The sequence below is a fragment of the Anthonomus grandis genome, chromosome 11 (assembly GCF_022605725.1).
Source record: "Anthonomus grandis grandis chromosome 11, icAntGran1.3, whole genome shotgun sequence".
NCBI classification, from domain to species: Eukaryota; Metazoa; Arthropoda; class Insecta; order Coleoptera; family Curculionidae; genus Anthonomus; species Anthonomus grandis.
In genome coordinates this window covers 26582034-26726212 of record NC_065556.1, presented here as the reverse complement: position 1 = coordinate 26726212, position 144179 = coordinate 26582034, and the positions used below count along the sequence as shown (strand labels likewise).

The 144179-nt window shown below is 32.9% G+C and overlaps 10 protein-coding genes across 17 annotated transcripts in view; 5 read left to right on the top strand and 5 right to left on the bottom strand.

Moving 5' to 3' along the window:
• Positions 1 to 12350, top strand: part of LOC126742289 (CD63 antigen-like) — a 22294-nt gene extending 9944 nt beyond the window's left edge. For all 4 annotated transcript variants that reach the window (XM_050448918.1, XM_050448919.1, XM_050448920.1 and 1 more), the window contains 6 exons: positions 4140 to 4374; positions 4452 to 4671; positions 4723 to 4944; positions 5327 to 5490; positions 5539 to 5746; positions 11751 to 12350. In XM_050448918.1, coding sequence (XP_050304875.1) covers positions 4154 to 4374; positions 4452 to 4671; positions 4723 to 4944; positions 5327 to 5490; positions 5539 to 5740 — 1029 coding nt within the window. In that variant the 5' untranslated portion in view covers positions 4140 to 4153 and the 3' untranslated portion in view covers positions 5741 to 5746; positions 11751 to 12350. The remainder of the gene's footprint in view (positions 1 to 4139; positions 4375 to 4451; positions 4672 to 4722; positions 4945 to 5326; positions 5491 to 5538; positions 5747 to 11750) is intronic.
• Positions 12351 to 17471: 5121 nt separating this feature from the next.
• Positions 17472 to 28482, bottom strand: LOC126742341 (uncharacterized). The gene is made up of 2 exons (XM_050448987.1): positions 28256 to 28482; positions 17472 to 25474 (listed from the first exon to the last, which is right to left on the bottom strand). Exons 1-2 carry the CDS (start codon positions 28286 to 28288, stop codon positions 24809 to 24811), a joined length of 699 nt encoding a protein of 232 aa, XP_050304944.1. The 5' UTR covers positions 28289 to 28482; the 3' UTR covers positions 17472 to 24808.
• Positions 28483 to 31395: 2913 nt separating this feature from the next.
• On the bottom strand, positions 31396 to 32913 carry LOC126742342 (uncharacterized). The gene is made up of 3 exons (XM_050448988.1): positions 32522 to 32913; positions 32183 to 32458; positions 31396 to 32101 (listed from the first exon to the last, which is right to left on the bottom strand). The coding sequence occupies exons 1-3, from the start codon at positions 32658 to 32660 to the stop codon at positions 31842 to 31844; spliced, it is 675 nt and encodes a 224-aa protein (XP_050304945.1). The 5' UTR covers positions 32661 to 32913; the 3' UTR covers positions 31396 to 31841.
• Positions 32914 to 33426: 513 nt separating this feature from the next.
• Positions 33427 to 35142, top strand: LOC126742340 (probable pseudouridine-5'-phosphatase). 3 transcript variants are annotated; one of them, XM_050448983.1, is made up of 5 exons: positions 33427 to 33818; positions 33908 to 34126; positions 34197 to 34382; positions 34641 to 34845; positions 34902 to 35142. In XM_050448983.1, exons 1-5 carry the CDS (start codon positions 33761 to 33763, stop codon positions 35107 to 35109), a joined length of 876 nt encoding a protein of 291 aa, XP_050304940.1. In that variant the 5' UTR covers positions 33427 to 33760; the 3' UTR covers positions 35110 to 35142. The 3 variants fall into 3 exon arrangements, with proteins under 3 accessions (XP_050304940.1, XP_050304942.1, XP_050304941.1); XM_050448985.1 differs by lacking the exon at positions 34197 to 34382 and having other exon boundaries at positions 33430 to 33818; XM_050448984.1 differs by lacking the exon at positions 33908 to 34126 and having other exon boundaries at positions 33431 to 33818; positions 34158 to 34382.
• Positions 35143 to 39897: 4755 nt separating this feature from the next.
• Positions 39898 to 44678, top strand: LOC126742339 (probable pseudouridine-5'-phosphatase). The gene is made up of 3 exons (XM_050448982.1): positions 39898 to 40066; positions 40121 to 40339; positions 44024 to 44678. The coding sequence occupies exons 1-3, from the start codon at positions 39991 to 39993 to the stop codon at positions 44563 to 44565; spliced, it is 837 nt and encodes a 278-aa protein (XP_050304939.1). The 5' UTR covers positions 39898 to 39990; the 3' UTR covers positions 44566 to 44678.
• Positions 44679 to 49264: 4586 nt separating this feature from the next.
• On the top strand, positions 49265 to 59830 carry LOC126742344 (uncharacterized). The gene is made up of 2 exons (XM_050448991.1): positions 49265 to 50735; positions 59182 to 59830. The coding sequence occupies exons 1-2, from the start codon at positions 50553 to 50555 to the stop codon at positions 59368 to 59370; spliced, it is 372 nt and encodes a 123-aa protein (XP_050304948.1). The 5' UTR covers positions 49265 to 50552; the 3' UTR covers positions 59371 to 59830.
• A 7305-nt stretch (positions 59831 to 67135) lies between these two features.
• LOC126742343 (28S ribosomal protein S18c, mitochondrial) lies at positions 67136 to 67780 on the bottom strand. Of its 2 annotated transcripts, none has more exons than XM_050448989.1 (2): positions 67614 to 67780; positions 67136 to 67549 (listed from the first exon to the last, which is right to left on the bottom strand). In XM_050448989.1, exons 1-2 carry the CDS (start codon positions 67657 to 67659, stop codon positions 67197 to 67199), a joined length of 399 nt encoding a protein of 132 aa, XP_050304946.1. In that variant the 5' UTR covers positions 67660 to 67780; the 3' UTR covers positions 67136 to 67196. The 2 variants fall into 2 exon arrangements, with proteins under 2 accessions (XP_050304946.1, XP_050304947.1); XM_050448990.1 differs by having other exon boundaries at positions 67136 to 67562; positions 67614 to 67726.
• An 8370-nt stretch (positions 67781 to 76150) lies between these two features.
• On the bottom strand, positions 76151 to 87546 carry LOC126742337 (inositol-pentakisphosphate 2-kinase). 2 transcript variants are annotated; one of them, XM_050448979.1, is made up of 7 exons: positions 87353 to 87546; positions 86919 to 87294; positions 78045 to 78241; positions 77927 to 77985; positions 77709 to 77864; positions 76612 to 77055; positions 76151 to 76551 (listed from the first exon to the last, which is right to left on the bottom strand). In XM_050448979.1, exons 2-7 carry the CDS (start codon positions 87265 to 87267, stop codon positions 76392 to 76394), a joined length of 1365 nt encoding a protein of 454 aa, XP_050304936.1. In that variant the 5' UTR covers positions 87268 to 87294; positions 87353 to 87546; the 3' UTR covers positions 76151 to 76391. The 2 variants fall into 2 exon arrangements, with proteins under 2 accessions (XP_050304936.1, XP_050304937.1); XM_050448980.1 differs by having other exon boundaries at positions 87365 to 87546.
• A 9602-nt stretch (positions 87547 to 97148) lies between these two features.
• Positions 97149 to 129187, bottom strand: LOC126742336 (transmembrane GTPase Marf). Its single transcript, XM_050448978.1, has 15 exons — positions 129023 to 129187; positions 128883 to 128940; positions 127927 to 128200; positions 126638 to 126858; positions 126435 to 126586; positions 126232 to 126379; positions 126068 to 126175; positions 121569 to 121763; positions 115214 to 115305; positions 114888 to 115017; positions 114632 to 114834; positions 113819 to 114010; positions 105532 to 105824; positions 97730 to 98013; positions 97149 to 97672 (listed from the first exon to the last, which is right to left on the bottom strand). The coding sequence occupies exons 3-15, from the start codon at positions 128123 to 128125 to the stop codon at positions 97592 to 97594; spliced, it is 2298 nt and encodes a 765-aa protein (XP_050304935.1). The 5' UTR covers positions 128126 to 128200; positions 128883 to 128940; positions 129023 to 129187; the 3' UTR covers positions 97149 to 97591.
• Positions 129188 to 129229: 42 nt separating this feature from the next.
• LOC126742338 (AP-2 complex subunit mu) lies at positions 129230 to 142721 on the top strand. Its single transcript, XM_050448981.1, has 7 exons — positions 129230 to 129388; positions 129492 to 129697; positions 131416 to 131578; positions 131633 to 131851; positions 131916 to 132192; positions 141741 to 141974; positions 142038 to 142721. The coding sequence occupies exons 2-7, from the start codon at positions 129521 to 129523 to the stop codon at positions 142282 to 142284; spliced, it is 1317 nt and encodes a 438-aa protein (XP_050304938.1). The 5' UTR covers positions 129230 to 129388; positions 129492 to 129520; the 3' UTR covers positions 142285 to 142721.
• Positions 142722 to 144179: the final 1458 nt, after the last annotated feature.

The following is a 144179-nucleotide window of genomic DNA, read 5'->3' as shown; positions in this document are numbered from 1 at the left end:
ACAGCTAGATGATTTTTAATGTAAAAGTTTATTTAAAAAATATACTTCCACTTTTCTCACTACATAATTACTTGTTATCCAAAGATATTAGTACTAAATATAGAGATGGGGTTTTTACGAGTATATTAATATAATAAGATATCATAATATGTATTAATTTAAAAAGAAAAAATAATAAAGGACATTGAATGTGGCAGCCAAAATCCCCGTTAATAATAACCACCAAATAAAAATAAATCTCAATACCCAAAAAAAAAAGGAAATATAAAATTTGAAGACAAACCTAAACATTTTACCCTTTTGTGTCAAAAAGTAAATCTTTAATGCCTTAATCCACAGAATAAATGAGCCTTAAGTAATTCGTACCACCTACTACATATTCGTAACATCACTTGTTATAAACATCCCACTGAATTAAAATTACTGATTTTAGGTATTTAAAACTTATAACTAAATTAAATATTATCTTGATATCAACTATCCTGAATTTCTAACTTAACAAAACTAAACTCAAAAATCCCGAATAATAAAGTTTTAAATACAAATAAATTTTAAGGCCGGACCTGTGCAACTTTTCACGCTTGAGTGGCTGTGATTGAGGTCAGATGTCTAACAAAATAGTACGTCGGCGCATGTAGTCAAATTTTAGCGTATGAATTCTTAAAAAAATGCTTAAAACGTTTATTTATTTGATGGAATGTTTAAATATCGCTTAGAATATTACTTTATGACTCTTTCTACATAAAATTTCGATTTAAACATGCATGTCATGTGACAATACAAGCAGCACCGGCACACGGACTATTCGCGGCACATCAAAGATTCTAATATATCTCTGAACTGAACTATACCAATAGTAAGAATACGATACAAACAAGTCGGTAGAACTAGGACTGTTCGGTGCGATACGAATACGAAAAGGTTTTTCCGATTCATATGAGTCGACATCAGTACAATAATCCCCACATGGTGAAACTGGTAACTTTTGGAACAGCCGTTACGAAATAGCTTCCGTGTTATAATAAATTTGCTTCTTCTTTTCCAAACAGATAAAATTGACTCACGTAGGAAGTATATCGCGTGCAGTATGGAGAAGTCCACCACGGTGTACATAAATCTCTGCGTTATATCTCGGACACTTTTACGACCCCCGGACCTTTTATATGTATTTATACAATGATTTGGGTTAAGCCGACGCCTATTTTTTTCACCCAAATACATAAATGTATATGTTTTTATGTGTTTATTCTTCATTATACCCGTTATGTAACCGGTGCATGATGGGAAAATGGTGATTTTTCCGAAAGCGTAAACACGCAAACGTTTTGCTGAGCTTTTAACTAATTATTTTTTTAGTATCGCATTAAAGTTTATTACTTATTACATATTATGCAAAGTTTCGATCCCTTATTGCCACCATCTTCGGGTTAAAAGTCTTGTTTTTTTAATGACAGCTGTCAAAGGTATCATCCACAAATATAGGAGCCTGAATAAGAAAAATTCCTTTTCCCTTGTGTGTCAAAATAGACATCCAAATGTTGATTTATAGTCTACCAATTTAAAATCTTACTTTTAAATATTAGCAATTTCTATGTATAGTATCTCAAAAGATTAGAATATTGCTATTATATCATTTTCTCGACTACCTTGTATATTTCTAAAAAACGCTCGGACCACGCGATTTTTTATTTTTCTTGCGCATTTTTTTTTTGTAAAAAATGTATATACTCGCTTAACTTTATTTTTTCGCATTGAACACCTATGTGATGACTATATAACGCACGAATGTCCTATACCTAAGTCTAACCGTTTTTATGTACTTATTGACTTTCAAAATGCGACCAATTTGTACACTTAGCTATGCATAAAATTAAAGATTTTGATAAAGAAACGGAGTATTTTGAAGAATACCTTAAAAAGGTATTCTGTCAACGTCATTATTAACGAGTGTCACCACAATAAAACGATTTTTACCTAAACTGTGACTCTTACTTCGTAATATATGAAAGAAGTCCATATTCTCAAAGAGACCCTGATATAAACAAATCAAAAGACAACAACACAAATTCTCGCTCTCAAAATTTTTTTTTTATCATTCAAATTGTTTTCCCCTCATCAGAGCATTATCAGACCTTAAAAATCCAAAATAATAAACATTTTGCGACTTGTAGTATCGAAGGGTCTGCCGAAATCTAACAACCTGATATATGTTAGTTTTTTTTGTTGTTTTTTTTTTAATTCATTAAGAAGGTTAACCAAACTGGTAGTGGTATTTTCTTGGTTTTCTTTCTAAAACCTGCCTGGCATTTAAGAATATAAGAATGCGATTGAATAAATGCCCATATTTGTTGGTGGATTAATTTTTACTAGATTTTGAATACTAAGGGCAATATACTTATAGGCCTGAACCCTTATTCCTTCATCGCTCGATCGCTGATTTTTGCTAAGAATTTTATAATTGCCCTTTTTCAAAATGTAGTTAAAATTTTGTAAAATGCAGCTGTTGACTTGTTTTTACAATTTCAAGTAAAGGTGACTGACCTATTAAGATTTGGTCTTATCATGTTTATGTTTTTTATAAAATCGTATTTTCTCGTTACAGGTTGTATTAGTAGTATTACTCAAATTTGTAAAGTAGTTTTAATATTTCCTCCTTAGAACATTAAAAGGCTAGAATTAGTAACCAAAAACTTGGTTGATATTGAAGAAATAGTGCAAACCTGCAGTAGAGTCGTAAGTTAAGGTAAAATAAAAATCTTTCAGTCTGCTTCCACTTATTTATTAAACATTTAGTTAACTTAAAATTCCCTACATGTTTCGGACACAGTGGTGTCCATCATCAGGGAGTAAAAGGTTTAAAATTGGTAACAGGTAATTTAATTTTTTATTAACAGTAACCTTTTACTCCCTGATGATGGACACCACTGTGTCCGAAACATGTAGGGAATTTTAAGTTAGCTAAATGTCTAATAAATAAATGGAGAGAGACTGAAGGATTTTCATTCTATTTTAACTTTGTTTGGGTTCACAGGGGTAAGAGCGGGGGAGGTTTTGATTACAAACATATTCATCGATTCTCTGTTGTCAAGTTTACACGCATTTTCAAAAGAGGAAATTTTCAGCTATATATCAACACATATAATAATGGTAATTTCACTTATTGATGTTAGATTTTGGATTAAAAATAAAAAGTAAAAATAGATATATGTTATTTCAAGCGCAAAAATAACATCTACAAAGCAAAAAAAAATATTTACATTCTTATTCCTAAAACCGCTTCTAAAAAATTTGAAATGGCAACACCGCAGGCAAAAGCTTATATCATCCTGCGAAATGATATCTTGACAAATGGCAGTTCTGTATTTTTTCTTTCGTTTTTGATTGAAAATGAAAAAAAAGGTTGTGTCATTTCAGTGTTTTTGTGAACTGTTACGATAGTAAAAACTTGTGCCGCACCATGGCAAAAAGGCGATTTAAGCCGATATTTTCACAAGTAAAAACCGATATTGTTATAACATCATATCAAGGGAAAAACCGTCGTCATAAACGTCGAATAATAAAAACTTATTAAGAAATCTATAATAATTATAAAATATTTAATTTCCATAAAAATGCTATATATATGTAATTACTCTAATGAAGTACGTTAAAAAACCCCATAAAGAATTCATAAACAGTAATATTATTTATAATGTAAAGCATAATCTATTAATAATAAATATTTATCAAGTCAATATTTTTTGACGACGTCACTGGTAAAGATTTCTCGTGTGATGCGGCGTTGCGATGTCGTTGCCTTTTTCTCTAATATACGTTATTTCTTTGAATTTAACTTTGAATGTTGACTTCTTTATAGAGTATCTTATGATATTTTATGAAAAAAAACTGCTTCATATTCGCCTGTCAAAATAAGTGACAAATTTTTATGATATTATAGTTAAGTTTTTTTTTTGCCATTTCTTCACAAGCATTTGGCATCATTGCATCAGAGATGTTGCAAGCAAACAAACTGCCCATAGTTCCACGGCAATACTGATTCTAGCCTTTCAATGTTCTAAGATTTCCTCCAATATTAATAACCGACATACCGACGCGAAATTCCCTACATTATAATTATGCGGGAAAATTCCTTTCCGCAGGTGCATGGGGGGCAATGAGTTGGATCGGCAAGGGTGAGGGGGCCCTTCGGAGGCGGATGCCCTTAAGACGCGCGGGAGCCAGATCGGCCAAGGGGGGCGGCCTGGCGGGGGGTCCGGGCGGCAGGGCGATGCGTTACTACCGCTTTTGGATTTACACCTGCAACACGGCCCTGTTGGCCGGCGCCCTCGCCTTCACCGGGGCCGCTGTTAAGACTGTCATTTTCGATTTTCGAAGGTACCACCACCACCACCACCACCACTTTACCCCGCCAATCCCTCTCAACAAATAACCCTTATTATTCTTTTTAATAGATCGTTGGTACCGTCTCTCACGTTGTATCAGCCGTCGTTCCTGTACGCGTACTTGGCCCTGGCCACCCAAGGGGGCGCCCTACAGTTACTGGGCTGTTTAGCCGCCCTAAAACTCTCCGAAAGACTGTTGAACGCCTATTGGTTGTTACTGTTAGTGCTTATATTCGGTGACGTCGTTATTGGGGCCTTTTGGGCCTACAGGTTCGAGAAGATTTGTCAAGTAAGTCGTCCTCCTCAATCCAATCCCTTCTATATTGGTTAATTAATTTAGGAACTACGTCCGGCATTACGCCTGCGCTTCCAACAAGAATATGGCTCAAGTAGCGGGATGACCACCCTGTGGGACCGTTTGCAGACGGAGGACGAGTGCTGCGGAGTGACTGGGCCCCACGAGTTCGCCAACTTGACTGGTACCACCCGATGGGAGATGCCCGCCAGCTGTTGTTCCGAAAAGTTGGTCGGTGCTAGTAATAATGCTACGAGATGCGCCAAGGTGAGTAATTGCATAACTTAATCGGTTCCGACGAACGTTTTCCTAAAATACGGGAAAATTTAATTATAACTGTAACGGCTAGAGACAGAGTTTTTTTTTCGAAAGTTGGAAAACTTCCGGTCTGGATAACGACCGCAAGAAACTTTGTTTAGAGTTAATAGGAACGCTGTCAATGGTTGTAGCTTGCAGCCCTTATCTGAGTGACAAAATATTAAGTTTTCGGGGAGGAAAGTTTCGTAACGAAGGAAGCTTTGTTTTTGACGAAGGTCTGAACAATGTTTTATGAATTGAAAAGAAAAACTAAGTTGGCATTTCTTTTACAAAACAAATAATTCAGGGGGACGTCAACCCTTGAAAATCAAACTTAATAAGCTCATTTCAGGTGCATTTATCTGGCTGTGATGAACGTCTTCTGGCCTATTTGCGGTCGACTGCCTCCCTGTTGGCCATCTTAGGCTATTGCGTCTTGGCCTTCCTCAAGTTGTGCTTCCTAGGAATCTTAAGATACGAAATACGAGAAATGATTCAGAAAATACGTATTTTAAGGTCTGGATTTTATTTTAAGGTTTTCTATATATAAAAGTGCGATTGCAGGGCCGAGCTTGAACTACCGAACATAAACGGTACCTTACCGGGAACGATAAAGGCGGAAGCGGCCGAATGTGAGAAGGAATCGCTGCTAATTCGACCTGACAGTTCGCCTTTCTTATCCTCGCCCCCCGCCCAGTTAAAAAACCCGAACGGAAATAATAATTATGAGTTAAGGGAGTATCAAAAGAGCCACGACGATATATGACTAAAGGTAATTATTATATTAATTAATTACTAATAATTATTTAGGACGGACTTTAGTTTTCAAACTTCCAACACAATAATAATTTTAAAAAAATGTGACGAATCGCGATCGGACCACCTCGCGATTATATAACCGATCCACAAGACTGGTTTGAATACAAATTGTCTAAAGTAGCCCTGCTTTCTATAATACTTGACAAGTAATACAGAGGTATAGTTCAAATAGAAAATATTAGAACTAGGTTAACACATAAAATAAAATTAAATATAATTCTGACATATAGAAATGTAAGTTAGAAAGAAAACTTATACATCCTAAAGGTAAGAGGCGCGAAAGGGAGCAAGGAATACAGAAAAGAGTGTGCAAAAGGGAAAAACAAAGTAACGAAGTGTAAATTTCAACTCAAGATATGCATAAGGCAGGCAAACATTAACAACAACAAAAAATACATAATTTAAATTATAAGGAGCTTTTTTAAACCACTAAAGCATATGCAATACAAATATCTCAAAAATAAGCTTAAATTATCTCCTTTGCTCCTCCAGAAGACCCGATTTAATAAAGTCCTTGTAACGGTTAGGCGACATTTGTTTTACATCATGTGGAAAACTACTCCACATTTGATGATTTTTGGAAATTGGCTGATTTATGTGATCGAATATGAAAATCAGCTTTATTTCTAGTAGAGCGAGTATGGTCACGAGCACTAAAAAGTGCCCTTAGATATAGTGGATCTCCACTTTTTATTACTCGGAATATAAACAAAAAAATATAATATTTGCGTTCATTATACAATGATAAAATCGAATTATTATTCAAATGTGAGGTAATGTGATTTCTGAAAGCTATATCAAATGAAAAACGCATGCATCTATTTTTTAATTTTTGAATAGATTTAGAGTTACCTAATGTAAGAGAGCTGTTGTGATAAACGAGATAAACTCATCATAGTCATAAATTAATAAAACAAGAGAATTGCATAGATAATATTTAGTTTTTGGTGGCTAATATTTTTTTAAGTAGTTTATTTTTCTTAAACGCATATATGCTATACCCAGTTTTTGTTTAATGTGAGTTTGAAATGAGAGGGCAATATGCAAAAACATTCCCAAATTTTTCGCTTCAGTAACTACTGGCAGAGAGGTGCCATTTATTTGAATATTACCAGTGTCTTAATTAAGCCTTAAGTTATGATTTTGTGCATACTGATTAATCATGTTATATATTTTCTCATTAAAAGTTTGTTGAAATATGGGAAAATCACTCGGAGAAAAAGAAAGGTTTATCTGAGAGTCATCAGCGTATTGTGCTGTATTTTGGCTTGTGTAAAGACACTCTGCATTTCTGCTACATAAACAGAGAAAAGTATCAGTGGCCCCAATATGGATCCCTGTGGTACCCCTGCATTCACAGGTACACAGTTGGATTTGATGCCAAATTCTGTGCTTAAACAAACACAGTGCGCTCGCTGTTTAAGATACGATTTAAAAAAACCAGATTGCATCCTTAGATAATCCAAAATATGATAGATTAATAGTATCAAAAGCCTTACCAAAATTTAAAAGTCCAACGCATGCTATTTCTTTTTTATCCAGATGTGGTAGTACTGAAAGTTTTTCGAAAACCACACTGACAATCAGGAATTACACTCATTGATTTAAAAAAAAAAGGTTAATTGATTAAATATGTGTTTTTCTAATATTTTTGAAACTGCAGGTAAAATACTATATTGGTCTCAGATCCTTAAAATTTACAGGATTGGATATCTTAGGTAACGGTTTAATATTTCCTGGTTTCCATATATCTGGATATAGGTTTTCTAAGATACAAGTACTAATTATGTTTAAAAGAGGCTTTTTACAAAATGGAAAACAAAGTTTAATATTACATATAGAAATTCCATCTTCACAGTTTTGACAGTTTTAGGTTAATCCGAGGCGTCTCAAGTTTGATTCAAAATTTCGTTAAAATCTGTTAAGCAGTATCTGAGTTATGCAATTATTAAAAAATACCCTAAATATAAATGAATTTCCGGCAAACCGTTCATAGTAGCCAGCGTTGGATTTTACATTAATATCTAATTTAATAACACTGTTCATTTAAATTTTATATTTAAATATTTAGTATAAAAATAGCGTTATTAGATTAGATAATATGGACGAAAAACAATGTTTTTTCAGAATAATTCCATCAAATATTTAAGGTGTAGTAATCAAGTTTAAAAACTAGATATGTAAATCCCGTGTCATTTTTTTAAGTGCCGAAATTTTCTCCCTTTTATAATAGAACAGTATATCGACGGATATATTCCAAATGTAGCTATCTACAAAACCTTCATTTTTCAGGAAATTAAATTTAAAGTTTGAGAGGCTCCAACAAATCAGGTTTCGAGAATTTAATAATAAATATTTACCAGTATTTTTGTTTAGATGTTAGTAAGTAGATTCTAAGAAATATCCTTCATTATTTCACTACACTATTTTTTGGACCTAAATTTAAATAAAAAAAGTCAGATAGCCATATTTGGCACTAATATTTTATTCAAAATATACGGTTTCACAAAGTAGCCGCTTAACACGTAATCTAGAATTTAACAATCTATTATAGATTATTACTAAAAAAGTCGAAATTTTCTTCGTCGTTCACATCCGGCAATACAGTTTCAGCACCAGTAAGACTTCGGAAAAACAGTTTGCAGTCATCAGGTACGGCCCCCGAATCACAAATGTTATTTAAATGCTTTAGCTTTAATGCGGAAATCCTTCTTTTTTGTGCGTGTAAAGGTTTTAAACATTTCTCCATGGTATTAACAGTAACTCGGCGACCTCTACGTGGCATAATATAAATAGAACGAAAATCTTCGTCAAAATTAGTTTTGACTTTCATTATAAAAGGACTTTCCTTTTCATATCGTATCCACTTAATGTGATGCCAATTTGTTATATTCCCATCTTCATCCTTATTGCGATTGACCATAACTAATTTTGCTAGTGATTTCCAATCCAAAAAACCAAAATCAATTTTTTGAAAAACTTGCTATTTTGGTTCATTTTGTTTCGCGTTTTTAGCAATGGTCACCCACTCATGAGGCAAGTATACCGGTCTATTTTTAGAAGCTATTTCAATTCGAGCGTGCATGGAGTCACATTCAATCTGGCTAATATGACCCGAAACAATAGGAACTTTTGATCAATGGTCTTTATTGGTAAGACCTGCACAGCATAAATAAACATAGCGGCCACGTATTGGTTCTTATTTTGGCCTCCACATGTGTCGCTAAATAATCTCAAGTGGTGAAATAGACATGATGCAATTTTAGATGGTCCACGACCACCCTCTACTTCAGTCCACATGTAGCATTTTCCTGTATTATTGCCACAGTTGAATATTGTAAAATTGTACATTGCCAACTTTGTTTTGTAGAAAAGAATGGGATTCGTAGCATACGTTGGGACGTACAGTACTTGTTGTAGGTCGAAATTACATAATTTGGCTTCGATTTTGTCTAGATGTTTTTCATTCCTTGCTCTGTTCTTTAAGTTAATATGAAGATTATAATTTTCTCCTAATTACTCCTAATTGGCCGATTCGTATGCTGTACAAGTTGTGCATTGGTCCTTTCTTGGTTTATGGAATGAGAGGTTAAAATGGTTATTAAAAATATGGCGATAATAACTTTCTTTTAAACATTCCATACCACTTTCTGTACATTCTTTTTTATACAATTTGTACATTTGGGCAATATTCAATTTTGGATTCAAGTATTGCTTTTTAGAACCTTTCCTACAATAACGTGATGCAATCGTTGGGAATTTTCTAATGTGATTTTTTAAAAAGGAAATTGAAGTTTCAGGAATTTTCGATACCCCATAACCACCTCTTTTATCTTTTTCTGTTGTAATCGAATTATTACTTGGAAAGCGCTTTTTAATAGCGAAATTTAATACGCCTTTTTTAATGTCCAACGTATTTAGAAACATTGTTCTGTAGACTTGTATTGGAGAATTTTGAATGCTAAAGAGAAACTTTAGAGAATTTCTCGAATCCTCTGCAGATACAGTTCTCCTTTTACAGTCACCAATCTTCACGAGGGTAATAATGAAATCACGTTGTCTGTCGATATTAGATAATTTCCAGCAGGATGTCAAAATTTCTGTTCTTTGTTGTTCAGAGATCTTAGCATTATAGTGCAATCTAAAAAAGTCCCTTTATTTAAATTGGCAATATTTTAAGCATAAAATTATAATCTAATTCCAATGGAATCTTTGGCAAAACGCGCATCACAGTTTTATCTGCCATACCGAAATGACCATGTTAGAATAAACAAAAAATAAGTAAAATCCAAATCATTATCTTCTGCTGATGCTAACATGGCCAACGAAACGCGCGGCGAATTGTAAATAATTAATTTTTCGGTAATATGGATAAAACTATGTTGTAGGAAAAAATTGGCTATAAAAATTATTTTAAAGTCAGTCTTACCGGCACGTATTTTTTCATACTTCCTTCACACATTTTCGTGGTATGTAATATCCTTTTGTATTTATGTAGGAGATTCCAAAACTTTTATTACTTTTGCGAATATTTTTTCTCCATTTATTTGGGCATTTCTTTTTAGAAGTATTTCGTTCACCTGATTTGCTGCATGTCATCAGTTTGTTCTATAAAATTAGTACCTTCCGGCACTCCGACATTTGACTCTAAAAATATTTCAAAAAACATTCATTATTATTATATTTTAGATACTCTAATAATATGTGCTTTTAAACTTCTAAAACGTAAATGTAAGCTTAGATATCTCAAATCGCTACTGACCTGAAGAACTACTACGTTCGTTCGGAATATAATCAGCATCTCGTATAGAATTGTCTGAGTCAAATGCGTCTTCATTTGCTATTTCTAAAAAATATTAAAATTTACTCTATGGTTTGGGGTAGTGTTTCGAATTTAAACCTACCTTGAAGATCCTCTGCAATATTTTCACATGTCGAAGCAGTGGTAACAGCATTCAAAGACAACATATTTACGTTTTTTTTACCTCTAGAGCATGCCATTATACAGACTTTAAATTGCTTGTCACTTTTTAATGTAACCCTAAATTGGCAATATAACATCTTAATCACGACACTGAACATGGTTCTCTGGCGACAAACAAACGACTGCAGTAAAACAGAATATCACACGTTAAAACCGCTGAAGTCAGGTGATTGCATTGGGTATTTTATCCTTGAACAAGTAGGTAGCTATCAAATGACCTTGAAGAAAATTCGTAGTTCCAAAAGTGGCCAACTGCTATTAGACACATTATGAAAATATGGCGCGAAAAAAATGTATGGTTCCAAAAGTGGCTATAAGCCATTAGACATATATGGAATAGAAAACTTTTTTATGGCGTAGATAGACACTTATTGAATATTAATTTTTCGCGCCAATTTTAAAATAATGCTCTTAGCTACTTTTGGAACCAAAAAATAACATCCCTTTTAGCCTGAATTTGTAGAAAGCTCAATATCGACAAAATTGTAGTTAGCCACATTTAGAACTAAACCATCGTTTATAATTATTTTATTATGATTTACTCTATAGTTTAATAAACATATATTTAACGATAATATTATATGATGTGTTGCTTGGGTAAGTAAATGTTTACAACTACCTTTTCTTTTGCTTTGATCGTGAGTTAAATAAACTCAATTAGCACAATATTAATAAACATTTTTTTTGGTCCTTCGAGCCGGATAGAAGACTCTCATTAAGAGACATATCTTTCGATGCTTTGGCTGATGCTTTGAATACGACTTGAAATTTAGCACTGGGACATGAATCCTTTAAAACGCAGGAATAACTAAAAATAGGTAGTCTTAATTAGAAAAACTTACTTGAAAATGAGTACCATATGAAGGGCTTGTGAAGTTTTTTGATTCCATGAGGACTATTGATATTACCAAAAAATGTTTTTTTTTTTTTGATAAAAATTCACTTTGAACTATCTTTTTTTTATTTATTTCAGTATCGGCTAGAGGGTCTATTTAGTCGCGGCCGATGGGGTCGCGTCAAGAAGGGCCCCCTGGCTACGCCCCTGGAGGACCTCTTCAACCGAAAACCCCGCGCACGCGTCAAAGACGAGCCGTGCTGAGCCCCAGCGCATGCGCATTCGCAGCAGAACTCCTTAAACGCTTAAAATGACGCAATGCTCATCCCCCGTACCCCAAATTTAAAAAAATACGTACATACACATAACGATGATGACTTAAAAGTAACGGTTATTTTTCTATTTATAATACTGTTGTTAAATAGTCTTTACTCTTTTGTTCACTAAAAAAGAAGGAGAAACTAGTACGCTATACCGTGCATGTGATGGTTGATGTACCTATTTAAATAAATAGTTTATATTATATACATATAGAGAATTATACAGGGATGGTCCGTAAAATAGACATCGCACGCCTCGCCGGTGTAGATCATGCACATACTCGCAGCATTTAATAATATTATATATTTATTACCTAATACATAATACATTCATACATAATATGTATATAAATTAAAGGCTTTTATTCAGTATATGTATTTTTTTGTAGAACGAAATAAAAAACAAAAACAACCTTTGTATTTTTTGTCTCATTCTTACGTAATACGCACGGCAATGTTCGACTATGTTTCCAATAGGACGATTATCAAAAAACGTTAAATTTTACGATACGATTTTTTCGCGGCAAAATTGACCAAAAATGTGTCCTATTTATGGCAAATTTAAAAGTTTCACCGTTGATTGAATAATAGGTAATTGAGTAATTAATAACGTGTTTAACGTTTTAATAACATATTTTATTATTTTTGATAAATTTGCACCTGTAATTGGTCCGCTAGAGGTAAAATAACATATGGGAATTTTCCAATTTCCAAATATGCCTCTTACATAAAAAACTAGCGCAGTATTTGCAACAGAATTATTGCGACCTAGGAACCCCATATCTTCATAACCCTCTATATAGTAATGAAATTTATTATAGTCTAATTTAGCCTTTAATACAATTTCACCAAACAATACTGCACACACTCGTTTTATTTTGCTCATTGTCTTTACTTTTATAAAAACTTTTTTTGTTTTTGAAAACAGTAAATTATTCCTCAAAAATTTGTAGCAGCTAGGAGATTTATAATAAATGGAAAGAGCTAAATTTTTTTTACTTATTTTCCACAAGTTCCTTTTTCGTATTGGTAGCTGCATATTAATAAACGTTTTTAAACTAGGACTTTTATTTTTAAATATATTATCTAAAAAGCCGAAAATTTTGCATCCTTTTATCCCTAATTTTAAGTTTTTTTTAAATATCTTATTTTAAATTTATTTTACGCAGCTTATTTTTAATAAACGATTTGGTTGATGACGGGGTTGTTATTTCACTCACTACTTCTCTTCCTTGTCTTGTTGGACTTCTTATTTCACATTTTCTTTTTATTACGGATTCGGTGCATAAGCGCTTGGGACTATAATTGAATAAATTTATATGGTCATTGTCATCGACTACTGGGCTTCTTTTTTTTAAATAAGTCTTGATATCGTGTGCTGAAAATAAAAACAATACTAACTAAAAGCAAGTTGGTCTATACACGCAAACAAAAATGAATGTTTCCCATAAGAAGACCCTATAAGCAACACCACACAAACGTGCAAAATATAAACAAGCTTTGTTATTTATATATTACATATGTTTCTAAAATTTATAATAAAAATAATAACACTAGGTTGCGCTTCCATAAAAGTACGACTGTTGTATTGCCCTTAAATAAGCATATATTCGGCAGATGATTTTAAATAATTAATGAAGCCTATTATAGTACATTGGTTCTTTTCGATATGCTTAACAAATTATTTCTAAAAAAAATTGGCTTCTACATTATGCAAAAACCTGTTTTTTTAGTTACATTACTTTAATTTCATGAGTTAAAAATTATGCAATAAGAATAAGTTTTAATATAAACCCGGCATAAATATATTAAATTAAAAAATATAAGTTTCCTTACCTTTCCATGAAACGGGTACAGCTGATTTCAAAATAATTTTTCTTAACCACGCAAAAACTCTACGACAAGACACTCGGACCGCTCTTTGGTTAATAATATGATAAAGGGCTGGTAAAATTATTTTCACGCACTCTAAGCAGTGCGCCATCTCTCCGCTGGACACTTTTCCGGGCACGATTTAGCCAATATATATTCTTTAACCCAATATATATTCTTTATCTATGATTTAGCCCATATACTAGTCGACCAAAGTGTCTTGGCCTCTGAGATTTGGATGCGCGGTGACAAAACCGACGGGAGCTCATTTAAAGTGGTGCTCTCGTAGTGTTCACATTGTTTACTCCGCAATACCTATACTCACTCGACAGTAAATCTTTATTAATATTTTGTGAGGTGATATTAAAACTTTTATAGTTCAAAATGCCCTTTCAAACTAGTTTAAAAAATAAAGTTCTTACCGGTCAAAGTCGAGAAATAATTAGCAATTTGTTAAATTTTATGCAAGCAAAAGCTGTAGCTGGAGAAGTTTCAATTCCTCTCGAAAAGGTATGTATGTATTTAATACCATTAACTTATGATTATTGTTTTTTACGCGACTGATGTAAGAGTAAACAATTAAGACAAGTTACAAATTATGACCTTTCATCCCGCGAAATGTACGTTATTTTTCAGGGTATCAAAGTTTAGATTAAATTTGTAAAGGTTGTTTTGATAATTGTATTGTTTTGATAATTTTTTAAATTGAGAATTTGATTTTGACTAAGACGGTCACTTTTAAATGATAAAAATAATAATTTTAAAAGTGTTTTATGCGTTGCTATGGTAATATTTTATTTTTTCACCCGCTTTTTTTATTGTTATAAGACTGGCTAAAAAACATCAATTTTCGTTTCGCTTATCCAAAATGTATGTATTGTACAAATGTATGTATGTATTGGAAAACTAAGTCTTCGATGCACGTATTTTGGAAAAATATTTTCACAACACCTTTTTCAGACGAGGTCAATAATTCACATGAGTCAAAAGCTATGATTTTTTTAGAACGACCCAAAAAATATTTTTTAAGATTAGAGCATCGAAAATTTAGTTTTGCTTTGTAAGGTTTATTGTTTTGCGACTTTTGATTTGAGGAAATTGTCACTTTATATAATGTATGTATAAATTTATAATCTAGGTACATATATATAGGTATGTACTTACGTGTTATGAAATCATGATAAAGATTTTTATGGTTATTATATTTTTGTACATAATTTAAAATATTTACTTTTTAAACAAATATGTAAATATATGTATATCTAGGTTTTTACCTAAAAAGTACCTACCTAGGAGAAGGTAGTTTGGTAATATAGATTAGGTACTTGTATTTAAGGTAATCAGCTTAACACCCCTTAATAATACGCAATTAGTTAATCCTTTTTATTGCTTTGTTCCCTTATAAAATTAACATATTTTTAAATAATTTGATATTTACCACTAGATCATCTTCAGAAAACTTAAGAAAATCCAATTAATACATATTTACCTGGCCTGGTGCGCCTTTATTTTTAATTTTATACATTTTTGTATAAGCTCGTATTTTTACCACGTGTTAACGCAACAGCAAAGTATTTTTTCCTTATGTGTAATTGTTTGGCAGATTTATAAATTAATTAATAATTAACTTTTTTTTTATAGGTTCAAGAACGCGTTGCAGCAGCAACAGGTGTATCAATTAGAAGTATTCGACGAATCAAAAAAGAGGCAACATTGGTTACATCAGGCCAATCAACATTGTTTTCAACACCTAAAAGAAATAATAAAAATACCAAAATTAAAATTCTTTAATTTTTTAATTTTGGAATTTTGCGAAGAACAATCATTAACCACCATTTCACAGAGAAGACAGTTCCTAGATTAAAAACAGTGCATGCAAAATATGTCGCCGATACTGGGTATCAAGGATGTAAAGAGACTCTTCGTAAGGAAACACATAAAATCGGTTTTCGATGGAAAAAATTTAGGAGCAATCAAAGAGTGCTAATGGAGCAGCAACCCATCAGGGTGCTAAAAATAGAGTTTCTTAAAAAAATACGTCAGTACAGAGAAGAAGGTAGAAATATAGTATATATGGACGAGACATACATTCACTCAACGTATACTCACTTAAAAGGTTGGAGTGATAACTCTTTGAAAGGCATTAAAAAACCAACAGGCAAGGGACCACGTCTCATTATAGTTCATGCAGGTGGCGAAGATGGTTTTGTCCCCAATGCGTATATTAGATGGAAATCCAACAGCACAAGTGGCGATTATCATCACGATATGAATTATGATAACTACAAAAAATGAGTTTCAGACAATCTCATTCCAAACCTAAAGCAAAGGTCTGTTGTGGTAATTGACTATGCTCCATACCACATTAAGCAAATAGATAAAGCACCAACAACAATAACAAAAAAAGCAGAAATGCAACAATGGTTACGTTTAAGGGGTATAGGTATCATATGACGATAACATGTTAAAGCCGCAACTATATCATTTAATAAAACTGCATAAACCCAAATATAAACGATATGAAATAGACGAGCTTTTCAATGCAAAAGGTCATGATGTGCTAAGATTACCTCCAGAATTACATCCAGACCTTAATCTCATTGAATTGGTTTGTTGCCAAAAAATGTTAATTTTAATTTCAATGAGGTAATTAAACATTTTGATGATTTCTTTAGAGAATTCTCTATTGACGAATGGAAATCAAGATGTGAGCGAGCAAAACGATTTGAAAAAGAATTTATTTTAAAGGAACCTACAATTGATATAGCCATAGGAAAGGTTATAATTAACGTTAACGATAGCGATATTGAAACAGACAGTGATTACTCTAACGAGTCGGATAAACCAGAAAGTGACTTATCTGGAATAGACGAACTTACTGATAATGTTGAAGAACAAGCTGTGGAAAATAAGAATCTAACAGTTGACGATGATAAAACGTACCTTAATTTGTAATTTTTTTAATGTATAAATTTATTAATGAAATATTAGATAGATATATTGCATTTTTTACCATTTACATAACATAATTTAATTTTATAATAAGAACATTTTTTATGTATTATGTATATAATTAAATATATGTATCCATACATAATGTATACAAAATGTAGGCAATACATAATAAATAAATATTGGCAAATATTACACTGAATTTAATTTAGGATTATTAAATAAAGTAATATAAATACCTTTGTTATAATTATTCATTTATTTTATAAATTTATTCAAAATTTTTATCCTAAGTAATTTCCGTCAAGGCTGGTACACACTTGGGACACACTGTATATTGGTAAATATATTAATTCATGCATTCATTTACTATTCATAATATAATTTAATTAAAACAAAAATTAAATAAAATTTTAAGCGCGTCAAATATGCTGGATGTAAATGTAGTACATGATCCTCGATTTATTGATTTTTATGTTTTGCATCTTCCTTGCACCCTGACTCTTTCACTTCTTTATTTGCGCATCTCAGAGGCCAAGACACTTTAGTTGACTAGTAGTTGCGTATCTTCCTATTATTCAATCAACGGTTTCACTCTTTCTTAATTCAACAAGTTAATCCTATCATAGTAATTAAAGCCGGTTCTTTGGCATTTCTAAGCCAAAACTTTTTTTTTTAATATTGCAACAAAATTCGTGTAAATAAAACAACTTAGTTATATGCTTTATATAATTTTTTATTATTATAATAAATCTTATACATAAATAAATTCAGACGGACTTATTAAAATAAGGCAGCTTATGTCGAATTGGCCTAGAGATCCAATAATAAAGTAAATTTGAAACCAGAAGGGTACAGGCAAAGAAGGTGTTATGTCAATTTTTACAGAAAATTAGATTTTGGCGCCATATGATAGCCAGCAAGCTAAACTACTATTCTATAAATCAATCACGTATTTAATATCTCTAGTCAGGCTAAAAAGGTGGTAAGTTTTACTCGTGGTCTGATGCAATCGAATTAATACCGGCATGTTTAGTAAACAAACGGCTTTTATTCAGTGCACGTGTGTTTATTAAAAACTTTACGTTATGGAGGTAATTGACGGTGAAATCGGTGATAATGACATTCCGACTAAAGAAACAAATAGTAAAAAAAGGAAGAAATATGGAAAATTAAGTGACGTAAATAAGTTAATAAATTTGAGGAAGACTGTAGGTGTAAAAGATTAAAATGTTTTGAGCGTGTACCAGAAGAGCCTCGTAAAAAAATCATTAAGAGTTTTAACTTACTTAACTCAGTTGATGAGCAAAATATATATTTGTGTGGTCTGATTACAACGAAGGCCCAGACAAGAAGAACAAGATGCTTTTCTTCACGATGCTTCTTTCCGATACCGTGTAAGAAGTGTAAATAATATGCAGGGGTATGCTGAAGATGTTGAAATATGTAAAAAGGGATTTATGTCTATGCATGGAATAGGTCGAAGAAAATAAGCAGTATTGCAGCAGTCATTGAAGCTAACAGGAGTTGCACCAAAAGATCGTAGAGGTAAGCACACTAATCGCCCGCACAAGCTCTCTGTTGAAACACGAAATACGATAAAGAGTCATATTGGATCGTTTAGAGGTTGTAAAAGTCATTACAGCTTGCATGATTCGGCTAAATTATATCTACCAGAAGAACTTAATATCAAAAAAATGTTTAATATGTTCTGTGAAAAGTTTCCAAATGAACATCTGTCATATGAAACTTATAGGACCATTTTTTCAACTGAGTTCAACATATCCTTTGGATCTGACACATGTAGTCAATGCGATGAATATGACGTATATTATAAACGGCAGTTGTCCACGTATGCATTCAATATCCATGTTCTTTCTACATCACAAAGCATATTTTACATGTACCCTGAAACAGTTGGAAAAAAGGCAGTGATGATGTCTATTCTTTGCTACATAATTTTCTACATAATTATCTTAATCCTGAAGATTTGAAGAGGTTAATCCTACATGGAGTGCGATAAGTGCGATTAATAAACCAAAAAACACGAGTGGAACTCCCAAAACAATGGCAAAAAAGAAACCAGCTCCTTTTCAAGTGGTATATAAACGTTAACCAAACGTACTTCAGATACTGGACAACATTCTTTAAAGAACGTTATAGAAGAACATGTCCGTTTCTTTCCAGGCCTATTAGGGAAATGAAAATAGAAAAGGAACATCCAAGGATGATACTTCACCGAGATAGCTTTAATGGTTTTTGGGAAACTACTGCTATCACTGATCCCAAATTTAAAACTTAAATAAAGTTAGAAGCCAACGAATTTGAACTGCCAGATCACTTATATAAAGGCAAGATAAACATTTTAACTGTTAGAACATCCTTGTGACAGCGGAAATTTATTTTCTTTTAGAGCCTATACCCATAAGTAAGGAAAAATGGAAAAATATCCAAGAGCTAAAGATATTTTGTGGCTCAGCTGCTCAAGACTACTATAACCATCTGCCTCGTTTATAGAAAAAAAAACGGACAACGTTAACTTTAAGCGTTTTGATTACTACGGTAAGCTTGACCAGCTCTTCGGTCCTGATTTTGGTCTATTTTTTTTTTTTTTTTGGTTCTAGGATAAATAAAACACTCAGCATCTGAAGAACCTTGCCAGATCGCCTTTTAGAAAATAAAACGGTTTTACTTTTTGTTCATATGGATTTTAAGTTTTACTATTACAATATCAAGTTTAGTGTAGTTTGTGTTATAGTAGTATAGCGTAGTTGCTTGACAAAACACCTTCATTCTCTGTAATAATTGCAATTTTGTAAAAAATGTTCTTTTACATTATTTTTTGAATTTGCTTTGTGACTTTTTATATTTAAATCTCTAGAGGGTAATACTTCAATACATTATTAAAACAATTTATCACCTTTTATATTTTTCCAATAAACAAACACCATCATAGAGTATTAACCTTTGAAGCCGTTTTTCTCAAAACTTATTTTTTTGGCATAGCACCTTCTTTGCCTGTACCCTTCTGTATTTGGTAAACGTGTTGCCATTGATTGTTGACTTTTATATTTGATCCCAACTGCTTTATAAGAATTATAACCTATTGGACGGACATTATAACAACGTAATTTGTACAATAAATTGTTAGTTAAATTGTATTCGTTCCTTAAGTGGAATCTTAATACTAAGGGTTGTCACATACATAAAAGTATGTATTCTATGGAAGATCTGGCGAATGTACAGGTACAGTATGTATAAGACAAATGAATAAATTCCATATAATAAATAAATAGGGACATTTTGGAAAAAAATGCTTAGATTATAATTTTTGGGAAAAATTGAAAAAATACCACGTGGATTGGTATATTTACTTACCGGCCTATTTTTCTCAAGACAAAATTTATACATGTCGTCCCCTCAATGCCGAAATGACGAATGTGCTCTCTTAAAAAAAATAAATAACAAAATTTAAAAATCAATATAAATTTAATTTGCAACTCGAACAGTGACCCAATCCTAATTATACTCAGCACTCTAAAAAAAAGGGTTTTTTTTAGTGCTCATTCCAATATTAACCTTTTTTATGGAAATTGGATTAAAAATTAATATTTTCAAATTACGAGACAGTTTTACCACTAATCAAAACTCTTTATTTTTAATCGCGACACGTGTTTCGCTAACGATGTTAGCATCTTCGAGAGAAGATTAAAACTTTTAATTTTTACAAAATTTAAACAGTCGAGATTAAAAATAAAAAGTTTTGGTTAGTGGTAAAACTGTCTCGTAATTTAAGCATCACACCAAAGGTTCCAACCGTAGGACTATTAACTTTTTTATTTTTAATGCGATACATTCTGCAAAATATTCTCGACATATTTGATCTACATACGATGTCCTATATACCAGTTTTTAACTATTTCGGAAATATTAAGTACTTTTCGATTTATTGCCAAAAATTCGTTGAAAAATTTCCCAATTTTCCTCCTAACATCCCAAAGGATGATTAGTAAAATAGAAAAGCAGTTTCTCAAGCTTGGATATGTAAGACATATTAAAAAAGCAGCTGCGAATGCAATAAGTGATGATACCAAATTGGATATTATGCTTGTGTACAAATGATGGCGAAGTTACATAACAATGAGATCCAATCAGAGCATGTTTTGTTTTCTGATGAATGAATGCACCTTTAGACTTCATGATCATGTTAATCGATAAAATTGCCGCTTGATTGGTTTGAAGAAAATCCTCACGACATACCCGACATCCTGAAAAAGTCAATGTTTGGGCAGGAATTGGTCATCGGTCCCTTTATATGCAGATGGCAATTTGAATAGTCATATTAATACTAATCAAATTCAATTCTGACATTGAAAGACTTATTTTTACGGGGATACATTAAAATTTTATCTATACATAACTAAACACCTCGATTTAGCCGACTTAAAACTTCGTGGCAAGCATATTGAACTACGGTGATATTAATGTTTTTTTTTGGTTGTTTAATTAGAAGATAAACAGTATTACTTAGTAGTTTTTGAGTGTGCAATAAATTGGAAGATCATTAATATTTCCAAAACCGTTAAAAATTCTACATGAAATATGCTTAGAATATTGTGAAGAATCCAAAAATTTAATCGTGTACAGGGTGTCGTATTTATTATTTGTATGATTTTTTTTGTTGAAAGAAATAGGCAAGTAAAAATACCAGTAGACGTGTATGGGCGTTTTTTTTTTGAAAATGTCCCTATTTATTTATTGTGGAATTTATTCTGTTTGGCTATTAGACAGTTTTCGAAGATGCATATGTTTTGACTTTTAACATAGACGTAAACGTTATCTTAGCCGCTGTTTGACAGCTCCCCAAAAAGCGTTTTCGAAATAATTGATAATGATAGCAAAAAGATTTATTTCCAATAAATTCGTTTTCTTTGTGATTATTACTGCTTAAATTTTCTAACCTCATTTTTGATCTACAATATTATATCTAATTATTTAATTAGGTAGCGTTATTTAAAAATCGGAAAGTACCTAAAATTACATTATGATTGGGAATTTTGAAGCTGTAGAAAAATTATTGTGTATGATATTTTTTTTTGCAGGATCAACATATTATTTATTAGGATGTCCATTAAAAGTATTTGGTCATCAATAAATCTGACCCTCCTTCTCTTGAATTTTATCAAGAGACTGAAATTTAGATTTGGGTTGGTCATAGTCATTGTTATGCAAAATAAAAACTTTTTGAGAGAAAAAACAAGTTTCTTTTTACTGTTTCAGGCAAAAGGACAATGCGCATGCGTTCCGCTATGTTTATGACTATGTCTATCGTTCGTAAGATAGCGGTGCGGATATACGATAAATGACACTTGAAATGTCATTCTTTAGTGGTTACCGGTGATACTTTTTAATGGTTTCGAAAACTGTCTATTACTAGTACACACTGTATCAACATAATGGGTAGAAAAAGGACTTTCCAGTTCGCCCGATTTAAACTACTATAACCATTCGTTTATGGGCATTTCGGTTAATTTTCAATCTATATAGGGGAGCGAGGAGTAATCGCGAACAGCGGATAATACCGAACACTAATTTATGGCTTCCATCTATTCACAAGTTGAAAAACTAACCGAACATCAATCAGGGAGGCCATTTGCAAGAGTTTTGGCGACTGTTAGGTTTTCATGTGCTGTGTTATTGTTTTTGACGCTCTATAAATAAAATAATTATATTACTAATATTAATTATTTCAAAGATTTTTGCAACCAATATGATTGTCTAAGAATTATTTACGAAGCAATTTTTACAAATATTGTGTTTTTTATTAAAAGCACAATTTAAACAAGTCCAAGATGCATTTCGGGTAACGGCGAACAGGCGTTACCCCATCTGAAAAAATAAGTGTTTGGCATTAGCCCACCTGTATTTTCTTGCTCTAGAAAAGCGTTCTAATATAGACAAATATTTAATACATTTATTTAATCATTGCATAATTAGGCATATTGGTTTAGATGCCGAGAAAATATAAAAGAACAACTGAAAAATGCTCTTTGACCTAAGAGAATATGCTGTCTGCAATAAGGGCTGTTCAAAATGGAAATTTACGACGCTTTAAGGTATGTACCTGTGACAACGCTTCATGAAAGAGTGAAGAAGGAGTTATATTACAAACCAAGAATAGGAGTTCGTACAATATTCTGCGAAGAACAAGAATGGCACATTTCTAATCACTGGTTACGATTGTCGCAGATGTTTTGTGGTCTTACACTAATTCAGTTCAGAAGTGCTGTTTTTTCGGATGCTGAAAGTTTATCTATCCCTCAATATATAAGAGATAAATAAGAGGCAGGAAAAGATTTATGGGAAGACATCCTGAAGTCAGCTTTAGAAAACCAGAAGCGACAAGTATAAACAGAATCCTTCAGCGAGGAAGAAATTGACAGATATCTTTTAGGGATTTACAGGACTTAATGGAACAATTTCAATTTTCTCCAACTCGCATCTTTAATGTTGGCGAAACGGGAATAACTACAGTTAACAGACCGCCTCGAATAAGAGCCAAAAACGGGCAAAAACAAATCGGTGCTATAGCTAGTGCAGAAAGGGGAAAAATATCACGATGTGCTGCTGTATGAGCGCAAGTGGTTCATTAACACCCCCTTTATTTGGAACGCATTGGAACGGAAAGGTCTATATATACATGTACTAAGAGCGGTTGTGTTGAAAATTTTTTCCAAAACAAATAACGCTACAACTGACAATCATACAAGTCACATATCTTTACCAATCTATGCATTTTATAGGAGCAATGGAATTCATATGTCAGTCAATTCCTCCACATACATCTCGTCATATTCAGTCATTGGATCTGACTTTTTTTTCTTCGTTTAAGAAAGCCTATGATAACGAGTGTGACTTGTTTTTTAAAATCAAAACCATATGAACGATTTTTGATCAACGGTATATTCACCAAAGCCTATATTGCAGCCGCTAACGCAGAAAAAGCCATAAAAGGTTTTGAGAAAGCGGGAATCTTTTCTATAAGCCCAGGTGTTTTCAATAGGGAGGAATTTCACGTTTCAAACTCCCACTAATAATCCAAGAATCATTAGTGGCGACTATAACTGTAATAAGTGACAATATGCTATCCAAAATATTTTCAAGCTCCTTTGAACCGAGGTCAGGTTGTCCAAAAGATCCTGATGTCGGTCTGGGACCCATTAATGGTACTTCTAAAGATAATAAAGAAAGCGACCACAATCATAAGAACTCATTTATTAACATTATACCTTTGCCAAAAAAAGGCGGCCCCCAAAAATGCAAAACAAACAAAACGATGCCGAAAACAAAAGTCAGAGATTCTCACGTGCACCCCTTTAAAACCAGTATTGTAAGAAAAATTCAGAAAAAAAAATAAAATAGAAAAAGAGAAGAACGAAAAATTCGGTTATCAGAAAGGGGTTTGACTCGTACAGTGATGACGAAGATACTGTTAGCGCAAAAAACCTATGCGACAATGACGAAATGGATGATATGGATATGGAAATTATGGTAACTGAGCAAAATGAAGGTAAAGAGTGTCTTAGATGCGGAGATGTTGGAAAATCAGAAGTTTGGTATCGCTGATTTGGTTGTGGAGGCTGGGTTCACAAACTTTGCAGAAATACAGCAAATAATTATATTTGCAACTTTTGCTTAAACTAAACTATTTTTTGTTTCTGTTTGGTATAACTCCATAGGTGTACGGTATTACCCCCAATGTTCGGGTAATTTGCAATAAAAATATTTTTGATAAGATATTTTGACTTATTTTTTTTTAACCTTTAATACCTTCGTTCCTATAGCATTCTTTCTAATATGTTTCTTGGCCATTTACATCAATTAACATGCCTCTAAAATGATTACTTACTAAGTGTTCACAGTTACCCCTCGCTCCCCTAGTTTCGCATGCTGGTAACGCCGCAAAACCGTGCAACTGACAACGGCAAAAACTCCAACCTGTTTCACACACCTTATAGACCATAAACATTTACATAAACCAAAAAAATTAAATTAAATCTTCTCATGCTCCATTTCGAACCTAATCTGGGAATCCTTTAACTGTTTCCTCTTCCTCTGTTGCACGTGCGCATCGGAAAAGAACAACGCGGAAGCGACTAGGGCGGCCAACACCCCGATACACGCAAGGGCAAACGACCACCCGAAGAAATTATTCTGATGACCCGGCATCCAGCCTTTTTTATTCGCTTTGGAGGCGAACACTATGACAGCTATGGCGCCCGAGATCCCCGCGACCAACAACAGCCCCCCGTTCACCCTAATCAACGTAACGTACCTGTTCATATCCGGTCCGCAACATAAAAAGTATAAAATAGTTAAGAGGGCACTTATCATGACCGCGATAAAACACACGGTGAAAAAGAACTGGGTGGCTTTAAAGAATGAGGGCATCAAGAAACCCCTTATCTGATCGTAGCCGGTGGTGAAGGGATCGTAGAGCCAACGACAACCCACGAAGAATCTGTACTGGTAGACGTCCACCGGGTCTGGAAGGGAGCGGAAACAGTGGGTCCAGAGTCCGAATCTGTCCAGTCTGGCACCGGTGATCCTGTAGTCAGATACTATCCAGCTGGGGGTGGCGAACGCTACCGCGATCAGGATGAACGCTATGACGACGAACCCGATCGCAGCGTTGCCTGCTAGGGTACGTTTCTTCATCTGAAAGAGGTTTACAATAATAATAATATAAAGTTTATTAACCCATCAAAAAAAAAACATTTACATTGTTTTAAGTACCTATGAAAAAGTCCATAAGATAGGCTAAAAGATTATTGGCTTCTTCTATGTTACAAGAGAGCTGTTGAACCTCTATAGTTCTCGTTTTTAACAATGTAAGTATATACGCTTTAAAATTTATTTTTTCTCATAGTATTTTACCAATTGTTGATAAGCGTAGTATCTATGTAAATTTTGACTTTTACTTTTAGTCCTCGACCTGATGATGCGATAAGACTGTAATCGCGAAACCGGTCGTCATAATAAAGAAAAAAAATTAGCTGAAATAAAACCTTTATTTTCTAGCCTATTTGCTTGCAAGTACCTATAAAAAAATATAAGAGGCATGTTAACTAAATAGGCTTACGATAGTATTTGACAATAATTTTTTTAAATGAGGAGAAGACATATTAAAGAAATTGACATCCAGACTCAAATGGACCAAGTTAAACCAAGAACATGCTCTGTATAACGGCTCTTTCTTTGCTTAATTTGTGATATGTGTTTGTAAGTCAAAGATGTTTTGTTTTCTAGTATTAATGTAAGGCACTACAAAGTGTAGAGCTGCTAGCAATTCCGGGCAGTTAATACGACCATTACTGTTTCGTCATCACATGCTTGTAGTAATTATAATTATTAACTTTAATTTAATTCTTTACTTGTATTTAATATTTATGCATTCAAAAATACGCGTTTTGCTAATAACTTTTTTAACTTTACATAATTTGCCTTACATCTTTTCCTTTTCCCACCTTTTGTATATTCCTGAACTATACATATCTTTCCTTATATTGAATACAAATGCGAAAAGAGTGAGAGAAAAGGAGAAGGTTGTGCTAAGCTGTGAACTGAGTAGCAGCAAGTCTGGTTTTTGACCGAAAACCGATTTGATCGATAAGTGTCGACACTGTTTTACGCGCGTATTTTTCGGTACGTGACCTACTACACCCATCCCCAAAATATCCAGGGTAAGTTACTTTATTTACTAAGCTACTCTCTCTTTACGTTTACGAATCAGCAGGTGTGAGGTTTAGATTACCGGTTAAATTCGAATATTGAGTCAGTGAAACCTATGACTTAAGGGTTTTACTTAATTCCCTCGGGATATACATATTTCGAAGGAGTTAGCCCATTTTAATTACAAAATTTGAACAGAAAAAGCAAACCTGCACAAATGGTTTCCTGATGAAGAGAAAGCATATTGAATCTCTGAGTAACAAGTGCTGATCGTATCCTTGTTCCGGATAAATTTCATCAGTTTTAAAAGCGATATGTTTCAGAAATTTACATGAAACAAATTCAAGTCTAAGAATGTGAACATTATAGTTTGGATACCAGAGTGGAGCCGCATCAAGTAATCGCGACTTTATTAGGGAATTAAATAAGACGATTCTACTTGATATACCAGTAAAGTCTGATGTAGCTCTTATAATGAAGAGATTTTAAAGATGACTTTATGATATTATCGATATGTTTGCAAAAATTAAGCTTCTGGTCAACAGTGACACCCAAATCACGAACATATTCACAGTTACAAAGAATAGTAGTTTTTCAGGCAATAAGCCATTTAAATTTAAATACTCGAAAATTTGGATTTGAATAATTTTATACTGTGTGAAATTTCTCATTTGAATTCTTTGTTTATTTTTAACACGCTCGGGTTGTATCTATGTATATGTATGCAACGGAATCTTGGAGCTTAATTTTCACTGGTTTCTAAAAATCCGAAGAACTTGAAACTTGGCACAATAATTTGATAATAGTTTTGCCTTGGCTTAATTAGAACCGCCAGGATTAATAAATTCTTTTTAGATCCTCTGTATGAGAGTAATAAGAGAGATAGATCTAGCGCTCTTACTGTTAGAGTTGCTCTTCGTCTACAACTTACTTATTGGCATATTCACCTTGTTTATTCCTTACACATGCGTGGGTACTAATAAGTCTCATACACGCAGGTTACTCTAATATTCATATAAGATGTAATATAATAACCGTGATTTACAAAGGCTTCTTAATAATTTACAACAAAATAATCTGAACTAAATTTCGAAATTATTTTACAAAAATTGGCAAGTAAATAAGGAATTTATCATGATCAAAATTCAAAATATTTTAATTCATAACTTTATACTGATTAAAGTGCAATAAACGAATAAACTAAAAATAAACGAAAACAAGGAGTTTTTATTAGAGTAGTAGAAGGTCGGACAATCAATCATAATTAATTACGTTAAATAAAAATCATAATAACATTTAAGTTATTAACAGAATATTTCAAATCAGAGTAAAAAACGTGGGGTACTCGATGTATTAAATATGACAATTATTCTATTGGCAACTAATCTATGAGAGAAGAGTTATGAAAAATAAGTGAGTTTTTAAAGAGGGCATTTTTTAACCCATTCCAGTTAGATTCCCCAACCTGTATATATTATTGCACTCTTAAATGTAAATTTTGGCGCCCAACGTGTGGAACTCAAACCATCACATATAAGAGTTTTCTATTCCGAAATTTGACCTCATACATAAGAATATTGATAAAGAACCTAACAAACTATATTTCTTATATAAGTGGTGTTCAATCATATCTTATCTAACGTATTATAATTTATAACCATCATATATAGGTTACTCGAGTTCATTTGCTTATCCATCAATGCTATCTTAAGGTTCAAAAAAAAAAACGTTACAATAACAATAAAATCCATATACATAAATATTTACCCTATCGTCTTCGAAAGAACGCAATTCCACCATTTAAAACCACCTTGTTGGCTTCAATTAGTTATCCTGCCACCAAAGTACTATATCTACACACACTGTCGCCCAAAACACTATATCGGCAAACAAAGGAATATTAACTTATAACTATATTAATTCATAACTAGCACTAGAACTAGATACAATAAAATAAACAAAATAACTAAGTGTATGCGTCACGTGGCCACGCCTGTATATAGTCCTGGTAAAACTGAATTACGAATGTTATGACCCAACGCGAGTCGCCACCATAACGACCCAGCACACCTTGAACAGGTCAGTATTTAACGTTTTTTCTTTCTACCTGTTCTGGCGTCTTTAACGTAATTGAGTGGATTTAATAGGTCAAAATGTAATTAATAGTAAACTATGAATAGTATAGGTTGCAATTAAAATATTATTTGATTAGATTTTATGGGTATCTAGAGGGGTGTCTGAACATTTGGCGCCCAACGTATGGGACAACACGTGGAAAGTTATTTTAATAATTCGCGGTTAAAAATTCAAATTCCCGATTGGTTCCGGAGATATCCGAAAAGTCAGTTGTCAATATGAGACGGGTGCATTCGACACAATCGTCATTCGACATAATGGACATTCGACACAATACCCGCGAAATATTTTAAACGTTCGAGTATGATCGGTTGGGTCTTTTACACGTCAGCCAAATTTTATTCGAAATAGCTGTAGTGTTGTCATCTAACACAAAATAGGGTTAGGTATAGGTATATTATTTTGTTTACATTCGAGTCCTGCTTACAATAATTAGTTTATATTTATCGATAGTTTGCCAAAAGTTATTAATTTGTGAGTTATGAGTTCTTCAGTATATTTGAAGCTTTAAGATATAACTACAAAGAACCTGGGATGATACGTCCTGATACTGATTAAGAAACACTATAACTAACTTTGTGTAATTTACTACTTGGCCTCCTATCCTGTGATTCTTCTTCTTAGAACATTAAATACCTGCATTATACTTATTGCAAAGTGAAGAGGAATTTGCCGCCAAAAAAATGTACCATCACTTGGGAAAGTGCAAGTTTTTCATCTTGTGGAAGCATGTTTTTCATTAAAAATTGTGGCAAACAAAGTTCCATTTGACTTGCATAGGTGAGTGTTTAGATTTACTACTTTTGACTAATAAACTTGAAAAAGTGCAATTTAGGATAATATGCTGGAGAAACTGGATGATTTTGATGAAGTCATATGCCTCCGAGGATATTTGGAATATAAACTATAGTGTGTCAGCTTAAATATAACATACTGAATAACCAAAAGGACTGTAATAGACTATACAGTTTTTAATTTACTTATACACACACTTATTGCTTTCAAGTAATTTGTGACTAACATTATTTCTGAATTGGTGTCGTAAAAAAGTGCAATGAGTTATTAATTAATGATATTTATAGGTAGGAAAAGAAACAGGTTCTTAGAGAATATCATATATTACAGCCTTATTTAGATTGAGCCAAGTTTTCACTCAAAGTGTTGAGTTTTGTCAGGGCTGGAATGTATACAAATTACGGTAACAGTTTATTATTATATTATACTATCTTATCGACTCCCCATTTTCAAGAATAAAAAAAAGACAGGTACATAGGATAGTGAATGTCGTATTCATCATAATTTCATTGTCGGAGACCAAAAATTTCAATTTTTTCAATTATATATTTTTTTTAATCGTTTAAAAAAAAGTGACTATATTAAATAATTACCCCTGGCGTAACAGTTTACTATCCTAACGAACGCCGTTTTTTTGTACGAATTTAAAAAATTAAACAGCTACAAAAGTTAATGTATGTCGTATTTATTATAAATTCGTTGTCGGAGACTCAATCATTTTTCAATCACTTGAAAAAAGAAAATAAAAAATATTAAAATTTTACCCCTGTTCGTTTTTTTTTGCGCAATCAGTTTTTCTTATGAAAAATGATTATTCACCCAACAGGTCCTTTTTGCACCCAGCGCCTTTTTATATAAAAAAAAATCAATACCCACCCAGCTCAGCCCCAACCAACCCAACCCAGCCCAATACAACTCAACCCAACCATACCAAGCCAACCATGTCAAGAGCCAAGACTTAGAAGCATCGGTCTTAGCGCCAATTGAAAACTGCAATTTAAATAGGAAACATATACTAAAAAAATAATAAATCAGCTATTGAAATTAGTTTTGTTTTTTTAATTATTTTTTTTAACGATTTATCGAATGGTATCACTATTCGATCACCTAAAAAAATAGTATATTACCTGTAAAATAATAGCGCTGGTAACCCCGATAAGTCAGTGTCTCGAAAGGTTTTTTCGGTACGTATTCTGATAAGTGATTTCCGATTTGTTGTCTCTCTCGTCTCAACATAATCGAGTATTTCCGAGCGGTGTGTTATGTGTCGAGGTCACCCTGTTCGGGCGCTCGCCGAGTCGCTTCGGGGGAAGCTTCGGGAGTGTGTCGAATGTCCATTGTGTTATTTGCCTGTTTTCCGTCAATATTATATGTCAACTGTCATTATTGTCACCGCTGATTTAATTGAAAATTTCAAATATTTTTTTATAAATATATGGTCAATATTAATTAATAAATAAGGTAATTATTCAGGTTATTCCCGTAACATGTCATATAAGATTATTCAGATGCAGCTATGGAGAACGGAAAATTCTTCGACCTAACCTACAAATGTTTTTTCTTGAATTAGGTAGGTATACTTAAAAAAGTTCAGGGAATATTCTTAATGCAATTTCACCTAATAAAAGACCGAGTTTCATTATATTTAAGTATACTTCATTGCCAAGTGGTTTGGGAGCGTACGTCCAGTGAAGGTGAGCGTACATAACCTCAAAAAGGACTTTAACATGCTAATAATATACAAATATCTTGAGTTCTTAATACAAAGAAAACCACTCAAGGTCCCTAAGACAATAGATTCTAATAGACTTGACCCCTTCTAAACACAGAAACTGGGTAAAATAAATTCACACCAATTAAGGAAAAATTGCCATTTATAACAATACACATTATGAACAATCGGCTATTGTTTCTCTAATTATTTTGGCCAAAAGAGAACAACACCGTGTCCTGAGTTTGTAAATAAATAAAACCCAATGATACAAAATTTATTAAAGCATATTAATCTTATTATTAAAGTGGTATATATCGGACGGAAGCAGCTAATACCTTAAAAAAATTACATTTTACTCATCTTTTTATACAATGTTAATATAAAAATACATTTGAGACACTATTCGAGGTAAATAGTACAGGTGCATGGTAATGCATGGTAATGCATGGTAATGCATGGTTTCATGCATTTACATAGATAACCAGTTTTATAAGTAATGAGAGACACTTCTTATTAATAAAATGACAAGACCTTAATTAGAGATCAGAGCAAGCAATAAATTATTAGTAAAAAACAAAAATTCAAAAAAAAATTATTAATAATTAATACTTCCTTGAACTCTTAATGAATAAGTTGCCATTAATAGAACATTAATCTTTTAAGAGAGTTTAGCCCATAAAAACCTTTAAACAAACAAAATACAGCAACTTAAATATCCGTATGATGTGACCCGCTGGGTTTGTGTGCCTCGATGCTATAATGGGACTGAGGGGCAGAGCCCCTGAGCCTCCTATACTTGGCCCTGCGAGCCTCCACTAAAAACAGGGCTCCTGCGGGCAGTAATAGAAGTGAACCGACACAAGCCAAACCAAATGACCAGCCCAAATCGTTGTTTTGCCACTGGGGCATCCAGTCACGACGATCACCATTAAAACCAAATATTAGGCTTGCGATTAACCCACAAATTCCTGCAAAGATAAAATACCAATGCAAAGCTTACTTTTTATTCCGTTAAATATTAATTGAATTATGGTCTCTATAAATCTTACCTGCAAGAATGAGGTTAGATCCATTGCTTAACAGCAGCAACAAGTATTTATCATGGTCCCTGCTACAGAAACAATACAGCCATGTCAAAAATGCAGCGATAAGTACAAGGGTCATACACAGAGTGAAAAAGAACTGGGTCAATATGAAAAAACCGGGCAATAAAAAGTCATTAATGATGTAGTATTCTTCTTCAAACACCCACCAGCAGCCAGTGAATTTGTAATCGTAATGGTGTCGGAAATCTTCAAAGTTATTAAAACACACCTCCCATAGACCTGAAAAAACAGTCAGGGTTTTCTGTTAAACAGCAAAATGCCTGCTTATAAAAAACAACATACCGATTTTCTCAAAATTGCTATTAGGCACCTTTCCGTTATTAACCAGCCAATAAGGTGTTACAAAAGCCAAGAGAATGCACATAAAAGCTGCTACTGTGACAGCAATCGCTGCCATTCCTGTTTTGGTTTTCATGCCCATGGTCTTTTTTTGGTTTTTTCTTAAGGATTTACTACAAAATTTAGGACTTATTCGTTCAGGATTAACAGGTTTCAAAAGGGGCCACTCATAATCAGACTAGTTTGCGCCCGGGTGAAATTGATCTTTCTGCAATTGAGTCACCGCAAAAGCGTTAATAGGGTATTAATGAGAATAATTAAATAACAATTAGAAAGCAAAACTTATTTTTTTATTGCTGCACCTGTGTTACCGTTTGTTGTGACAGGTGAAACGTCAACATCTGTCAATGTCAGTGACGTGTTAAACAGTGTTGCCAGATAGATTGGACTCTTTTGAATAAGAATTTTTTTTTATTTGGCGTGCACAGTATTACAACCGTTTTGTTTCAACCGCGTGGTTCTTTCATATTGCGTCTTCGTCGCTCTATAAGAACTTTTCGCCTGTATATCTGGACCCGAGTAGATCAGTTTTCTCGCGTGAAGGAAATGCATGCACAGAGACAAAGACAAACGATATATAGAAACAACGCGATAAAAAGAGAAATCCGTTTAATTTTTTTTGCTAGTTAATTCTACCCATAAAATTTAAAGCCACAAAGGATCATATCAACTCATCATATATATATTGTTGTTATATACTATAACTATATTTTTCTAAAAAAAAAATCCCATTAAAGTATTTAAAAAAAAAACACCAATCTGACAGCACTGTCAATTCTGACTGACAGGCACGATGTCAAGGCATATTTATAACCTAACCTAAAAAAAAAAACATAACCTAAAACTTTTGTTTATTTAATTTAAATTGTTTACAGTTGATGAACAATTCAGAACACGATTTTTTTAAATATATTAAACTTATCCCTATATATTTATTATAATTATTAGGGGTTGCGTATAGTATGGTAAAAATTATTTAACCACACAGCTAGTCTAATGTATTGCTCTGCCCGTCAAATGAATCAGCTGATTTCGGTTTGTTTATGTTGCAAATCGCTTTTGTGCAACATATGACCGCTTTTTTTTATTAAATACTATTACATAATATTTAATATACACTTTTAAAGTTGCATAACTAAGATTAACCTCAGAAGAAGCTGTTCCTCTGTGTATCCTATAAACATGTCCAAATATAGAGCAGTCAGTCATGTTATTTTTGATATGGATGGAATTCTATTAGGTAAGCCTGAACTAACTTACTATACAAATATAAGAAAAATCTGGTTTACTTACTGAGTGCTAGTGTGAGAATTTACGACCCATTTATAGACACAGAACCACTTTACACAAAAGCAATTCAAAATGTAGTAGGCCGATATGGTAAAACATTTACCTGGGAGCATAAGTCCCAAATGATGGGTCTCCAAACGGCTGAATCCTCAAAATTTATAGTTAAAGCCCTAGACTTACCGATTACCTGGGAAGAGTACAACTCTATTATCCTGGAAGAGTACAAAATTACCCTGGCTAATCCGGAAATAATACCTGGTGAGTAATACTGTTTTTATTTATATTTTAGATACCGAGGGCGTGTATAAAAAAGCAATCGCGACAATAGCTAGTAGGTTCGGGAAAAATTATACTAGTGATATTGTGGCAAAGGTAACCGGTACCGTGGAACGTGAATCTGCTCGCATCGCTGTTACGGAAATGAAACTTCCCATGCCCGTGGAAGAGTTTCAAAACGAGTTTCATAAACTTTCTTATGATTTTTTTAGAAAATATGGGGTCACAGTTTTTCCAGGTAATTTATGTCGCTTTTGTGGGCTTTCTACTTTGATTTTTCACCATACACAAGACACATGTAATAACAGCAAACTCATAATCCCTTAAAGCACATAGCTTTCATATTATGTTTTTTATTTAATGAATGGTGTAATTAATTTAAGATCCAGTTTTCTTTGGTTTTAAATAACATAAATCTTTAACTCATGATAATGTTTGTACCCTAAAATTAAAATTCTCCAGAACCCCCTCTTGATTTTTTATATTTTACTTTCAGGGGCAAAAAGGTTAGTGCACCACCTTTCTAAACATAACATTCCAATCTCGGTGGCAACATCCTCATCGCAAGACAGTTTTGAACTAAAGTCCGCGAAACATAAAGATTTTTTCAAATTGTTCGATCACATAGTGTGTGGCGGAAGCGATCCGGAAGTAAAACAAGGAAAACCTGCTCCCGATATATTCCTGGTATCCGCATCGAGGTATGGATGATAATCTGGACATTAGGGGGCAGGAAAAAAATCATAATCTTAATTAGGTTTCCTGATAAACCGAACCCCGAAAAATGTTTGGTGTTCGAGGACGCCCCTAACGGGGTACAAGCGGCGGTAAATGCAGGCATGCAAGTGGTGATGTGTCCGGATGAAAATGTGCCATCGGAACTTAGGAAAAATGCCACTATGGTGGTGAATTCTTTGGATGATACTCCTGTAGAAGCTTTTGGATTGCCTGAGTTAATAAAATAATGTTCGTTTTTTTATTAGAGGTCCTTAATGTAACTTGAAGTGTTTTTTTTTTTTTACAAATTTTACAAACCAATTTTTTTGGTTTTTATATTCCAGGCAAGGGTTGTGTTGATGAAAAACAATGTTTTTTCAGTAAATATATATTCAATATTTAATTTAATAACACTGTTTATTTAAATTTGATGTAATTTTATATATAAATATTTAGTATAAAAACAGCGTTATTAGATTGAATAATATGGACGAAAAACAGTGATTTTGCAGAAGAATTTCTTACTGGTAAGCTGTGTGGGGGGTGTAAGGGTAGTGTTGATAAAAAACGTTTTTATATACTCCGTAAAGGTGTTGGAAGTTGAAAAAGATACCTGTTATTCCGACATTTGTGCATTGACGGAACAGTTACAGATATCTAAATCTGTTGTTATTAATTCTCCAACACAGCTACCAACTAGGCCAAATACACCTGACGATAGTCGACCTCGGCTTCTCTTTGTTGGTGGAAATTGTAGCAGAGTGTTCCTAAAACATTTACGTTTAAAGTTTGAAGCTTACTACAAGGTCCAGTGTTTCCTGAAGCCGGGCAGTTCAAGCAGTGAAGTGATTAGGACAGCATCAAATTTAGTTAAGGACTTTACGAAAGAAGATTTTTTAATAGTAATGTTAAATGGAATTTGTTCTTCATCTGATGTTTTAAAAAATTTAATTCAAAATCATGTTGATACAAATACTTTAGTGATGACAAGCCCTTATACTTATTTAAACCATAATGTTATCTATAATAGTAATAAGGCCCTTTATCGTACTTTTCATGCTAATAATATTAATCTGTATGGGTTATAGTAAGTAACTTTGGTTCAGACTTGGTATCATTATTACATGCACATATTTTTAAATATTTTAAAATTAATATTTCATCGAATAAATTGTCTTTGAATCATCAAATTAATGAGTCTGAACTGATTACTGATCGTGAATTGAATTCTTCTTTTTTATAGACATGTCCACGAAGGTTGAATCTCATTCATGTTCATATTCTACTAGTAAGATTGAAATTAGCTCTTCGAAAAGCTTAAGTATCTTTATTCTTAATATACAATCCCTAAGAAAAAAGATGGATGAGCTTCATCTTTTGCTGGACACATGTAATTTTCCTGATATTGTACTTCTGACTGAGCACTGGTTGGGGCCTAGTGAATGTTTTTTAATATCTGATTATGTTCCTATATCAAATTTTTGTCGTCAACAATCTATACATGGAGGAACCATGATCTTGGCTAGGCAAACAATTGAAACGATTTTTTGTAATATTGATAAGTATGATAATCTTCTGTTAGAGAATGTTTTTGAATTCTCTCTTTCTTTTTGTAAGCGTTTTAATTTATATATTCTTTGTGTTTATAGGCCACCTACAGGAGATATTGCTATGTTTTTGGACAAACTTGATTCTCTTTTATCCCAGTTGTCCCTACACTCTAAGGTTATATTGGCTGGTGACTTTAATATCAACTACACTGATGAAACCTTGCCACGTACTTCTCTTTTAAGTATTTTAAATTCTTACGACTTGAAAATGCACGTTCTTTCTCCCACACGAATAACTTCTTCATCTGCAACTATAATTGACTATTTCTGTACAAATTTTGATGACGTTTTATGCACAGTACTCCCATCTGGTATTTCCGACCATGAAGCTGTTCTTGCTAAAATGCCATATAATACTGTATTATCTTCATCTCATTATATGGGAAAAATTTTCAGCAGGAGAAATTTCAATGCTTTTTCTGCTGTTACAGCTTCGGTAAATTGGAATGCACTTGAAACGGCTTCTGACCCACTTACTTTATTTTTTCAAGTTCTGTGTGATAAGATCAGTCAGTGCTTTCCCAAAATGAGGCTTAAAACTAAGAAACGAAAACCATGGGTTACAAGAGGCCTTAGAATTTCTGCTAAAAACCTCCGTTTTTTTGACTAAATTGTGCAAATACACCACAAATGAAAATATCCTTGTATATCATCAGAAATACCGTAGTCTGTACAGAAAGACAATTAAAGCAGCAAAATCTAATTATTATAGGGATCACTTAAATATGTCATCAAATAGGCAAAGAGAGTGTTGGTCGATTATTAATGATTTTAGACATTGCCATAGAAAAGTATCTGAACCGGAGTTAAGACTTGACATTTTAAACAACTATTATTGTGATATACCTAATATCTTGCTCAAGGGCATTCGTAGTAACATTGATCCCTTACACTATCTTCAAAAAGTGTCGGTTGAGCATTCATTTTTCTTTCATCCTGTCGATCTTACAGAAGTAAAAAATGAAATCAAACGCCTAAAAAACCATAAATCACCTGGAGCTGATGGGATATCTTCGAGGTTGTTACTCTTTTTGCCTGATTCAGCCTTAAATGCTTTAGTTTCTGCCATAAACAATTCTTACATATTGGCATTTTTCCTTCATGTTTAAAAGAGGCAGTGGTTATCCCTCTTCATAAGGGTGGAGATTTGGATCAGCCTTGTAATTTCTGTCCCATTTCTATTTTGTCTACCCTCTCTAAGATAGTTGAAAAACTTGCAAAAAGCAGAATTTTGTCCTTTTTACATCATAATGGCATTTTGTCTGCAAATCAGTTTGGATTTCAAGCCGGTAAAGGGACTCATGATGCTGTTTTTAGCGTTTTGGAGAGCGTCTATGTGTCCTTGAATTCTGGAGAGTCATCGGCGGCAGTGTTTTGTGATCTATCCAAAGCATTTGACTGTGTGGATCATGGAATACTGTTATCTAAGCTCGATAAATATGGTTTTAGGGGCGTAGCGTTGCGATGGCTTGAGTCCTATCTATCAAATCGTACTCAGAAGGTTACAGTGTCTGGGCGTTTGTCTGCTTCTAGATCCCAAAAATGCGGCGTTCCCCAGGGTTCAGTGTTGGGACCACTGTTATTTTTACTGTATGTGGATGACTTGAGTTCATTGAAACTGCAGGGCAAGGTGGTTCAGTTTGCTGATGATACCACCATACTATGGAGCCATAAAAATTTAGATTATATTCAGACCTGTATCCTTGAAGACCTTCAGATTTTATCAGGGTGGTGTGCTTCCAACAGGCTCGTGTTTAATGTAAGAAAGACGTCTATTATGGGGTTTAAGTGCGATGTTCAGGGTCTGATGTTTGACGAAAATTCCCTCTTGCAGAATAAAGAGTGCTGCAAGTTCCTAGGAATTACCATTGATGATCGCCTTCGGTTTGAATATCATATTTTACATTTAGCTGGGAAATTATCTTCTGGATGTTTTGCAGTAAGAATGGCAAAACAAGAACTGGGAGGGGTGGTTGCACGTTCAGTGTACTTTTCACTTATTGAATCTCATATTCGGTATGGCTTGCCTTTTTGGGGTTTAACCAATAAGGGGCTACTTAACATTGTCTTTGTTATTCAAAAAAAAGCAGTTAGATACCTGTGTTCTGCTAAGTTAAGAGATTCTTGCAAACCCCTCTTCATTTCTGAGAAAATCCTAACTCTTTTTTCACTCTTTATCTTAGAAACAGCTGCTCTTATTCACAAAATTTCCAAACTACCCTCTGACACTGGCCATTTGACTCGTCGTGTAAATGATGTTCCCCTACCTATTCCTACGTCTTCCCTTACCAAAAACTCATTAATTTACATGAGTAAAAAAATTTATAATCATGTTCCTCTATGTGTTAGATATATATCGGATGTTAAGAAATTTAAAAGAGAATTAAAGACGTTTTTATTGGCTAAGGCATATTATAACCTGGATGACTTTTTTAATGATAGGTTTATTAGTAATTGATTGTTTTATTTAGTTATCTTTAATTCAAGTATGTTCAAAAAGTTTTGTCTTCTTGTGCTTAATTTTGTTCATTGTTTTGTCAATTTTTGAAATTGTATTTTTGTTTTGTTTTTTTAGCTTGTAGGATGCTTGTACACAAGATTATTCTTACGTAATATAGCACATTTTCTTTCTTTCTATTGCATTAAATATTTGCCTTAAAAGAAAAAAAAAATTAAATAATTTACTCTCTCAAATTATAGAAAATTAACAATAATTTATATTATTCTATAGTATTCTTTATTTCTAATTACTTATACACAGCATGGAAAGTTTTATATACTTTTTATTAAATAAATGTTTTTTAATGATAGGTTTTTCCTCTAAGGCAGTCATTTTCTGCAAAAAAAAACGTTTTTAATCAAAACTACCCTTACACCCCCCACCCACCCCACACAACTTACCAGTAAAAAATTGTTTTCAAAAATCATTGTTTTCAATATAATACGCATGAAGAACATGGCTGGTTTCGTCGTTAATATCTAATCTAATAACACAGTTTCTTTATTTAAATTTGATACAATTATATATATGTATATTAATACATATTTAACACAAAAATAGTGCTAATAGACTGGACAATATGGACGAAAAACAGTGATTTTTCAGAAGAATTTCTTCAAATATTTATATAAGTGTAATCGAGTTTAAAAACTAGATATGTAAATCACGTGTCAATTTTTTTAAATGCCGTAATTTTCTTCCTTTTGTAGACAGAATAATATATGATATATGTATATCATAATAACGATAATAACATATGAGGTGTTGCTTGCTATTCTTAAAGCGCTTGCGATTAATAAGGTGTCATTCTTTATTGACTCAGACGTTTCTATAAAAAATTGCAATTTAAGGGATGCAGAGTGTTATTGTGCTAACTAAATGGAGGGGCCACCACTGATTGTTTTAGCAGGTCATTATTCGACATGTCACATTTGTCATTCACATGTCATTCATCCCATTCATCTAATTCATTCATCCATAAAATTAAAAAAAAAATTAAACAACTATTGGTACTTGAAATGCATCAGCACTGCTGCACCAACAAATATTCGCCCGTAACACACGTTATCTTTGACCTAGACGGAACAATTCTCGGTAAAAGTGCTTTCTCTATATAGTCTTTCTTGTTTCTACTTTTAACTTCTACAGATTCCGAGGGTTTATACGTGCAAGTATTGAAAACGGTCGTGGAAAACCATAATCGCGTCTTTGACGACGAGTATGTATTAAAAGTGAAGGGGAGCGTCGAAGGTGACGTAGCCAGAATTGCCGTGGAGGGTTTCCAATTGGACATTACCGAAGAACAGTTCTTGGATGAGTACCATGAGTACGTTTACGCCCAATTGGGGGATTTGGACTTAATGCCAGGCAAGTAGGGGTAGTCGGGTAAAACAGGATACCGGTTCTTTTCTAAAAAGAAGCAGCGCCACCAGTTAATCGCTAAAAATTACATTTGTCTAAATGTACTAAGTGGAGATTCCTAACTTCGTTATTGCGATTAGTAAGAAACAACATGGTATTTTGCTTTGTTAGTGTTCAGTTACGAATTTCTTGGATTTAAGTCGGAAATTAAATAAGGTTGAGGATTTTTATGATCCTGTAGAGGTTTGGCTGTAGTACAAATTTTAGTGAATATTACACATTTTTTTTAACGTTTTTTTTTCACGTCATTTTATTGAATAGAAGTTACTCTTAGAAAATTGAAAGGCCTTTTAATGTTTTAAGAAGTTAATCCAGGAATATGCTATACAACTTTTATTTATTCTATTTAAATTTAATATATTCGAAGATAGGGGTCATTTTTAAGGCTTTAGATTTTAATATTAACTTACTTATTTACTTTTATTGGCTTTTATCTGTTTCCAGATGCCTTTTACTCCAACCATATTCTTGTTTCTGATCCCACTATATTAATTTTTTATATTAATTAAAAAACGCTGAAATAGGTGTCTAATGAAATTAATTGAGCAATTTGTACACCAATTTTCAAATTTCTATCTTTGGTAGTTTTTGAGTTATGGGCATTTTGTGGTGATTTATTATAAAAGAATTCAATTTTTTCACAAAAATTCAAATTTTCTTAAATCTTTGTATATTAATTAAAAAACGCTGAAATAGGTGTCTAATGAAATTAATTGAGCAATTTGTACACCAATTTTCAAATTTCCATCTTTAGTAGTTTTTGACTTATACGCATTTTGTGGTGATTCATTATAAAAAAATTCAACTTTTTCACAAAAATTCAAATTTTCTTAACTCTTTGTATATTAATTAAAAAACGCTGAAATAGGTGTCTAATGAAATTAATTGAGCAATTTGTACACCAATTTTCAAATTTCTATCTTTGGTAGTTTTTGAGTTATGGGCATTTTGTGGTGATTTATTATAAAAAAATTCAACTTTTTCACAAAAATTCAAATTTTCTTAACTCTTTGTATATTAATTAAAAAACGCTGAAATAGGTGTCTAATGAAATTAATTGAGCAATTTGTACACCAATTTTCAAATTTCCATCTTTAGTAGTTTTTGACTTATACGCATTTTGTGGTGATTCATTATAAAAAAATTCAACTTTTTCACAAAAATTCAAATTTTCTTAACTCTTTGTATATTAATTAAAAAACGCTGAAATACGTGTCTAATGAAATTAATTGAGCAATTTGTACACCAATTTTCAAATTTCTATCTGTAGTAGTTTTTGAGTTATAGGGATTTTGCGGTGATTTATTATAAAAAAATTCAATTTCTTCACAAAAATTCAAATTTTCTTAACTCTTTGTATATTAATTAAAAAACGCTGAAATAGGTGTCTAATGAAATTAATTGAGCAATTTGTACACCAATTTTCAAATTTCTATCTTTAGTAGTTTTTGAGTTATAGGGATTTTGTGGTGATTTATTATAAAAAAATTCAACTTTTTCACAAAAATTCAAATTTTCTAATCTTTGTATCTTAATTTAAAAACGCTGAAATAGGTGTCTAATGAAATTAATTGAGCAATTTGTACACCAATTTTCAAATTTCTATCTTTGGTAGTTTTTGAGTTATGGGCATTTTGTGGTGATTTATTATAAAAAAATTCAACTTTTTCACAAAAATTCAAATTTTCCTAACTCTTTGTATCTTAATTTAAAAACACTGAAATAGGTGTCTAATGAAATTAATTGAGCAATTTGTACGCCAATTTTTAAATGTCTATCTTTGGTAGTTTTTGAGTTATGGGCATTTTGTGGTGATTTATTATAAAAAAATTCAACTTTTTCACAAAAATTCAAATTTTCTTAACTCTTTGTTTATTAATTTAAAAACGCTGAAATACGTGTTTAATGAAATTAATTGAGCAATTTGTACACCAATTTTCAAATGTCTATCTTTGGTAGTTTTTGAGTTATGGGCATTTTGTGGTGATTTATTATAAAAAAATTCAACTTTTTCACAAAAATTCAAATTTTCTTAACTCTTTGTATATTAATTAAAAAACGCTGAAATAGGTGTCTAATGAAATTAATTGAGCAATGTTTACACCAATTTTCAAATTTCTATCTTTAGTAGTTTTTGAGTTATAGGGATTTTGTGGTGATTTATTATAAAAAAATTCAACTTTTTCACAAAAATTCAAATTTTCTTAACTCTTTGTATATTAATTAAAAAACGCTGAAATAGGTGTCTAATGAAATTAATTGAGCAATTTTTACACCAATTTTCAAATTTCTATCTTTAGTAGTTTTTGAGTTATAGGGATTTTGTGGTGATTTATTATAAAAAAATTCAACTTTTTCACAAAAATTCAAATTTTCTTAACTCTTTGTATCTTAATTTAAAAACGCTGAAATAGGTGTCTAATGAAATTAATTGAGCAATTTGTACACCAATTTTCAAATTTCTATCTTTGGTAGTTTTTGAGTTATGGGCATTTTGTGGTGATTTATTATAAAAAAAATTCAACTTTTTTAAAAAATTCAAATTTTCTTAACTCTTTGTATATTAATTAAAAAACGCTGAAATAGGTGTCTAATGAAATTAGTTGAGCAATTTGTACACCAATTTTCAAATTTCTATCTTTAGTAGTTTTTGAGTTATAGGCATTTTGTGGTGATTTATTATAAAAAAATTCAACTTTTTCACAAAAATTCAAATTTTCTTAACTCTTTGTATATTAATTAAAAAACGCTGAAACAGGTGTCTAATGAAATTAATCGAGCAATTTGTACACCAATTTTCAAATGTCTATCTTTAGTAGTTTTTGAGTTATGGGCATTTTGTGGTGATTTATTATAAAAGAATTCAACTTTTTCACAAAAATTCAAATTTTCTTAACTCTTTGTATATTAATTAAAAAACGCTGAAATAGTTGTCTAATGAAATTAATTGAGCAATTTGTAGACCAATTTTCAAATTTCTATCTTTAGTAGTTTTTGAGTTATAGGCATTTTGTTGTGACTTATTATAAAAAAAATCAACTTTTTCACAAAAATTCAAATTTTCTTAACTCTTTGTATATTAATTAAAAAACGCTGAAATAGGTGTCTAATGAAATTAATTGGGCAATTTGTACACCAATTTTCAAATTTCTATCTTTAGTAGGCCTTGAAAAAAAAAAGTTTATTTGTATTATTTTTAAACAAAAATAACACTTGTAAAGATTTAGATGTTATGTTCTATAATTCTTCGTCTAAATTGATAAACTCCCTTCAATTGACATTTTGATCTTAGAGATATATGAGCACTTAAAATCAATCGTTGCAAACAAAATTGTATTAAATAAAAATATCATTTGATCCATGGACGTAATAGATCCGCGCGTTGTAAATGTAGCTATACATACATAGATACAACCCGAGCTAATAAAAGCGTGTTACAAAGGGTCAATGAGAAAGTTCCAGGTAAAAAACAGTGAATATCAATAGCATAGTTAGTCACGAGTATCGGGTTAAAACACTTTAGGTATCCTGTTTTAGGCAAATCTCCCCTATATTAAATTTAATACTGTTTACTGTACTGTACTATTGAGTGTTTTTTTTAAAGAAATGTAGAAGTTCGACCTTTTTTAGGTGCCGAACGAGTGATAAAACACTTATACTCCCACAACGTCCCGATGGCAATCGCCACCTCGTCGACCCCAAAAGCTTTTGGCATAAAAAGGAAAAAACACGAAGAACTGTTCGCTCTATTCGATCATATCGTGTGCGGTGGCGGCGACCCGGAAGTACTCAACGGTAAACCCGCCCCAGATATATTTCTGGTAGCGGCGGCACGTTTTCCAACTAAACCAAAACCCAGCGAGTGTTTAGTGTTCGAAGATTCCGGAAACGGGGTGAAAGGAGCTTTGGCGGCGGGCATGCAAGTGATCATGATTCCCGACCAGTCTGTGCCCCATGACGTTTGGAAATCGGCCCACATGCGACTGGATTCTTTTAATTATTTTGTTCCCGGAGTGTTCGGATTGCCGCCGTTTCCCCAAGAGGACTTGGCCCTGGTGTTTGCCGACACTAGACTGGATCCGGTTAGGTCCATGAAGGATGTTTTTATTATTCCAGAGGAGCGGGCTGAAAAGAATTTAGAAGTAAACGAGGTGCTAGAGAAGGAGTCGTAACGCGTTGAAGCGAGTACATTGTGGGCCATTTTTCATTTCGCAAAGGCTAATATTGAGCTGCAATTTATTCTGTTGTTGACATACAGGGCAAAAAGAAAAAGTTTCATTTTTAAGGGTGATTTTTGATCCTGTATAAGTGAAAAAAAAGTGATTTTAATTTATATTATTTCAAGAGACATACATACACGGTTTGCACTTTATCGAATTTGTTCGAAATTTGATTCGATTTGTTGAAAAAAATCGTTCACTGGCATAAGGAACTTTCCTTAGTATAGTTACTTAATTTACTCGAAGACAAAGTTCACATGTGCCAACAAATCTTCTACGAACGAAATACGAAGAAGTTTAAATGGGTAACAAATTGCAATAAGTTGCAGTGTTCTGAGAAAAAGAGTTTCTTTTCCTCTTCAGTCTGGAACGACACCAAAGTGCCAGTAGCCACGTAATCTTTCGATAAAATAAACATCGGCAACATCTGATCAGGCGTTCTGTCCTTGTTCCCTTGCTCATTAAATTGCATCATTGGATCCTCATTGGTGTCCAGCTTTTGATGGAATTCTAAAACAAAAAAGGACGAATGACATTCTCAGTAATTTCTCCAGATTCGACCACATTTTCGAAAATGTCGCCACAGTATGTGCTGTCTTCGTTTGCTTCATAAATTCCACTGATATATGTGACCAACTCCTCACGATGGTGTGAGGTGCTTTTTGAAGCTGTGACGAGATTTGCACTTGTATACGGCGTCGAAGATATGCACGGAAGAATCATATTGTGTTCCTTATTTGTGAAAGGATTGAAAAGAGAAAGGAAGTACGTTAGAAGAGGTTTAAAATGTTAAAGCTCTTAAGTAAACGGAGTAAAATGATTGTAAGTAATGGGCTATGGAAAAAATCTGAAAATTGGACTCTCTGGTATTCAAATAATTGAAAAAAATAGATTTAACTGGCTAGAAAAATAGCCTGCAAATGCCTGGTAAATTACTGTACTTGCCTGATAAAGAACTCCTTAGAATTCTTCCAGGTAGTTGCAGTCATTATTTTTTTTGCTCAAAAATTATTCAATTGCATGGAAAAAATAAACTACCCTGGTAAGTTTTGATGAGTTTCTTCCAGGCCCTTGTAGTCTTCAGTTTTTCACTTAATTTTTTTTAAAGAATCAACTGCGAGGACTAAATATAAAATTATCAATTGCCTGGACATAAAGGAAATTTCTGCCAGGCAGTTGAACCCTTTATTCTTCTGCTCAAGTTTCTCTTCAAAAAAGATTCCTTATATACAAAATTCTCGTAAAATTTCCTTCCAGGCAGTTAAAGTCTTCGATCATGTGCTCGAATTTATTAAAAAACTATTCAACCGCATGGAGAAGATAAAAAATCTTCTTAAGAAGCTACACGTGTTTCGCTCCTATCGGGGCATCATCAGGCCTAAACATACATCTATACAGATCACATTACAATTACAACTTTTTTAAGGATAATTTTATTTTAAAAAATCCCTAAAGAGTTTCTTATCCTCTTCAGTCTGGAACGACACCAAAGTGCCATTAGCCACGTCATCTTTCGATAAAATGAACATCGGCAACATCTGATCCAGCGTTCTGTCCCTGTTCCCTTGCTCATCAAATTGCATCATTGGATCCTCATTGGTGTCCAGCTTTTGATGGAATTCTAAAACAAAAAAGGACAAATGATATTCTCAGTGATTTCTCCAGATTCGACCACATTTTCGGAAATGTCGCCACAGTATGGGCTGTCTTCGTTTGCTTCATAAATTCCACTGATATATGTGACCAACTCCTCACGATGGTGTGAGGTGCTTTTTGAAGCTGTGACGAGATTTGCACTTGTATATGAATTTTCCCCTGGATAGAATACGGCGTCGAAGATATGCACGGAAGAATCATATTGTGTTCCTTATTTGTGAAAGGATTGAAAAGAGAAAGGAAGTGCTTTGGAAGAGCTTTAAAATGTCAAAGGTTTTAAGTAAACGGAGTAAAATTATTGTAAGTAATGGGCTATGGAAAAAATCTGAAAATTGGACTCTCTAGTATTCAAAGAATTGGAAAAATAGATTCAACTGGCTAGAAAAATAGCCTGCAAATGCCTGGAAAATTACTGTACTTGCCTGATAAAGAACTCCTTAGAATTCTTCCAGGTAGTTGAAGTCATTATTTTTTTTGCTCAAAAATTATTCAATTGCATGGAAAAAATAAACTACCCTGGTAAGTTTTTTGTCCTTGGAGTTTCTTCCAGGCCCTTGTAGTCTTCAGTTTTTCACTTAATTTTTTTTAAAGAATCAACTGCGAGGACTAAATAAAGAATTATTTTCAATTGCCTGGAAATAAAGGAAATTTCTGCCAGGCAGTTGAAACCTTTATTCTTCTGCTCAAGGTTCTCTTCAAAAAAGATTTCTTATATACAAAATTCTCGTAAAATTTCCTTCCAGGCAGTTAAAGTCTTCGATCATGTGCTCGAATTTATTAAAAAACTATTCAACCGCATGGAGAAGATAAAAAATCTTCTTAAGAAGCTACACATGTTTCGCTCCTATCGGGGCATCATCAGGCCTAAACATACATCTATACAGATCACATTACAATTACAACTTTTTTAAGGATAATTTTATTTAAAAAAATCCCTAAAGAGTTTCTTATCCTCTTTAGTCTGAAACGACACCAAAGTGCCAGTAGCCACGTAATCTTTCGATAAAATGAACATCGGCAACATCTGATCCAGCGTTCTGTCCTTGTTCCCTTGCTCAGTAAATTGCATCATTGGATCCTCATTGGTGTCCAGCTTTTGATGGAATTCTAAAACAAAAAAGGACAAATGATATTCTCAGTGATTTCTCCAGATTCGACCACATTTTCGGAAATGTCGCCACAGTATGGGCTGTCTTCGTTTGCTTCATAAATTCCACTGATATATGTGACCAACCCTCACGATGGTGTGAGGTGCTTTTTGAAGCTGTGACGAGATTTGTACTCGTATATGAATTTTTCCGTGGATAGAATACGGCGTGGAAGATGTGCACGGAAGAATCATATTGTGTTCCTTATTTGTGAAAGGATTGAAAAGAGAAAAGAAGTGCTTTGGAAGAGCTTTAAAATATCAAAGGTTTTAAGTAAACGGAGTAAAATGATTGTGAGTAATGGGCTATGGAAAAAATTCTGAAGATTGGACTCTCTGGTATTCAAATAATTGAAAAAATAGATTCAACTGGCTAGAAAAATAGCCTGCAAATGCCTGGAAAATTACTGTACTTGCCTGATAAAGAACTCCTTAGAATTCTTCCAGGTAGTTGAAGTCATTATTTTTTTTGCTCAAAAATTATTCAATTGCATGGAAAAAATAAACTGCCCTGGTAAGTTTTTTGTCCTTGGAGTTTCTTCCAGGCCCTTGTAGTCTTCAGTTTTTCACTTAATTTTTTTTTAAGAATCAACTGCGAGGACTAAATAAAGAATTATCTTCAATTGCCTGGAAATAAAGGAAATTTCTGCCAGGCAGTTGAAACCTTTATTCTTCTGCTCAAGGTTCTCTTCAAAAAAGATTTCTTATATACAAAATTCTCGTAAAATTTCCTTCCAGGCAGTTAAAGTCTTCGATCATGTGCTCGAATTTATTAAAAAACTATTCAACCGCATGGAGAAGATAAAAAATCTTCTTAAGAAGCTACACGTGTTTCGCTCCTATCGGGGCATCATCAGGCCTAAACATACATCTATACAGATCACATTACAATTACAACTTTTTTAAGGATAATTTTATTTTAAAAAATCCCTAAAGAGTTTCTTATCCTCTTCAGTCTGGAACGACACCAAAGTGCCATTAGCCACGTCATCTTTCGATAAAATGAACATCGGCAACATCTGATCCAGCGTTCTGTCCCTGTTCCCTTGCTCATCAAATTGCATCATTGGATCCTCATTGGTGTCCAGCTTTTGATGGAATTCTAAAACAAAAAAGGACAAATGATATTCTCAGTGATTTCTCCAGATTCGACCACATTTTCGGAAATGTCGCCACAGTATGGGCTGTCTTCGTTTGCTTCATAAATTCCACTGATATATGTGACCAACTCCTCACGATGGTGTGAGGTGCTTTTTGAAGCTGTGACGAGATTTGCACTTGTATACGGCGTCGAAGATATGCACGGAAGAATCATATTGTGTTCCTTATTTGTGAAAGGATTGAAAAGAGAAAGGAAGTACGTTAGAAGAGGTTTAAAATGTTAAAGCTCTTAAGTAAACGGAGTAAAATGATTGTAAGTAACGAGCTATGGAAAAAATTCTGAAAATTGGACTCTCTGGTATTCAAAGAATTGGAAAAAATAGATTCAACTGGCTAGAAAAATAGCCTGCAAATGCCTGGAAAATTACTGTACTTGCCTGATAAAGAATTCCTTAAAATTCTTCCAGGTAGTTGAAGTCATTATTTTTTTTGCTCAAAAATTATTCAATTGCATGGAAAAAATAAACTACCCTGGTAAGTTTTTTGTCCTTGGAGTTTCTTCCAGGCCCTTGTAGTCTTAAGTTTTTCACTTAATTTTTTTTAAAGAATCAACTGCGAGGACTAATTAAAGAATTATTTTCAATTGCCTGGAAATAAAGGAAATTTCTGCCAGGCAGTTGAACCCTTTATTCTTCTGCTCAAGTTTCTCTTCAAAAAAGATTCCTTATATACAAAATTCTCGTAAAATTCCTTCCAGGCAGTTAAAGTCTTCGATCGTCTGCTCTGGAGAAGATAAAAAATCTTCTGGAGAAATTAAATAATGAACTCTAAAAAAAGATTTTTGCCACATCTAGAAAATCACTTCGATGACTCTCTAATATGGTGTTCATCCATTAGACTTAATGCTTTATCAGTCATTCTTATTTTTGATCAAACTTGCATCCTTCATCCAGTCTGCTTAAGTAATATTGGATAATATGATGCTTCAAAAATCCACAGCGACCACCAACAAATTTCTTGGATTATCGCAATTTTTGCGGTTAAATTGAAACACTGAAAAGGGAAGAACTGGAGGGAAATTTTTGGGGAGCAAAATGTTGCAAACTTGAAAATAGTCGCCTACAACTGACAAAATCGAGTTAAAAACGTCCTAAATTCAAATAATAAATTTTCCTTAGCACTACCAGTTTACGGGTATTCGCTGAATATAGCGGAAAAACGCGCATGTTTGGGTCACACAGCGTAATCAATTTCATTATAAATTTCTCCATATAACCCTATAGTTTTTCTTGTACCTTGAATGCATCAAGTATATTAATTCAGCCGACACCTTTGGGCTCCTAGTTAATTTTTCTATATACTTGGCCTATAATAAGTTCGGAACACTCTATATATAGTCGGATTTCTGCTTATATGCAGTTATTATCGAGGTCAAGAGTAACCTTGGCCGTGGCAATGATTTTCAACAACAATTTCATCTGAATAATTATCAGAAAAGCCAACAATATTACCGATAATGTTGTGTATTTATTTGCCTATTATCAGAAAAGCCAATTAGAGTTCAAATTACAACGTATTATATGCAACTCAAAAATTGCTTTAAGACGCAAAAAAAATATTTATGCCAGAAGCACCCTTATAAAGAACAGAATAATCAGTGCAAATTCAACTGCTGTCAAGAGACATCCTGTATATTATTTTGCATATAGGTTCTCTATCAATCACACCCAGTAGACGTGTTTCTGAAAAACAAGGAAAAAAATTTCAAAAATATTATTGCGACATTTGCTGGTGTTATCAATTACGCGACCTAATAAATTTCACAAAAAAATAACTAAACACCGTGTAAAGCCGCAGAAATGAGGCGTGGCTAGTGCTCTCTAGTTACCTCATAATACATACGAAACACGATAAGGAAGCATTTCAACATTATTAAATTAACGTAAAGGTTTTCGTCATCACCCCGCCGCTTTATAAGTGAACGTCCGAAGGAAACTTTTAGCGAGAAAGCTGTCCTATATATTTTCTCCTTAATATGGCTCAAGTATTAACAAATAATTTACTAATTAGTTCTGAGTTAGTAACTGAAAACGGTGTTCAAGTGCAACAGGAAGAAAAAGTGTTCAGTTTGGAGGAAGTGTCGTGGCACGACACCAGAAACGATTGCTGGGTCGTTATTTACGATAGGGTCTATGATATTACTAATTTTATTGAAGAGGTAAGTTTACATTTTTTTTTCATTTGCTTTACTCTGTCTAAGTCTTTTGATTCCAGAAGAACCATTGGTGTTACCATTATTAAGTCTCCTTTTATTTTTGGCGGTCATTAACGGATTATTATGTAACATTAAAAAAATTAAGAGTCTTCTATTTGCTGATGTTTTCAAGTGTTTTTTACAGATTGTCACAACTTACAAACTGATGTTGAAAATGTGACATTCATATAAAATGTCAGTGAGAAACCCTATTGCGTTCATGTGTTTAACGATTTTGAACTAGAATAAGAGTAACCGAACAAAAGGAGTTATTGTTGGTAGTAATTTATCCTTTTCTTCTCACATTTTGTTTAAGGCTAAGAGTGTCTAAAAGATTTCCGGATTTATTGCTAGAACCTCCATCTTTTCGATAGCTTGGTGTTGTCAATCTTGCAGTATGGCTCCATCATTAAGTTTCCCCTATATAACGTTTGAATAGCTCTTATTGAGTGCAAAGAAGGTATGTACTACAGGAAATTTGGTGTTTATTCCCCAAGTGGTTGCGACAATGAGCACTTATTGTCGGTGCTTCACACGCTCCCTTTCAATAAGAGGAAAATTAAGAATTGCTTGCTAACTACTTATAAAATATTGAAAAATACTACTGAATATCAACGTCAACTCGTCACGAATAAAGTTAAAGCAACATAACTTGTAAGAGAAATTTGAGCGGCTCTATGTTTTTTGTTTTAATTTTAAACAAAACTTAAGCTTTTATTTGTTTTCCTGACAAAAGGACTCAGTAAAGGTATTATTTTTATAGTGAAAAAAACATCCATTAGAACATATTTCATAAATATTTCTTGGATATACTTAGGAGAGTCTAGAGATCATGTACACATGGACGTAAAAGCAATAGGTGAAATAACAACAGTTTCAGATATAAATTAATCAACAGATATAAATTTATTTCTCACGGTTAGCTCCTATTCTTGGGAGAAGCAGTTCTTATATTATTTTCCTTATAGTGTGTAGAAGTTATAAAAACCCCATTTCCAAATTATCCAAAATTGGCATTTTTTTAAAAATTGATGAGAAATGCATTGTTCTTTTCCATCTTTGCACACTGCTTTTCAAGTCCAAAATGGAAAAGCGCAGATGTTATTTGACTTTATTTTTAGATTTTCACTAATACCGGTTAAAAATTAAAAAAGGGTGTAAGGTTTGTTGATTTAATTCTTACATTTTATTGTAAAAATATCTGGAAATTAAAAAAATAATTAAATAATTATTTTTACAAATTCTTGCGTTTATTGTCGTCGTAAGTCAAAAATAAATGCATATAATTTGTTTAAACGAAGGAAATTGTCTTTTTTTTTTCCAAAATTGCCACGAATTAAATTTTTTTTCATAAATTATTAAAATATATTTTTTTTACCCTTTTCATTTTGATACTACCTTAACTAAAAATGCAAAGCCTTATATGATAAATCAAAAAAAGAGCAAAAAAGATGTAAGAATTATTACCCAAAATGGCTGGAAATTTTTACAAATTACAATTAAAACTTTTGATATGATACTCAAACTACAAAACAATTTTACCACTAATTAAACCTTTTAAGTTTATTCTCGACACTGTTCTGAAAACATTATCTAGGAATCTTCTATTAATCGAAGCATAGTGATAGAATTAAGTCATCTACTAAAAAGTCATGATAACACTAATAAAGTTCCTTTAAAGAAGTACTATTGTCCTATCTTTTTATAATTCTGAAAATCACTTTCCTTAAACCAGTGTGGATTTTCAGGTGCCCCCTACCTAAAATTATACCAATTTACTTGTCACTGTTACGTTATTATTTTAATATGTGTGTTATGTAGATGTGACTGATATGACTTAGATGGTATATTTCACTTCAGTTTTTTAGTTACTTTGTCTCTATTAATTTTGTCTCTTTATTTTAGGTTGGTATCTGTAAGTGGCTTTTGGCTGTTAATACTGTGATCTTGATTAGTGAAAAATTTGGCAAATGAGTATGACCATGTGTGTAAGAAATTGTGACATACAAAGGTTACATTATAAGCTTTAATAAAAATATTCGATCGTCTCGAATCTATTTACACATATTCTCACAATAATGAGTTAAAAAATAATCCATCCAAATCAGCTGTGTTGTTTTTTGGTCCAGACAAAAACTTAGCTCATCTTTATATGAACAATACTTTAATTCCTAATTAAAGAGTTATTTTTGATCATAATTTAAGGTTTAAAACCCACGTATGCAAAGGTTAATTATTTTACTCAAAAAATCTCTATAAAAATGATGGCATATTATCCTTGAAAAGTAACTTTCTGAGTCATTGGTTCTTTCCCACTGTTCGTACGCAAATATTGTGTATGGTCCCTGCTTGGATGTTCAGTCTAAAGCTAGGCTACAAAAAATACAAAATTCTTGTATTCGTTACAAATAGAGACCATGTAAGTCACAAGTTGAGCTTATTAAACTGGTTGAATATGTAAGATGGGATTAAGCGTCCTTTGGCAAGTTTTTTGCATAGGTTGTTCGAGACAAGGAACTACTTATATGAAAAGCTCATAGTTTCGCTCCAGTACTCATAACCGCCCCAATAATTTACTCGGCATAGATCTACTCTTTTTCAGCGTTCTTTCTCATATGTTATCCCCAAATTATTCAACAGTAGGTAAGAGGTTTTTGTTAACTTATCCTGTAACTTATTTAAGCAAAAATTAAAAAATTATTTACTGTTAAAATATTAATGTGGAGTATGGGGTAATTTTTTGTATTTAAATTTTCATCAAAACCAGGGCATAAAGGCAAATTCGTTTTTGAATTAGTCAAATTATAATTATAAAACCCAAAACCCAAAAAATGAATCCTGAAAAATGTATATCCTTTTGTATGCTCGGTTAAGCTGCACTTCGCCGAAAAAAAAGACGCATTTATTTATTTATGTCAATAGATATATTAATTTTTTTTGGAATTTGGATTTCACCGTAGTCTTAATTAACAGAAAATAACATCGTACCATGTCGATTTTGATTTCAGGAAATCCATTAGCGAATTAAGATTAGTAGATTAGTGAATGCGAGTGATGTATCCAAAGCATTTGATTGTGTGGATCATAGAACACTGCTGAGAGATACGATTTTTGAGGCTCATCATTGGAATGGTTCAGATTCTTTTTGCCAGGTCGTGTTCAGAAGTTTGCAAGTTTACACTTCTCTCTTAGGACCACTATTCTTCCTTTTATATATAAAGGACTTGCCTCTCCTACCAATAAAAGACAAGGTGACAATGTTTGTTCTGATGACACCACCAGTTTTTGGCATAAGAGGAATTTGACATATCTCGAAATGACTGCGAACACCGATAATAATAATAATAAATACTTTATTTTCACAATTTAAGTTAGATTTACAAATAATCCTATTCTAAACATAATTGTACTATTGTGAAAAGAGGCGAAGTCCAGATGTAGAAAACCTATACAAATAGGTTTATCTGCCCTGTTCTACTTAACCTTAGATATCCATAGTACCTTAATTCAAGAGAAAAATCTTACAAAACATAAATAAATATATATTATTAGGTAATTATCAATAGGACATATATTTTAAAATAGCAAATAGAAAGGAGACAGATTTAAATAGTTTAAAGTTTTATTATAGGCATATTTTTTTTACTCAACTCTCCTACTGGAAATAATAATTAAAGATTTTATGTTTAAAGATTCGTGGTTCCAAAATTTTAAAACAATCGGGAATAGAGTTGCAAAGCTTTGAAATATTATGGGAAAAAATCCGTTCATAAATAGATGTTCGATGTAAAGGAGGTGTTATCAAACCTTTAAATCTAATATTTATATTATGTAAGGTACATGCGATCAATAGATCATTTTATTGTAAAGATATATAGGTGTCTTATAAAATAATAACCTATTTTAAAAAAGATGCACATATACGCCTGGTTTCCATTTTAAGCTAGTTTGTTTCAGAGAGTTTATAAGAAATTCTTTCATATTTACGGATTCCATAGATATACCGCAAACAGGAATTTTGCACTCCTTGTATACGTTTCAAGCAGTTTCCATAAACGACATCTCCATAGTCAAACAACAGATAGAAGGAGAGCGTAAAATTAATAAAATTGTTTTTAATTTTTGCGATAGATAAGTTTTTTGGATATAATGAGCTACGTGCTGGTCAAATCGCATTCGACTGTCAAAAGTAAGACCAAGATTTTTTATATTTCCCTCTATTCCTGAAGACACGTAACCTACTCTAACATTAATTTGATTTTTAATCATTTGCACATCATTTTGATCTTGAAACAATTAAGGAGTGGTGTGATGCAAATAATCTTTGTTTTCATTTTTCGAAAGCAAATGTGTTAAGTTCTAAGTGTTTTATGGATAATAAATTTGTATTGAACAATGAGCCTATTCTAAGCTACCATTCTATAAGAGATTTTTGGATATGACAATTGTTGAAGACCAAATTACCAAGGATATCCAATAAGGTTTCTTCTGGTTGCTGTTATAGTAATTTCTTATAGTTTAGAATCTGATATAGCTAAAAGTGCCCAACACGTTCTTGTGGAGTCTCATCTGAGCTATGGCATATGTTTTTGGGGCTCATATACTCAATATTGATTTGATTTACTTTATATACTGCAAAAAAAATCGCTCTCTGTCTATCTATATGTTCCCTATATAGACTGCAAGTTTTAAAACTATAAAAACGAACTTATAAGAGAGACAATTCATTTTTTGGTACTAGGCTCACTTAGATAATTTCAGATTGCCCGTACTACACAGTGAGCAAATAAATAAGTGATTTGTTTATATAGGTAAGAAAATCTTTAACCACGTTCCTCTTGAAATTAGATCAAGAGACTATAATCCTGTTAGGTTTAAGAAAGCTTTAAACAAAATGTTGGAGTCGAAAGTTCGTCACACCCTGGACGAATATTTTATTGTAACTATCAGTGTGTCTTATTATTGATTTTTTATGTCTTTTAATATTGAATTTTCAATGTATATTATACCCACTTTTATACTCAAGAGTGACGCTCATAGCACTGCTTTGGTACAACAACTTTGATCTTAATACATAAGGTAAATAAATGTACCTATCTTCGGCACTACCCCAATTATCGGCACTTATTACAAATTATCCCCTTAAATAAGATTCCTACTACGAAATATTAAGTACGTAAATATTAATTAGTGACCAAATTATCGGCAGAGGTGCCGATAATTGGTTACGTGCCTTATAGTGCATTTAGGTCGATTTTACGTTGAATTATTAACTTACCATGGGAAGTGATTGATCTTTAAATGCAGTATAAAACAAAGAAATTACACACCAATTTTCGGCACTCTATATTTTGTACTAGAGTTAGCCTTATTTGACGCATAATATATCTGCCGATAATACATACACTATAAGTGCCGATAATTGGATACGTTTGTTTTACATCAGAATTACTTTAATAACAATGGAAAAGAAGAAACGAATTCAATATTCTACCGAAGCTATAAAGAATGCTGTTGGCGCCATTCAGGCAGGAATGCCTTTTAAAACAGCTAGCAAGTTATATCGGGTACCAAGATCGACCCTTCAGGACAAAGTAAAAGGTAGAACGAATTTAGAATAGAGAAATGTGGACCAGGAACTATACTAACAAGTGATGAAGAAAACTTACTGGTAGCATGGTTATTCCGGATAGCAGCTTGTGGATTTCCAGCAACAAAATCGCAGTTGTTAGATAGTGTTCAACTATTACTCAAAGAACTGAATAGGCCTAATAATTTCACAGACGATAGGCCTGGACGGAAATGGTATGAACTATTTGGCAGCAAGAATTTCCCAAAACCTCACTTCTGCTAGAAACATTCTAACAGAAAATCGCATCCGTCAGTGGTTCATAGAAGTACGGGCCTACTTACAAGACACAAAAAACCTTAACATTACCTATGACCCCAGCCGTGTGTTCAATTGTGATGAAACGGTTTTCTTCCTCACTCCGAAGGGAGACAAAGTTATAGTTCGAAAGGGGGATAGAACAGTTTACTCACTTGTAAACAATAATGGCAAAGAATGCTTGACGACTTTGGTGACATGTAGTGCCTCTGGTCAAATTTTACTGCTAATAATCGTTTACAAGAATTCCCAAGAAGAATTCCCAAATCAGTTATCGAAAAAGTTCCAAACACTGGGGTATCGGAAAGTCGGAAAATGGGTGGATGACTGGTGAAAGCTTTTTTGAGTACATCGCCAATATATTTCACCCTCGGTTAGTTGCTCAGAAAGTCCAGTTTCCTGTTATATTGTTCTTGGATGGACACACATCTCACCTGACGATGTCCCTTAGCGAATTTTGCAGTAAAAATAATATCATCCTAATAGCTCTTTGTCCCAACGCAACACATATTTTGCAGCCACTCGACGTGGCTGTGTTCCGACCGTTGAAACTTGAGTGGAAAAAGAGCGTACACCGATGGAGAATGGAAAACCAAGGCCAAAAAATTACCAAAGACTTAGGATTATTTATTATTTTAGGATAGACTTATTTGATTTGCGCTTTTCAAAAAATGACCAATATCCCAGATATAATTAAAAACGGGTTTCGAACCTGCGGGCTTGTTCCCTTCAATGTTGAGAATATAAAATTTTCCAAATATTTCAAAACGGAAACCGGAGTACAAAATCATCAAAAGAACCCTGAACAGCCTACAAAATCACAAGCAGCTTTAAGAAGCGTGGAACAATATATTCCACCAGAGACCCTTAGATTATTTCAGCTTTCCGGGCCAGTCTGGGAAGGACCAATAGAACATACTAGCCTGTTTTCACTCTGGATGAAAATGAAGACCGAAGGAGCCAATAAACATACCAATGCAATAGTAAAGCTTGTTGATGAAGCACAAAGTGAAAATGAACTCCAAGAAGACTTAAATGAAAATGATCTCTAAGAAGACTTTGCCGCGGGTGATTCTTCTACAGAGGCAGAATTTTACAACGAAATGGATGTCACAGGTGTCAATGAAAATGACAAATTAATGAATGATGAGTCACAAGTGGATAATCAACTTCAAGAAGATACTGAAATTGATGTTACAGAAATGATTGACTGTACAAATTTATCTCTTCCAGTAGGTGTTGCTGAAGATATTCCCATCTTAATTGCAAATACATTCGATGAATCTCAACATGACGTACATGTGGAAATCTCTTGGCATAATATTTCTTCTCCTGTAAAACAAAACTCAACAAATTGGCTCTGACCAAATTACGACAATGCCCAGCAATAAAACAGATTCTATAAGCGAGAAAAACTTGAATTTAGAAAAAAAATATCGCCTTTGCAACAAAATGTTTGTTGCAAAGAATGAATCTGTACCGACTTCATTCAAGAAAATTTTATTTTGGCCTACACCTAAGGAAAACAGTGCTAAGCCTAAACCAGTTAAAGATAGGGTACCTGCTGTAGCAACTTCATCTTAGTGGCAACAATATTATCAAAAAAAAGAAGAAACAAGAAGAACAGCTAAAGCTAGAAAGAAAGATAAACCGTAGCCAAAAGAAAGAAGTGGGAAACGAAAAGAAGAAGGTTAAGACTAAGATTGCTGTTCCACAAAAGGTTTCAAGAAGAATTTCTAACCGAAGAGTGACAAATAAAGTACTGAATGTTAAGAGGGACCTGTTTTCTACAAAAGAAAATATTGCAGTCACTGGGCATTTAACCACTGAAGCTTCAACATCTAAACCTTTAGAAGAATCTTGGTATTGTACATTGCGCGATACTGACGAACAGCTCGATATGCGTCTGTGTACTTTCTGTCTGAAATACTACCATGAGGCTTGTTTGTCTTGGTTTAACAGAGAGTGATAAAGATGAACTTCAGTGTTCCTTTTGTCAGTGATCAGAAATTAATGGATACCTATATATCTTTAATACATTTTTGGCAATTAAATAAATGGTGCTTTTATTTTAATTTTAGCTTTAATATTTAATATAATATTTGAGAATGAACTCTTAACAAATTTCGTTTTCTACCTACATAATATTATCTATTGACTACTTAGATACTTAAGTAGTAATATTCTATGCCGATAAAAGGATCTTATATATGCCGAAAACTAGAGCATGCTTTTATTTAGGTGTGCCGATAATCTGGGCAGAGGAGGCTTCTTATTTATTTCGTTTTGTGAGTAGCATAATATGTTTATTTTAGGTTAAAATAAACAGTCCGTCTAAAATATGACACATTTTACTAGCCAAATAAATACTCAGAATATAGGTTGGGCAAATATATTATTTACTAAATGAATTAAAATGATGCCCAAAGGCATTCTAACAAGCTAAAGGTGCCGATAATGTTTAAAACTCTATGCTATATGAACTGGTATCAGCTTAGATCCAATTTTTTCTTCTTATTCCAGCATCCGGGCGGAAGTGATATTCTGTTAGAGCACGCGGGAAGGGACGGAAGTATCGCCTTCAAAGGAAGCGGTCACAGTGACCACGCCCTGCGTACCTTGGATAAGTACTTTATCGGGGAATTACCTAAAAACGAGCGGATATTCAGGAAGTCCGGGGGGTTATTTCGACTTAGTGGAGTACCCCGATAATTATATTGAACCCTATATGGATTACAGGCTTTATTTTATAGTGTAGGCTAAGTTTATACAGATATTAAGGTCCTCAAGAACTATGTAGTCAATAATTGTGGAATGGAAATATTTTTGTCAGGACAAATTATAAGATTTTGACGTCATTTGACTGAGGTATACTAGGACGACATTATATAATAATGCTAAGATTTTCACGTAGAAACTAATATGATTGTAACAATATATAATGTGTCTTAATATACTTACATCTACTACCGGTATAACCGGATATTTCAATATTTTTCTGTATTGCATCGACTCAATTCCCGGAGGACCACTCTGTAGGTTTTAACAGTATTTTTACCGTCTATAGATTACAACAAGTTGTAATTTATAGACGGTGGTATTTTTTACAGTGGCATTTTAGCGTTTCAGAAGAGTATTTTTTATGTATTTAAATAAAATAAATTAACATTTATTTTGTCTTATTTTTGAGGTCCGCTAGCAACGGATCTCTTAAACGTGGTTGATGTTATATGATATGTTTAACAGAAACGTTACTAAGTTAAGTGTAATATTCTTTTGCTATGATAAAGGTAAATTAATCTCAAGCACTTTGTATCATTAGTAATTAATAATCGCTGAAAAATACAAAAAATGCCATAAAGTGTTTTAAAAAAAATAAGTAAAATCATACGATAAAACTTCTAAGAGACAAACTAGTTGGATAAAAATTATTTTCTGCTTAGGTTTTCAAATATTTTTCCAGGGAATTGAAATAATTTTCATTTAATTCCAACCATTTGTCGTGACTTTTGCATGTCACCCAAGGAATTTACGGTAATTTGTCACGTTTTTCCATAAATCTCTGGAAGAAACACAAAATTACTTAAAAGACTGACGGAATAACGTCAAACTCCTGGAAGATAAAAAATCGTTTTCGTACTTTCTCGAGTTTACAATAATCAAAGAAAAAACATTAATCAAACTAAAATAAATCCATGTTTGCCAGAAAATTTAAAAAATAATAATTTTACTCCATTCAATTGTAGTGATTTGTTTTTACGACTTCGAGGAACTTTAGGTAATTTTTGGATATTTTTCAGTCTATATTTGACGAAGCTATTTTGTTAGATTTTCCAAGAATTTTAAATTATTTTTCATTATCACAGACAACACAAATATACAATAAACATATACAACAATGTGGTAGTACTACAAATGCTCTACGCGAACTTATTTCTGATAGGGTGTTTTTATTGATCTGGCTAAGGCATTTGAGGAAGCGCAATGACACTTAAATCTATTTACAAAATTAACGACAATTTGTTAAGGTCAGTAATATATTAAGCAATAGCGAAATTATAAAAACAGGAGGGCCACAAAGTACTGTACTTGATCCAATTTTATTTACAATTTACCTAAATTCTCTTCTTGATACTAAATTAACAAATGGAAACATTATTTCATATGCAGATGATACTGCCTTACTTTTTAATGGTTCGAGTTGGGATCAAACAAAACAGTATGCTATAGAAAGCCTGAATAAAATAAAAAAAAGAAACTAATTAAAACAAATTAACCGATTATTATAACCAAGATTTATTAAATTCTCGATTAGATGAAATATATTTTATATGGAAGATATTAATGCTAAAGTTGATAGGTTTAATGATTGTATACTTAATCTTTTTAATATACATGCGCCATTTAAAACGGCCAGAATTACTAAAGGAAGGAGTCCTTGGATCACAGATAATATCAAACATCTTATTTATTTTAGAAATGGGGCCTTGTCCAAGTACAAAAGACAAAAAACTGAATTAAATTGGGAACACTATCGCCAACTTCGGAACCAGGTGACAGCGGCTGTTGAAATAGAGAAGAAGTGCTATCTCAATAACACCTCACAAAAAGGTGACTCCAAAAATAACTGGAAGGTACTACGTCAGCTGAACATACATTGCAAGCCTCAAAACACCATTCCTGACCACTTGGGTGACTCTGAAATCATAAATACCTTTTTTATAAATGCTGCATCTTCCAACGCGCCTAATCCAGAAACGTTGTCTTATTATCTACTAAATGTTAAGGAAGGGGTAGGAAACTTCGAGTTTCAGCTAGCAACGCTTGAAGAAGTTAAATCTACTTTATTCTCAATGAAATCTGAGGCCATTAGGACAGATGGTATAGGCTTGTCGATGCTGCTCCATATATTCTTCCATTTCTAGTGCATCTTGTTAATTGTTGTATTGAAACTTCTTGGAAGTCCTCATACCTTATCCCTATTCCAAAAGTCCCTTCTCCTACTGAATTATCCGACCTTAGGCCTATTAGCATTCTCCCTGTCATCTCAAAAGTTTTAGAGAGGGTATTGAAACGCCAAATCAGAACATACGTAAACAGATTTGACATCTTGCCGGTTATTCAGTCCGGGTTTCTAAAAGACTTCAGCTCCTCTACTGCTCTTCTAAAAGTAACTGACGATATTATACAGTCAGCTGATTGTAATGAGTTAACAATCTTGACTCTACTTGATTACTCCAAGGCCTTTGATAAGTTAAATCACCTACTATTACTGGCTATACTAAAATTCTTAGGTTTTGGGGAGAGTGCTCGCTCTCTAGTTCGGCAATATTTGACCGGTCGAACTCAGATAGTGAAGCTCAATGGGAAGCAATCGTCGGCTATGGATCTCTCTTGCGGAGTACCACAAGGGTCTATTCTTGGTCCTCTATTCTTTACCCTGTATACGTCTCAATTGTGTAAGAGTCTCAAATATTCAAGAGTTCATGTATATGCCGACGATACACAGGTTTATTTCTCTTTTCTTCCTAACAAAATCTTAGAAGCTAATGATAAGGTATCTTACGACCTTCGCATCGGAAAATCATTGTTTGAGTTTAAACCCAAGTAAATGTAAAGTTCTTCTTTTTGGTAGGTTGCATTCCAGAGACAAATATGAGAAATTTGTTCAGATTAAATTGAATGGTCAACTAATAAATTGTAGTAATGTGGCTAGGAATCTTGGAGTTTTATTAGATGTTAAGTTGAGGTTCACTGAGCACATTGATCAATGTATTAAAAAAGCTTTTATTAACCTTAAGCTACTTTATAGTCAGAGGCAGCTCCTTAATAAGGAACTAAAAAAAGTTTTATGTGACAGTCTTGTATTGTCCCATTTCACTTACTGTGATGTTTTGTATGGCCCCTGCCTTATGATAAGTGATATAAAAAGAATACAGTACATTTTTACTGATCTCTGTTAGCCTAGAGTGTTGTTAAATATCTATTCTTTAACTTATTGTAAATTTCATAAGTCTGTGTGGTTATCAAACGTTGTAATGTTAATCGGTTGTGCATATAGGCAGTTGGAACTCAATATTTTGTAACTATGCAATTATTTAAGATACATTTTGAAATTATTTGTAATGTCTAACCTCAAGCTGATTTGTATGGTTAAGCTAGGAAGTAAGCTTCAACTTCGCCATTTAGAATTTACCAATTGTAAATTTTAATAAAGACATTATTATTATTATTCATATAATTTTTCAATTGAAAATAATAAAGGAAGTTTCACAGACTAAATGCCTTGGAATAGTCATTGATCAAAATCTTAAATGGCATATACATACTGAATATCTGGCAAATAGACTTAAAAAGTTAATTTACATATTTTATATTATCAGAACATTGTTAAATTCAAAAGAACTTATTATCACTTATAACTCCTTAACTGAGTCAATTTTGAGATATGGCATTTTGGTATGGGAGAGCTTATACAATAATGCATTGCATTAATTAAATATTGTACATAATTACACCAACGTAAGAACTTTATATATAACATCAATTTGTTCACACATTCACAACCATGATATTACTAAAAACCAAATAAATCACAATCATAATAAAAGAGCAAGAGCTAGAGGTTAGTTAATCATACCAAATAATTTCAAAACTATTAACCTAAAATTTTTGGTTTATCTTGCACCAAAAATGTATAATGTTCTACTAACTGAGTTAAAGGGAATAAAAAACAAAACAAAAAATTAGCGAAGATTGTACAAAGTATGTGCGCAACAAATATAAAATTTGTTAATATTTTTTTGTCATTTGAATTTATAAAAATTTATTGACAGTTCGTCACCCTAATATTACAAGGTTGTATGTAACATTTCCAGGGAAATTTGGTTTGTAATATCACAAAGTTCCATGTGGTGAGCCCTACACTATAATTTTGGAAATAAATTTAAAGCTCACATAGAACTCTGGTAATATAAGGAAAACCAAAGGTGTATACCTAAAATTATGACAAATGGATTATCATAGTTGTAAGTTAAACATAGAACCTTAGAATATAAATGTTTAATAAAATAATAAATATTACAGGGTTCTATGTACTAACATAGAACCCTGCAAATGAGGCTTATGTTGCTTTGTTTATAATTCATTTTAAAACGTTTATCGGAGCAGAGCAAGTGTTTGTTGAGAAGTTTATTTAAAAATATGGCATTAAATGAAACTGATATTAGTGATGGCTACGGTTATGATTCTGACCAAGACAAGGAATATACATTACCTGAAAAATCAAAGAAGAAAAAAGAATGCAGGTAAGATTTTTAAAATTTTTATTTTAGCTATGTAAGCTTAGGTTTTTGAATTTTTAATCTACTTTTTTTACTTTTTCACTTTTTATTGATTTTAGAATTAAAATTCGTGGTCATTATATTAACATTCCATCCCGATCCAGTAGCAGTGAAAGCGAATGTGAAGAGTCAGACTAAGAAAGCCATTTAAGTAGGTATATAAGTTATCATATTACTTTTTGGTTCTTAACTTATTGTTATGTGATATGTATAATACTTTAACCATTTTAAATTTTCTGTATAGTCAAGGAAAACGCAATAATGTAGATTTATGTTTTGTTTTTAAAACAATCCTGGCTGCTCTACTAGCTCGTATAAGGCTTCTAATTCTGCAATGCAATTTAAAGTAACCAGCAAATTTGAGATTAAAAAATTTTCTCATCCGTCTTCTGTTCAGCTGCAAATAAATTTTAATAAGTAAAAAATTGTTATTGTTTTATTTGGTTTTTTAAAACGATTTTTTTACAAGATATTAGCAAATTTAAAATTATTTCCAACAAAGTTTTAAATTCTTGTTTTAGAAATGTTCCCGGTTGTTCCACTACGTTAACGCTAAACACCTTAAAACAAAAAGTGCCCTCAGTAGAAGATGATAATATTGGAGACCCTGACAGAATATTATAATTCTCATAACGCAGCAACCTCACATGATACTACGGATTCTAAAGAAGATAATTTGATAAATGAGACAAACAAAAAGTTAACACGCAAAAGACAAAAAAATACATCCGAATGGGCATGCAATATAAGAAAAACTAAATTTGATCGGGGCCTTGAATATATTTCCTCGTGAAAAAAGGGAGATTAGAAACAAAAAAAAATGTTTACAAAAATGCTTATTAAAATGCTCTCGAATAATAAGTGATGAACAACGAAAGAAGATTTTAAAAAATTATTATCTGCTTTCAGTTGTTGAAAAAAACAACTATATTTTAAACACTACTAAAATTGATAGTCCCTGGCGTAGAAGGAAAGGAAAAAAGTCTGATAATTTAAGAAAAAAGAGAACCTTTAGATATTATTTTGAGTTAAATGGTCAACCAATTCAAGACTTTTATACAGAAACTTTATGTATAAGTCAGAAACCAATTTATACAGATCACAAAAATAAAACGGTGACTAACACATTGACTAAAAGTATACAGGGAAAACATCAGAAAAGGGTAACGTCACCTGAAGCTATAGATTTTGTTAAAGAGCACATAAACTTGGTTCCTGGTGTGGAATCACATTATTGTCGTAAGTAACAAAGAATATGTCGAAAGTGGATTTAGCATTAAAAAATTATATGAACTTTATGTGGATTTGGCAAAAGAACGCGAAAGAGCTCCAGTTTCATTTTCTGTTTATAGGAAAACATTCTGCAATAATGTTAACATTGCTTTTCATAAGCCACGCAAAGACAGATGTGATACGTGCGAGGAAATAAAACTAAAAAAAATAGAAAATAAGATGGATGACAGTTTGGAAAAAAAATATGCTGATCATTTAAATGAAAAAGAGTACATGATAAACAAAAAAAAAAAAGACAAGGATACTGAAATCCCAATACTGTGCTTTGATGCTTGACATAAAAAACTTTTTTTATAAAAGTAAACTAAATGTTTACTATATGACTGGACACCTCTCCATAGGCAAAAAAGTATATTGTGCTGTGTGGAGCGAAGCTTTACATGGAAGAAAGGGAAATGACATTGCAAGTGCGGTTTACAAAAAACTTAAGCAGTATAAAGTTATGCAGGACCTAATTCAAAAACACAACAACCTATCAAAAATCACAATGAAATTTTCTGTTCCTGGTCATGCTTGTATCCAAGAAGTAGATGCAATCCACAGCTCAATCGAAAGGTCATTAAATAAGGTAGAATACTATTCTCCTTTATCTCTTTTAAAAGTAAACCTCTATAATCCATATACAATTATCCAAATGAAACAAGAAGATTTTATAGACTTTCAGTCTTTTTCAAGCCAACTTAACTACAATGCTGTGCCATTTTCAAAAGTAGTTTCTTTGCAGTTTTGTAGATCGTTTTTCGAACTCAAGTATAAAGATACCTTTAACCCCACAGAAAAATTTAAATCTCTAAATTTACATCAAAGAAAATTGAGAAAGGGGCATGTTACAGCTGAAACAGAACAACTAATTATTCCACTGGAATTAAAAAGATGCGATAAAGCTATTCCCCTTGCATCAAGTAAAGTGGAGACAATAAAGTCTATGTATAAATGGATTCCCGAGATGGACAGGCAATACTATGAAAGTATTTTTAGCCGTAAATAAAAGTTATATGCTTTGCTGGGTATGTTAAATTAAATACTAGTTTTGTGTTACAAAATTCTATGTTACATTTGGAAAAAAGAAAATTTATTTTTGATATAATGGAATCCTATGTTTTTTTTTCAATAAATTATTTTATGAAGAAAATGTTTTTTTTGGAATTTTATATCAAAATAATTTATTTTTACTGTCCATTTAATTTTCTTGTTTAATAAAAAAGAAAAGTACTTAATCGTTGCGTTTTAGGTAAGTCCATTTCTTTAAATTGATTTTTCCTAAATTATCATAATTGTTACATACAACCTTGTAATATTAGGGTGACGAGTTACTGAGATTCACGGACAGTCTTTGGAATTCATTGGTATTCATGAACAGTCATTGGGGCTCATTGGCATTTATTGGAATGCCCATGAATAAATAAGGTTTTTACATGTACATTTTTTCACAAAGTGACACACCCCTTGTACATGGGTAAAAAAATGTTCAATCACCTTCCTCTTCATGTAAGAAAACCTAACTCTTATATTAGATTTGCAAACTATTTAAAAAGATTGTTAGTTACTAAGGCATATTATACATTAGATGAGTTTTTTAATGATGTTTTGTCCCGATTACCAAATATGTATGTGTGATTTAAAAAAAGTATTATTCTAACTCTATTTGCTTTCTGATATCTACTAGTCCTAAGTTTTACTGTCTTCGATTTAATAAGGCTTTGTCAATAACTCTCTTTGGGACAATAGAGCTACTTTTTGAATTTGAATATCACCCAAAAAGTAGATATCCCCATAATTAAATTGTGTACAAACCATACAAAACTACACACAAAAAAACAATGTTGAGAAACTATCTGTATAATACTTATATTTATTTACAACCACTGACTTTTACCTACATGTTCACAAACAAACAAAACATTAAAATCGATGGGGCCTCACAGGATTCTCTGGATCAAACAACTTAGGATCTTCTAGAAAAATTGGTTCTTTCAAATAAGTGGCCATCAGTCCGGCACTCTGGGCCTTAACGATTTCCGTCTCGACTAATTTCTGTTGCTGTTTACAAAGTCTCGTTATGTGCCTCCCGTAGATTCTCCCCGTGTATGGCGATTGAAATTGTGATAGCAACCGCACGTTTTTATAGTCGACTTTTACGTTGTATTTGCACAAGATGCACTTGACGTGCTCCTTTTCGAACGGGTTCTCCATATTAAAGTCCGGTAGGTCTTCTGTCTCTGTAACTGGTTTTGTGCTGCATGTTCGGATCATTGCTGAAATTGTTTGCTAAAGTTTAATTGGGGCTGTAGTTTTTCATTAGTCGGGATGTTTTTTTACCTTGTTGTATGTGCGGCACGAGCCGTCGGAGGCTCAGGAAGTTCATATTTAAGAGAAAAATCTGAGAGGAATTTTAAAAGTATTTCGAAAAATGTAAACAAAGCTGAAGGTTATGTCAGGACTCTTCTTCTTTTTTTTGCTATTTGTCAAGTTTCCTTGACAGAAGAGTCAGGAGGGCAATCATAAGTAGTCTACTAGATGGCGCATAGGCATAATAGGTGTCTTGATTTTTTAAAACTATCGGCGGGAAATTCAAACTGCCATCCTGTGATAGCTTACTTTAAAGGTGATTTTAAGCACATTACATTAAGAAAAAAGATAATTAATTTTAGGGAAAAACAACAATTTATTTTAAGGACAATATTATCATCACAATTATTCACTAAATAAAAATAATACAATATAAAGTGGTTCCAAACAATAATAATGAGATAGAGAAATTAGTACAGCCTAATTAATATTTTATATAGAATTTTTTACTTATGATGTTTTTAGGTACTAAATTGTAGTTTTGGTTCTAAAAATTTAATGGATCTCTTTCCGAACTCACTATAAGGTACCTGCAAGTAATAAGGCCTATATTCAAAAAAACCGCTTTAAATTAATCGCAAATCGATTGCGTTGGGTTCGCGTCTCCTATTGGTCCATTTACAAACGACATTCGAACGGACTACCCGCGTTCAGAATGGAATCCTAATAAAAAGACTAGGTCGTAAATCTATTTTAAAAGAAGAACAAGAAGCTGATCTCGTTAAAAGAATAATAAGATTTAGTGAAATAGGTCTACCTGTGACTCCACGGATCCTTCGTCGATTGGTATTCAGATTCTGCGAAGATAACAAAATTGCTCATCAATTTAATACAACTTCAAAACTTGCTGGTAAAGACTGGCTTAAGTCTTTTATAAAGAGAAATCCTGTAATTTCTAAAAGAAAAGCACAGTTTATGAATCCAGCTAGGGCTCAAAAACTTAATAAATTTATAGTTGATGATCATTTTTCAAAAATAGGGAAAATGTATGATGATCTTGATATAATTAATCACCCTGAAAGACTTTTTAATATGGATGAAAAAGGATGCTGCTTGACTATTCACCACCAGCCAACCGTTTTAGCTAAGAAAGGGGTAAAACGTGTTCACTTTCAATCATCAGAACATGCAGAGAGCGTGACAATTGCAGGATATGTCAATGCCCTTGGAATACCAATACCTCCTATAATTATTTTTAAAGGAATAAGGCTAAAGCCAGAATTACATGATAATTTGCCACCAGGAACTCTAGTGGAAAAATCAAGTAAAGGCTACATGACTAACGAACTTTTTAAAGAATTCCTCAAGCACTTAGCCCGATACAAAAGTCCAGGAAGGTGCCTCTTAGTTTTTGATGGTGCATCTTGTCATCTTGATTTGTCAATTGTTGATGTTGGAGACTCACTTGATATAGATCTCTACTGTTTGCCATCGAATACAACACATGAGCTTCAACCCCTCGACAAATCTGTATATCATTCATTTGAGCATCATTGGGATATTGAGGGATTATTATTCTTGGATCAGAATCCTAACAAAAAGCTGACCAAATCACGTTTTAACGTCATACTTTCAAATGTTTGGTCTAAATGCATGACACATAGTAACATTATAAACGGTTTTAAGGCTACTGGTCTGTTTCCATTAAATCCCGAGGCAATTCCAAACAGCATTTGCTCCTTCAATTCTCTCAGACGTACCAGCACCGGATGATACCAACAAAGAAAATAGGCGTCCACCTGAATCTTCTCAATCTGGTCCGTCTGGAATGGCATCCAACAAGTCTGGCAAATTTTCCTATTCCAATGTTTACTCTTCTGACTCGGATTCGACTGATGACCATATCCCTCTTGCTAAATTAAAGAGACGAACAACAAAAGTCATTTCTTTTAATGAGCTTTTGCCCACACCAGTAAAAACTAATGAAAAACCTAAAAAAAATCGAAAAAAAGCTCTAAACTACAAAGGAACTCCAGTCACTAGAGATCTTTTTACCGAGGAGAACAAAAGTCGTGCCAAATTGAATAAAGATATTGAAAGCTCCAGGGAAAAGTGAAGTACCGAATGGTATTGCCATGGATGTGAGGAAGACAGGCAGGCCGATATGAGGCAGTTCAGCAAATGTCTTAAATGGTACCATGAGGAATGTGTTGGCTTAACAGTCAATGACATGGATGATTTTGAGTGTCCCGATGGCTGCTAAACTTCGCCCAATTAACGAGTTGTGCCATTTTTATGAATAGGCTTTATTAAACCTCCATCGGATAATAAGGCCGATTTGCGTTATTTTTCTTAATATTTATTTTTTGTTTTTTTTTTAAGTTTGTTAAAATTAATATAACCTTATAAGCACTTTGGTGTATTAAACTAAATATTAACATTACAGTCTTTCACTTTATTCAATTTTTTTCTTAGCTAGGCCTTATTCCCCTCAAGTACCTTAGTATATAGGAAAAACCAGTTATTTATTTTTTGTTGTGCATAAAGCAATAAACAGTTAAACATAACAAAGTGCTTATATTTATATAAATTTCTTAAGTAGGGTATTAATATGGTTTTTTTAACATCTGTCTAAAATATTTAGATTTGATGCTTCAAAAATTTTATCTGGTAGATTTTGAATATTTCTAAGTATGAAAACAATGGTAGATTTATTCTAGTCTTTGAAAACGCTTTAAAATTAATTAATAAATAATTAATTTAAAATTGTAGTTAGTTTTTTGTTGACATTTAAAGTTAATTTGTATAAATCAAACCATTTTGTAGCATAATTCCATTTTGAGCACCCTGTACGTTTTCTCTCCTCCCATATGTATCTCTGTCAAAAGCAACAACAGTGTCATGCAGCATATAAAATAATTTAAACTTTAATAATTAATGTTTAAATTTATAATTGAGTTGATCAATAAACTAAACAACAGAAGCCCCAGAACAGTCCCTTGTGGAATCCCAATTCTTACTGTAAATGGGTCTATTTTAACATACTGTTGCTGCTCTATAAGATAATTCTCAAAGACCTCAATTTAAAGTACAGACTTAAACTGTGATAATGTTGTTGAAACTCGCGTCTATAGACTATAATCTACTTTGGCCCCTTGATCCTACAAGGTCAAATTAAGATACTTGTGAAATTTAAATACCTACACTGCTCAACAATTAATGTTAAGAATAGTATTACGTGTTTTCCTGAAATCTTTAACTGTTTCTTTAAGGTGATTAAAATGTAAAAACGAAGTCATAACAACAAATTTTATTCATCGACGTCCAAAATTGATAACGAAAGCCTAGGCCGCAATCATTTGAATTTGATCCTCTTTCTCAACTACCTATTCGATAATTGTTTTGCTGAGTGTGTGTAATACTGATTTTCTCCTCAAGTTCCAAAATATGAACTTAATCTAGGAATAGGTCTATGATTTTAGAAAAGAAAAAATAACACAGTTTAACAATAAACAATTTATTAATTATTATATTATGATCTGGGTGTGGAAAAGTTGATTAGCTATTATATCAGCTTCCTCAGCCTTGGGTGCTTCAAGCACGTTTTTTTTTGTTTTCTTGGAGCTTTTTTTTGTGAGGTACAAACGTCTTTGTTGAATTATGCTTTTGTTGTGGGGAATATTGCGAGGAATTGACAAATGCAGTTCTTGGTTTTCTCTGTTGGCTAATACCTTCATAGTAGGCTCTAAAGACGCAGTAATATTTTTAAAAGCTTGAAGCTGCTCAAATGACGTTATGTTGTTAATCATTTGAGTATGTGATTTTATTAGATTTTCCTTTTCAATATTCAATTGTTCTGGAAGTTTTTCTATGTTGTAGGCAGATTTATTCAAGATTTCCTTTTCTTGCATTTATTACACATTGCAACACATTTGAAAGTTTTGTTAGGTGCAATTTCATTCAATGATTCAGCTGAAATAGGAATACCGATAAGTAAATAAATCTAGTATAAATGCAATAATAGACAAATAATCTATGTGGGTTAGGCTGGAACAGTTTCGGGCATGGACTGGGTTCATATCTGTACATTCCAATTTTGCCTGCTTTTAGAGAACATAAAAGTTGTATTGCAGTAGTCGGCAGCAGTGTTTATTTGCCAGGGATTACTTTAACCCTTTGTGTACTAGTGACGCCTTATTGGGACCACATTTCAAACGCTGTTGTTTTTTGTTTTATTCTTTTAAATATTAGTTTTAGTGTAGGTTTTTGTGAAAATAAATAAAATGAATGTGGTTCCATTTGTGTCCACTAGGCCATAATAATATATCAATTGGGTACTTTTCTTATTTTTAGGAAATTATTATTTGAATTTGGGAAACATGACCTCTGCCTTGGCATTTACTATGTTGGATGAGATCCCGTCCGATTCGGGTTCCATCACTTCAGAGGCACCATCACATGATGAAATCGATGCAGTTGACGCAGATGAGTTGAATCCAATTCAAGAAGACTTGCAAGAAAATATGCTTGACTCGCCATTGCCAACCAACGGAGAAAGTTTGGACTATGACAATGAGGATGAACTTCCTTTATCAACATTTATACACCAGTGGACTAGTAATTCAGAACAGGCTAATATCCCGCACAGTTTTGAACAAACCAGTGGACCAAATATCCCCGAAGATGCTGAATCGCCTATTGATATATTTTTCTATTTGTTTACAAAAGAGCTTATAGAAAAAATTGCATTTGAAACAAATTTATACGCAACACAGGTGACTAATAATAACCGTTTTATTCCTACAACTTTTGAAGAAATTAAGTGTTTTCTGGGAATAAATTTGATGATGGGACTAACAAAGAAACCCAGTTACAAGTTACTATTGGTCTTCAAAAATGCAAATGAGAGATCCTTTTACATCGTCGGCTATGTCACGTGACCGCTTTAGTTGGCTTCTCGGACACCTCCACATGAATGATAATTCCATTCAACCAAAAGAAAACGAACCTAGGTATGATAAGCTGTACAAAATTAGACCTTTACTAGAAACATTGTCGCATACATTTTTAAACTCTTACAAGCCATAAGAAAATCAAACAGTAGACGAATCAATGGTAAAATTTAAAGGACGGATTAGATTTCGCCAATACTTACCAATCAAACTTGTAAAGCGAGGATACAAAATTTGGGTAGGAGCCGATCAATCGGCTTTTGTGTCACAATTCCAAGTTTATACTGGTAAAATTGATACCGTTGAGAGAAATCTAGGCTTAAGAGTTATCAAAGACTTGACCCGTTCTTTGATAGGAAACTATCACAGGATTTTTTTGACAATTATTTTAATGATATCCAACTACAAAAAGATTTACTCAGGGATAAGATTTACACTTGCGGGACCATTAGAAAGGGAAGAAAACTGGAACCAAAAGATTTAAAAGAGGACAAGGTTTTGAAGAGAGGAGATTCGGATTGGAGAATTACAAACGAGGGCATAGTCTATCTCAAATGGATGGATTCAAAATCAGTAAGATTTTTAAGTAATTTTCATAATCCCGACGATGCTACCACTATTTCAAGAAAACAAAAAGATGGGACCTCGAAAGAATTTTCCTGTTTACAATTAGTTAAAGATTATAACGTACATATGAATTATGTTGATAAATCAGATATGCATATTGTTACGTATAGAATTGACCGCAAGTCTAGAAAGTGGTGGCATCGTCTTTTTTGGCACTTTTTAGACCTTACCACTGTCAATGCATACATTATTTTTAAAAATCGTGCGATCTATTACTTTAAAAGATTTTCGCTTTGCTGTGGCTTGTGGCCTTATAGGAGCAGATCCAGAAACTCCACAAAGAGGCAGAAGAAGTTCAGATCCACCCATAAATAAATTTAAAGTAATAGTGCCGTCAGAGGTAAGATACGATAAAGTTGCACATTTACCCGTTCATGGTCAGAAGGTTCGTTGTGCACATTGCAGTACTAGGTCAAAACCACATCGTACTAGGTGGTTTTGCAGTACGTGTCAAGTTGGACTTTACTTGATTGATAAATCTAATTGTTTTTACGCATTTCATAAAAAATAATGCATTCATGTACATTCCTAGTGGTTCCATAGTGGAACCACATCTTTTTCTTTTCTCTATGTAATAAAACTTATTTTTTTAGTCATAATTTCATTTTATTTATCCCTTTAAATAGTATTTCCTAAAAAAAACTTTAAAATATTACTTTCAAAAAAACACAAAATAATTCGGGCCACAAAGGGTTAATACAGATTACATCGCACTATTAATGGAAAAGTAACGTATCTCAAAAAGTCAAAACTGAGATTTTTATTGAGTTTGCTCGAAAAGACGATAATTTACTAAATGAAAAAGTAACACATTCGAAAAAAGGGCGGGAAATATTTAAAAATGTAATAAAACAAATTTTAACATAAAACTATAGCAAAAAATTTCCAATGTAAAAGTAACATATTAACGTATACTGCCCATAAAATCAAGAATGTTTGACAGACAAAATAATGCAATACTAACACATCTAAAAATATAACACTATTAACCTGTAATAACTAATTTTTTCCTATTAAATTTAAAGTGTTAAATTAACGCAAAATAAAATATATCATTTTTACATTAAACATCTATTCTCATAAAGTTAAGAAATTAAAGAAAAACACGAACATAACATCAAATATGTTAGTATGTCTTCAACAACTTACTGAGGAAATTCAAATACAATAACGCCACAACGCAAAAAACGTTGATATTTTATTAGCCGTGCGTCAGTACCTGCGAAAGGTATGCCAATTATTCTTCTCAAGAAAAAGTTCAGCTTCAAAGTGAATACGACATCAACGTGTTGATGAGAAAAATAAAGCTCAACAAGAAAAAGAGATTGATGTATCAAATGCCTTAAAAGATTCAACTAACTCAAGTTGTAGCTGTCTATGATTTACAGTCCGTCCTTACCACACCTTGCTCACAAGTCTCAGACTTTTATTACAAAAGAGGGTTCATGCTACGTTTGGTCAGAGAATATTGCAAAGCGCGGTGCAAATGAAATTGGAAGTTGTATTCTGCAATTCCTAGAAAGAAACTGCCAAGAAAAACATGTTACTTTTTATTCTGACAACTGCGCCGGGCAGAATAAAAATAAGTACATTGCTAGTTTGTATTTATATGCAACCACTTTCCTCGAAATTCAATCAATAACGCATAAATTTTTGGTAACAGGTCATACACAATGTATGCACTCATGCATTGAAAAAGAAAAAAAACGTTTGTTAAAAGGTTGACCTATTTTTATCCCTTCTCAGTGGATTCCTGAGAAAGTAAAAGAAATGGATCAATCTGAAATGTTTGATCTTCAAAAATTATCTACTGATATAGGTTTAAATTTTAGCACTGATACTGATAAAATAAAGGTAAAGTGGACCGATATAAAGGTAATTATGACAAATAAGGGTAAGCCTGATAGTTTGTTCTTTAAATACGAATATGGAGATGATGTTCCGGACAGCGAAATACAAGTTCGAAATAACTTTCTAAAATGTTATTTGTATTACCTTGTATAAAAATATTGTTTATTTAATTTTTGACAATTTGCCCTTTTTATGTTAGTTTTTTTAGGTTATACATAATTATTGCCTAGTAAAACAGCACCACATCTCAAAAATATCTGTACTTACTCCAACTTTATTTAAAATTCTAAATAATCTGTTTAACATAATACCTACCTTTTTGAACATTTATTTTGAGTATAAATATTAAAATCTAGCAAAATAAGATTTATTGTTTTCAATAGATGTTAAGCATATTTAATCCGTTTCCAAAATTTTAAATTGCAATATCTCAAAACTCGAAGTTTTAAGATACGTTACTTTTACATTGAGGGTGCGACATATTATATTAAATACCGCTAAGAAGAACGAAAATTTGAAATGTCGAGGTGCCCCATGTCCAAACCTGCCCTACTCTATCCAAGCTATATAATAAAAGTACCTATATTTAATACTAAACCTAAATCAACTTACATGGATGAAACTTTTTCAAGTGCTTTCTTAAATTAGAAAATATTGACGTGCATATCGTACATGTATGCTCCATTTTATGAGAATTCAGTAGCCACAATACAAGAAACAACTCAAAAATAATAATTACATAACCTACAAAATATTACTGCCGCTTGACCTTGTAGGATCGAGGGAGCCAAAGTAGATTATAGTCTAAAGACGCGAGTGTTGTTGAATGTCTTAAATTATTTTATGATACCTACTCTACATTCCTGCATTAACCAGGCAGTTCCAAAAAGGATTATCAATATCTCAAAAAACAACATTTCCACTATAGCAAAAGGCGAAAGATTTATTCGCTTTGAAGGGTCCAGTCCACATTCCTCAACGAACAAAAAGATTGAGTGGTCGAGGTAGGCCTACTAGATGGCGCTAAGGCACGATCGACAGTCATAGATGTCTCGATTTTTAAAACTATCGACAGAAAATTTAAACAGCCATCTTGCGACCGCAATTTTAAGCACATTACATTAAGAAAAACGACAATTAATTTTAGGGGGAAAACGACAATTTATTTTAAGGACAATATTATCATCACAATTATTCACTAAATAAAAATAATACAATATAAAGTGGATACAAACAATAATAATGAGATAAAAACAAATTAGTACAGTCTAATTAATATTTCCTAAATATAAAGTATATAACACTTGGAAGTAAGGGTATACATAAAAATATTATAATAGACATAATATTATGTATATATATATATTTATATTTAAAATTAGGTTAGTGCTTCGCGTTTTTTTAAAGCTTTAAATATTTCTTTATTTCGTTTGTAGTGCTTCTCGATTGTGGATAATGGTTTCGGGTAGAGATCAAAAACACCGATGCTTACCAAGAAGGTTCCGTAACGGGTCTTAAAAACGTTTTTCATGTCGGCACTAAAAAAATAAACAAAACACAAATAATGAATTAAAACAAAGGTTAATTAATTGACTAACCCCACGTCCTGCTTCAACTTCCTAAAAGTAATCATCAGAGAACAATCCTTCGCAATAGCAGATATCAGATAAGGCAGAAACATTAGTTCACTTTGGGCATTAACCATTTCAAAAATGGTACATCTGACACACTTTTCCTTTCGGTTATCCAATACGTCCAACAGTTTCTCCACGAAACCGTAATTCTCCCATTCTCCACTTTTGGAGAGTTTCTTGTACGTACTGTGCGTACCCTCTAGATCTAACGTTTGCACCGACAATATTCTTTCCAGCACAGAACCCTTCGGTAAACGGTTTTCATATAAATTATGATTTATGGCAATGCTGTGACTCGTTTTAAAATTATTACAATCCTTACAACTATCGTTATTATCACTACTACTGTCTAACACTGTGTTTGTTATAAGACATCTTTGAATGAAATCACAGAATTCGTCTATCAACCTGAAAGGAAAGTTTTGATGTAAGTATGTCATTATCTCACATCTTAAGTAAGACCAGCCCTTCCCCAACTCGGCTTAATACTTATTTTATTTGTCAGGTAAGATTTGTAGGTAAGAACAAGAATTAAATAAAACAATTCAAAATAGTTCAGATTTAATCCTACAGACAAAAATCACAAGAAAATCAAATTTTAAGTAAGTGTGAATTTAGTGTTTAATGTACTGAATATACTTTTTCGCATTTTTCAGGGTTTTGCAGTCATTTTTTATGCCTTCCAAAAATTGGAAATAATTTTTCATTTAATTCCAGGCATTTCTAAAAAGTCTCCTAGATATTAAAAAATGAATTTTTGAGGGCATTTTTTATCTTTTTCCACAAACGCCTGGGCTTTTAAGGGTAATTGTTGATTTCATGCCTGTAATTTGACGTTGTTTTCCTATGTTTTTAAGGAAATAGAAATAATATTCAGCACTTTATAGGCAATTTATGATAGCCCTATCTATTCAATAGTAGATCAAAGCTTTGAAGTATTATATCTGATTGACCCATGACCAAGGAAATATATGTATAACTATTAAATTACTAACAAAAAACTCTAAAAAATCATTTTGTTACATATGATTGGTGCCGAACAAATAAATAAATGTACTTACAATTCTTCTAATACGTCTGTTTCGAATATTTCTTGTAAAACGCCCATGTTTTTCTGCTTATCATCGTAATGGACCAAACCATTTTTGAAAATTTTGAAATTATTTTGAGGCACCTCCATTAGATACCTTAGGGCCATTTTCATCCTTAATTTATCCCTTTAATAATAAAATATAAGGGTAACACAATATATCGTTTGCAAAATAAATTGTGAACTTACCCGGAAAATAAATCTTCTGGGCAATATTTAGTTCTATATTTAATCAACTTCTTGTCAAGCTGAAATTTTGACAAAAAAATTAGTGAAACGACCTAAATCTAATAAAAGAAGGAATTACTTTTAAATACTGGTTCATGCAAAAAAAGCAGTTAGAGTAAATTTGTTCCTTTGGCGGCCTATATCCTTGCTTCGGCTTAATTTCCACTGAAAATGTGTTTTCGCAAAACTGCAAATGGTCATATTCCATCGGTAAAAATGCGAAATCGTGAAATAACGACGCGCGTCCATATTGCAACGTTTTGTTTTGGCGAAATTCTGCAATAAATAAGTGACAAAAATGATATGCATTATTGCTGTTCTAAATATAGACAGTGGGACACGAGTTAGTCATTAATTTGATAAGAGCAGTAGAGTACAAAGGCTTGTTTGGGTTTGTAAATGATTATGAAATTTGTAATAGGTATTAATGGATCTTTGTTTAACTGTATTATAAGGTGTACGGAATGACGATATGTACTGATTTTATGAGGCAAATCATAGTTACACAGATATAAGTTATTATAATAATAGTTAAATCCGAATTATGTAGTTATACTCCCTTATTGTGTAAGAAGCAATAAATATAGGAGTACAATTTCTATTTTTTTGTTCAACTTACTTTCAAGAAATTAATGGGAGCTTCTCCTAAATAAAAAAAAATAAAACTTGGAAACTGATCTAAATCAGCGCCTACAAGATCTTACAAGTACTAGCAAGAACATGATATCAACGATTCGTATACTAGAACTTGAAAATGCGGCGCAACGTATGGAAGTTGAGAGTCTAAAATAAGAGGCTACCCGAGTTCAATCCTGTCCTACATCCGCAGAAAATGTACCCAAACCCAGCAATACCTTTACCAATACCAAAGCAGAACGACGCCATCCCAGGAAGAACAAAATTTTGGTCATTGGATCGGATGTTAGAGGATATCTGTCACTCTTTAAAAAATCAATTGGTAGCAAGTATGATCTAAACTGCCAAAAGACATCTAATTTGCTGACTGAAGACCTGCTTCAAGAGACTCCAATTCTCCGAACGGTTTACTAGATCGGACTTCGTTTTTGTGTTTCTTGGTTCACTTGAATCAGTGCTCGGGAAACGATGCAGCATTGGGGATATTCGTAAAAGAAACATGGATAATACAAACGTAGTTTTAATAAGACCTTCTCTGTTTAAAAGTAGGCCCATACTTAATTCATTTATAACGTCACAACATCGCCAAATCTCAAAATGCATTGAATCCCAAAATGGAACTACGCTTGTACCCATTGTTGGCGATTACATAAATAAGGAGCGCATGGTATATTATCTCATTGACTTCTGTCAATTAAATAATATTAAATTGAATTTTCACCAAGACTGTCAACATCTCAGTCCAATGTAACATTTGAAAATAGTAAACTCTCTACTGTTGACATACAAGCTAGCAACAATCATGTAAATGTAAAACACATTCAATCTAATGTTTTACCTAGCCAACTAACTCTAATGTTGTTAAATATTCAATCTCTGCGACATAAAACTAGTGAACTTCCACTTTTTTGCATGACTTAAACTATTCTAGTATTTTATTACTTACTGAGCACTGGCTTAAACCGGGTGAGCTTATTGATCTACCAAATTATGTTATTTTGTCTAGTTTTTGTCGGATTTTGTCTTCTTATGGTGGATGTAGGATATTATTATGTAAAACTTTTTTAGAACACAACTTTTTTCAACAGGTAGATAAATTTAACCATCTCCTAAAGGAAATTACTTTTGAATTTAATGTAATTTACTCCAAATCCATAAACTTATATGTAATGTGTATTTATAGATCTCCTCTAGGAGACTGCAGCGAATTCTTTTTAAAATTAGAGGCACTTTTATTTGAAATTCCATCTGCGGCTTACGTAGTTCTTACAGGAGACTTTAATATCAACTTTAATGATAAAAATTATGTCTTTACTCTGCGCCTCGATCATCTAATGGGGGCATTTAATACATATGCATGTAAAAGATTCTACTCGTATAACACAGTCAACAAGCTCCACTATTGACTATATTTGTTCTAATTTTCCATATGACTCCGTGGAGTGTACAGTCGCAAATTCTGCTTTATCAGACCATGAGCTTATACTATGTAAAATAGCAAATATACAAAAGGAATTTAGTGTATCTGCACAGGGATATGGTCGAATTTTTGGTATTAATAACTTATAAGTTTCGTCAACTTTCAGCTCTTGAGTCCTGGAATTCTATTTTCGATTTATCTTCCTTTCACACAAAAATTGTTAAGCTCTTTGATGCTTCCTTCCCAATGATTAAAATCAACCCGAAATCCAAACCTATAAAATCTTGGTTCCCGAGGGGTTTAAAAGTATCTTCAAGAAATCTGAGATCTCTTCATACAATAAGAAAGTTCACTGACTCTCCAGTTTTTCATAACTATTTCAATTCTTACTTTCAAGCCTTGTATCGTCGTCTGATAAGAATCTCTAAGCGAACTTACTACTCCAACCGTTTAAGTGGTTCATCTAACAAATATAAGGAGAGTTGGAAAATTATTAATGATATTCGTCACAATTGTGGTAAGCAGTCAAGACAATGCCCTGAAGTCTCTCCCAATGATTTTAACAATTTTTTTTCTAATATTGCTCTACAACTTCAGCAAAATTTGAACCCTTCAGTGGATCCTCTTTCCTTTTTGTAAAAAACCACTTCTAAACATTTTAAATACTTGCATTCTTACAAATGTATATCCTGATATCTGGAAAAAAGCACTTATAAGACCCATTTCAAAAATCTCTAATCCAAAAGAACTAAAAGACATAAGACCTATAAGTATTTTATCAGTAGTTTCTAAAATTCTAGAAAAGCATATTCACCAACAACTTTATAATTTTGTTAACTCATTTGGTATACTTCCAGATACGCAATCGGGATTTAGGAGGAATTATAGTACAACTACTAGTCTGGTGGGAATGTTAGATAATATAAGATTTAACGAAGAACATAAACAAAGTACTTGCATGGTGGTGCTTGATTTTAGCAAAGCATTTGATACTATAAATCACTCAATGCTCCTTGCAAAGTTGGAATATTTTGGTTGTTCCGAATCTACAGTTTCTTTTTTTGATTCCTATCTTAAAAATAGATCACATTCGGTATTGTTAAAAACCAACAATGAAAGTTTGGAGCACTCAAGGTATCTTGACTTGGAAGTTGGTGTTCCTCAGGGCTCCATATTGGGACCTCTTTTATCTTCGATTTATGTTGCGGATATGCCTAACTGTATTAAACATTGTAAATTACAACAATATGCTGATGATTCTCAAATATACATGCCATTAAATTTTTTTAATTTTAATATTTCTGAGCAAAAAATTAAATCGGATATACTAAACATAGTTAATTTTTCCAATGAGCATAACTTAAAAATTAACCCTGCTAAATCTAACATCATTTTATATGGCTGTAAGTCAGGAATTCTGAGACACTTATATGAAAGTATAAATATTGAGATTAATGGAGAAAAAATTCCAGTTGTCAATGAAGTGAAAATATTAGGATTGACTTTAGATACTAACTTTTGTTTTGAGACACACATTAAGAACAAAGTAGTACCCTGGAGCTTGGCATGGAGTTCGGAAGATCTGTATATTTTTCATTAATTGAATCCCACCTTAGGTATACCATTCGCTTCTGGGGTAATGCAGCTGCCTACCTTCTACAAATGCTGCTTGTTTTACAGCGTGGTGTACGTTACATCTGTGGGGCTAAACCAAGAGATTCCTGTCGCCCATTATTTGTTAGGCTGGGCATACACACTGTCTTTTCCCTCTACATTCAGGAAGTGGCCTGTTTACTTTTTGCAAATCGTTTAAAAATTTATAACCCCAAATCCAAGATACTTAACGCGTCAAGTGAACGATCTAAATCTTCCAATCCCCTCCTCCACATTAACTAAAAAATCTATTTTCTAGGAGGGAATCAAAATTTTCAATCGTTTACCAGGTGGAATCAGAGAGGCAACATGTATTGACACTTTTAAATGTAAATTGAAAATACTTTTGACCGAAAAATGGTACTATTCACTGGATGAATACTACGTCGACACATTCTAATTTTCCCTAAGTATAAGTTTACAGTATTTGAATTTTATTTGATTTATTTGTATGGTTAGAATTCTTTGCTGTCTTATACTTGAGGGGATAATTATGAAATTTAATTTACTTTTTATGTATTTTTTTTCTGCTGTTCTTATGTATTGTTTTCTGATGTTTGTTTTGGAACTCAAGTGTGTATGGGGTATAGTGGTAGTAATTTAAGGTAGCTTTGTTTAGAACAATTTTTCTTTGTTAATAACAATAAAGCAATTTCAACAATAAAGGCAACTACAATATTAGGTACGACGAGTTAAACTCATTAAGATTGGTCACAATAAATCGAATTTTTTAGTTTTGATGTTTTTAGGTATTAAATTGTACAGTTTTGGTTCTAAAAAATTAATGGATCTCACTATAGTATATAGGTAGAATCAGTTTTTTATTTTTTGTTGTACATAACAAATTTCTTGATTAAGATATTAATATGGTTTTTTAAGAATTAGAACTTTTAGTATTTTATTCTGTATTATCTGAAAAGGACTTGAAGAGTTGTAATATATGTATATTGCCCCAAAGTAACATTCCTTATCTTAGTATTGATTCCACTAGACTTTGGTATTTTTGGTTACAAGAATACTTCTGCCTAAAATATTTACATTTGATACTTCTATCTGGTAGATTTTGAAGTATAAAAACAATGGTCGATTTATTCTAGTGCTTTAAAATGCATTGTAGTTAGTTTTTTAAATTCATTTGTGTACAACAAGCAATTTTTTTACAACCATAATACCAATTTGAGGACTCTGTTCTGTCTCCTTCCATGTATCTTCATCAAGAGCAACAACAGTGTCATCAGGATATAAAATAATTTAAACTTTAATTAATATTTAAATTTGTAATTGAGTTTACATACAGTGAAACCTCCCGATACGGATACCTCCAATAGACGGACAACTCCCCTGAGCGGACATTTTTTTTAGTCCCATTGAAAATACATTAAATTCCCATATGCTTTAACGGACACTCTCTCGGGTGGACGCGGACACCTAAAAGTGGTCCGAAGAACCGCTAAACCTTCTCTTGAGCGGACACAGAAAAAATTTAAACACGCAATCGGGGGTTGCATTGGCGCCAGAGCCTGGGTTTTCCCCGATACGACGGTACTCCTCGGATGGCGCCGGTTTGTCGGGATGTTTTTGTGTTTTGACTGTTTTGTTAATGCATTTGGCTTTAGTTTATTGTCGTATCTTCTAGCGTTATTAGCGTAACAACCGATTTGTCGTTGAAACGTAAAATGCTAACTCTTAAAGAAAAAGTTGACGTAATTGAGATTTTTAATAAAGACAAACTAAGCGTACGCGACTTAACAAAACGGTTTGGAACAGGAAAAACACAGGCAGCTGAGATTATTAAAAATAAGGATGTTTTATTAAGTAAGTTCCACTCAAATATAAATGTGAATGAAAAAAGAAGCTTCCTAAGAGAAGAGGGCAGAAATATTGACAGACAGTGCTATGAGTGGTTCATTAGAGCTCGAAGCAAAAATATTCCATTATCAGGTAACATACTTCAATTATTACACATATTACTGTATATTTTACATGTGCCTATTATCTCTATTACGAAAGCCAAAGAAGTCGCTGATGGTTGGGGTATAGAACTTTCAGTGCATCAGAAGGTTGGCTGCAAAAGTTTCGTACCCGGCACAACATTGCTTTTAGAACTATCAGTGGGGAGGGCAAGTGTGAACTCTGCCGATGTCACGACATTTTGAGAGAAAGTACCATTTATAATTAAGAACTATGCTCCCAAAAATATCTATAATGCTGATGAGACTGGGCTATTTTTCCGAGCAGTGCCAAACGGGACTCTACATTGAAGCGAGAAGATGTATTGGAGGTAAATTTTCAAAAGAGAGACTGACTATACTTTTTTTGTGTAAATATGGAGGGACAAAAAGAAAAACCTCTAGTGATCGGAAAAACGGCCAAACCAAGAGCATTTAAAAATATTAATGTGAAAGAACTGCCAGTTACTTATAGGTGGAATAAAAAAGATTGGATGACCGGTGAACTAATGGCCGAATGGTTAAATCCATTTGATAAAAAAATGATGCGTGAAAAACGAGAAATTTTATTATTTCTCGACAATGCATGTTGTCACCCAAAGGTTATAAGATTGAAAAATATTAAATTGATTTTTTTGCCTCCAAACTGCATTTCTATTGTACAGCCTTTAGATCAGGGCATTATTAAGAGTTTTAAAACATTTTATAGGACAATCATTATTAAAAAACTTTTATTAGCCATAAATACTGCTGAATCAGCGAGAATGTCCTAGATGCGATTTTACTTTATAAACATTTCATGGGACCAAGTGACAAAGAAAACGGTTCAAAATTGCTTTATTAAGTCTGGCATTAAATACTCTAATAGTTCAGTTATACTCTAATAGTTCAGAAAATAGAGCAGAAAACCTGGAAATCTGGGAAAATGAAGACGACATTCCATTGTCACTTTTAGCTCAAATTTTGAGGAATAAGGATAATTTTGGAATGATAAACAATAATGATATCAACGAATTTTTTAATGTAGACAATGATTTAATATTTGAGCAAATTGATGACCTTCCTCTGGAGGTTTCGAATCAAGAGGAAGTAGTGGTATCATCCGATGAGTCAGAAGAGGAACACGTTGAGGAAGAAGAGGAATGGACTACCTATCAACAGGCTTTTAATATGACGCAACAGTTAAAACGCTTACTCAGGCTAGGGGTGACCTATCTGCTCTAGATTTACTATCTAAGCTTGATCTTCATTTCCAAGATACTTTGCTCAACAAAAAAAATCGACAAACGTCTTTATTAGAATATTTTAAACATAAACAATGATCTTAATTTGTACATGTGTTCCAAAATATTTACATACTATTTCTTACAAAAATCTTTATACATATGTATGTACTGGTTTAGTTTATTTTCGGTTTGTTATTTTATAAGTTTTTGTTTTGGTTTGTTTTTTAAGTTTATTTTTTTGCATAATTATAATTATTTTGTAACCCTAATTATATACTTATTGTCATTAAATAATTAATATAAAACTTGTTTAAAAAAGTGTTTAATTTTGCTTCTGTGTGGCCTTTTTCCCTTGGACGGACTTTTTGATTTAAAGTCCCATGAGTGTCTGCTCAAGAGAGGTTTCACTGTATAAAATAAACAACAGGGGTCCCAAAACAGTCACTTGTGGAATCCCAATTCTTACTATACACGGGTCACTTAAACTGTCATCTACTGTTGCCGCTCTATAAGATAATTCTCAAAGACCTCAATTTAAAGTGTAGGCTTAAACTGTGATGATGTTGAGGAATATCTTAAATTATTTTATGTTATTCTACATTCCTGTATTAATCAGGCAGTTCAAAATATGATTATCGATACCTCAAAAAAGAAAAATAAGTTGCACAAAAAGGTTAAGAGTGGTTGAGGTAGGCCTCAGGACAAACTTGAACATCTGTAATTAAATTTCAAACTAAACATGATTTATGTAATTATGTTTGACATCTTTGCCTAGTTTTCCCTCTTCTGTCTTTTGAATTGAAACCCTAGTCATTATGGTACTTTTAATTTTTCTTATATTAATAAAGACCTGGACAAAAATAGTGAAGAAAAATTAAAGCCAAAAAAAGCTACCAGTATTGATACTGGTGTATGCTGATCTCCTCGCTGAGCCTTTAGCAAAAAAGTGCAATTATTCAAATTGAGTTATATAAGTTATTAAAAATAATCAGTTTCCTAATGAACTGAAGATACCAGTTATTACACCTATTTATAAAAACAAAAATGAGGTATAAATTCAGTTGTAATGAATTACTGTACAAGAGCCTTTATCATGGGTGTTATTAGAATTAAGAAATTGAGTGTGTTTAAATTTTGTTAAAAATTCTTTTTCATTACCTAGTTGTGTTTAGTTCTGTCCAAGACTGATTTTCGCTAACAACTTAAAAAAAAAATTATTTTCTTGAAGATTCTAAAAATGTACAGCATGACATTCATGACATTGACAAATAGTTTATAGTGAATAAAATGTTTCTTAATATTTCCAAGTGTCAAGTTACTTCTTTTACTCATAAAAATAATCCTATATATGATTATAAGCTATCGGACACTGTAATTCACTGAAAGACATAATGCCGAGAGTTGGGGTGTCTTTTCTATCAAATCATAAATTCAACAACCAGTTTATTACAATTACCAAAAAAACATAAAAGTACTAGGTTTAAACATCACAAATTCTGGAATTTCAGGATTAATATTATGAGGCAATAGTTTGTCCACATCTAGAGAATGCTTCTATAATTGGGTCACCTCAAGAATATGTTATAAACAGAAAAAATTCTATATAATGGTGCCCTACAAGAGTATGTTGACTGCTTTTAATCAGATATACTTGAGCCAAAAGTGTGATCTTTACTCATTACAATATTAAATAATAAAATTAAGCTTAATGTTCCTAAAGTTATTATGAGACCAACTACATTAATTATATACTCTTGCAAGTTTTTTACCTCTTAAAGTGATTCAAAATTGTGATAACTATATGTTTAATATAAGTATATTATGTCTCAAATGTACATTGATAACAATCACCTGCTGTGCTGTGATTTTCCTCTTTACTTCTAGTTTTAGATATATCTAGTTCCTCATTCTAAATACATTTATTTGTGTTTTAAAATGAGTATAAATAAATATACAATTGCCCTTGATGGTAAATAAAGTTGAAAGTTGTAACCCTATTTTCCCAAAATCCCAGACTGCACAAATAAGTGATATTATGTAATTACAAATAGCAGCTAATTCTCACTAACCTGGTCTTTTCTTAATAAGTCCATCCTTAAAGATCTGCATCTGTTTGCGAGTTAAGAAAACTTGTTTGGAATCCGACGTGTACTGATTCCCGATAAGGGGCCTCATGACTTTAGTATAAAACCCCAGATCTCTGACCTCGTCTTTGAAACTTTTACCGCAGTACCAATAAAAAAAGTCGCTTATAAATACCAACAGCCAGCCCAATAAAGATTTTGGTTTCTCAGTCTTTCGGATTCTTAAAATTTCCTTTGTTCTCGGAAGGGATATTACTATGTTACAGTTCCCCTCGCCCCTGTACATCCACTCCTTCGGGGTTTTAAGAAACATCCCCGTCTCATACGGGGGCATTTTAACGTTTCTTTCGAACTTGCACCACTGAAAGGGACAAACCAATAAGTAGGTCCTTGTGTTTACTTGAATTTTAAATGCTCACCAGGGCACTTACGGGGCTTAAGCATTTGCAGAGAAGATCCTTTAGGGTCTGGAAACCTGCCGTCGCTACCCATACTAAGAGGACATTCTTAAAAAACAGATTTTCGACATTATGTCCTTGTGAGACACCCAAAAGTGGGACTGCGGGTTAACAATCTTCGACCCACCGATTGTCAACAATCCAATTTTTTTTTTTTTAAGACATTGACAAGTTTGACAGATATGTCAATGACACATATTGTAGAGAGTTATCGGGGAACATATTATGGTGGTAACGTCGAAAGTGGCGCCTCCAAGCCGGTATGCGGAACTAAGACGTTAACGATCGGGAAGGCGGGAAGTTTGAATCGGTTTTTTGTTTGTTAGGGAAAATAAAAGAAATTTAAAAACAACAACGGGTGATTGAGCAATTTAAGACCCAACGAAGTTTAGATTTTTTTTTGGTTTGTTTAGGAAGTTTACTTTAAATCCATTAAATTAAAACAAAAATTTTTTTGGATGAGCCATTATTTAACAAAATAAAAACGAATATTTATGTTGTATTTTCCTATGCTTCTATCTCTTCTACTTATTACTATCATATTGATCTAAAATATTTTTACTTTATTCCTATAGAAAATAAAAAAAATAAACCATTAAAAACACTTTTTTAACACATTGCGTGCCATGGTAAATTCGTTTACCAAAGGGCCAATATTTTATTTGGATAAATTTCCATTATTTTATTAAATAAAACATTGGTAATTAATAGTTTTTTGATGTTTTTTCATAGAAAGGAATTTTTGATTGTCACCCATATATGGAAGACGTGGCTCTCTACGAAAATTTAGTGTAACTTTTACATACGGGGCCACGTCTCCCATTTAGAGGAGACATTCTCTATTTTGTTTCAGATTTCAATGCACCAAACCTGCCCAACCCAACCCAAACGAAAAAAGAAATTCCCAAGAACCTTGTTTTTCTATTTTTTGTCAAGTTGACAATAAAAATCTCTTTGACAATGTTTGAAATGGAAACTCAAGGTTCTTTATTGTTATTGTTACAGTTTAGTGTGAATCAAGATGAGTCGAAAAAATTAAGAACAACTTCGGCATTATTTGGAAAATTCGAGTGATAGCGAATCGTTCCGTGAAGATTCAGATGATTCACTTGAGGATCCTTCTTGGATTGACTACGATCTAGATGCTGGATCATCATCTGATGAAAAAGATTCTGCAGATAGAGAGGACGTTGGCCTACTTGTTGACAATTTAGTCCGAGAAGAAGAGGAAGGGGAATTTTTGGAAGGAGAAGAAACCAACCAAAGACCAAGTGACGTTATATGGACAGAATATGAAGGAAGATCTAAGAATTTTGAATTTACTGGACCCCATGGTCTACAAAAGGAGATCGGAGATGTCAGTCCCCTGGACGTATATTTACACATTATAGACCATGATGTTTTGAATTTGATAGTTAAAAAAGAGACCAATAAATTTGCAGAGCAACGTATTGCGACAAAGAAAGAGACAAAAAAATACTCCTAGAAGAAGAGATCCAAAAATTTCTGGGCTTAACTTTATCGATGGGTCTTGTTAGAATTAGCAGTTTACAAGATTACTGTGCAAAAAATGGGATATATAAAAATGAAATTGCATCTTCAGTCATGTCACGAAATAGCTATCAACTTCTGCTATCCATGTTGCATTTCAAAGATAATAAAGAAATTATTGTATGAGATCGTCTTGGTAAAATTCAGGCATTAGTCGATATTATGCAAAGAAAATATCAAGAACTGTATTGTCCAGGGGGGAAGATATAGTGGTCGATGAAACTCTTGTTCCGTGGAGAGGCCGTTTAATTTTTAGGCAGTACATACCTAACAAGGCACATCGTTATGGCATAAAACTCTTCAAGTTGTGTTCTACAGATGGTCTCTAACAATGTATTCAGGAAAGTCAGCATCTGGTGTTTAGGATTAGCACAGAATGTATGTCTTTTGTTGGCTAAAGATCTCCTTCACCAAGGACGGACATTATACATCGACAACTTTTATACAAGTTATACTTTGGCGAAGACCTTACTAAATGAAAAAACCCATGTTGTTGGCACTTTTAGAAAAAAAACCCGAAAAGATATACCCAAAGAAGTTGCCAAAGCCAATCTAAAAAGGGGCGAGGTTAAATCACTTGAAGATCCAGATGGTATTGTTGTCTTGCTATCGAAAGATACGTGCGATGTGAGACTGCTAAGTACAAAACATGCACCAATAATGGTACCCGTAAATCGAAAGAAAAAATCCACATGGACCCAAACGAACCATCAATCAGCCAAGACGACACCACATTTTTAGTTGCTACGGGCTCTGATAATGATCCTGCTTCTGACACACCCCCCATCAGTTAGCTGTGCATTCATCAACAATTGCCGGCAAAAAAAGAAAGCATGAACTAGCAAAGATACCACCGCAATTAAAGTACCCATTACTCAAAGTCGCAAAAGGAAAAAGGAATCACGAGCAGCTACCGAAAAACCTATAGGAGTGATGGCATATAATAAAGGAAAAGGTGGCATAATAGATTTATCTGACGAAATGGTATCCTACGTTTGTACTCTTCGCAAAGAAATTAAATGGTACAGACAGTTAGGACTAGAGATATTGCTGGGTATTTCCGTGGTAAATGCTTGGGTGGTATATAAACATGTTGCAAAAAGTACGATAGGTATAAGAAAATTCCGAGAGCTTCTGGTCGCCGCACAGTGACTACTTTTGGCAATCTAGGGGAGCAAAAGTATTTTTTTAGAAAAAATAGTTCATTTAATTTTTGCTCGAAATATTTTAAAAATATGCCGAACTCGCATGAATCCAAACGAAAAAGCAAAAAATTATAAGTTCTTATCAGTTTAATTGATAAGAATGTAAAGCATTTCTGAAGTGTTTATGTTATAGCAGTTTTTATTTGCAATTTCAAGTAGTTGTAAAAGGCTCGTAGTGAAAAGTGTATTGGTTTGTTGTTTCGGTTCCTATTTTATAAAATGGATGTAGGTATGTACTTTTGCAAACAGTATGATTTTTTTAAAATTTGAGTAGCGTTATATAAGATTTTAATTTTTTTTATTAGATATGTCAAAATTTTTTAAATTTTAACAAATTGATTACAACTAGTCATATATTTTGAGTCCAGCAGATTCCAGTAAAATTAAAAAAAATTATATGGTCCCTCGGCAATGTTCTTTCAAATACAAAAATAAAAATTTGCAACTTTTTGCAACTTTGTTTTTTTTCTCAATTTTTAGATGAGGTTGTCATTACTCACAGAAACCTGTTTGATGCTTGGCGCACCGAGAAATCAAAAGATATCAAAAATGAAGCAATGTATACATATTTTCTGTCAAGATATAATGTGGATATGCTTCCAGAAGACTCAGAAAATTCAATTAAGGAAAAGCTAAAAAAGTTAGGATACAAATTTGCTGAAAAGTGGGAGAAAAGTTATCGAATTGAAAAAAAATTTCTAGAATTAAACTTCAATTGGCTTAATCAACAAATAAATTTTGATTTGAATGCTGAGCAAGCTGAACAACCATCAACCTCAAAAATGGGAAGACCACAGAAAAATTTTGAAGAACTTTGTAAAAAAAAATAAAAGAAAAAAAATAGAAGGATTACTCCAGTCGCACTCAAGAGAAGAAATTTTGTATGCGGCACAAGTGAAACTTTATGCAGAGGGAAAAAGGGATGCTGCTTTGATAGTAAGAAAGGTTGCCTCTGAACGAAATACCGCTGCCACAGCACTAAAAAAAGCCGAGCAAAGGACTTCAACTAATAATAATTTTGAAAATTTCTCAAAGAATGAGGCATTGGCCATGTTCTTAGATGGTAAAATGAGCAGGAGGTCCTATATAAGCGTCTATCAAAAACTAAAAGGTCGTGGTATAAAACTGTTACCCTCGTATGATAAAGGTATAATTGAGGCAAAAAAAAATTGTTATCCTGAAAATATTACCGTGACAGACATTTCTGCAGAAATCATTCTGCAATCGCTGTTGGATCATACCATAAATAGGCTTTGTACCGTTCAGAATGAAGTTCTTAATCAATTTTGCAATGGTGATGCTGAACTGCAACTTTTGTTAAAATGGGGTTGCGATGGAAGCAGTGGTTATACTAACTACAAGCAACGTTATTTAATGGAAAATTGCGAAAATGAAGATGACAGTGCAATTTTTGTAATTTCCCTTGTTCCAATTCAATTATCTTATGAGTCAGAGGGCAAACAACATATTTTATGGCAAAATCCGACTCCAGCAAGCACCCGATTCTGCAGACCAGTTAAGCTTTTGCAAAAAAAAGAAACCGAAGGACTTATTATAACTGAAACAGACAAGATTAAATCGCAAATTTCACAGTTAAAAAAATGTTCTTATGATCTCGAAAATAATAATACTGTAAGAATTACACCAAATCTTTCCTTTACCATGGTTGACACAAAAATTTGTAATTCCCTTTTGCACATTGCATCACAAAAGTGCTATATTTGTGGCTGTGGACCGAAAGAAATGAATGACCCAAACAAATTTTTAAATAAACAAGCCAAGTCAGAAGTATATAGTTTTGGTATATCTTCTTTACATGCACGAATCAGAACAATGGAATGTCTTCTTAAAATATCTTACAGATTAGAATTCAAAAAATGGCAAGCAAAAGGAAGTGATAAAGAAATAGCAAACAAGAAAAAAGAACAAGTGCAAAAAAGATTTAAACAAGAATTAAATATTTTGGTTGACACTGTAAAGCAGGGTTTCGGATCCAGTAATGACGGGAATACGGCCCGTAAATTCTTTGACAATCCTGAAACTTCAAGCCTAATTACTGGAGTGAACCTGGAGTTAATAAAAAAATTTGCAATACTTCTTCAGGTACTATCCTCTGGGTTTGAAATTGATCCAGAAAAATATCAGATTTATGCAGACCGAACTCTAGCTATGTACTTAGAACACTACAGTTGGTACTATTTGCCGGTGACTGTGCATAAAATCTTGGTACATGGCTCAGCCATCATAAAAAATGCGTTAATCCCAATTGGACAACTATCCGAAGATGCGCAAGAGTGCATGCATAAAGATATTAAGAAAGTGCGAGAATACAACACCAGAAAATTTTCCAGGAAAGCTACAATGCAGGATTTAATGCATCATCTTTTAGTGGCATCAGATCCAGTAATAAATAGCTTTAGAAATAAAACTAGTAAACCTTTAAAACAGTTTTCACCTGAGGCTTTGGGTCTTTTAAAAGCACCAGATATGGAATTGGAAAGAATTTATGAGAGCGATATCGATAGCGATAATAATAGTGACAGTGAGACTGATTAAGTCTTTAATTTTTATTGAACTTTTTTTTATATGTGCAGAATAACTATTTAATTTATTTTACATACTATTCAAGTATCTATTGTTTTCAAACCAAAATTTTGTAGCCAATTTTTAATTTGTGTTTAGACTTAAGAAAATATTTATCTTTTTTGTAATATGTAAGCAAAAGAATAATTATTATCTAATTTATTTTAATTAGAAATACTTGAATACTACAATACAGATCTTTAAAGACAGCTTAGAATATTTTCAATTAATAAAAAAAATATTGAGATATTTTTTGTTTTATATTAAAAAAATGTAAGCTTAAAACAGTGGTTCTGGGAGGGGTGTTTCAGGGGGGAGGGGGGGGGTCGTTGGGTATTTTTTTAAAATAACCTAACTATTATATACCCAAAAAGTATTGGAGGGATTTGCTTTTTAAAAGAGTTAATTTTTGAGCACTAGGAGGGGGGAGGGCTTGCCCCCTGCGCACGGTACTGCTTAAAAATTACTTCTCTTTACTAATATATGCATAAAATATAAATTTGGCACACAAAAATTGTGTCTATTACAAAGTAATACTTTTGTTCCCCTAGATTAGCAAAAGTCGTCACTGTGCGCCGGTCTAATCAATATTGAAGGACCAGATAAAGGAACGTCTAAAAAACAAAAATCATTTAAGCTACAGAAAAGAACTGATGCAAATGGAAAAAAAATAAGAAGAAAATGTAGCTTGTGTTTATGCAAAGAGGCCGGAAGGCAGGAGGCAAAAAACAAGGCCAAAAGAGTATATACCTACTGTGCCATATGTCCAGGATCACCCCAGTTATGTTTAGACTGTTTTAATTATAAACATAGGTAGAAATATTTTTTATCTCTCTGTAGAACAGTTTTTCATTACTTTTTTTTTTAAATAGAATAGGGGTTGTCGTTGCGTTTTGATATCCATTTGTTTAAAGTGTTTATAAAGTTATTTTAGGAATAAATACAGTTTATTAACATTTAAAGTGCCCTTTATTTAAAAACATAATTATATAAAGCTACCTAAAACCAAATATACCATAATGTTTCCTAGGGGGCCACGGTTTGAAAACGCCGTTTAAAATACATTTAGCGTCACACATATGAGGGAGACACGGCCTGATCTGAAACATTTCGCGTCTCCCATATATGTATGACGGGCCCTCTAAGAAACATCACTGTCTCCCATATGTGAGTGACATGGCACGCAATGTGTTTTTCAAAGTGGTTTACCAAAGTGCCTCCTTTAATTTAGGAAGGTTGACGTTTATAAATAACTGTCAAATTATTGGCATTTGACACACAACCTATTCAGGAGAATCAAACTAATCACTACAGCGTTGCCGGATTGTGAAGCTATTTTGTTAGCTTTCCTTCCTTATAATTATTTTATTACATAAAGGAGAGTTGGTTGGTAAAGGCCAGTTGGTTTACTTTGTTTAAAGTTTAATTTCCATGTCGATTTTTTTTATACAAGGACTGTAACTTGTGTTACACCATCTTACATTTTGTCTGCGACAGAATGGGTTGGGTTAAACACATACCAGCCCTTACACTCTTAAATTTATACAGTGTGTCCCACTTAAGGGTTAGCCACCTCTCTAAAATTTTTGTTTCTTGACCAATTTTCAAAAACTTTTTTTTGTTGGATAGATGGTCAAAAATGGCACTTATGAACCAAGTTCGACATTTAGAGAAAGCAGGTCATGGCCTACTGTATTCAAGTTTGAAGTGCGAAAAATCGAGAAGTAGTATTAGCGATATTTATTTTTGAAAAATGGTACTGGATTATTGTTCAGGACCACTTAAAACATAAGTGCACCAAATTTGGTTATGATAGTATAGTATACAGGGTGTTGAAATAAATTGGAGTCAAATTTTTAAAAGGCGCAATAACATTCTTAATCAAAAACGAATATTTTTTAAATTTTTGGCTAATTGGCATGCGTCTTGAGAACACAAAGGTTGGAAATATCCTTCAATAAACAACAATCGATCATATTATCATACTATTTTGGGCTTCACAATAATACAACTTAATTTATAAATTTTTTAGTATTATTTCATTGTTAGGTTGCAATTCACACTTCACTAGTTACTTAATAATGTAATGTAGGCTAAGCAGCAAAAACTGAAAATAATTACCTTAAAGAATTACCTAACACCAAAGATAATAATATTACTACTAGTATTTTATCTTTGCTAACACTCAAATTTAAAAATTAATGCCACAAAACTAAATATTAGTTCCTTCAATATGTCCTCCATTAATTCTTATACATTTTTCTATGCGTCTTCTGTTGTTTACTACCACCCTTCTTAACTGTACCCTGCTTATTTCATTACACTCTTGTCTAATGCACTCACAAAGATCATGTAGAGTTTGCGGTCTTGATTTGTACACTTTGTTTTTAAGGGTTCCCCAAAGAAAAAAATCTAAGGGAGAAAGGTCGGGGGAACGTGCTGGCCACTGAATTAATGGACTGTTTCGTCCTATCCATCGATTCGGATAATTCTGATTTAGCCAATTCCGCACTACCACTGCATTTTGGATAGGCGCACCGTCAAATTGTAGGTGTAAGTTTCTTGTTTCGGCTAACGGCAAATCATCGATTACGTCACTAAAATCACCTTCCATGAATCAAAGAAAATTAAGTCCATTTAGATTTTCATTAAAGAAAAACGGCCCGATTATACGTTCGTTCAAGATACCGCACCATACGTTAATTTTCTGCGAATACTGCCTTTTACATTGTATCACCCAATGGGGATTTACGTTACTCCACATTCTAATATTTTGAGATGACACAATGCCGTTTGTAGTAAATGTTGCCTCATCGGTGTATAAACTATTTTTCAAAAATGTAGGGTTAGCCAAATACTCGCCTTGTAACCACAAACAATATTTCATCCTGCGTTCTTCATCCCCGTGTTCCAAAGTGTGAAGGAATATAGGCTTGAAAGGCTTCTTGTTATTTTTCTTTAAACACCTCCATATGCAACTTTTGGAAATATTTAAGTTGGCACTAGCAACTCTAATGCTAGATTGCGGATTAACATTAAAGTATTCAAGAATTATTTGGTTATTATTATTTGCTCGATTACGATGTAAATTAGGACGTACTCCGCCTACTGAACCAGACTGATCAAACCCGTAGTTTATTCTGGCTATTGTTGAATGGTGGATGTTTTTACCAGGATGTCTCCTGTCAAATTCCGCCACAGCTTCACGAAATGTTCTAACTCCATCGCCAACTAGCCGCGCTACTTCAACTCTTTCGTTTAAATTATGATCACCCATAATTGTTCGACAAGTCAAAATGAACTAAATGCATGAAAACTTTGACAAACTGTCAGGAACATTTTCTTTCATAGCATACTTGGGTAAAATTCCCACAAAATATTTTTTAACCAGACACAATCATATCTTTGGAATTTAACAAACAAACTCATAAAAGAACAAACAAATTGAGCCCAAAATAGTATGATAATATGATCGATTGTTGTTTATTAAAGGATATTTCCAACCTTTGTGTTCTCAAGACGCATGCCAATTAGCCAAAAATTTAAAAAATATTCGTATTTGATTAAGAATGTTATTGCGCCTTTTAAAAATTTGACTCCAATTTATTTCAACACCCTGTATACTATCATAACCAAATTTGGTAAACTTATGTTTTAAGTGGTCCTGAACAATAATCCAGTACCATTTTTCAAAAATAAATATTGCTAATACTACTTCTTGATTTTTCGCACTTCAAACTGGAATACAGTAGGCCATGACCTGTTTTCTCTAAATGTCGAACTTGGCTCATAAGTGCCATTTTTGACCATCTATCCAATAAAAAAAAGTTTTTGAAAATTGGTCAAGAAACAAAAATTTTAGAGGGGTGGCTAACCCTTAAGTGGGACACACTGTATATATGAAATGAGGGATCCTTACCAATTAATCAAAAAAAAAAAATAGATAGACGTTGCATGCTAAAATACAAACATTGAACAATAGGAAATTTACTTACAACTTGTAAGTTTGAAAACCGAAATTTATTCCTTCCATTAACTTTGTTAATAACTGCCGACTTTTACCTTAACTTTATGAACTTTTGTGCAGTATGGCAACACTGCTGCATATCCTAGTGCAAAATTAACATATTGGAGAGACATATTTTCGCATACCAAAGTTTTGAAACTGACTTAATTTAGTAAGAAATTTTCTTGGTTTTTTAAGGTAAAATGTGGTTCATCCGATTTTTTTTGTCTTAAAATGGTCTATAGACCCGTCGTAGCCTTTCTACTAAGCAAAATCGTTGCGTCTTAAATTGCTCAACTACCCAACAACGTTTATTATTTACACAAAGACGTCTAACAAACCTGAATAAATTGATTATTACTTTGCTGATGCCTGATAAAAAACTACTTTAACCTAAAAAAAAACTGTCCACTTGAAACGACAAAATAGTTTAATGTTGCCAAACAAAGAACAAAACAACTTTTTATAAATAATATTAATATTGTATATATTTAAGTTTATACTGTTGGCTGTATAAAGAATATTTATAATATAATTTTTGTTGTAAACTATCACATGAAAACCAGAGTGTTAATCTTCACACGTCTGTCCAAGTCGAATTTAACTGACAAATAGTTCACTGTCCTTTGCTCATTATAATAATATAGATGTATGAAGACTAACACCCGTTTAAAAAATGACTTTCTTATTCAGTTTTGCACCCTATAACGGACATTAATTTATATCCCTCATAGCCTAATAACTAACAGCAAACTGACTGAAAAACAACCGAACAAAATCAAGAAAACGTCTTGAAAAGATAAATAAATCTATCGTAACTATCAAGCGACCGTTTAGTCGCGTTCAATATCAGGTTTATTTGTTGTGTAACTTTAGGTAAGCGTCCACAAACATGTCCAGCTCGTGGGACAAATAGTTCGCCTTGTTTCGAAGAACCTAAAAAACGAATGAGAAAACGCATTCTCACCGAGTAACAATCAAAAACCCACTGACCTTGGCCTTTCCGCCGGCATTCTCCAAGGTCGCGACCTCCCTCTCTAAAACCTTCATTTGTTCGTCCATATCGCGGGTGGCCTTGTCCACCAAGCTGCACAATCGGGCAAACGTGCCGCTCAACTCCTGTTGCACCTGATGGCTACAATTGGCCGAGGTCAGGTCGACGATCATGCGCAGTTTGCGGGTCGCGTGGTCCACGTACTGTCGCTTGAACGAGCGCTCTTTCGCCTTGTTCGTCCACGTGAGACGCTCGTACAGGTAGAGACAACTGTAGAGGGCACCTGGGAGATTAAAAAGCACCTGTCACTGTAGCTGATTATACACAACAAATTGGATAAACTAATCACAAACTTTAGATGGACGGATGGGTAACAACAGGAGGGAAAAAGGATGGTAAAAAAATACAGAGATTGGAGGGACACAAAGTCAAATGGTCTCAAATTATGTTTATTTTTTTAAAAACGATTACACGTGTTTCGCCCTAAGGCATCGTCAGATCTAAAAGAAAAAAGAAGACAACCCTAGTACAAAAACAACAATGCATATACATAAATTCGTCACTGTAAAGACATAGGGGCGTATATCAAAATTATGCATTTTGAATTAAGCCACTTTTTATAAAAATAATATGTTTGAATAATTATTTAAATAAAAAAAATGGAAGAAAATGTTTGACTTATAAAAAATAGTACTAACCTATGTAGATTCATGGTTTAAAAGGAATATTACTTGGGTTTTTCAGAAAGGGTTAATAAACCCCTTCAAAAAAGATACGCCCCTAAGTCTTTTTATAAAATTAAATTAAAAAAAAAAGTGAGATACGCCTTGAGTTACGCCCCTAAGTTATATTTTATAAAATTAAGTTCAAAAGGAAAATATGACATACGCCCAAAATAAATACATGTTTTCTCATTAACATCAAGTTTGTTTTATTAATAAATGACAATTTTTTTAGTAGAGTAATTTTATGCCAGAAAAAGTATCATATACATATGGGAGTTAATGAAAACAATTTTTTTTTCTTTGAGTGTATACAGATCATAGATCTAAACTGAAAAATAGAATTCTAAAATAAAAAAAACACAACAACAAATCATACAAGTTAGTATTGACTTAAACTTTTAATAATAAATGTTTGTTAGTGTGGTAATTCCTTGTAAAACCTTACATGCTCGGGAAGTTTTATCACTGGCGTTGAGGTAGTGCACAAGCTCATTAAGTCGTTAAACTTTTCGAGGAAATTTTGGGCCCAGAGGGATGATTTAAGCGGGGTGGAGCAAATTTAGCTTGCATAGCAGTGCGTTTTAGTGTGATACATTGATAATCAATTTGTAGGTGACTGCTTTTAAAATAAATTTTGTCAATGGTTTCTTTTGTCAACATTATTTCGCGAATAATTTTCCAGTCGATAGGATTTCCGTCATCGTCTTTTCTTACTGAAAGAATCTTCAAATTTTTTGACAGCTCTTGAAAATTTAGAAAATCATTGGATGTAAGAGAATGCACAATATAAGGATTTTGGCGCCTTGCTAATCTTAATATCGGTGTTAGCTGTGAGGGTACAAATAAATCACCAGATTTTTTAATTGCGTCATCAATCGCACTATGTGCAGAATCACCCTCACCCTGACCATGATAGGTTTGTTCTCACTGCAAATTTCTTACAAGTTTGAAACTGTTTCCAAACCATTCTTGATGCGCATGTGTAAAATATTACAACTTCTGATCGATTTGAAACCGTCTGTGCGAACATCAAATACGGGTTGAGTGGAGAAGAAAAATAACCTCACTTTTTTATCCCAGTGGGAAATGGGAAAATAAATAAAACATAAACAAAATAAAAATTATACTACAACCTTGAAATAGCTGTATATTATTAATAGAGTTTAAGATTGTGTGATTATTTGCTACTTCAAGACTTACTCATAATGTTATATATACAATTAAAATGCTCGAGAAATTCTATTCTATTAAATTGGGAGACAGTTTCATGAAAATAGTTTTCACTTTTGGGCTTTATCCATTCTTCAATTAAATCTTCTTTAAAAGTTTGTGTCAGAATCAACATAATTCTGATCAGATTCTTCCGACGATTCAAAAGCACTTGTTTCCTTAATGTTTATTTTTAGACTAATCCAAAAATATAAAATACAATTTTCAAAACGAATATCAAGGACTATACAAAACGACAAAATAGAAACAACAATTTAGAGGTTATGTTCATATTCCGAAGATCGGCGTTGACTGGCTACACGAATTCTCTGACACTTTGCTTGAAATAAATCCGAAAATAAGTCTGACTATCAGATGACGATCAGAAATGTGTGTAAGAACATCAAACTTTTGATTTGAAACCGATCAGAAGTTCCTGTGCGAACGCATTATACTCTATTGCGCATGTGTATTTGTCGAAAACTTGTTTCTTACTGCTGTGAGAACAAACCTGATATGGTTCAAAAAATCGCAGTGAAATGTTTTCTGATGAGCTCACCATATGTAATAACATAGATGCTACAATGGAATTTTTGTTCTGGCCGCTACAGCCATCAGAAAACAAAGAAACATTTTTTTGTGCCTTTTTGGTCAAGTTCGTTAAGGTAGATATACAAGCAAGTAGAAATTTCACTAGAACCCCGCTTACTCAAACCCTCATGCCATAAAAAACAATGACACTCCTTAGATTTAATATTGTAAATAGTGAAGTTATAGTTCGCTAATCTACGTTTATAAAATAACTTGTTCTCGTTGGTAATAGGTAAAAAAATTACTTGTTGGAGATCGAATACAGCACATACTTTGAAAATGTCTGGATCGTTTTTTTCTTGCTGCTTCTTACTCCGAATACACTCTTTTTCGGCTACATGCTGCTGGTACTCTTGCTCTAATTCTCTTTTTTTGTCGGCGTTACCCTCTCGGTAGGAAAAACATAATCCGCACTGGTCTTTTTTCGGATGATGGAAGATAATTTAAGACTTTTGAATACCTGGAGATACAGTTGATAGCTAAGGTTGTTATCACTATTCTCATTTGTAAACATGCTATACATTTTTTAATTGTAAGATCAGGGTGAAGATATTCACGCTTGGAGTTTTTTCGGCAATAGTGCGATTCCATCCGAGGCAATCTTTTAATATGTTCTAATATAAGCTGTCGAATATATTTATCATGTTTTTTTAAATTTGAACATCTACCTCCACGTTTGTCTTTTTCAATAATACCAGTTTCTTTTAATTTGGCTAAGGTATTATGTACAAATTTATCAGTAATGCCTAAAGTATTAAGAAACATTGTTTTGCACACAGGTATTGGTATTGAGTCATTCCCCGGCAAAAAGTAATAGTTACTTTTTTCCCGTCTAGAAACATGGCCTTTTTCTGTTGTTTTTTGTTTGGTAACTCTACGCTTTACAAACCGAGCTACAAATTCCCTCTGAAGTTGTAAGTTTCCAGTCCCATAAAAGGCATTTAGAATTTTGTGACGTTCTTCATCTGTTATTATTAAAAATTTTTTCCCCACTTTATTACAAAAAGAACCACTACACCTGGGTCGAAGAACCTTCCTGGCAGGTATTTGCTTTTTACTATTGTAACTAAAATATGCTTCACCTAGATTTCTAAGATGGGAAGCAACTTTTTTTTTAGTTTCCTTCTTGTGTTCAGTCAAATCTGTCTCATTTACCTTAGAATTTCCATCAACTGTGAAGTCCTCTGGTACTTCTGAAATCTCTTCTATTAAGCTGACTACAGGAAGCTCATGCATGCGCTGACACGTACCATCCTCGGAGAAATGAGTCCAACACAATAAGCGCAGGCAATTTGGACACGCAGCAAATACCTCATGTGTTTCTCTGCAATGTGGAACTTCACAGTGCTGAATGTATGTCGGATCTTTATCCGAATCATCTTGAAATTCGCACGGTTCGGAGTCGGAGAACAGTTCATTGATAATACCAAAAACTTTCTCATTACTGAGAGGTATTGTATTTTCTTTAGGTTTTTCCACTTCAACACTAGCTGCAATCTTGAGTGGAATGCTATTTATTTGCACCAATAAGCTTCTCTCTTAACTTCTGAAGCGGAAGATCTTCTTCGCTATCGCCTAATGAGTTTTTAGACAACAAATTTAATGGAATATCATCAGAGTCGCTATCACTACTAGTGAAGCTATTTTCGATCGCAATCACTGTTCCAAAATACCATTTCTTATGCGGCTTCCAATACATTTTTATTTCAGTACCCATTTTCACTACCGTATCTGATTTATTGACACACTCTATTTGGCTAATTAAAACGACATTTTCATTTCCATCTTGCCATCTTACAACTACTTCCATTTTAACAACCTAACCTTGTGGATCCTTTAATCTGTAATAAAAGTAAATTCTTTGTAGAATACAATTCATAAAAACAAAACCTCCTATACATTACCAATTACTAACCACCAGAAACTCCCAAAATCCACTATAAAATAAAATTATTGTAGTAATAAACCTCACCATTAGTCAACACACTAATAAAACGTTTGTTTATAAACTATTTTACGTTAGGTTGTTATTGTTTACCGGCGCGCACGTCGCCTGGTGTGATTGGGGCGGAACACAAACGATACAGTTTTAAAATACGACATTTGGGCGTAAGTGGAGTTAAGCCCCTTCGTCATATTATAGGTAGAAAAGTTTATAAAGAACCGGCTGCTCAATATGCGCACAAACCCATTTTTCAACACAAAATCGATAGAAAATCCGGTGGCAGAGAGAAAAGACGACCGCAATATATTTTCTCTCGCTTCTTATTAAAGAAACCGCAAGAACAAAGCAGCCGCCGTACTTCGTTTCTTTGTATCTGCCGGGGATTTAAAGCCTATGACGTAGCCTGAAGGCCTACTCAGTGTCGTCTCGTACGGGAAGTGAGTTAATCGTGTTATAAGGCATTTAAAATCTGTTGTGTTTTTTAAAAGTATAATAGTGAAATAGACTATAGGTAGTTTTTTTAGTTAGACTATCCAATTTTTATTATAAAAGGTAAGTAAAATTGCGGAAATTTCGGATGATGAGTGGATAAATATTTGCAACCATATAGACAATATAGAAAAACAATATTTCAAAAGTCATCACCATTTTGATGAAGCATTGGATTCTTTAAAATTTACAGTAAATACAGGCTCATCTGATGAAGAGATCAAATGGTCTTCATCGGATGAATCTAATTTAGGTTGTAATACACTATCTGATAGTGAATAAAAATATATAATATGTAAAATAATGAAATAAAACTTTAAGCTTATATCAATTTGTTTCTTTACACAAGTCGTTTAAAATACCTAATCCTTAAAAAAAAATTGAATAAAGAATAATTTTCAGCTACCTATTTGAAGTCCTGTTTTAAAAATAATTAGCGAACTGCATCCTCCTGTAAGTAAAACTATTTTTTATTAGATTTTTTATGGGCACATCACAATGCTAAAAAATATAATTTTAATTTATCTACATTTTTTTAAACGAATCTCGGAGCAATTAAATTTAAATATATGCATTCTTAGTTGGTATTTCAACTAAATCAAACGCACTTCTAATATCGCTAGCTATAAATATTAATAATTTCAACAAGTGTGCCGCCTCCACTGTCTTCAGACCTCGACATAGTCATCTGACCCGATCAATAGAATAACGAGATGCGCGGATTTTGCCGACTGTTGATGTCACCGGTTCTTTATAAACTTTTCTTACTATATATACCGTCCTTACATGAGTTAGGTCCAGACCTATTTGCGGAATGGGTAGGTAGATACTTCTGCCATATAATACTACTCTCAAAAATATAATCTTTACGAGGCTTATCTCAAAAATGGCTTTTTTTGAGATACGCCCCTATGTCTTTACAGTGACGAATTACAATGTTAAGATATGACTTACCGGTAAAGCTATTAGATTAATACCACAAACACTTAAGTTGAAACAAAAATAAATACATAAAAAATTAAAAATAATGCTGACGTTGACATTAAATCCGGTGTCAAAACTAAATAAAATAAAAGTGAACAAAACAAGCAGAATGAGGTTAAAGTGAACGGGAGAACGGAAATAAAGCAAAAAATAAAAAGTGAAATAGGACTTGGTCGAAAAATGAACCAGCGACCATCGGGTTCGTAGGCAAGCGCTAAACTTACGTGCTATCCAGGTCGTGATGAATATTGTTAAAAATTAAATGCGGTTCGAAGGTAAAAACATCATTCACACAAGGCAGTACAGGACTCAAGCCAAGGAAGTCAAGCTTCTTTCTCTTGGGGCACTCATGAAGGATTTTTACATTTTCCGGGATGGAAGGGAAATGTTTTGAGGACAATAAATGACTTGCAAAGGCCGATTTCGTCTCGGCGATTTCGGTATCTTTGTGTTTATTATATTCTCTAAAGTGTTCCTGCACTCTCGTTTTTATTTTCCTTCCAGACTGACCAATGCAAACGGCATTACAGTCCTCGCAGTTAAGGGAGTAGACTCCCGATTGGGATAAGGGTTTTCTTTTATCTTTAATGTTTACGAGCTTATTAAATAATGTGTTTGAAGTTTTCAATGATATCTGTAAATTATAGTTTTTAAAAAAAATTTGCCAATCGGGAGGAGATACTACCAAAGTAAGTGAGGCAATGAAATCTAGAATTTTTAATGCTGGTGTTATGGATTAAATTATAGGAGAGCTTGTACTTATTATAAAATTTGAAATAAATTTTATTAATTATACTTAATGGAAACCAATTATTTACTGCAATCTGTTTAATTGTAGCTAACACTTTTTGAAAGGCACTTGTTGATAATGGTATTTTGAATAACCGGTAGAAAAAGGAGTTGAATGCAGCAAATTTATGAGAATACGGGTAATTAGAATCAAACTGGATAATGTTGTCCGACAAGGAAGGTTTTCTATAAATATCAAAGGTGATTTTGTTGTTACCTCTAGTCAGCAAAAGGTCTAAAAAACGAATTTTAGAGGTCTGATGATGCCCTAATGCGGCGAAACGCGTAACCTTTTAAATAGACGCATTATTTTTGAGACTTTCAGTATACTTTTTCTTCCTTTGGTCTAAAACCAATACTTTTGGAAATAATAATTAAAATTAAATGTATGCGTTTTTTTTTTATAAATCACCCTGTAATTCACGAACCAATAAACATTTTGCAACGCTGTAAAAAAATTAAGAATAACCATCAAAATCGGCAACTTTTTTCTAATTTAACCGCCCTCGTATCTCCTATAGTTTCGGAAATACCAATAGTCACACATAGCAAATAGGGCACCTGATGTATAGCATAATTTATATAAGAGAGAATTTTTAAACTTAAGACATCATTTATAAATTCTAATTACTTCTTTATGTACATGATAATTATTATAAATAAAATGAATTATTCCTTTCTTAAATTTCGTTAACGTGACTTCGTACTCCAGCAGGTAAAAGAATAAATTGTATAGATAAAAAATGCAATTATTATTAGATACAAATCTCCTTATCATTATGGTACCAGCTTACCAGTAAACATAAATGTCCACCGACACATTTTATTTAAAACATAGTTCTCTGTAAGATAATAAAATTGTTGAGTTACATCATGGAATTTACTTTGGTTAGACACCTTTTTTATGTTGACTATAATAAGCTGATTCCTAGACTCAGATCATTACATGTATCTTTTTGAAATGAATAAAGCTATTTTCAAAAAAAAAACAACTTTTTTTGAACACTAACGAATTCCATACACTCTATTGTGTCAATTTTGTATACTAACAACTCGAATCTAGTCTTACCGGTAACGGCGATTATCCGCCATCCGACGGTTTTAAACATAAATCCGGCGACCAACATGCAACCCATGGTGCCCTGGGAGGTGGCCCCCATAATCGCAATCCTCGATAGTAACGACCAATCGTCCAAACTGAAATTATTCGGGGGACTGAAGGCCAAACGGTGATCGACCACGTCCACGGGGGTGGAGGGCATCAAACCACTGTTAGGGCTCTCCCTTTTATTTTTCAATGCCAAGAAACTGCCCTTGTTACCGGCGAACCGTTGGATTAGCGCTGTTATACCGTAGGAAAATCTAAAATAGGAGTTTACCTTTTATTTATATAGTAAAGGCAGTAGATCATTATTCAACAGTTAAAGTTAATTAGGTGCTTATGCCTCCATTACGTCAAGATTTATCGACCAAAAACTTCCGAGCTTGACGCAGCAAGGACCTACTGACCCGAAGCAAAATTAATGCAATTTGAAAAAATGTAAAAAGATTTTTGTAGTTAATCATTCATACTTCAACAGTCCAAAATAAAGAATCAATTATGTGACAGTTTAATATTTTCGCTGTTCGACTACGGTGATGTGGTTTATGATTCGACTTTGACGACGCAATTAGTACACCAAATACAAAACAGCTGTATGCGTTTTTCTTACAATATTCCATTTAAAGAACATATTAAACCTCTACCTTACCGTAGAAAACTTTTTTACATATAATCTTAGAAAATGGACAAGCCTTATATCTTGCAGCGTAATTAAACCCATTTTTACACCAGCATCATACAAGATTTGTTAATAAATACGGGGTACCTCAACATCGCATAGCAGCTTTTCAGAAATCTTTTACATACATAGGGAATAAACTGTGGAATGATTTACCAGATGCAGTCAAGGAATTTACTTATAAAAGATCCCTAAAATACGCGAACCAATTTCTTATTAGTGAGCAAAAACCTACATTTCTTCCAAATCATGTATGCTGTGCTGTTATTAAATTTTCCCGCTAAGATAGGATTAGAATCGAAACTTATTAACTTATTAATAATTCAGGTAAAGTCCAGTGCAACGATAGATTAGAATGGTCATCCGTCAAAACATTAGCATTCCACCTGCCAAACAATGTCATCCACCTTCTATTTTCATTGTTTGAGAAGTAAAATGCTGGTGTTTTGACGGGTGACCATTCTAATATATCGTTGCACTGGACTTTACAGCGCACAAATACACATGACTTGTGTATTTTGTGTTATCGGCCACTATGGTCGCGCTGTAGTCCGTCATTTATATATGTATATATTAAGCAAATAAGAAAAAAAAAAAGAATTTGAAACATCGGTATAAGTCAACCACCGAAGAAGATTAAAAAGTAATTTTTACGTCAAAGCTTCTTTAAAGCAAATTATTCCACTAAAAGCTAAAATATCTCTGGTGATATTGGGTTTAGAGCATATGTAATGGAAAATTAGTAAAAGTAGATCATTATCAATCAATTAAAGTTAATTTAATGCTCCTTACTCCATTACGTCAAGAGTTACTGCCTAAGAACTACGAGCTTAACGGGGCTTAAATGGTCTTATCCCCTAAACTGTTAATGCTATTTAAAAAATATAAAAAGATCCTTTTAGATTCATTTCATAGTTTAATTCTACCAATAGTCACGAGAATAAGTTAGCTACTAAAGAAGATATAAACAATTTCCACGTCAAAGCTTCCTTGAAGCGGATCATTCTACTAAAATCTAATGAATCTCTGGTGATACTGGTTTTAAAACATTGCCAATTGAGAATTTGTAGAAGCATATCATTGGCAATCAACAATAGTTAATTTGATGCCTATCCCTTCTGTTCCGTCAAATCGGAAGACTCATTTCTTTATTTATTTTTATTCTTTTTTTTTATTGTCAATATTCATATAATTATATTTAACATGAGCTTTGCTTCGTCGTGGTACTGATCGTTGTTAATATCTAAAGTTGTATTTTACAATTTCTTTAGTTTTTTTTTGGCTAAATCATTATTCGCGGCTTTTTATCGCGTCATATGTAAGACAACCTTAATTTTGACCGATAAGAGTCGCACGCACCTCTAGTCCAGTACTGCATCGATCTTGATTGATGGGAACTGGCAGCATGAAGATTGGTATATAAACTACTGACCAAATAAGTCGCTCTCCATATATAAAGACACGCGAGTGAATTCCAAAAATTATAAGTGCCGGCACACCGTCAAACCCAGCAAATATTTGGAGGTGAACTTGGAAGAGCAGTCCTGAACAGAAGCGACAGCAAGGTGAGCCACAAATTATTTTGGGGTTGTCTTGGCCGCCGTCTTAAACTTTTATGCATTAATTAATTAAAGATACATTCCACTATGTTTATATTTCTCCTACACCTTCATTATGTCAAAAGTTATCGAGCAAAAACTTTGAGCTTGACGCAGCGAGGACCTACTGACGTGAAGCAAAATTGTTTTGCCTCGTTGTTTGCAGGAACATTTTATTATCACCACAAAATCTTTTACAATTGCATTTGAGAAAACCTTGACCGGAACCTTTAGATGGCATATTTGCTGCAGTTCGCAAGGGTATTTTCTTAATATTATTATCATTTGATTGCGACGTGAACTGCGAATCTGCTTGAAAAAGTTCATTTCTTGAAAATAATCTGTCCAGCGGCCCAAGTTTTGATGAAAGTGGTTTGCCCAATCTGCGTAATTCATGTGCTTCTTTAACTTCACTAATAATGTTTTTATAATCACTTTTTAAGAGGAATGTAGACCTAATGTTCGATTCTATATAAAGTTTATTTAAACCATCTTCGAATTCTTTTTTTAAATTTTCGAACGATTCATTCATTTTTATTGAATTTTTACTTAAAACTTTGACAAAGGACAAACAAATAAACAGAATAAACATCTGCTGTCGATAAAAATAACTAAGGTTATGAATTTTCGGGTTGTGGGTATTTATTATTACCCATAACACGAAAACCGTCGCGTGTCTTCGATGATAACGTGGATTTTTGAAATTTACACACAACGCGTTTTGGGTATATAAAATATATCCGTAACGCGATGTGGATAATTCGTAAAATCGTAAAATAATTTCGGACAGTGACCGTTTTCGCCAATTGCGTACAACATATATATTGGGCAAAAGAAATTTTGAATTTGAAACATTAGTATAAGTGAACCACCGAAGAAAATATAAGTAATTTCCATGTCAAAGCTTGTTTGAAGCAAATAATTCTACTAAAAGTTACAATACCTCCGGTGATATTGGGTTTAGAATATAGGTAGTTAAAAATGAGTAAAAGTAGATCATTATTAATCAATTCTCATTACTCCATTACGACAAGAGTTACCGCCTAAAAACTACGAGTTTAACGGGGCTTGAAAAAATATAAAAAGATCTTTTAAGAAAAATTAACTACGAATCATTTATAGTTTATTTCTAGTCATTAGAATAAGTTAGCTACTAAAATCTAATATATCTCTGGTGATACTGGTTTTAAAGCATTGCCAGTTGAGAATTTATAAAAGTATATCATTGGCAATCCACCATAGTTAATTTGATGCTTATCCCTTTATTACGTCAAAAGTTATCGAGCAAAAACTTTGAGATTGACGCAGCGAGGACCTGCTGACGTGAAGCAAAATTCAAATGGTTCAATCTCCTAAACCGTTAACGCTATTTGAAAAATGTAAAGAGATCCTTTTAGATAATCATTCATAGTTTAATTCTACCAATAGTCCTTAGCATAAGTTAGCTACTAAAGAAGATATAAACAATTCCCATGTAAAGCGGATCATTCTACTAAAATCTAATAAATCTCTGGTGATACTGGTTTTAAAGCATTGACAGTTGAGAATTTGTAAAAGCATATCGTTGCCAATCAACTACAATTAATTTGATGCTTATCGCTTCATTACGTCAAAAGTTATCCAACAAAAACTTTGAGCTTGACGCAGCGAGGACCTAATGACGTGAAGCAAAATTCAAATGGTTCAATCTCCTAAACCGTTAACGCTATTTGAAAAATGTATAGAGATTCTTGTAGATAATCATTCATAGTTTAATTCTACCAATAGTCGTTAGCATAAGTTAGCTACTAAAGAAGATATAAACAATTCCCATGTAAAGCGGATCATTCTACTAAAATCTAATAAATCTCTGGTGATACTGGTTTTAAAGCATTGCCAGTTGAGAATTTGTAAAAGCATATCGTTGCCAATCAACTATAGTTAATTTGATGCTTATCCCTTTATTACGTCAAAAGTTATCGAGCAAAAACTTTGAGATTGACGCAGCGAGGACCTAATGACGTGAAGCAAAATTTAAATGGTTCAATCTCCTAAACCGTTAAAGCTATTTGAAAAATGTAAAGAGATTCTTGTAGATAATCATTCATAGTTTAATTCTACCAATAGTCGTTAGCATAAGTTAGCTACTAAAGAAGATATAAACAATTCCCATGTAAAGCGGATCATTCTACTAAAATCTAATAAATCTCTGGTGATACTGGTTTTAAAGCATTGACAGTTGAGAATTTGTAAAAGTATATCATTGGCAATCCACCATAGTTAATTTGATGCTTATCCCTTTATTACGTCAAAAGTTATCGAGCAAAAACTTTGAGATTGACGCAGCGAGGACCTGCTGACGTGAAGCAAAATTCAAATGGTTCAATCTCCTAAACCGTTAACGCTATTTGAAAAATGTAAAGAGATCCTTTTAGATAATCATTCATAGTTTAATTCTACCAATAGTCCTTAGCATAAGTTAGCTACTAAAGAAGATATAAACAATTCCCATGTAAAGCGGATCATTCTACTAAAATCTAATAAATCTCTGGTGATACTGGTTTTAAAGCATTGCCAGTTGAGAATTTATAAAAGTATATCATTGGCAATCCACCATAGTTAATTTGATGCTTATCCCTTTATTACGTCAAAAGTTATCGAGCAAAAACTTTGAGATTGACGCAGCGAGGACCTGCTGACGTGAAGCAAAATTCAAATGGTTCAATCTCCTAAACCGTTAACGCTATTTGAAAAATGTAAAGAGATCCTTTTAGATAATCATTCATAGTTTAATTCTACCAATAGTCCTTAGCATAAGTTAGCTACTAAAGAAGATATAAACAATTCCCATGTAAAGCGGATCATTCTACTAAAATCTAATAAATCTCTGGTGATACTGGTTTTAAAGCATTGACAGTTGAGAATTTGTAAAAGCATATCGTTGCCAATCAACTACAATTAATTTGATGCTTATCGCTTCATTACGTCAAAAGTTATCCAACAAAAACTTTGAGCTTGACGCAGCGAGGACCTAATGACGTGAAGCAAAATTCAAATGGTTCAATCTCCTAAACCGTTAACGCTATTTGAAAAATGTATAGAGATTCTTGTAGATAATCATTCATAGTTTAATTCTACCAATAGTCGTTAGCATAAGTTAGCTACTAAAGAAGATATAAACAATTCCCATGTAAAGCGGATCATTCTACTAAAATCTAATAAATCTCTGGTGATACTGGTTTTAAAGCATTGCCAGTTGAGAATTTGTAAAAGCATATCGTTGCCAATCAACTATAGTTAATTTGATGCTTATCCCTTTATTACGTCAAAAGTTATCGAGCAAAAACTTTGAGATTGACGCAGCGAGGACCTAATGACGTGAAGCAAAATTTAAATGGTTCAATCTCCTAAACCGTTAAAGCTATTTGAAAAATGTAAAGAGATTCTTGTAGATAATCATTCATAGTTTAATTCTACCAATAGTCGTTAGCATAAGTTAGCTACTAAAGAAGATATAAACAATTCCCATGTAAAGCGGATCATTCTACTAAAATCTAATAAATCTCTGGTGATACTGGTTTTAAAGCATTGACAGTTGAGAATTTGTAAAAGTATATCATTGGCAATCCACCATAGTTAATTTGATGCTTATCCCTTTATTACGTCAAAAGTTATCGAGCAAAAACTTTGAGATTGACGCAGCGAGGACCTGCTGACGTGAAGCAAAATTCAAATGGTTCAATCTCCTAAACCGTTAACGCTATTTGAAAAATGTAAAGAGATCCTTTTAGATAATCATTCATAGTTTAATTCTACCAATAGTCCTTAGCATAAGTTAGCTACTAAAGAAGATATAAACAATTCCCATGTAAAGCGGATCATTCTACTAAAATCTAATAAATCTCTGGTGATACTGGTTTTAAAGCATTGCCAGTTGAGAATTTATAAAAGTATATCATTGGCAATCCACCATAGTTAATTTGATGCTTATCCCTTTATTACGTCAAAAGTTATCGAGCAAAAACTTTGAGATTGACGCAGCGAGGACCTGCTGACGTGAAGCAAAATTCAAATGGTTCAATCTCCTAAACCGTTAACGCTATTTGAAAAATGTAAAGAGATCCTTTTAGATAATCATTCATAGTTTAATTCTACCAATAGTCCTTAGCATAAGTTAGCTACTAAAGAAGATATAAACAATTCCCATGTAAAGCGGATCATTCTACTAAAATCTAATAAATCTCTGGTGATACTGGTTTTAAAGCATTGACAGTTGAGAATTTGTAAAAGCATATCGTTGCCAATCAACTACAATTAATTTGATGCTTATCGCTTCATTACGTCAAAAGTTATCCAACAAAAACTTTGAGCTTGACGCAGCGAGGACCTAATGACGTGAAGCAAAATTCAAATGGTTCAATCTCCTAAACCGTTAACGCTATTTGAAAAATGTATAGAGATTCTTGTAGATAATCATTCATAGTTTAATTCTACCAATAGTCGTTAGCATAAGTTAGCTACTAAAGAAGATATAAACAATTCCCATGTAAAGCGGATCATTCTACTAAAATCTAATAAATCTCTGGTGATACTGGTTTTAAAGCATTGCCAGTTGAGAATTTGTAAAAGCATATCGTTGCCAATCAACTATAGTTAATTTGATGCTTATCCCTTTATTACGTCAAAAGTTATCGAGCAAAAACTTTGAGATTGACGCAGCGAGGACCTAATGACGTGAAGCAAAATTTAAATGGTTCAATCTCCTAAACCGTTAACGCTATTTGAAAAATGTATAGAGATTCTTGTAGATAATCATTCATAGTTTAATTCTACCAATAGTCGTTAGCATAAGTTAGCTACTAAAGAAGATATAAACAATTCCCATGTAAAGCGGATCATTCTACTAAAATCTAATAAATCTCTGGTGATACTGGTTTTAAAGCATTGACAGTTGAGAATTTGTAAAAGCATATCGTTGCCAATCAACTACAATTAATTTGATGCTTATCGCTTCATTACGTCAAAAGTTATCCAACAAAAACTTTGAGCTTGACGCAGCGAGGACCTAATGACGTGAAGCAAAATTCAAATGGTTCAATCTCCTAAACCGTTAACGCTATTTGAAAAATGTATAGAGATTCTTGTAGATAATCATTCATAGTTTAATTCTACCAATAGTCGTTAGCATAAGTTAGCTACTAAAGAAGATATAAACAATTCCCATGTAAAGCGGATCATTCTACTAAAATCTAATAAATCTCTGGTGATACTGGTTTTAAAGCATTGACAGTTGAGAATTTGTAAAAGCATATCGTTGGCAATCAACTATAGTTAATTTGATGCATATCCCTTCATTACGTCAAAAGTTATCGAGCAAAAACTTTGAGCTTGACGCAGCGAGCACCTAATGACGTGAAGCAAAATTCAAATGGTCCAATCTCCTAAACCGTTAATGCTATTTGAAAAATGTAAAAAGATTCTTGTAGATAATCATTCATAGTTTAATTCTACTAGTAATCATTAGAATAAGTTACCTACTATAGAAGATATAAACAATTTTCATGTCAAACCTTATTTGAAGCAAATAATTTTACTATTATGTCTTCAGTGATATTGGATTTGAAGCATTGGCATTTGTAAAAGCAAATCATTGGCAATCAATTAAAGCTTATTTGACCCTTCATTAATACAACATTTATCGACCAAAAACTTCGAGTTTGACGCATCTAAGACCTATTTACGTAAAGTAAAATTCAAATGCGCCTATCTCCTAAACCGTTAACGCTATTTGAAAAATGTAAAGAGATTCTTGTAGATAATCAGTCCTACAAGAAGTTTCTGTCAATACTAATCAACGTAAGTAAAGTGCTCAAGAAGATATAAGCATTTTCTTTGAAAAGAATCATTCTACAAAAAGCTAAGCTATCTCCATTGAAACCGTGTTAATAATAATTTTAATGAAACAAAGGTGATTTCTTAAAATAAACAAAGCTCTTACCGGAATTCCAAATCTTCTTGAAAATCCGCACACAAATTATCACAATTCAACCGATAAAGGATTTCGAACGGTTGCCTACGTGGCATAATTAAATTACTAGCCGTCCGGTACTTTTCGATGATCAGACCCTCCATTTTCTGTGTCATTTCCGTTTGGCTTTGTTCCATATTCATCGCTAAAGCCGTGGATAACCTGGACAACGTACAACAATGAAACACCACGTCAAATATACAATCAGGTGCAAAGTGCACAGTGCAAGTTTAAAGTATTATATGTTTTTACATTTTTTGTTCTATTCTGATGATTTGTTTAGCAGACTGTATATAATTATATGATTTTTATACCGTGCTACCGGGGCGTCCATGTAACATTAACCACACTAAACATACCTCATCGTATTAGAAAATAACACCGAAAGTTAACGATTATTGAAAAGTAGTGAATTATGAGTGGAAAATTATTATATTAAATAAAAAATTATTATTTCGCTCTTAAAAATAAACCCGAGGCACAAATACTTAGCAGTCATAGTAGTAACCGAACAGCAAGGTTTTATGATAACTCGCTAACAAAATTATTCCTCAGGGTGTTTCACAGTTAGGGTAAAGAAGAAACCACTCTCCGATTAACCCGGTATAATAAGTCAAATACAAAATTTAATTTGAAAACTGAATATACCAATTAAAATTCATATAAGTATAGACAGTCTGCTAAAAAAAAATCATCAAACTGGGCCAAAAAAACAAGAAAACATATAATACATTAAATTTAAAGAAAATTTTCTCTGTTGAGTGTAGAAACACTAGTTCGTACCTGGCCCTCAAGTTCGACCCCAGTCCGGTTTCCACGTGCAAATGCAATTCTTTTTTATACACGTTCAGGACCAACGGTTCCGGATGAAAGGGCAAATTGAACTCGTCCACGAGGGTACTTAAACGGCGTATTTCCTCCGTGAGGGCTTTCGACACCCGCTGTTCAACGTCCTCCACCATATTTCGGATTTTCTTTTTCATTTCCTACAGGGTAATTGGACCTATAATACTGGACTAAATCGATAGTAACCCAATACCTGTGTCACGATCATCAGCTGTTGCTCCGTATAATTGATTCTATCCGTCAGATCTTTTCTTTGCCTTAGTTTGTCTTCTTTTAGTTTCACCGCTTCATTGTAAATGCTTTCCAGGATCTCTTTCATTTCGCTGCAATTAATTCACCTTGTTTTTGTTGACTTATTTTAAAAATGTTTAGTAATAGGGGGATGTTATGTCGCTTATAGTAAAAATCAATTTAGAAAATACTATCGTGTATGAGATAGTATTTTCTAAATTGATTTTTGCCATAAATCATGTAATACCTAACAAAATAAGTTAATAACTCAATGCTTAGTAATATTACCTGGTAATGTATTTGCCCCTTTGAGAATGCTGCTCGAATTTCGTTTTTACGGCCGATTTGGAGATGCATTCCTCGAATTTTCGCTCAAAGTCCTAAAAATTAATCGAGCTGCTATTTTGTTATATTTAATAATATTAGTGGATGATCCGAACTAAAATCGTCCTTCACTGATGTATCAATCAAATGGAAGTAATTTCAGAAAGACAACCGTTTAAAAAATGATTATAGTTTTATAATTAATTAAAATTTAGCCGGAGTTCTTATCAAATAAAACAAACTCCAGTAAAAAGTTTCTAATATATACAACGTGCAACACCTTTTTCTGGTCCCTATTACTAGTAATTGCATTTTACTAGTAATTAATCACGTAATAGTTGCTTGAGAAAATTTATTAGATAGTAAGACTAACATTGAAAAATCGGAGCGAGCAAAATTGTTAGACAGAGAGAGAGATTCCGCGTACAACCCGCTATAGAAAAAGGACACAGTACTACAACTGTTACTGTGAAAGAGTGCGCAAGAGGTTTTACACCCATAATAAAGACAAGGACGAATGAATTTACTGACAAATTTTATGAAAGAATAACGTCGCAATCTCGTACAAAAACGATACTTCACAGTGCGCTTGAACTAACTTTAAATAGGAGAGTCTCTATTAACGACTCATTTTAATATTTAAAATTAATTATATGAATCCTATAGAAGCAACACCCGACAAATCCACTTTTGGTCAAAAACGAGGTTATTGTTTTGAAGTGTTTACATAATAAAAATCTGCAGATTTAAATAGATTTGTGGTATTAAAAACGGTCAAAATACGTTGAAATTTAAAGTAGAATATTGGCTATAGTTTCAAAATCCTAATGTCAAATCCAACGCGTCATAACAAAAACCGACAAATCCATTTCGACCAATCACGGCGCTCCCGGCGTTCACATAACAATAATAATTTTACGCGTGAATTTTTTACGATGTTTGTTAGTATAACGTTGTTCGCGGACTCGAACAGTAGTCTTTTGTACTTTTATTTAATTATTGCCAATTTTTTTATTAAATAATAAGTTTTAAGTGCCTAAAACAACTCTATGAAATGGAATTGACAGAGTCAATAAAACCTACGATTCCTCTCTTAGCAAGGAAAAGAGTGGCTAAACCAGAAACTTGGAAGAGAAAACGAGAGCAAAATGAGAGGTAAGTTTTTTTTTTAAACTTATTGACAGTGTTTTGCATAATATTCAATATTCTAGATACAAGAATAAAAGTTTGCCGGAGTATCCAAAATGTAAACACGCGACAAAATCGTATCGTTGCAGTTCATTGTCAATGTACGATGTTTCAAATTTTCATAAAACTTTTTTTTTTTTTCTCTGATATTTAATACCAATTACAACATTGGCTTTGGTTCACCCCGCACTGATGTGTGTTCCGTGTGTCTCCAATTAACAGAAAAAATTAAAAATGAGAAAGACGAAAATAAAAAATAAACTAATGACGGAAAGACATGTACATAAATTACGCGCCCAGGCTTTCTTTGACCATTTAAAAGAAGAAAAACCTGATCCTAATTACAATATCATTTGATTGCCAGAAGAATCAGGTCCTACCAAAGATTCCTGACCAATCAGTTTATTATAGCCGCCGCTTTATATTTACAATTTTACCATTGTTACTGGCAGTTCACACTCACCCCTCACTAAAAATAATGTGTCAATTTATGCTTGGACTAAAGACGAATACCATAACGGATCAAATGAAATAGCGAGTGCTGTATTTTACAAACTTTGTCAACTAGACCTTAGGAAGAAAAATAAAGAGACAATAAGACTTGTTGCTGACGGATGTGCAAGTCAGAATAAAAACTCTACTTTCATTACAAAGTGTACCATGTGGCTTAGTTAGAAGGCTCCTCAGTCAGTCTCAAAATTAGAAATTATCTTTCCAGTTGTTGGGCATTCTTTTCTCCCTGCAGATCGTGTGTTCGCTCGAATTGAAAAAAAATATAAAATAAGAAGATGTCTTAGTCTCCGTAGAACAGTACCTAAATATTTTTGCTGATCACGGTAAAGTTTATCGATTTGGATCTGACTTAGAAGTGCACAATTGGAAGAAAGCTTGTAAGGAAACAGTGAAACCTACTGGACAATGGCACGTCTCATTTATTTATTTTATTTATTTATTTACGGAATCCATTTACAAATGTGTTGCATAGAAAAAAAATACTTTTATTACCATTCAAAATTATTAAACATCATTATAGAATATACAAAACAAAATTCGATGAATATACAAATAATTCAAAATTACAACAATTTGTTTGGTAATCGGAGTGCAACGCGATTTTTATAAAAAAACCCGATACACATGCAAGTACATAGATTACTTGTACATGTGCTGTACAACTAGCATAGCATACCCATACAAACATATATATTCAGATACAAAACCATCTATAAATCAAGGAAAGGTGTAGATGGGTTAATTAATTAAAGCCCCTATGATATAACTGCCCCTTAAAAGATGTAATCCTAGAGTCAAAAAAGCTTATCTGTCCTGACAGACCATTAGCACTTCGAGCCATTCGTGTAATTGGCTCATTAATCCCATAATTGGTACGGTGAAATGGGACTGAAAATATTTCTGATTGTCTATTCAATCTGGAAGGCACCCTAAGTTTAAAAAGAGACAATAACTCGGGACAATCTATAGTAGCATTTAAAACCTTATGCATAAAACATAAGTCGAGTAATGTTCTTTGTGACTCTAATGTGGGTAAGTTCAGGTTATCCCTGACCCACTGATAGTAATACTCCTGTCTCCTGTAACCACATCTAAAAGCAGCCACCCTTAAAAATTTATTTTCAGTTTTTTCAATCTGCTCAATGTAGCAGTTATATGACGGGGACCACACAATTGAGCCATACTCCAAGATGAGCCTAACTAGAGAGCAATAAAGTAATCTAAAAGTAAACAAAGACAAATCAGTTGTAGACCGTTGGATAAAAATTTAATGCATGCAAGAGGTACATATTGAATCGCACTAGTTCTAGACAGGTTACGATTTGCGGAGAGCAGTCCTATATAGGGTATACAGCCAAATCCTAAAAAGCTAAAGGATGTCCAAACACTCCTCACCAAACATTATGGAGATAAATGGAAAGAACTGAATGAATTGGAATACTATAAGAATATTCTTGAAAAATATGAATTGGAAAATCTGGAGAACATAGAAATTCCAGAAAATGAAGAGAATTTGTGAAAACATGCCTTATTTAAGTGATTTGTTAGTTTAAACTATTTTTTAAATAATGTCGGTATAAGTATCTATGTTTGTTAAATTTTTCCGTAATAAAATACGTATTTCAAAAACAAAAGTTTTTTTTTCTACAAAATACACTATGGTCGGTTTCAAAATCCGACAAATGGGTTTGTTAGTTTCAAAATCCGACAAAAAAAAATAATTTCAAATAACTTTACACTAAGATGTTTTTCCAGGTTGAATTGTTCAAAATTAGATACTTGATGACTTGCTCTAGTATGTCTGTAAAGAAACTTAAAAAGATATTGAGCTTTTAACTTCCCCTTATCGTTTTTTCTCAATTCCCAAAATTTTCTAAAAGTGGATTTGTCGGATTTTGCTTTTATAGGAGTCATATGTCTGTTGAACAGATTTTTTTTATTATTCCTGTTTTATGTTAGTTCTTGCCTTTTCTTTTCTTCTTTTTTAGTTTTTTCTTTGATTATATAAAATATGCTCCTATGTACAATCAAAATCGATTCTGTATCCTGTTTTTATCCTATATAAGCAAATAACTACTAGTATTATAAATTCTAGGATTAGGAAGCTTTAAGCACAAGTTTGTAAACTTAGCAAATAAAGTATATTTTAAAATATGTAAATTAATTAGTTTTATATAAAATATAATTTTATACATGATTTTCATAAGTATAATTATTAATAAGCATATAAACATAAGTTTTATTTGATCCCATTAATTTCATATAACCATTGATAGACTTAACATTTTTAGAAACTATTAATTAACCTTTTTAAAGCTAATTTAATAATACATTAGCACAATATTAAATTTATCATTGAAAAATTTATCGTATAACTTTTATAACATCAAATATCGAAAAATTATTAAATCAATTAACATGTAACAAAATTAAAGATGCTGACTATTGGATTCTTGCACAGCGTGTATTAAGTTCCCAGTGAAGTTTTCATTACTTTGCCACGTTTGCTTAAAATATACTAATTTCATTGATTGTTCACTATAAACTCCAAGTTAACTTTAGAATAACATTAATTCCTAAATCTAAGAAACTTTTATGAAATATTTTAAGGCAACTGTCGAATTTATGGTCAAGTTAAAGTAACTAACACAAAAAACTTGAAACAATCAACAAAAGTTTCAGAAACATTTCCTGCAAAAGGTGAACTACCATTATAAACATCTTGAGAAACGTTGCACTTTTGAGGCCCATTCTATACTTTTTTCAAATTCAGTTGACATTAAATAAATGATTCACTACGCCTATCATTAAATGTAATCCAGGAGGAGGAATATTTCTATAACTTCTTTATCTTTCAAAAAATGTATCCATTATTCTCTCATTTAATATATAACATAGAGCAAAATAAACGCGTAGTCAAAGTCTCACAAATGTAGCGCCTATTCATTCATTTTAAGTCAATCATTATGGTAACTAGTAGGTAAAAGTGAAATGGTAACTACATTGTGTATCGTTATTAACTGTTTATCTTTCTCTAAATAATTAGAGGACTTTTATATAGTTTTGCATCAGATTTGTTTTGTTCAGACTTTGTCCAAGCTTCGTGGTGTTTTTTTAAATCTTGCCGATAGTTCCATATATCCCGCATTAAATGAGACAACTTTTTTCTATATCGCAATAAGTACAAGAAAATGGAGACCCATCAGATATCGTTGTATCTTCTAATTCTCTGATTTTAAGACAAGACCATAGCATACAATGAAATTCAGGGACCTGGAGGATCCGAAAAACCTATTGCCCCAAAACAGAATATTAAATTATACCTTTGAATGCTGAAAATAAAGACAAATCCAAAAAAGTGTTTGGCAAGTCAACTTTGGCTAAAACATTAAAGTCTCAAGTGGAAATAGTTGATAAATAATGAATGATCATCGCTAAATTTTATTGCTTGCACTTGATCGAATTAACGATGCCTCATACATTCGAAAAAGTTGCATGGTCATCACGTGTTAACGAAATACATCTGACTTTTTATCAATATTTTTTACCCTCAATCAAATTTTTAGAACGGCAAAATTGACAGGGATTCGATACAGATTTTTTGAAGTATTTTCTTTTTAAAGAGGCTTTGATACAGTTTTTGGTTAACTATTGGGAGAATGACTTTGATATAAAAAATACAAAACAAAATTTTAACAGTGAAGGAACATTGCTATTGGAATCCCATTCAATAAAGTAGGGTATTAAAAATGAAAGAAAATCATTATGAATTATTTCACGAAGAATGGTATTTCACACTTATAAAATTTAAGACTGTCACATTTGGCTTGAAAGTTTATAGAAAAGAAAAACAATAGTAATGGCCCTAATTGCATAAATTGTACGGAATCTGCATCGAAATTGGGAACCGATCTGTGTTCAAGGTCCATCTGCTTTCCATGCATAGAAAAGGAAATATGAAACCATTTGAGCGATTTTCGAAAAACCAAACGTATCAAAAATACTTGGCTGACATTCTTATTTACGAAACAATGAATGTAATTCAAGAATTTACTTTGGCCATGAATGGTGGTATTAAATATTGTAACAAATAAATGACGCCAGATATCAGATATTTCTGCAAAAGGAAATAATGAAAAATACCTGTAAAAAGCACAGTATCATAAGCACACTCAAACAAAAAATTTTACGCACTAAATATTTATGTAAATTCAATTGTGGTTGGTTCCCAGATGGTCATGATTCGATGAGATCAGACATTTTCGAAAATAAACGATATTTTAGAAATGACAGGAAAAAAAAAACGACGAAGTTTCCTCCGACTTAGAAAACGATACAACTTCCAGCAACTCTGATCCTGAATAATAATGATTTCTTATTATGTTTTATCAAAACGAAATTGTTCTAAACATTTTCCGTTACTGCTTTGACACATGCCAAGTTTTTCAAAAGCTTTTTTTTATTAAAATGAATAAAAGTATCATCCCATTCACTCCAAAACGATTCCCTATTGTACAATCATTTTTTAAAGGGTTCAAATTACGTTCAGGAACTTAAGAGATTGTCCAGCTTATAAAATGTAGATACAGATTCTAAGTTGATTTATATCTACCCTTACCTGAAACTCAAAATATCTGGTCTGGAACCCTTCGGTTAAAGGAGTGGTCGCGGTCAACCCCTGCTCGGCCAAGCGTGCTTGTAAAACCTCTTTGGCCGATATGAAAAATATCCGTTCTTCCGCCTCTTTTGCGCTGCACACTCCCAACTCTTTAACTAGGAAATCGATGGCTCGTTCTTGGTGCTGTCTTCGTACCTGAACCCCCCCCAATACAAAACTTGATATTTAAACTTATGCACACATTAAAGTACCGGAATTAAACCCTCACGTTAAAAAATAACCAACCCCGAAATAATTAAATAAACCCACTCACCTCCTCCTGTTCATTGCAATGCTTATACACAAGACAAATATATTAACATTTAACTAAGAGGATTATTATATGAGAAGGTGTAAAGCATTAATCTAAAAGCTTGCGATAAACCTGTATACTTATTATTATTGTGGTTTGTTAAGTGAATAATGAGTAATAAGTTCACAAAAATGGTAGAAATTATGGTTTTCAGAATATTTTCATGTTTATTAATTAGAACCCAAATTAAGCTCATTAATTGATTTTTAGGTTTTCTCGAGCTACTAATATTAAAATTTTGGACCTATAGTAACTGTATTATAGTAGTTTGTTGTATTTTAATTTTTTGACTTGCTTCAACTATCTTTTTTAAGCCAGAGGTTCTTGATGGCAAAACTGGTTCTAGCTTAAAGTATTTAACTCATAAGATGAAGTATCTAAGACATATGCTTTAAAAAGCGCCATTTCCCTGAAAAAATCCATTATGTACCGTCCAAGAACAATTCAAAAGTCAAAATGTTTGAACTGTTTTTAACTCAGAAAGTATTGGACCTACAAAAACTGTTTATACATCGAATTATTCCTTAGAAAACGCTTTTCCTATAAGTAGGAACTCTATTCAAGTTTTTTGCAAAGAATTCGAGTCGATTGATAAGTTCCGACACAGAATACGCCATTCATTATTTACTCAATCAGGAATTGGTAATTTTGTTTAATTACTTATGTGGTTATTTTTTAATATATTAATGTAATTGTTTTTTGAGCAACTTGAACTTTTTTATTACCCCTGGACACTATTTTATATAACTTCCAAGCTATGAAATGCTGTGCTATAAATGCTATGTTTGTATAAGAATAATTTTGTATATAAAAATGTAGGATATCTGGAACATCCTTTATCAAATCTCATTACCAACGTGCTAATTACTAAAAAAGCCAAGAAGAAGTTAGAGTCGTAAAGAAAATTCTCAATATTATTGCAAGGATTTGAAGTAAATACATGTTTTTTCCTAGGGATTTCAAGCTGTATTTGATGTTTTCTGAGCTTTTAGTAGATTTCTTCTCTCTTCCAGGCATTTAGCATCACTTTTTAATTTATTCCAAAAATTTCACCTAATTTTTAATGTGATTACAGGAGGTTGAAGTCAGTTAAAGTTCGTTCCAAGGCTTTACAGTAATTTCTTCTGGTTTCTCCAGACAATCCTATGTCCTTGAACCTCTTCTTTATCCAGACATTTAAGGTAATTTTTTACATTGTACTACCATACATTTCAAGCCACGTTTTATTTCAGACCCATCAAGCAATTCTCAATCCTATTCCAGGAATTTGAAGGCATTTAAAGATTCTCTCTATCGTTTTTTTTACATATTCCGGGAATTTGAAATAAATTAACGTTTTTTTAAGGATTTCAAGCTCTATTTGATTTTTTCTAGGTTATTGCTGCCATCCATATTTATTGCAGGAATTTTGGATCACTTTTCTCTTTATTATAGCAACTTCAAACAACTCTCAATTCTATTCGAAGAATTCTAAGCATTTAAAGTTTCTCCCTGGAATTTCCATAATCTTTAAAAAACGGTTTTTTACATATTCCAGATAATGGAAGTAAATTCAAGTTTTTTCCATGGGATTTCAAGCTGTATTTGACGTTTTCTGAGCTTTTGGTACATTTCTTCTCTCTTCCAGGCATTTAGGGCATCACTTTTCACTTTATTCCAAAAATTTCACCCAATTATTAAGGTGATTACAGGAGTTTAAAGTCAGTTCCTTACAAGGCTTTACAGTCATTTCTTCTGGTTTCTTGGGGACAATCCTTATGTCCTTGGACCTCTCCTTTATTCCAGACATTTGAAGTAATTTTTTACCTTATACCATGGATTTGAAGCCAGTTTTTATTTTCTTCCAGACCCATCAAGCAATTCTCAATCCTATTCCAGGAATTTGAAGGCATTTAAAGTTTCTCTCTGTCGTTTTTTACATATTCCGGGAATTTGAAATAAATTAAGTTTTTTTTTAGGGATTTCAAGCTCTACTTCATTTTTTTTGTAGGTAGCAATAACCTACCATCCATATTTAATCCAGGAATTTTGGATCACTTTTTTCTTTAATCCAGCCACTTCAAATAACTCTCAATTCTATTCCAAGCATTTGAAGTTTCTCCCTGGTATTTCCATAAGCTTTTAAAGCCGTTTTTTACATATTCCAAATAACTGCAGTAAATTCAAGTTTTTTCCATGGGATTTCAAGCTGTATTTGATGTTTTCTGGGTTATTGGTGTATTTCCTTTCTATTCCAGGTATTTCAGCGCAGTTGTCGTTTTATTCCAAATGCTTCCAGGCTTTTTTCAATCTTATTCCAAAAATTTGACGGCATTTAAAGTTGCTCCCTGGGATTTCCTTAAATTTTTAAATTGCATTTTTTATATATTCCAGAAATTTGAAGTAAATTTCTGTTTTTTTGCAGGGATTTTTTGCTGTTGGTACATTTCCTCCTTATTTCAGAAAATTCACACCATCCTTAACATGAAGCAAATCGAACAATGCACTTTTTTATTATTCCTTGACATTTTTCCACATTACTTCCAAGCTATTAAGCCGCGTACTCATTGACGAACTGTAACTGTAACAGCAACCAAATTCAGTAATGTGGACGTGCACCGAACAGAGTTCGCGAGCACGCGCAGAGCCGCTTTTGTCAAATTTTGTCGGTTTTTAGGACGAACACAAAGGAATTCTCAGTTGGTTCGTGGACTTTGTTTTGCGAAGTTCGCGTGTGCCGTGCAACTAATATAATTAGCCAAATACCTTAATGTCACTGCTAGTCTGTCTTGAACGGATATTGCTTCTCTGCAAGTAGTATTCATTTTCTGAATCTTCGGACCAATTAAATTAATACAATATTCAAAATTCGTTGGACTCATGCGGGTAAAATTTTTGTAGCGTCCGCTAATTTGCTGCATCTTCAAGCTGCAAATAATGAAGATCCACTTCTCTCTTTATACCAGTGCGTGAGACCACCATCGCCGAGGAAGTTTTTCTTTTTCAATTAATGCATCTATTAAAATAAAAGCAGCACTGGCTATCATTTCTGGTTGCGACATGGCGGCTTGAGCTCACGGCCAACAATGCGGATCGAGAAGGTCGCGAGAGCAAAAAACGTGGTTACAGTAGTTCCTTTGATACAGTAACTGTTGCAGTTACAGTTACAAGTTTGTTAATAAGTACGCGGCTTTAAAGAGATTTGTGTAATTCCTTTGTAAATTATAAAGGACAGTCTATAGAACAAGGTGATAATATTTTTCACAAAGATTTCTCGTTTTTTGGCCATAATTGGCAAGAAACTTAAGTGGAGTTTATATGTATAGAAAAAGCCTTTTCCAAGGAATAATTTGATATATGAAGGATTTTTGTAGGTCCAGTACTTTTGGAGCTAAAACCAGTTTTAACTGCAAAGGACCGATGCCCACCAGAATTAGGGTTTTTGGTATAATTTCAATCATTTGGATTTTGTTTATTGGACCTTTTCCTATATAATTTTCAAACTATTTAGGATATTCTAATAATTCTTTCACTGTGTTAAAGAAAAAGCATTTTCTAAAAAACAATTTCATATATGAACCACTTTTGTGGGTCCAATACTTTCTGAGCTAGAGCTAATTTTGTCTTTTAACAACCAATGCCTAGGGTTTTTGAAAACTTGCATTTTTTAATTATTCTTCAACTTTTTTTCAGATAACTTCTAAACTATTTAAGTTACTTGTATAATTTTTTTGAAGAAATATATGGGACAGTCTTTAGATGAATTCTGTGTAAAAAAGTTGATCCTCTGAGTTGAAAATTCAGCAAATTGAAGAAGTTTTGGTTACTAAATATTTTTTTCTGATAATGTTCTCCTGTTTTTTAAGTATAACTTCAATTCTCCTCGAGAAATTTAAATAGAGCTTCTACCTATAGAAAATGCTTTTCCAAGGAATAATTTCATATATGAACGATTTTCGTAGGTAAGATACTTTTCGAGCTAGAACCAGTTTTGTCTGCAAAGAATTGATGCCCCCAAGATTTAGGTTGTTTCAAAGATTTGCCCTTCTTAATTATTCTTGGACGTTTCTCCAATAAATTTCCAAGCTATTTAATCGAATATAAAATATGCAAAGCAAAGCAATTTAAAGAAAAAGTGAGGTGCCCAAAAAAATGATTTATCTCTTACCTCGTCTAAAAATTCCGGTTCCGAAGCGGACGCGTCCCACCGATTGTTCAAAATAAATATGTTGGGCTTCGACAATTTCTTTGACACTTTATGAAAGAAATTCTTCTCCTAAATCGAGTAAAACTGATTAAATACCCCCCAAATGAATAAACTGCAAAACTCACTGTGACCATTAAAGTGGATTCGGCATTGGCTACTAAAACGAACACGTCCGCGTCCAAGCAATGTTTGTCGATCCATTCGTCTAGGTTCGGTGTTACGTCCACTCCAGGGGAGTCCACGAATACCACATCGTCTCGCAATAAAAGGCACCTGAAATATATTTTATTAAAAGCAGAACAAGTTCAGCAGGAGAACTTGAACGTACCGATTTTTAGGCCAATAAACGCGCACCATTTGCGATTCACTTAGTTTCTCCTTGCATAGGGCGTGCGCCAGTTGTCCTACAGACTCTACGGCACGTTGCTCATCTGACCCTTCTAAGGTCAAGTAAGGATCTTCAGAGGAGGAACCTTCAACCTTTAAAACACTTTTTTATCAATCGTCTTTCTTAATACGGTATTTATTCACCTGTAAGAAGCAATTGGTGGTATGTCCAATTCCGCTCGGTAATATTTTATCCCTGAGCATAGCATTGATCACGGAACTTTTCCCGTTGGACGTTCTTCCGAAAAATGCCACTTTCATGTGGTCTCTGGCGAGAACTTCCCTGATGCTGTGCACTTTATCCACAAACTCTTCGATTTGTTTGACTTTTTCTTCGGATACAATGTCATCCTCTTTTTCAACTTCTGAGGATTAAGACAAATCTGTAGAGTATCAGCTCTGTTTTTCAATGTGCTGGCTTTAATTGCTATTTCTTCCAGGCAATTGAAGTTTCAGTTAAATTAATTTATTACTACTTCCAGGCACTTGAAGTCTAGCAACATTTGCTTGAAAGAAATGACTTCGACAGCCTCAACTGCCTTTTCCAGGTAGTTGAAGTCATTTCTTTCAAGTAATTGATGTCATTTATAAGGTATCAACTGACTGGAAGAATTAATGCTTGACAGTTGCTTGGTTATAAACACAGTTGAAGCTATATGCCTGGATGAAATGATACATGTACTACTTAAAAGAAACTACAAACATGTCCTGATTTATGGCCGAGTGAGAGATCAGGCAGAGATATACAGGATGAATGTTTTTCAGGTTATTGTTTATTATACAAAAAGTTGAGACATCTTGAACCCACTGTAAAAAATACAAGGGAGAGAGGCTGTATACTAACACCCATTCCTCACTCAGTGCTTATCAAAAATTCCATTTTATGCAATGCCAGGAAGATCTATAATCATCTGCCAAAAACGTTGACTTAAAAATATTCTCCTAAGCAAATCCTACTATACAGTGAGTGAATTTTTACAAAACAGAATTTAATCCCTCGGCACTTTCATTTCCCTTACCTACTTCCCTAAATATACCAACTAGTACTAGATTGAAGATCCTTTTAATGTCCGATTATTAATTTACTTTTTGTTTTGTAACCTGTTTTTAAAATGTGTGTTTCATGTTTTAATACCTGACTTCAACTGACAAAGAAATGACTTCAAGTGCCTAGAAGAAATGATACATTTGACTACTTGAAAAGTTTTTGCAAAGTATTAGAGATAGAAATGTTCTGAAGTCAAAATAACTATCACATTCTAAATATTATTCCCATATTAGCCTAACATTTAGTGGAACTATGCTATCATATATATAATTTGTGTTTATCACCAATAAAGATTAACTGATTAATTATTAATGACTAACAAACAAACCCAAACCATAAATCCACATTGTCGCCTAAACTAGATAAAATTTATGGTATTACTTACCATGCATATAATTAACAGCATCACCAACATAATCCTCGATTTCACCAAAAATATCGTTGATTTTCTTCTTTGCCTTCACGAAAATCTGCAAAGGAGAATTATCGATGCCGTTAGTCCTTAGCACTGGCGTCATATTGGGCCTATTATGGGGCCCATCTCCGCCCATCATCGATATGGTGCGATTGATGTAAGCGGCCATTTTAATTCATGTGCCAACTTCTTGTGTGATTTACAAATTTTACATCTACGGCATGCAGTGCTTTGGCCAGCCAAACTGAAAAAAAAAAAAACATAAATATATAGGTACATCGGAAAAGCATGAACAATAGGAAATATCTCAGACTAAAATTATAAAGTAGTAGTTTATAGTACTGAAATTAAAGTTACATATATTAAAATAGAGAGGCAATATATTGATAGCTGTGGGTTAATTCATATAAAGAAGTAACTGCAGTTTATGCCTGAGTACATAAAGTTACAATTGGCATAATAATAAACCTCATACATTTTTTTTACTAATAAAAAGGATGCATGTATTGCTTACTGTGATTTTAAGTGATATAAGATGGAGTTTTTATATAGAGTGATATGATATTTTTCACAAGCTTAGATGTAATTTATTATATTATATTTTCTATAATGACAATGTAAATGGATTCCGTTGACAATAAATTAATGTTTTGTGTTCCCGAAAGTAATTGACTGACTCATTACATGGTTTTAGGTATTTAATAATTAAAGCAAAGCTGATGCAAATATACACGAGTACTAATAAGTGAATAATATACAGAATACCCTTACTAAACATGCAATACATATTATTTATAAATGAAATGGTACACCTGGTTGGGCATATTATCCCTGTGGCCCAGGATTCTAACCTCACAAACCTTAAAACCCAAAATTTAAGTTGTTATTATCCCTAATAAATGTAATAAATATAAATAAACACTTACGTAAGCCGGATAGTTTGTTTTATTTGGAGTTTTGTTGAGTTTTCCCGATTAGTTTTTCCTAAAAATAAATTTTTTGTGTTGATTGACGTTCTCGTCACTTGACTTTTATTATTATAACTTGATTTTTTACAATTAATTACCTTTTATTAGTTTATAACATTTTAAATACTATTTACAATGTAATCGAATATTTTATATGGATGTTGTTTTTTTTTTCTTGAACTCTGGGGATTTTTTTGGATGCGTTTTTTGGAAATGCTGGAAATTTTTTTGACACTTTGATAAAATCTAGGGAATTTTGTATTTCGCCACTTAGGGATATTTCGAACTGTCATTCATTGACGTCTCTCTTGTCACAGATGACGTTTTATTTTGACGTTTACAATTTTTGTTTGGCATAAACTGTCAAAGGAAGTGGGTGGAAATAATTTTTTCTTTTCCACACATTAATAGTGAAACTACTGCTAATTTAACTATAGAATGTGCTTTCATTTCTAGTATAAAAGGTAAATAAATCTGCTTGAACATTTTTTGTATATATGCCAGGACTGATATGGAGATCCAGCAAATGGGGACATAGATGTATAGATTTTTCCTTCTGTCTTTTAGGGAGTAACTCATAATCCCCGATCTCCAAAATGATTGGAGGGCTGTTTGTGTACAACCACAAAGGGGAGGTTCTTATCTCAAGAGTCTACAGAGATGATATAGGCAGGAACGCAGTAGATGCTTTTCGGGTCAATGTTATCCATGCTAGACAACAAGTTAGATCCCCAGTTACAAATATTGCTAGAACCTCATTTTTCCATATTAAGGTAAGGAGTATTTTTGGTTTTAATTTCTTAGAAAGTCGTTTCTCTTCAGTAGTAATGTCAGGTTTATTTATTAATTTATTACAAGTGACAAATTATAAACCTGCATACTATAAAATGCAAATCGAAGAAACTAAATTGAAAAAAAAAACAATAAAATAAGTAATGATGTTTTTCATGGGTATTATATGTTTGGCACATTACATGAATTCGCAAAGAATAATATAATTCATTTTAAGCAAGGGAGTAGTTGTGATGAGAGGGTAGGCAGGGAACCAGGAAATTACATTATTCAGAAGAGTAGGATACTCAACTTGGGTGTTTAAACAAGAATACTGGCAAAAAATCGCTTTACTTGGTTGAGAGTGTGCAGACTGAAACTCTTTTAGAAAACTCTTCTTCTGGAAATCCCTGGGGTGCATAAACACCATGAGTTCTAAAATACAAGAGCTTTAAAAACCTTTTTTGACCTCTATCGAGTTTTTGAATGTGTGTTTTATACTTTAGAGATCAGACAACCAAAGCATACTTTAAGAATAATGTTTTTTAAAACCCAATTAAGTCTGTTTATTTCGACATAAGTTTATTTCGAAGAAATTGAGAAGTTGGTAATGGAGTGCCTGGAAGTTATCATCCCTTTGGTTACTATCAAAAAATGGCAATATTTCTAACTTTTCCAGGTACTCAACATACCCAATTGTCTCTTCCAGGTGTTTGGAAAGTAAAGCTGCTCAGTTTCCTGGAAGAAAATTGAGAAATTCATCATGGAGTACCTGGAAGTTATCATCCCTTTAGTTGCTGGCCAAAATCCCCAACAAATTGCAAAATTTCCAATTTTTCTGACTTCTCCCAGGCTTTGAAGTAACCAACTGTGTCTTCAAAATTCAAATTTACATTGTTTATTAATTCTCTCTACATTTGAGTACTTACACACCTCAATAAGACTGAAATGTGATAAAACTCCTCAAATGAATAAAATGTATTTACAATTTAAATGTCGACACCTCTTTAGATGTAAGTAGATCAGAACAAGATATATTTCATGTTTGGTACCGATGGGGAACTTGGAAAGAAAGGCTGTTAGATTTTCTGAATTCCCTAAATTGAGAAATTAGGACTGAAGTGCCTGGACATTATCATCCCTTTGGTTACTCTCAAAACTCTCCCTGACAATCTGTCAAATTATATCTGATAAAATACTATTAAAATATAAAAATTTACTATTATCACTATTTTTAACTTAAACTTTCTACCAGGTATTGATGTAAAGTTGATCACTAAAATATTCCTCTATATTAAGATATGCTTTGCTACCTAAAAGTTTCTTACATTTACATTGGCCAGTCTTCCAAGTTTTGCAAGTTACAGGGTGAGTAGTTGTACATTTTTTTTATCTCTTTAATTGATTATTAGTGGTAGAGGAATATTTTGTGACTGTTCAATAAGATGTGCTCCTTGCATAATTAAATGCCTGTGAGGAATAAATAAACAGGTAATATCTTAATTGTGTTTCTTAAAAAAAGACAGGCTTGCATGAATCCTCAATCCAAAAATCCCTCAAAGTACATAAAGATTGTACATGATAGTTATAAGTAACAACTGCGACTACCCCAAAGGGGAAGATCACATCAGAACAAAATATGCCTGTAACTCACAAGTGTGTTTATCTCAAAACTTCCATGGTAAAGTTACTAATATTAGGATCACCATGCTCTTTTCAGAGGGCCAACATTTGGATTGCAGCGGTAACCAAGCAAAATGTCAATGCTGCAATGGTTTTTGAGTTCTTGCTCAAGATCATTGACGTTATGCAGTCCTACTTTGGTAAAATATCTGAGGAAAATATCAAGAATAATTTCGTTTTGATTTACGAGTTGCTTGATGGTAAATTCTCTTGTGCCTAACACAAATGTGTAAAAATAAAGGTCTAATTTTTAGAGATTCTTGATTTCGGTTACCCCCAGAATACCGATACGGGGGTATTAAAGACTTTTATTACTCAGCAAGGTATTAAATCGGCCACAAAAGAAGAACAGGCCCAGATAACTTCTCAGGTTACTGGCCAAATTGGTTGGCGTAGAGAAGGTATTAAGTATAGAAGGAATGAACTTTTCCTGGATGTTTTGGAGTATGTTAACCTGTTGATGTCCCCGCAAGGTATACAGAGCCGGTTCCTCTGGATATTAAATTAAAAAAAAAATGTTTTTTGTGGCGTTTTTAGGACAAGTTCTATCGGCTCATGTTGCCGGTAAAGTAGTGATGAAATCGTATCTCTCTGGTATGCCGGAATGCAAGTTTGGCATAAACGATAAAATTGTCATGGAGGCTAAAGGAAAGGGAACATTGGGTTCCACCTCGGACTCCGATACTACCAGGTCTGGCAAGCCGGTTGTCGTGATTGACGACTGTCAATTTCATCAGTGTGTTAAACTTAGTAAATTTGAAACTGAACATTCCATTAGTTTTATACCGCCCGATGGGGAGTTTGAACTTATGAGGTAAGTCACATTTTTTTTCAAAGTCAAAGTCATGTATGTAGTTTACATTACATTATCTTAAAAGTTCAACTTATTTTATGCACCTAGGGAACTGTTTATAACTCAAAAACTATTCGACATACACATCTCAAATTTTTTACATATATTCTCTAATTAAATTGATTGGACACCTATTTTAGGATTTTCCAATAAAGCTCAAGAATTTTGAGAAAAAAAAGTTTTTTTAGAAGGGCGATTTTTATTCTATTAATCCACAAATTGTCTATAAATCAAAAACTATCCAACGTACACATTTGAAATTTTTTACATAAATACTGTTTAATTAAACTGATTACTATTTCAGGATTTTCAGAACAATATTTTCTCAAATTAATATTTTTAAAATTTGCACTTAGGTCTGATTTGATGAAAATTACAACCTCATCACTTTCATTCATTTTCACATCATTATAATACTTTATTATTATAGTTATTTCATAATCGGGAATGTTGTATACCTAGTACAATTAAATCTGCAAACTTTTTTGAATTTGAATTGTTGTTCTTTTAATGAATTTCTCATGAATGTTACCTATATTAAGGTGTAAAACATTTAGTAGCTAGTAGGCCTCTGGAGAAATTTTTTTGGTTGAATTACCTTAACTTCTTATTGTTCATTAGCCATAACCATGTTTTACTTTTTAATGCTTTCAGAAGATACTGAAATAAAGGACATAAGAGATCAACGGATTTTGTGTTCTAATTCGGTTTATATTTGTTATTTGTACTAACACAATCATTACACTGTTTTTTAGATAGTCTTTCACCTCATACTCGACAGCATAAACTTCACAAACCACTATTTTTATGATAAAACTCTTGGCAATTAAGCATTTCATATAGACTTTATACGACGCCAATATAAATTTGTTTTGCCCTATCCCCAAGTATTAGTGACGTATGGTTATGTTTTAGCTTTTTAACAAAGGAAATTCTTATTAGCCTTTCATTGTCTTCAATACATTTGTTTTGTTCTCTTAAAGTACTTTCAATACAAAAGTGCCTTTTTTGACTTTGTACCGCATCTCACCTTATAGTAACACTCTGGATCTTCTGGAAAAATTATTTTTTAGGACGTCAATTACAGACGGAAGGCCTCATTTCATAATCATGATCATCCATGATCTCTGTGTGATATTTATACGAATTTGGGAGTCATAAGTGCCTTTTTTGACAAGTCAAGATTTTCTTCCTATTTTTATTAAGATTGTCATTGAGTGTAGTGTTACAAACTGCAGGATATTCTTCGGTTTTAGGGCAATGTACAAAGAAAAAAAAATCCACTTAAGAACAATTTTCAATTTCAACTCTCACGTCATACTTTAAGGAAATATTTATGAAGTTTATAATCAGAGAAAATATGACAACATCGGCTTAAAAATCAATGTCAAATATAGTTTTACATTGAGTCGTCTGTCAATTGTCGCCAAATAAGTGGGGTGCAGCGGTGCCAACTATAGGAAATTTTCTTTTACGCTTACTCACTTTTATTCAATTTTATGTTTTATTCCAGTATTCTTAGTAGTACCTTTTTTGAAATTTTTCATACTATTCAATTTTCAAGGTGTTAGTCAATTTAAAATGTCAAATCTAAGGTATTTACTAGGAACACTATCATAAGAAAAGCACGATGTTTGAGAAATAATTTTTTTGTAAATGCTGTTTTAAGCTTAAAATAATGCATTCAAAATTTGTAAAAATCTCTGCTAAATAACACCAACGCTTGAGCTTCAAACTCATGATGAAAATATTTGGTCACTTATAATTGGAACACCATCTAAGGATCTAATAATAGCAGCATATTTAAAATTTTCTAACTTTTAAATATACCAACCTTATGCTTTCTTTAATATCACTGTTGGTTTTATCCGCACGCTGTTGCTACGTTGGCTTAATAATAATGCTTGGAATGCTTTCAGTGTTTGATTTGTTTTTATCAGTTTTTTGTACTAATTGGTTGACCTTTAATTCCATGCCGTATTATTTTCTAAATCCTGAATTTGCTGTTTAAAGAAATCAATCACTTTATCCAGCAGCACATGTATTGCAAATCTTTGACATTTTTCATAGATGAATTTAATCTGAAACACGTTTTGCAGTCTTCTATGTTGCAACCAGCACAACGAACTATGTTTATTTATTTATTCAATACTACGAATACCAAGTAGGTAATTACATGTAAAGTTAAGTAAAGATAAAAGTACATACACATAAATGAAATTCCTAAAATACATAGTGACAACCATAAATCTCTTGAAACCTATACCTAATAAAAAGAAAAATAATAATAATTATATTAAAACAACTTAACCACCAAACCACATCAAATATATAAAAAAAAGATAAAACTTTCCTAATGTAGTAAAAACTTATTTTAAATGTTGCTATAAAAGAAATTATATTTGGCCTCGTCTTCAGTAAATAAGATCACTGGTAGTACTCCCTGTTCCTGCTCCGAACCACACATTTCCAAGCTAAGCAAAAAAAATAAAAAATTTTGTTGCTCTCCGCTCCCGTCCCCGAATATCCCATAACCAAGTCTCATTCTTTGTTTGTGTGCCGAACCGTATAAACGTTAATCGTTGGTGATGAAAATTGCTTATTCTACGTTTTTTATTTTTGTTATTTTTAACTTCTAAGTATCTAATATGCCTAAGCATCATGAAGTGCATACGAGAGATTCGAGAACCTCTTTACGAGAGGAAGTGCGCGTAATGCGAAAACAATTACGAAAATTTGAAAAGTTAGCAGAATCCACCCAAGGTGTCAGTGATACCAGGAGCTTGAATTATCGCCGTGCGCGGGAATCACCGCGGTCATCGCGTTCTCGCAGGAGATCAAGAAGTCAAATTGTGCCGCGTCATCGGTATCGTAAGATAAGGCGGCTTTCGAGTTCCAGTGAGAGTGTTAGTGTTAGTTCAAATGAGGTTACAAAATCCACAAGTGACCTCGAATCAAATTAGGAAAATGATACTACAGTTGGGAGCAGTAAGTAATAAACATTTATTTGGGCCGAATTTTATAGCGACTAGGACTTTATCTTGCTTCACATGGGTGACATTGAAATATTATTTTTTGATGGTGTTTGCATTTGTTTATTTTAATTTCCTAACCGACTCGACTGTGAATAAGATTGTATTATGTCTTATGCAGCAATTAGTTCTTTTGTTTTTAAATACATTTGGCTGCTTAATAAAAACATGTTAAGTACATCATTGATGTTAGATATATACATACCGGAAACTAGAAAGGAAAGTTTGTTTATTTATTTATTTTTGAGGTTTGGTGAAGACCTCTGGATTAAATAAACTGTTTGGTGAACACAGTAATAATAGTATTAGATAATAATGTATAGTTGGCAATATGACCTGTGGGTTGACGTCATTTTTTTTATGCACATGGGTATAATCAATTCTGCATGTTGGGTGAACACAGCGGATAAAATTATCAAACTGTTTGGTGAACACAGTTTTAACAAATCACACTATTTGGTGAATACAGTATCTAACTGAAAGTTAGATGTACATGCTGCGAGCTACATTTAATTTAGACAACTGGGTTAGCACAGCACATGGTTAATCTGTTTGGTGAACACAGTTTTAACAAATCACACTGTTTGGTGAATACAGTGATCTAACTGAAAGTTAGATGTACATGCTACGAGCTACATTTAATTTAGGCAACTGGGTTAGCACAGCACATGGTTTATCTGTTTGGTGAACACAGTTTTAACAAAACACACTGTTTGGTGAATACAGTGATCTAACTGAAAGTTAGATTTACATGCTACGAGCTACATTTAATTTAGGCAACTGGGTTAGCACAGCACATGGTTAATCTGTTTGGTGAACACAGTTTTAACAAATCACACTGTTTGGTGAATACAGTGATCTAACTGAAAGTTAGATGTACATGCTACGAGCTACATTTAATTTAGGCAACTGGGTTAGCACAGCACATGGTTTATCTGTTTGGTGAACACAGTTTTAACAAATCACACTGTTTGGTGAATACAGTGATCTAACTGAAAGTTAGATGTACATGCTACGAGCTACATTTGTGCCTCAATCTTTTTTAATTTATATATTTATATAAATATAGAAAGTACACTTTTTTGGGCCTGTTTGTTTATAAGGTAATATCTTTGCTGCAGTTGAACCGGAACAAATCACAGAATCAGTTTCTAGCAAGGTTTCGGGTCAATCCCTTTTTGGTTCTAATGTGCCGAATAATACAAACAAATTTTGGCCTCCATTACATAGGGAGATGGCAGAGACATGGTCAAGTATAATTGATAATGGAATTGAACAGGAAGAACGAAAAAGTTTAATTTCTAAATACCGGCTTCCGGAAAATATACCTCGTTTATTGGTACCCAAGTTAAATGAAGTTATTTTAAAAGCATCTTCAGAGTCAGTCTTATGCCGAGACTCTCGATTAGTCGATCTGCAAACTTAGATAGCTGCGAGTATTTTAGCTGTTGGAGAAGTCATAACAAAGATGTTAGTTGAAAAGGAAGGGGAGGGAAGTAAGGAATATTTACAACCCTTTTGTGATGCAGATCGCTTATTAACGGATGTTTTGAATATGGAAACCAATTCTCGAAAACAACTAGTTTCTTACCAGTTAGACAAAAATATAAAGGATACATTGATTTCCTCTCCATCAGATGAATGGTTTTTTGGTACGGAACTAGATAACGAGTAGAGACATCCAGACAATTGGAAAAGTCAGCTAGAACTATCAACATTACAGAAATTAACATTATCAAAAAGGGTGTAGCAAACACAAAATATTTAAACTCCAGGAGTCTGCCTCGAGAAGTGCGAGTACAAGGGAGAGGTCAAGGCAGACGACAGCAATATCAAAGTCGGATTCCCAGTTTCTCGAGGAATGCACCTTTCAGGAATCAAATGAATCAGGACCGCAGTACAGAAGATCGGGCCCGTCACCAAGGTAGGACAGGGCGGTATACCATCGTTAGTGACAGAGGTTAGTAAGACGGCAGGCAGACTAAAACAATTTTATAGTAAATGGACTGAAATTACTGGTGACTGAATTTATTTTAGAATGTATTAAAGGGTTTAAGATACCATTTATCAAAATACCTAATCAAGTTATAGCTCCCCGAGCCCCCAAGTGGTCGAAAAGTGAAATTAAAGATCAGTTGATCAATTTCTGGAGATGGGTGCATTAAGCAGGGTAAATCCTTTTTAACCCAAAAATCAAACGGCTCTTTTAGGTTAATTTTAAATCTAAAATCTCTAAATAGATACGTTGGGGCCAAGCATTTTAAAATTGAAGACCATAATATACCGTAATAAGGCTTATCAGTGGAAATGATTTTTTGGTAACTTTAGATTCAAAGGATGCCTATACTCTTATACCTATCCATAATTCACATAAAAAATTTTTAAGATTTGAACTTGAGAATCAAGTCTATGAATATAACTGTCTTCCTTTTGGTTTAAACTGCGCTCCTTTTCCTTTTACAAAATTAATGAAACCTTAAAAAACCTTAGTTGGTAGGTACCTTAAGGTTATAGGGGTTGGTTATCAATAATATTTCTTGACGACATATTGCTGATAGGAAAAACACGCGCAGAATACCATGAAAATTTGCGAAAAACAGTTACATTTTTAGAATCGTTAAGTTTTATAATAAGACTAAAGTATTATGATTTCATCACAGACATGTAAATATTTGGGGTTTGTGTATGATTCTGTAAAAATGTCTGTCTCTCTTCCGGCAGAAAAGAGGGAAAAAATTATTGGACTTAAAAATTTGTCTTACGTAAATCGTGTAAAATAGGGGATTTTGCTCGATTTATAGGCACCTTAACATCTGCGTGTCCTGCAGTTTCTTATGGTTGGCTTTACACCAAATCCTTCGAACGTGAAAAATTTTTTAGCCCTTGAAAATTCAATGGGAAATTTTGGTGCAAAGATGTTACTTTCACCAAGATTATCTATGGATTTTTAATAGTGGCTATCTAAGGTTAAAAAAGCAGAAAAATCAATAAAACCTCTTGAGTTTTGTATCGAAATTTTTTCAGATGCATTCCTGACCGGGTGGGGAATATCTTGTGGTGGTAAAAGATATCATGGACTTTGGAACTTGCAAGAAAGAGAATTCATATTAACTTCCTAGAACTTTTATCAGCTTTTTTCGGACTTAAATGCTTTGCAACCAACCTTAAGAACTGCAATATTTTATGCCGTATTGTTAATACTACCGCCATAGGATATATTATTCGAATGGGTAGTGTAAAGCATCCAAAGCTCAATGCCCGGGAAATTTGGCGTTGGTGCGAGGCCCGTAATATAATTATTTTTGCTTCTTACATTAAATCTAAGGAGAATCATGAGGCGGACGAGGAGTCTAGAAAACTTGACATAGAAACTGAATGGGAAATAAATTATTTCGCCTTTGAAAAAACAAAAATGTTTTTCCCAATTCTCGAGGTCGACTTATTTGCGTCAAGAATTAATAAGAAATGTAATAAATTTGTCTGGTGGAGAAGAGATCCAGGAACGTGGGAAGTTGATGCCTTTACTTTGAACTGGAAAGATTTTTATTTTTATGCATTTCCGTCCTTTCAGTTAATTTTACGAGTTCTTCAAAAAATTATTGCCTGCAATCGTTCTAAATTTTATTAGAACTCTCTCAAACGACAGTATTGACTTAGAAGTTTTAACACAAAAGCTTGCCCTAGCGATGGGCCAGAGGGTGCAAACCTTGGCGAATATTGAGATCGAAAATATTATTGAATCAAGTAATATGATCAATATTAAAATTCCTAAGCGGGTGAAAACTTCGGGTCCAAACAGAACCCAACCCCGTTTGAGTATTACCATTTTTTCCAGAGGATCCCAGAGTATGCGTAGCCTCAACTATTAAGTTTTATTTAGAACAAACTCATAACTTACGAAACTCTTCAATCAGAAATCTTTTTATGGCATTTAAAAAACCCTATCGAAATGCCACTACACAATTCATAAGTAGATGGATCAAGAGTATGCTCGACAAGAGTGGCTTAGATACTTCTTTATTTAAGGCGCATAGTACTAGACACGCTACGACATCGGGAAGCGCTCGAAAAGGTGTAAGTATGGATGTAATCAGGCTATCGGCAAGGTGGACAGAGAGGTCTAAAACGTTTGCTAATTTTTATAATTGACCATTAAGAGTAGAAAATAATTTCACAACAACTATTTTAAGCAGTCAGTAGTTATTGTATTATCCATTTAAAATGGGTTAAGGTTCTATTTTACGTGGTTATTTTATAAGGTTAAGGTGTTATTTTGTATTATTAGGTACATCATATTATACGTATAATTTTATCTGCACCCGACAACGGTTAATTTCTTTTTTATTATTTTTTGTTAGAAATAAAAGGTTATAATTCTTTTAGTATTATGGTGTATCAATTTATTGTTGCCGATTTCTTTAAACATCTACCAGTGATCTTATTTACTGAAGACGAGGCCAAATATAATTAAAAGATCAAACGAACTTACCTGGAAGTGAAGTTCGATCTTAATTATATGTAGGCCTCGTCGAAGTAAATAAGTCCCCCCCAGCCCAAGTATTCCCGAGTGCAACAATAAAGCTTTGAAGAAATGAGACTTGGTTATGGGATATTCGGGGACGGGAGCGGAGAGCAACAAAATTTTTTATTTTTTTTGCTTAGCTTGGAAATGTGTGGTTCGGAGCAGGAACAGGGAGTACTACCAGTGATCTTATTTACTTCGACGAGGCCTACATATAATTAAGATCGAACTTCACTTCCAGGTAAGTTCGTTTGATCTTTTAATTATCTACATGTATCTCACTTAGAACTCGAATACTCACAGACATCATACGATTAAAAGGAGACTCATTTCTAGAACTTGCATAAAATATTTTTCCACAGTTTTGGATTCTAAGTCTACTCTTTGGCACATTAAAATCAATATAATTTATTAAACAACTATCAATAACTTATATAGTACAAAAACATCACTGACTAAAAATGAAAAATAGCAAGCATAGAATTGTAAGAGATCATAAATGGATAATGGTTATTTTTCATTAAATACAAATACCTTAAAAAGCGCTTTTGAACCCTTTCAATTTGATCTATGTGTATGGCCTCGATAGGCATCCATATTTGTGAGGCATATTCAAGATGTGGTCTCACTAGTGCATTATATAGTTTAACTATGGTGTCCTTGCTGTGTCTAATAACAAAACCAAGTGCCTTGTTGTCTCTTTGCACTTGCATGCTAAACATTACAATTTTGTTACTTTTTAGTACAATTTGTTTATGTATCACATTTTTTAAATTTGTTCTATATACAAGACAAATGTACTTGATAGTACAACCCAACCCAACTAGAGACCAAACTGATTAGGGAAATTCATCAAGATCTATACTAGAAGACGGAAATAATAGTCAGTGACGTATTTTCAGCTTTGATGCGCGCCGAGGGAAATAAATTCAGTGGCGGCAACAATTTCTCTTTAGTTATTATTTATAATGCCTATTATAATGGGATAGTAATAAATAGGTAAATATGTACCTCCTATCTTCAGCTTATTTCATACAAAGAATTTCTAGTTTTAAAAGATAAAATGATTTGAATTTCACATATGGGCTTAGTACCTTTACTATATTTATAAATTCCTTATAAATATAATTCCTATTATTCTGTTTTTGAAGGTGGTAGACATTGGTAGAGTAGTAATAAATAGATTTAGTTTACATAAATTAATAGATACAGTTTACACTTGATAACGGTTGGGGATACTACCAACCGAAACGTCGTGTTTTATTAACCTATTTATTACTTTCCTATTATTCTAATTACGGGTAGAATTTTTAGTAAATAATCAGCGTCGCAAACCCTAAAACTTTTTCAGGTAGGTCAGGTACCTATAGTCTGCAGTACTAGCTATAAGGGTTGTATCCCTAAAATATCCGTTACGCAGGTATGCACACTTTAATTCTCAGGCAGGTTATAGGTTATTATTTTAAAACACTTACTTAAACATTAATTTGGATTATTATTAATTTAAAAACTCAAAAACTGCGCGAGCACGCCTATGTACCAGGTCTCGGCACGACGACGATAATGAAGGAAATGAATCGATCGTTCAGTGTTGTGACCTCTGCTCCGTCGTCGATCAATATCAGTACAAAAAATTGCGCCGTCTAGGTACTTTCTTTAAACTAGGGGCTGCTTCAAATATTCCGTAAGTTGCAAGACACGGCCCGAAATAAATTTGGCACCAGTGCGCGTTTTCTTACAAAACTCTCTGGCTTTATTTAACCGAGCGGCAATTTGTATATGTATATGCGATTAAAAATTTAAAAACATAACTTTAAGCCGCTCCTGTTTTCTCGTTTCCGACTGACGTCACTGACTATTATTTACGACTTCTAGTATAAATAGTATTTTTTTTTTATATAATTATATTTCTTGATCAATTTCTAATGGTACTAACATCCAAACTTGCTTTGTAGGTACCGTACTACCAAAGATATATCGCTACCATTTCGAGTGATTCCTTTAGTGCGTGAGGTAGGACGTACCAAAATGGAGGTCAAAGTGGTGCTGAAAAGTACCTTCAAGTCCTCCCTGCTGGGACAAAAGATCGAGGTGAAAATCCCTACGCCCCTTAACACGTCTGGCGTGCAGTTGATTTGCCTGAAGGGCAAAGCCAAGTATAAAGCTTCGGAAAACGCGATCGTCTGGAAGTAAGGGTATAATTTTCCAGAGACGAATGCCCTTTAATGTGACAAAAAAATGTTTTATTCCAGAATAAAACGTATGGCGGGCATGAAGGAAACCCAACTGTCCGCGGAAATCGAGCTCCTGGAAACCGATACAAAAAAGAAATGGACTCGTCCGCCGATTTCCATGAACTTCGAGGTGCCGTTCGCTCCGTCAGGGTTTAAAGTGCGCTACCTAAAGGTGTTTGAGCCGAAACTGAATTATTCCGATCATGACGTTATTAAGTGGGTCCGTTACATCGGCAGGAGCGGTCTATACGAGACCAGATGCTAACTCGAATATTTGATTTTGAAGAAATTAGACATGCTTTTAATGATATACCATATATAAATAATATAATCGTTAGAAGAATTAGCTATTAGAGATGCATTGGATAAGTTTGGCCCATAATGAACATTGAATTAAGTACCCTAGTAAAAATAAGTTTAAAACTTTTGAAATAGATCGTCTTTTATACAAACATGTCTTATATTTTTGTTAAGTAGTTTATGTTGCTTTATCGGACAAAGATATTATTTATAATAGGATTAGAAAAATGAATTTCATATCATTTAAAATGTTTAGTTGATTTACTCGTCAACAAGGGCCCTGTGTTCGTATGACACATTAAAGTTTAGTTTCTAGACCCTTGAAGAACTTATGTGCAGTGTTATATTAATTAAAATCATCAGTGTTTATAGTGGAATGGTAATAAATAGTTAAACCTTAAAGTAGTGTTTTTTTTTAATTATTTAAAGAACTTATTAAAATCGAATTATCCAACCCCACCCAGGAATCTCATTAAAAGTCCTGACTGTATTTATTTACTTTGATTCGTATTTTTGTAACATTTTTCATTATTATTATATACCGGTTTTTCCAAGACGTTCCACTTACCAAAAACCGAGTTACGCTATTAACTTTTATATTAAATTTAAATTAATTAATTAAATTTCTTTATTTGACTACTCCGTAAAAAATGTACAATTGTAGCAGGTCAAAAATGCGCAAATCACAGTGCTTATCAGTAAACATACATGACGGACTTTTTTTTTACAATAAACTTACACTATTTTACACATTACACTTATTAATACACATTTTATCAGAATGAAACACGAAGGTTGACTAAAATATATCCAATCTACGTGATGAAAAGAAAAAAAAAATAAATATACATAAATTAAGGTGTCATAGTTCGAACACTTTTTCTCCCCTATAATTAAAATAAATTAGAATATTAACACGAATTTTCCGCATAATTCCCGAGTGCGACTTTTAAGGGAGATTTCGTGTCTGGTTTTTGCTTTTCGACTTCCATAGGCCCCTCAGAATTTTTCAGTTATTAGATTTGATGGGATTAAACAAGTCGGAAATGGGACAGGTACTCACTTTATATATTAGTCCTCATTGATCAGGACTAGTTTTATCCAGACACAAGGGCAATTTTTCCTGTTTAAGGATATCCATCTAATTTATATAGATAAATTAAAATGAAAATATTTTATTATTTTCCTCATTTTACCTCAATTGCTTCCCTAAATAAGACGAGTTTTGACATTAAATTTTCTCATTTTATGCATTTTCAGACGCCGATACATTCTGCTATAATTATTAAAGATCCCGCACGATTTTTGTTCTTTGTTTTGCAAGATTTTCCATAGAAAAGAGATTTTCCGAGTACATCTTGGGAAAACAAATAATAAAGCTAATTTGATTTTTCGGGAAAACGAAATCACTTGAACTCTTGACTTTTCCCTTCATAAATGTTTCATTGGAGTAAATCAATAATAATAAATAATAAATAAAAACGAATTTTATTAACCTTTATAATAAATTACAAAAAAACATTAGATACTTAAGTACAATGGAAACAAAGCAAAGAAAAAGTTTGTGTAAAGTTAAAGGGCGAAGTCTAGCAAGCTGCTATTCTCACTCAACCCATTTAAGATTTACTTGAGATAAAAGATTTAAATACTTAAATACGCGCTATTCTTGACATATGTTGTATTACTATTTTTCAACAAAACAAAAATAATACCCTGTTAATTCATAACTAACCATCATGACATGGCCACATTTACGTATTCCATACAAAACCCTACAGCATGTATTTTGTACTTTTTATCCTCCGCAGTTAGACAAGACCCCTACAGAAAGTCACAATAATTAAAATGTAATAAAACAAG

Bases quoted from the DNA above. Each gene is read 5' to 3' on its own strand.
- LOC126742341 (XM_050448987.1), bottom strand. From the start codon at position 28,288: ATGGTGGAATTGCGTTCTTTCGAAGACGATAGG. The intron at 25,475-28,255 runs GTAAATATTTAT...AACCTCTTTCAG, and splicing joins GTTCTTTCGAAGACGATAGG to ATGAAGAAACGTACCCTAGC.
- LOC126742342 (XM_050448988.1), bottom strand. From the start codon at position 32,660: ATGGGCATGAAAACCAAAACAGGAATGGCAGCGATTGCTGTCACAGTA. The intron at 32,459-32,521 runs GTATGTTGTTTT...CTGTTTTTTCAG, and splicing joins TAGCAATTTTGAGAAAATCG to GTCTATGGGAGGTGTGTTTT. The intron at 32,102-32,182 runs GTAAGATTTATA...TTATCTTTGCAG, and splicing joins ATCTAACCTCATTCTTGCAG to GAATTTGTGGGTTAATCGCA.
- LOC126742340 (XM_050448983.1), top strand. From the start codon at position 33,761: ATGTCCAAATATAGAGCAGTCAGTCATGTTATTTTTGATATGGATGGA. The intron at 33,819-33,907 runs GTAAGCCTGAAC...ACCCATTTATAG, and splicing joins TATGGATGGAATTCTATTAG to ACACAGAACCACTTTACACA. The intron at 34,846-34,901 runs GTATGGATGATA...AATCTTAATTAG, and splicing joins TTCCTGGTATCCGCATCGAG to GTTTCCTGATAAACCGAACC.
- LOC126742339 (XM_050448982.1), top strand. From the start codon at position 39,991: ATGCATCAGCACTGCTGCACCAACAAATATTCGCCCGTAACACACGTT. The intron at 40,067-40,120 runs GTAAAAGTGCTT...TAACTTCTACAG, and splicing joins CCTAGACGGAACAATTCTCG to ATTCCGAGGGTTTATACGTG. The intron at 40,340-44,023 runs GCAAGTAGGGGT...GACCTTTTTTAG, and splicing joins GGATTTGGACTTAATGCCAG to GTGCCGAACGAGTGATAAAA.
- LOC126742344 (XM_050448991.1), top strand. From the start codon at position 50,553: ATGGCTCAAGTATTAACAAATAATTTACTAATTAGTTCTGAGTTAGTA. The intron at 50,736-59,181 runs GTAAGTTTACAT...TTCTTATTCCAG, and splicing joins TTACTAATTTTATTGAAGAG to CATCCGGGCGGAAGTGATAT.
- LOC126742343 (XM_050448989.1), bottom strand. From the start codon at position 67,659: ATGAACTTCCTGAGCCTCCGACGGCTCGTGCCGCACATACAACAAG. The intron at 67,550-67,613 runs GTAAAAAAACAT...AAACAATTTCAG, and splicing joins CGTGCCGCACATACAACAAG to CAATGATCCGAACATGCAGC.
- LOC126742337 (XM_050448979.1), bottom strand. From the start codon at position 87,267: ATGCCCCCGTATGAGACGGGGATGTTTCTTAAAACCCCGAAGGAGTGG. The intron at 77,986-78,044 runs GTAATTCCTTCT...TCAAAATTTCAG, and splicing joins GCATGAACCAGTATTTAAAA to CTTGACAAGAAGTTGATTAA. The intron at 76,552-76,611 runs GTTAGTCAATTA...TTATTTTTTTAG, and splicing joins AAGTTGAAGCAGGACGTGGG to TGCCGACATGAAAAACGTTT.
- LOC126742336 (XM_050448978.1), bottom strand. From the start codon at position 128,125: ATGGCCGCTTACATCAATCGCACCATATCGATGATGGGCGGAGATGGG. The intron at 126,587-126,637 runs GTGAATAAATAC...AGTGTTTTAAAG, and splicing joins CCACCAATTGCTTCTTACAG to GTTGAAGGTTCCTCCTCTGA. The intron at 126,176-126,231 runs GTGAGTTTTGCA...TACTCGATTTAG, and splicing joins AATCCACTTTAATGGTCACA to GAGAAGAATTTCTTTCATAA.
- LOC126742338 (XM_050448981.1), top strand. From the start codon at position 129,521: ATGATTGGAGGGCTGTTTGTGTACAACCACAAAGGGGAGGTTCTTATC. The intron at 131,852-131,915 runs GTATACAGAGCC...TGGCGTTTTTAG, and splicing joins CCTGTTGATGTCCCCGCAAG to GACAAGTTCTATCGGCTCAT. The intron at 132,193-141,740 runs GTAAGTCACATT...CTTGCTTTGTAG, and splicing joins GGGGAGTTTGAACTTATGAG to GTACCGTACTACCAAAGATA.